Genomic DNA, 144179 nt, shown 5'->3' with positions numbered 1-144179 from the left:
TCCCAATGATTCCAGTCCCACTAAACAACACTCAAATGAATGGCACACTGTTTGGTGAACTAAAGCCAAATGATACTTGGCAGGATAAAGGGTTTACTAACCCAGGGTATATCCGCCTAGTCCTGATGCCAATTGGAAAGTACTGCTGGACATGTAATGGTTCAGGAGCCAGGGTGGGAAAAAGCCCAAACCGAATGGCCCTAGACTACGTCCTAGCTAGTAAGGGTGGGGTTTGTGCCTTAGTGGGAAGAGAATGCTGTGTGTATATCACTGACACCAGCAAGAAAGTAAAGAAAGATGCCTCAGAGATTAAAAGAACTGTGGAAAGCCTAAGACAGGAGGAAAACTGGACCCTCTGGGGTTGGTTGGGAAGCTGGTTTGGACATGTGGGAACTTGGATTTTGCAAGAAGTAGTTTTAGTATTGCCTATATTCTTTTGTGCTTATTGCTGTTTCTTGTTAATCAATTGCTGTATTTCTTGTATTCTGGAAAACACAAGACAGACCCTTACCAAAGGGAATGTGGAACTCATGATGTTAAAATAGGATGAGCAGAGAAAGGAACAAGAAATGTACATAAATACTTTAATAGAAATGGAGGTATAAAATGGTTTCAAGGTTAGCCTTTAAACGGCTAAAAGGAGGGAGTTGTAGAAGCTGCAGAAACCATTTCATATTTAGCTGAAGCCATCTTGTATAACAGAAACCATTTCAGCTTTTCTCTCAAGCATGTAGACCAGAGTGAATTTGCTGTCACCCCGTGAGAAGAGGCCTACAGGATGGGCTATTGGTATGTGTTAATTGGGCTAGTTGGGACAGGAGATGCACTCCCTCATACCTGTCTGCCATCTTGCTGATAAGGCTTTGTTTTTCCAAGTTGAATTGAGGATTTCTGTAATTGGATGCCCTGACGTTAGACTGTTTGGCTAAGGGTATGAAGATACTAGGATTGATTGTACTAGCCAGCCTTACTGGGCCTGGCTTTGCTGGGACCACGTTTGGCTCATGCTGTGCTTTATTAATTAATAAAGCTGTTTGTTAGCTGCCTAAACAGAGAGGAGCGTTTTTGCTTTGACAAGCCGTTCTTGCGCAAGAATCTGCAGAGTGTCCACACTGCCCGCCCGCTCTTGTGCAAGGAAATTTACAGGGGCTCCTCGCGCAAGAGTTATGCTCTTTTTTATCAGGTGTAAGCCCTCTTGCACAGGTGCTCTTGTGCAAGAGGGTAGTGTGGATGCTCGGCAGGGATTTCTTGCGCAAGAAAGCCCCATGGCTAAAATGGCCATCAGAGTTTTCTTGCGCAAGAGAGCATCCACACTGTCATGGGAGCTCTTGCACAAAAGCACAGCATGCACATGGCAGTGTGGACGTTTTCTTGCGCAAGACTTCTTGCACAAGAACTCTTGTGCAAGATGTTCTTGCGCAAGAAACCGCCAGTGTAGACATAGCCTAAGGGTCTATGTGTTCCCATAGTTTATGAGTTATGTATAACAAAGTACAAACAATTATGAGGCTATAACATACTGTTGTTCTTGCAGTGACGATAGCTCTTTAATTTTAGAAAAGCTTATGCCCAGGACCATCTAGATCATTATTTGAAGTGGGTGGGGGAGGCATCCATATGAAATTATAATGTAAAATTTTAAGTCAAGATCTGAACAGAAACACTATGTGGGGCAGAAATAAAAATGGGGCAAAACCCTTTTAACAGAGATCATAAGGAAATGAATCGTTTCTGAGGGATATGTAAGAACTGCACATTGCCACCTAAAAGACAATAAAACAAGCTTAACGACTCCAATCCACTCACTTCTACATTAGACTGGGACAAGTATGCATTTCACTGCCTTCCCAGCAACTTTTAAAACGATTCAATCTTGATTTAGTGCAACAGTACAATTAACAATAGTTTTTGACTCTAGTATCTATGGAAAGAGAGGAATGAAGCAAAGATCAGCATTGATCAGACTACACAGTAGACTCATGTAATTTTGTGAGGTGCTCAGATACCATGGTGATGAGTCAGACAGATACAGCAGACCTTCAAACCAAGCAAACCATTGCAGGTTGTAAAAGGCAGAAGCTGGGACCTGGATCTATAGCAACCAAGAGACATGGTTGCAATGCACACAGTTATTTAATTCATTACACTTGGAAAGCTAGCCTGAGAATCAATTTGAGAATGCCAATCAATGATACCACTGCACACAGCAAGTTCTAAATGTCAAGTAGTGACATCATACATTTGTCTTGTATGGGCTGTAAGATCAGCTAAGGAAGGTCCTAGACTACTATCTTCCTTGAAAATTTGGGAAATGATAGAGACAGAAAGCAAATCAGTGGCCTGGCCAGCTAATGGCTTTAGATCTATAGAAGGTGAAGAAGAGAAGACATGAAGATCAGAGAAGGAGCAAGAGATGTGACGCTGCATCTCCTTCAGGAACATTTTAAGTAGTAGTAGAGAAATTATGCAAAAATCTGTGGGGCCCAGGACTATTTTACGAAGTCTTGAAAATTCCCTCTAGTAAGAGTAATTTATTCCAATATTCCAAAACAGCTCCTGATCACCTGTAACTCTGTGAGCAGTATTATTTGTGACCACAAATTACTATCTGCACCTTATTAGCAGACACAATTTTTGCCCAAATATCAGGAAGCTAGATGTTTACATTCTGTTATCTTCTGGCACAAATTATTGTGTACACAAATTCCAAAGGCTCAAATCTTGAAGCCAGAATGGAGCCCATTTTAAAAACTGACCTTTAAATGGCAATGTATTTCTTATGCACAGGAAGAGATTAACATTTTCCATAGCAAGAGGTTTCAAATAAGAATATTTAATGCATGCAAAGCTACAAAAGGAAAGAAATTCCTGGGGGAATCACGCCATTTTGGATTTATGGTGACCCTGGTTAATTTTAATTAAGAAACAAGTACTCATATTTTGTAGAGAATTTTTCCAAGATATTTGTGGAGTTGCAACTTTCATGACTCTGAGGTGACCCTTCTTCTGTCTGACTCAAACCTGTAACTCCATCCCCTCATATCACCTTCTCTCTCTCTTATTGTCTCTCTCTTATTTCTAACAAACTCCCTTACTAGCCTCTCTCCTCTAGCTCCTGGCTCAGTCTGTCTCTAAGCAAGCTATTGAATCTCCTGTCCTGAAAAATGTTCTCTAAGTTCAGGCTGATTCTCAAGCTACTTCCTCATCTCTCCTCCTCTTCACTTCCAAGATCGTGAGTGTTCTCTTTGCTCCTTCATCTCAACTGCCCATTTATAGGGCTACGTCTAAGCTGCAGGCTTCTTTCAGAAGAAGTTTTTCCGGAAGAGATCTTCCAAAAAAAGTTATTCCGAAAGACAGCATCCACACTGCCAAAGCTCATCAAAAAAGTGATCTGCTTTTTTGAAAGATAGCATCCACACTGAATGGACGCTATCTCACATGTAAGATGTGATTAGTATGGACAGAGTGGACAGCAGGGCACCTGTGCTTTTTCCTCTTTCCTCTTCTTTTCAAAGAACTCCCTCTCCCCTGTCCACACACGCCTTTTTCCAAAAGAGCTTTTTTGCAAAAAGTTTTCTTCCTCATAGAAAGAGGATTACCAATGCCAGAAAACACCCTCTGTTCTTTCGATTTTTTTCAAAAGAACATAATTGCAGTGTGGATGTAAGTGAAGTTTTTTTGGAAAAACAGCCTTTTTAAAAAAACTCTGTAGTGTAGACATAGCCTTGGATCTTCACTCTCTTTGCTTCATCAGAACTGTATTCATCAAGCTAACTGATGAGGGCCATACTGCACCACTTACCTCTGTCCAGACCTTCCTATGTCCCAGAGCTGGGCTAGGAGTGGGACTGTGACTCCAAGGTGGGGATATAGAGAGGGGTAAGAGTACAGAGGCTGGAGCCACAGCTGGTGGAGAGTCTGCGCCTGAGAGCAGGACAGTGGCCTGGGGCCAAAGCTGAGGATGGTTAAAGAGCTACAGCCAGTCTGTGGTGCAGCCCAATAGCTGGGCCTGCAGCCAAGTGTGGCTCTGCTCCTGGTCTCACCCCAAGCATCAGCCCTGAGCTGGGAATGGAGCTGTGACCAGTAACTGATGCTCGGGGTGGCACAGGGCTGGGAGCAGAACCACGCCAAAGCTTGGCTGAGGCTGAGTGTGCGGCTGAGAGCCAAGGATGTAGCTGAGGACAGGACTGGTGCAGAGCTGGGGATGGTGAGGGGCTGGGTGGCACTACCTCCATGCCCCCTGTGGGAGCTGACCCAGGCCCCACTGAACCCCCCAAGATATTCCCTCGTGCTCTGCTCCACAGTTTGGGGGCCTCTCCCCTAACTAAATGCCAAAGACTGGTGGAGTGATAAACAACAGTGACTGCTCACTTATACCAGGAAATCTGGATTGCTTGGTAAAACGAGTGGTGTGTGTTCCTAATCCAGCCAAACAGAAGGTGAGACATCTAGGAACAAAGAATGAACCAGAACAAAAATGCGTGAAGGCAAACTAAAGTGATTCCACCCATTTCTGTCAGTGACCACAGAAATACCTACAGGCTGTGTCTACACTGGGCCACTTATTCCGGAAAATCAGCCACTTTTCCGGAATAAGCTGTGAGCTGTCTACACTGGCCCTTGAATTTCCGGAAAAGCAACGACGCTCTACTATACAAAATCAGCCGCTATTCCGGAAAAACTATTCTGCTCCCGCTCGGGCATAAGTCCTTATTCCGGAACACTGTTCCGGAAAAGGGCCAGTGTAGACAGCCCAGTAGTCTTTTCCGGAAAAAAGCCCCGATTGCGGAAATGGCGATCAGGGCTCTTTTCCGGAAAAGCGCATCCACATTGGCCACAGACGCTTTTCCGGAAAAAGGGCTTTTCTGGAAAAGCAGCCTGCCAATGTAGACGCTCCTTTTCCGGAAAAACTGAAAACAGAATAGTATTCCGTTTTAAGCAGTTCCGGAAATTCATGCCAGTGTAGACACAGCCACACTGTCTCTGGCCAATGGCGGCAAATGCAGCTAATAAAAATCAATACAGGTTGGACCTCGCTGTTCTGGCATCCTTGGGTCCAAACGAGGGGATTTGCCAGACCAGGGAAGGTCCCTCCCCAGTACTGCCACTGGGCTAGGGATCCAGCCTGTCCTTGCTGCTGCCTCAGTGCCCTGGGGCTCTCCCTAGGCCCACTGTTGCCAGGGCCACAGCACCGCGGCCAGAGCTCTGCAGCTGGTGCAGAGCTTCACAGCCACCTGGCTCCGTGGTTGGGGCTGGAGCTCTGCGGCCGGGGCCAGAGCTTCTTGGTTGCTGCTGGGGTGGACTGGAGTTCCCTGGACACCGGAGCCAGAACATGGCCAGTGCTCCACAGTTGGGGGATGAGGCCAGAGCTCCCTAGCTGCTGCTGGAGTCAGAGCTGCCTGGCCAGGGCCAGAGGTCCATGGCTGCGGTCAAGCTAGAGCTCCCTGGCTGCTGGGGCCAGAGAGCTCCACTGGGGCCAGAACTCCCCACTGTGCCATCCGTCCTCCCCCGCAACACACACACACACACGGCTCCCGGCTGAGTCACTGGTGACACTTCAGGAGCTCCTGCCCTTTGTGGTCCAGGAATAGCTGGACCACGGATGTTGCCGGACCAGGGATTCCCGATTAAGGGAGGTACAACCTGTATATGTACATAATAGTTACTGTCCATTGTTAGTGTCACCGAGAGAGGTATGGGTATTCAGGAGTAATGCTGAGAGCAGAAGGAGACTAGGCCCTGAGATCATAGGAGCAGGCAGAGAAGCCTACTGGTCAGAGCTGGAGTCAAGCCTCAAGCAAGGAAGAAGGGCAGGATTAGATTAGAGCACGGTAGGAGTAGGGCTGAGAACAAGTTCTGTAACCACAATGGTGACAGCCAGTCGACACATGCTCTGACATCCAGCCAGGCCCAGATTTATCAGGCACTTGCTTACAAAATCCTTCCTGCCATTGAGGTCAGGACACTAAATATTAACCAGATAAACACCGGAATGTACACATCCCGTCCCATACACATCTCTTCCACCACCGCCTGTCCAGCCCTGCGTCCTTCCATTCCCCAGAATTAATTGCCTTGCTAAGCACATCTTTCCACTGTAACTTTGTGTTCTCCCTGAACATCTCTCTCAGGACCCAGGGGGAATTGCTCCTGTTCCCTCTCAGTTACCAGCATGGATGGAAAATCAGTACAAAATAAATGATCTAGTTTAAGGAGATGGCAGTGCCTCATTGTTCAAATAACCAGTCACCATTATTCACAAATGTGATCTTTCGATCACTCCCACAGCCAATCAGGGAACCCACTAAACCTAAAAATATGCAGAAAACCCCCAGAAAATACTGATACTAAAGTCATCTTCCATCCTGCTGTTCCACCCTTCAACTTCTCCTTCAATCTATTTGACCATGTCAGTTTCAAGCTTCACATAACCTTGTAATACTCTCCCTCTTGCTGCTTACGTTTATCTCTGGCTGTGTCTAAACTACAAAATTCTATCAGAAAGAGATACGCAAATTGCGAACCACAATTTGCATGTCTTTTCCCACTTTTCTTCCAAAAGAGGCTTTTCTGACAATTGGCCCATCTACACTGGGCCACAAGTCAGAAAAAAAACCTCTTTTGGAACATCCCTTCTTCCTCATAGAACAAGGTTTATAGGGATGCCGAAAAAACACATCTGCTTTTCCAAATTTTTTTTCGGAAAAGCAGATACATTCCTTGGACGCAGCAGAGCTTTTCCGGGAAACCTCTGGTATCTGGGAAAAACTCTGCAGTCTAGATGTACCCTCAGTCCTCTCTTCTCATATTTCCTAACATGTTCTTCTCCCACTTGTCTGTGAATCCTCTTTCATGCTGTCACATATGTTTTAATTCTTGTCTGCCAAGTATTCTTTCTCCTCTCCTTTGAATTTCTCCTCGAGGGCCATTCATTCTAGAAATCTCCTTATCTTATTGTTGGTTGTTAGATATTTTTATTATGTTCAGAGATTGAGGAGAATTCCCCCTACTCATCCATCAGGACCTACCACAGTATGCAGAAGTCCTTAGAGATTCTACCAAAAGGTAGATGAATATCAGCATGATGATGTTGCATAGTGTTGTACAGCTTTGTGTGCCTATTGTAATAATTGTGACATGCATGAGATGTAGCTGATTACAATATATTTGCTTAGCACTTTTAGCTAGGGTGATGAAGGAACCTTGTGAGCTGGAATATACCATTCAAAGAAAATGTATATTGTTTTATTTGGAAGAATGCGTGTTTGCTTTTCCATACAGGGACAGTACTACAGTTTTGTTTATATAGGATCCCTTGGAAATAATCTTCTTTCTAGTAGTTCACCACAACTGTTTCCATCCTTTGATTTAATGCAGATTTAATTTCCATGTGCAGTGAGTAATATGTGACTCTGACGTGGGGTGAGGTGCTATGGGGATATGCCATTTGCACTGGGTTGACAAACACTACTAAAATAGCACTGGGATGTTTTTCACATAAATAATCCACATGTAGCTGACTCAGCAGGACCGTCTCAACATATAGAAACTCTAAATAAAGAGATGGGAAGAAAAAAACAGTATGAGGAAAACAAGATCTAATGCCCACTAATAACTAACTCCATGAAAGCGGTAATTCTAGCCCAGAAAAGAAGAGCAGTTTATGAAATTCTGGCAATACTGCTATATGGGCACCCTCTAGTGGTACTATTTTAAAGCAAACAACTCCATTGACTAAAACAGGGGTCTCCAAACTACGGCCCGCGGGCCGGATGCGGCCCGCAAGGCCCTCTCATCCGGCCCGTGGAGACCTTTTTGTCTACGGAAAAAAAATTACGGAAATTTACGTGTATCCTGCCAAGATCAGCCGCCGCTTACGTGGACGTTATGTTTTTACCGAATTAAAATAGAGGCACGCAGTAGTGCGTTATGTTTTCCATCCGATCATTACATTGCAAAACCTTATTCGCTGCTTACTTTTTCTACTTCCGTTCACAGTCAATGAGATGATATAACGCCATCTAGTGGCGGAGTTTTTAAATGGTTTATTGCTGGTTCAAGACTTGATTATTTTGATCACAGTTTGCCAGTTGCGGTTGACTGTTGCGATGAGGAGGTGTTGGTGTCAATTAGCGTCTGATTTCGAAACATGTTGCACTCTATTTTATTTAGTGATAATTTCCTTCGCGTAATTACTTATCAGTGTGTTTAAAGTATTGGGAATGTCGTTAGTTTAGTAAGAATTTTTCGAATATTCTGAAGAGGAAACATTAAAAGCAACAATCTCTCTACCATAAGTGGATATATTTGCACACTATATTCAGGTACGTGTATCAATGTGTTATTAAATAATAACTGAATAAAATAATATTAAATAAATAATTAAAAACAACATCCATGTTTTGATTGTTTTTTATTTGGACCTCAAGTGTGTAGTCGGCCCCCGAACTGCTGTTTGATAGTTAATGCGGCCCTCGGGCTGAAAAGTTTGGAGACCCCTGGACTAAAACATTATGCCACTACAAAACTAAGCAACAGGACTATGTCTACACTGGCATGATTTTCCGGAAATGCTTTTAACGGAAAAGTTTTCCGTTAAAAGCATTTTCGGAAAAGCGCGTCTAGATTGGCAGGATGCTTGTCCGCAAAAGCACTTTTTGCGGAAAAGCATCCGTGGCCAATCTAGACGCGCTTTTCCGCAAAAAAGCCCCGATTGCCATTTTCGCAATCGGGGCTTTTTTGCAGAAAACAGTACTGTGCTGTCTACACTGGCCCTTTTGTGCAAAAGGCTTTTGGAAAAAGACTTTTGCCCGAACTGGAGCAGCATAGTATTTCCGGAAAAGCACTGACAATGTTACATGAATTCTTCAGTGCTTTTCCGGAAATTCAAGCTGCCAGTGTAGACAGCTGGCAAGTTTTTCCGCAAAAACAGATGATTTTGTGGAAAAACTTGCCACTCTAGACACAGCCCAGATGTATTATTGTGGGATAAGTATCTCTAGTTGGTTTTGTTTAGATATTTAATAGCACTGCATGTGAATTATGTATTATAAAAAACATAGTGAAGCAATTAACAATAATACATTTGTTCTAACTTTTGTTTTGGTATTGTGTTTCCAAAATTTTCTTTATTTTAATGTTGGCTTTTTGTCTGGTGGTTCTGAAGTACTCTACCCTGGTATTATAATTTTGTTTTTGCTTTTAATCAAATTAGCATAATAGGCCTCAATCTTCTCATGGAGAGAGAAGATAAATTAAACTGACTTTTAATTAGATTTAAGCTATCTAGTGTTAATAATATGAATTGCAGTTTGCATACTGTGGAGAACTTTTGAAGGCACCAATATAATGCAAGCTCTTTATTACTGTGTATTAGGGTGTGCATGGCACATTTTTGTATTTTGTTTGGCAAATGAATGGAAAATGGTTTAGTTGTGCAATGGCTTCAGGGTTTAATATATTTCAGCTGAATTTACAAATGTGCATCATACATATTTCAAATATACTATATTATGTGCTTTCCCATAGTTTGCCTTACATACACTGTTCAGTTTTGTACAAAGAGGGGGGCTTGTCTTAGAATAAATATTCACTATTTTACATGGCAAACTCACTGCTGCTGAATATGATTTAATTCTTCATCACAGATGTCCTTTGGTGTAAATTTGTCACAAGAGCAGCAGCAGGGCTGGAGGGGAGTAGCAGCCAGTGGTCAGCCCTCAGACTGCCGGAGCAGTGATCATAGGCTGGCAAAGCAACTAGTGGGCAGTCACCCTCAGGGCTACTGGAACAGCAGTCTCCAGCAGTGTTCCTTGTAAACTGTGCACTTGTACAGCTGCTCAGGAGATTCAAATGCCACCCAGCTCATTAGCAGAACACCCACAGCTACGTTTTATGTTTCTATTGGTGGTGCACATTCGCACATGCCTCGGTACACATAAAAATTTATGCTGCACACGGGTAGAAAAAATCTGTGCATGGATGGAAAAGATTAGCGAGAACATTAATCCCTAGGCCTGCAGGAACAGCAGCCAGTAGTCAGACTAGGGCCACCGTAGCAGCTGTCCCTTGTTCCCCAGAGCAGTGGCTGGGGTCGGAGCAGCTGCTGGAGGTCAACCACCAGCAGCACGTATGACTAGACCCCCCCACCTCCCTGGTTATTTTTAGTAAAAGTCAGGGACAGGTCATGGGCTTCCATGAATTTTTGTTTATTGCATGTGATGTATCCCTGACTTTTACTAAAAATAACCATAGGAGAATCATAACCTTAGTCATTGTGTTTGACAACAGGAAACCCACAGACCCAGTTGATACTGTGATGGAGAAACTAGCTAGATTGCTCTCCAAGGACGACAGCTATAAGAGTGGATCCTGGGAGCAATCCTGTATCTCTGAATTGATGGATTCTGACAAAGTAGAATACTGAGCAATTGAACAGAAAGTCCCAACATTATTTTAGGCAATGCTGAGAACCCAGTGTTGAAATATTTATTCTTCCTGTAAGTACTAATCATTGTAATCAAGTCATCTCTTAACATTCTTTGTGTTAAGATCAAAAGGATTGCACTCTTTGAGTGTCCCATAAGGCATGTTTTCAAATCCTTGAATTATTCTTGTGGCTCTTCTCTGAACCCACTCTAATTTAATCCACATGCTTTTGAAATGATGGATACCAGAATGCCCCCAGTGGTCCACAAGTGGTTACACCAGTGCCAGGGGTCTCTGCCACTGCTTGAGATGCCCCTGTTTATATATCTAAGGAATGCATTCACCCTTTTTGGTCACAGCAGCACACGCTCCTGCTGTGCACTGTGAATGTATAATGGAAACTAGACAAGTTTAAATTTAGTGCAAATAATTATTTTCTGAGTAAAATGAACAGTTGAGTTTTTATCAAGGAGTTTTTGAAAAGGTTTATCATTAAACAATCTATTAAATTACAAATATAAATGAAACTTCAGTGAAAACAAAGTATTTTAATTATGAAACATTAAAAATAATAATGTAGCTATAAAAAAACCATTCATTAAACCAGCAGTGCAGAGAACAATGCCAGGGATAGGGCAGCTGAAAGTCACTTGGCTTTGACTCTTCTGGTTTGCAGGGCTTCCGGTGTGGTGGCCTGAAGGTACCAGTCCATGTTATCTCAGAGCTGTATAATAAGGCTGGGAGTTTACTTGAAGGACTGCCTAGACTACTGCCCTAATAGTAACATGTGCAGCAACAGGGCATTTTGGTTGTGTATGGCTTCCAAGGTTGCCTCTGAATTGGTCTTTTTCATATAATCTTTGGGCATGACAAGGCAACTGTTACATTGTCGCCACTGAAAGGATCTTCCTGGAATGCTCCTTGTTGGAATCCCTCCCACACTGCCTCCACATTCTTTTACTTTGAGGCTCTGGTTATGCTCTTTAGACACATTCCATCATGACTTATCCATTTCCATAAGGGACCTGAGCTTGAGAGCTGCGGGGGTATTAAAATAAGGTTAGTGGTTATTGTTCGTATTCTGGGGAATTTGTGATGGCATTTCTTTTACATGCATTTCTGGCTTTTCCTCCTGGAGATTCTTCCTGGTCTTGGGGGAACCTTAGGGACAGTATGTGTGTTGTTCCTCCCTTTCCAAAAACCAGTCGTGTTTATTAATTAACTGGAACAAAGCATGAGGAGTCCTTAGATTAAAATAGAGGAAATAAAGCTTAATATATTTTCCATCTGCCAAGTGAGGTCAACAGGTACAAAGAACCAGTTCAAGCCCCATGACAAAGCAGGAATTTTCTCAATTTTTTTAAGGAACCCTAGGCATGGTTCAGTTACTCTGTGTGTAAAAAAGAGAGAGGGTGAGACACCCCAACAACTGGAAAATGACGTGTCAGGTGACTGGATGAGGGGGGCTTTTTTTTTTTTTTTTTTTTTTTTTGCAGGACTGGAGATCACAGCCTGGACCAGAGAGAGAAAGTGTAGGGATCAGAGAAAGAGGGACAGAGATGGAGTCCACCACAACTTGGCTGGCTCATCATCATGGGCTATGGCTTAACTTCTGCCTCTCTGTGCTATCCTAAGTAGTTTCAGTTTCTGGGTGCCAGGTGATCGATAGATGGTTCTTGTTTTGAAAAACTGCTGTCACTGCAATACTCCTTGAGGGCACAATTCAATTCTCCTGTCGTAGTCTGGCTTGTCTGTGGATTCACTGGAGGCAGTGAGGGGTGTGGCAGGCAGGAACACTGATGGTGAAGGTCCTGTCTTGGAGGCCATGGGCCTGCCTCTATGGAATTGTGAAAGTCCCTGGAGCACGGTGCACTAATAGGTCACTCTTCCAGGAGACAAAGTCTGGCCTATGCCTTCAGCCTGCCACCAGTGACAAGTACCCCCTCCAGTGACAAGTAATCTGGGGAAATTAACCACTTCTGGGCATCTCCAGAAGGCAATACTTCCCCACTCACAAGGACTGAGCATGTACAACAAAAGAAAATGTATCATAAAAAAAAGGGAACTCAAAATCAGTCTGGAAAAACAACACCACCAGGATTCAAAGCAAGTAATGACAAGCAGAACACCCACCTCCACAGTACACTGGGTAATGTCCTTTGTCTCAGTTTCCAAACTTGTGGTGTGAAAGTCTGACAAATGGAGGTCCCTTTAACACGACATTCCCCTTTCCCAGTGCTGCACCCTACTCAGAGTTGTTCTTGGTCACTGAAGATCCAGAGTTCAGAGGCGCATTCATGTGGGTTTACCACCAGCCCCTGAAAGGGGGCGTCAAACAATACTGCTGCCTCTGCCACAGGCTCAGTGCTATCTTTGCTGCTGCTTGCCATTCTCTGCCACTTCTGCAATGCCTCATTCTGAGGCTCTGCCACTTACCCCGGTTCTTGTGATTTCCACACGTTCACATTTTGTTGGGTAAGGATTGCTAGTGCAGTCTCTGCCTTGTTTTTCACTGAAAAACCAGTCTCCATGACAGATGTAAGGCTTAGCCACTAGACCCACTCATGAGGGAATTCAGCTCCAATAGTCACAGCACATAAACAAGGACTCTCAGCTGACTCCATTCAGCTCTGTCTTTACACGATGGAGAGGGAAATGTCAAATGGCATTGAGAACTCATTATGTAGAGTCCACACTGTCACTTTCCCCTTTCACAGGGTTATAGCATGCCTGTAGCCTTAGTAAGTGAGGGCCAGGTTAGGGGGACTCCCTCAATCCAGGCATACTAAATGCAGTTCTGCTGCTCTTGGACCATACAGATAATGTTTTGTTACCTCTGCATTCAACACTAAAGTGGACTGGAACCTAACCCCAATGCTGACCACTTTAGCAATGCAGCTCTGGGTGCTGAATGCCTAAGTGTGTATACAAATATGGACTCAGCCTGAAGCCTTTTCCCCTAGCCAGTCATTAGAGATTGGAGAAAGCTCAGACAGCCCCTGCCCACATATGCCTGGTGAGAACACTAACCAAACTACATTCCTGGCAAGGTTGGTCTCAGACCCATTATGCACAAAAGCCTATTTTGATTATTCATATGCCCTGCTGGAGCGGGCGTGGGGGTGCACCAGAAGATGTGGCAGTGCTATGCTGCCACCTGCCATTGTGAGCTGGTGAATAGGGTTTTGTGGGAGGGATCACATTTGCTGCCCAGGACAGCTGAGTCAAAGGGAAAGAAAAATAGGTATATGGGCATGCACCCTCCATGTCATGGGCCTGTAAGCAGGTGGTACTCAGTGTGTTCACACTTGCTGCATTGGTCCAGCCAGAGCTGCTGCCAGCTGGCAAGAGGTAACTGGGTATGTGGTAGGCTGAACGGACACCCTGAGCTGCGAGGTGGGAACCTCAGACTTGGAAAATCTTCTAGCTGACATCAGCCAACAACAGCTGCATCCATGGGGGCACCTGGAACAGAAGCTAGCATGAAAGTACAGCATGATAATAATACATATTAAAATGAAATCCATAAATTAATGAAGTCATGGGAAAACTGATATGAGCAGTTTGCAGGATCAGTCTCTTCAGTCCTGGTCTGGATTACTGCCTGGAACTTGGGGCTGGTTGCTGCAGGGCAGGAAATGGACTTGCCTTTTACTTGGCCAGGATCCAGGCTGAAAAGATCCAGGCTATCCTGGGAGAGCTCTTCACTAGCTTGCTAGTGCTTATTCTCCAATGAATCTTGCCGGTCATCCTCAAGGCTCAGTAGAAAATGGGCAGCAAGATCTTCAAGCTGCTCAGGATGTGGGAGAGGGGGTTTATAGTTAAGTAAAATCCATTTTCTCAAAAAGTTGATGTGTTCCCTGCCAGATTTTTTCCTGTCATCCCTTGTTTTAATGTAGGTCCTTGAGCAGTTTGCTCATTATCCAGCTCTGTATGGTAGCTGTTAGTGGGCTCTTGCATGCTGACATCTGCCTAACAGTGTCCACAGAAAGGTTTTTATTCTGGGGGCTGGCCACACAAGCTTCCTGCTGCAATGTTGCTCCCCAGATGGTGATGAGATGCAAAGTCTCTGCTCAGCTCCATGTGGCTGCTAACAATATGTTGTAGGGTTTTAGGAATATTATTGCAGCAATTGTGAATGGACAAAATCTGCCTGTTCGCCAGTTTCTAAATGGGGAGGGGATGACTGATCAACTTGATTCCAAGAGCAGGGGAGGACACCCCGGTAAACAAGCATGCCAATAATAGTCTCCCACAAGTGATGTGGGATAGCTGTTGGAAGATCGCCCAAGTAGCTTGCAGCAGCATTGTATGCACACAAACAATAGATCAGACCGACTCGCTCTGCAGCAAAATTTGTTCACTTTGAAAGAGGACACACCAGAATTGGCAACAGATGAGGTGTCAGTGTGCCCTGATGGACTGCACTGTGTGCATGCAAGCATTGTCAAACTGGACTAAAGTTGTAGGTCAGAAGCCCATACCTGTGTAAACAAATCCTTAAAGGTGTCATTTTAAAATAGTATAGCAAAGCTAGTGCAAATGGCTGCGTAGAGACTCTTATTTCAGGTTAACCCAGAAATATTTTGATTTGGGTGAGGTCAGTTAGGAACAGGTTTAAGACAAATCAAAATAAGACACTCAAACCAAAGCAAGGGAGTTCACAGAAGAATATAGACCAGTTTAACTAAACTAGGAAAAATATGTATAGACAAACCTGAGGCAAGAGAAGAATTCAGGAGAGTACCGTCATTTTGATCCAGCTATTAGCTTTAGCCAAAGTAATGAAACCATGAGTTCAGATACCTGGCATATAAATCATCCGAGCAATTTTAATCCATAACACCACCCTAACTTTTGTAAGCCATCTGAACATCAAGAGAGCAATAAAATCGCTTCCAGTCCTCAGCAACAGTAATCTTAGCAGCTAAAATGGGTGGTATAATTCATCCTGAGCAAGGTTAGAGGACTAGTTACTAACACTGAATAAAGCTGAAGTAGGAGATAGTCCACGAGATTAATTTACAAATAAAATCTTGTTGTGGGTTTTTGATCTGTTGTTCTGGCAGTGTCCAGAGATTTTTTGGGTCATGAACCGCTGACCCACAGAAAAATCAGTCAGGAGCTGCACACAAGTGAGAAGCAAAAAAACCCCTCACTGATGTGGCCCCCAACTGAGGAGAAAGACATTCCCCACATTCCCTTTGCCCACCAGAGCCTAGAGGGGCCAAGCCTAGTATATTTTTGTGTGCAGTGGGGCAGCAGGGGGTCTGGAGCAACAGCACAGGCTCTCCAATGCTGGGGGAGTCTGAGCTGAGGGGCCAGATCTAGGCATGCTAGGGGCCATATCTGGCCCCTGGAGCCTGAGGTTCCCTACCCCTGGCCTAAAAGCTCCAGCCAAGATCAGGGCCACATTGTGCTAAGCACCATAAACACCCATAGTAAGGCAGCTGTTTTACACCAGCTAAGGATCTAACCATCTTTGTTCTGAAGTTGTAACCAGATCTTGAAAAAAAAAGTTTTAATTTTTTCCAAGATCTGTTTTAGTTTTTTCTCGCTAGTAAAAAATTCAGCACTTAACTCAGTCCTGTGGGTTAACGCTCTTATTATATCAACCACCATGTGGGACTCAGATTGAAGAGGGATTGCTTGGGATACATTCTCCCTTGATTAATATGAAGATAGTCTATCCATCCACATCTTAAAAATGTAGGAGAAACATTTACCATTCTGGCTCTGTTTCACTAGGGAAAATGTATGCAGCACAGTGGTTGGCAGCACTCAGCAGGAAAATCTGAAACTGAGAGCATCAAGAGATGTGAAATTGGAGAAGGATTGGAAAACATGATCAGGGAGACTAAATTTGAAAAATAATTTTAAAAATTCAATTTCACAGTAAGTTCTATTTAGGTTGTGCAGAATGCACTGAAGTGAGATAGAAAACAGGGAGCCTGAATCATTCAAGAAAAGATGCAAGTGTTACACAGTAAGGAAGTCAGTGAAGTTGTGCTGATTTATTTACTATGAAGTACTACTGAGAACAACATAGAAATCAGTATGAACATTTGTACACTGTAGTAGAGTTAGAGAGATTCCAGATTGAAAGCAAGAGAAATTGAGGTAAATACGTAAATTCTAGCTGACTTTGGTCCAGGGAGAATTGTTGAGAAGTCAGGCGAAGAAGAGTGTCAAGGCTGTTCCCCACTCTGGTGTTCCAAGTGCAAAAGGTGGGGGCCCACAAAAGACCTTAAATACCTTGCCTTTATAAGCTTCTGCTTACAAAAACCTCCCCAAGGTCACAGATTTCCTGCCCTTGAGAGGTAGCTGCCACCATCAAGTGTAAAAACAAAAAAATCCCTTCTTCTGAAACCCAGGAAGAAGCATTTGAATTTCTTCCAGCGGGGTACCCTCCCAAGTTCTTTTACCACAAGACAACTTGAGAAAACAGAAAACAAACTGCAATCTCTGCGGGTACGTCTAAACTACATGGCTCCGTCGACGGAGCCATGTAGATTTGTTTTTTTGGCAAAGGCAAATGAAGCCGCGATTTAAATGATTGCTGCTTCATTTAAATTTACATGGCTGCCGCGCTGAGCCAACAAACAGCTGATCAGCTGTTTGTCCGCTCAGTGCGCTAGTCTGGACACTCCCCTGCCGACATCAAAGCCCTTTGTTGGCAGCCCCGGTAAACCTCATCCCACGAGGAATAACGGGGGCTGCCAACAAAGGGCTTTGATGTCGGCAGGGGAGCGTCCAGACTAGCGCGCTGAGTGGACAAACAGCTGATCAGCTGTTTGTCGGCTCAGCGCGGCAGCCATGTAAATTTAAATGAAGCCACGATCATTTAAATCGCGGCTTCATTTGCCTTTGCCTATCTGTCTAATCTACATGGCTCCATCGATAGAGCCATGTAGTCTAGACACAGCCTGATAGCTGACCTCTTATTCTTAGACACGCACACAGACCCCCTGCTACTTTCCAGGACACAAGAATCAAATCATCACCTTAAAAAGGTGATTTTTTATTAACAAAACAAAAAGATATATTTAATAAAGCATATTTGGTTGCTAGATGTTACAGAGCAACTGAGTAAAAATAAAGTAAAACACAGAGAAACATAATATATCTAACTGCAGCTTAGATATAGTGAATAGGGGGGCACATGGACTTAGCACAGAGAAGTTTAACCAAACAACAAAACAAAGAAAATAACCTGATTGTGACTAAATAGACATTTTCCTATGTACTCGCAATCCCGATTTCAAGATCCGGTCCATTTCCATGTCCGGTATTCTTTCCTTGTAGGCATGGTAGTTCTGCCTGGATTAATTCATCTTGTTTCCCCCAGCTCCTATCTTAAATCCCACACAAAGGAACAGTAGGTGGGTATTTCTATTCAATTTAAATGTCAACAATCTTTGCCATTGGCTTTCCTGGCTTCCTGTCAACACCCCCTAGCTACCTGAGTTTAACCCTTTAGTCACCGAATGCTAGCCAGCACTTCTCCTATCACAAAGAGTAAATAGTTTATTTTCATTGCCAGTGATTCAATAGCAGAATCTTCGCAGTCAGATAGAATCCACTCTACCACCCAAGGGACCTGGCTCTATGTAGGCAGAAATTGGTGGAGTAGGGGATGTGTAATCCCCTCCTCCAAACTGAAGTGGTGGGAAGGGACGTGCACTGGCCCACCTACACCAATTATAGCTTCAGAAGTTAATTGCCCACCAACAAAGACAGATTGCAACAGTAACATTAACTTGCCCAGGACTCCATGTGGAACCACCCCAATGTGTCTTTGAGCACATTCTGGGCTGAATTTGGCCCCTTGGCATTTTACAAAGTACTAAGGATCATGTTTAACAGATAAAAGACAAGCTTGGGAGCCTGAATTCATAACTTTGCTAGATACTAAATCAAAATCTTAAGACTCTGGATTTATGGCTTTTTATAACCCACTGGCCCCCTCTTTTTGTACTGGGATTACCAGGGTTATAGCAGGCCCCTTTACCTTGAATGGTCTCTGTGTTAACACGTGCTAACTACTTATGCTAATGTGTATGTTCAATCTTATACTCAGAGTCAGTGAATTGTGTATGACATAATAGCTCGAGTTCTGTTTCTCCTCTCTTAGGGTACGTCTAAACTACAGGCTTATGTCAACAGAAGTTTTGTCGACAGATACTGTCGACAAAAGCTTCTGTCGACAAAGAGCATCTAGACTACATCCAGTTCTGTCGACAAAGCAAGCCGCTTTGTCGACATGACAGTGTAGACGCAAAGGACAGTGTAGATGCAATAACGCCTTCTGTCGACAAGAACTCTGTCGACAAAAGGCGTTATTCCTCGGAAAATGAGGTTTACAGCCGTCTGTCCAATAATCAAGTGAGTCCATTTGATGGAGATGCTAAAGGAGCACTCAAGAAAGACAAGTCTATTACAAAGACACTAAATGAAGAAAAATGTGAGGGAGAGTGTGTGGCGTAGTGGGGGTGCTGTCTGCTCTGTGACCTGTCACAGAGTGCTACACTTGAACCATTATTTTAGGTGACAAATCTGAGGAGTTATCCCAGACTGAGGTATCATTAGAGGAGTTGTGGAACAAATTGATAGATTAAGCAATAATAAGTCACCAGAAACAGATGGTGTTCATCCTAGAGTTCTGAAGGAACTCAAGAATAAAATTGCAGAATTAGTAACTGCAATACATAATCTATTGCTTCAATTGGCCTTTGTACCAGATGACTGGCAAATAGCTAACATAATGCTGATTTTTTTAAAAAGGTCCCAGAGTCGATCTTGGTAATTACAGGCCAGTAATCATGGATGAGCACGATATATTGGAGAATCATCATCATGACTTCTGTAAAAGGAAACCATACCTCATCAAACTATTAGAATTCTTAGGGGGGAAACCAATAGACATGTGGACAAGATGATCCATTTGATATAGTGTGGTTGAAATTTCAGAAAGTCTTTGACATGGTCCCATCAAATGTTCTTAAGCAAAGTAGGCAGTCCTGGAGTAAGAGGGATGGTCCTCTCATGGTTAAAAGACAGACAAAGGATAGGAATATATGGTCAGCTCTCACAGAGGAGAAGAAAAAATAATGACATCCTCCAAAGATCTGGACGGAGACCAGTTCTGCTCAACGTGTCCAGAAACGATCTGGAAAACAGTGTGAGCACTTAGGGGGCAAAGTCTGCATGTGAAACAAAATTTTTCAAGATAGTTTAGTCCAAAGCTGACTGCAAAGAGGTACCAAGGAGTCTTACAACCAGTGCTTTTTTTGTTAAAAAAAAAAAAAAAAAAGGTGCCGGTACTCCAGGGGAAAAGGTGCTGGTACTCCAGGGGAAAAGTTGTTGAGCTCTGACTGAAGGTGCTGGTACTGCGTCTGGAGGTGCTGGTACTGCGTACGGGGCAGTACCGTCACAAAAAAAGCACTGCTTACAACATTAGGAGATTGGGCAAGATAATGACTGATGACATTCAATATTGATAAATGCAAAGTAATGCTTCCTGAAAAATATAATCCTAACTACACATACAAAATGATGGGGACTAAAGTAGCTATTACCACTTACGAAAGAGATCTTGGAGTCATTGTGGATAGTTCTCTAAAAACTTCTGTTCCATGCACAGCCAGTTTAAAAGAAAAAAGAATGTTAGGAACCATTAGGAATAAACAAACAAACAGAAAATATGATAATGTCACTATGTGAATCCATGGTACCCACACATATTGAATACTGCATACAGCTCGGGTTGCCCTATCTCAAAAAAAGATATTATAGAATTGGAAAAAGTAAATGATTAGGGGTATGAAGCAAGATTAAAAAGACTGGCACTGGCAACTAAGGAGGGGTATGATAGAGGTCTATAAATTCATGCATGGTGTGGAGAAAATGACTATAGAAATGTTATTTATAGCTTTATATAACACAAGACTTGGGGTCACTCAATAAAATTACTAGGTAGACAGTTTAAAATAAACCTAGGAAAGTACTTCACACAGTGCAGTTATGCTATGGAACTCAATGTTGTGAAGATCAATAATATTGTATTCAGAAAAGAATTAGATAAGTGCAGATTGGTCCATCAGTGGCTGTTAGCCAAGATGGTCAGGAGTAAAACTGTATTCTTATGGTATCCCTAAATCTCTGACTATCAGAACCTGGAACTGGATGGTGAGGGCTAGAGCATCTGAAGCATCTTGGAGAACACAGGTCACTGGGCTAGCTAGATCACTGGTCTGACCCAGTATAGCCATTCTTTTGTACTTATGAAGCCAATCAAAATCAAGCCATTTCAAGTGTCAGCTTTTTCCTCTGTAAAGCTCTGGACTATTTTTAACTGTATTTAAAAGAATATAAAACATGGAATCGTTCAAATTAGAAATGCACAATCTGAGACTAGCATTGTTTTGAAAATCAGACACCATACTGACACTTGTAAACATTTCTGTAATTGGACTGTGACCGTGAAAATCATTATGATTATCACAGCTGCCAGCTGACATTCCAAATCTCTGAATCCAAGCAGGTGGCAAACGCTTCATTTAGGTACACAAACATTTCATTCATGGCTTCTAAACATATGAGAATAGAATGTTCTTCCATAGCTAATTACAGTGATCTAGACAATCAAGGTGGTGAGTGAGGGGAGGGGAGAGATGAAGTGATTTTCTTATCTGTGGTCATGTTGTTCTTCTGATAACCGCAACAAATATTTTAATTTCTTCGGTGGTATTAAGAATTAGCAGGCATGTATATTTCAATATCAGCCTGGTTTATGAATTATTTACTATTATTGGTCTCTGAACATTTGGGTGGGAAAAGATCTTCAGCAGGAATAAATCAGCATATATTCATGGAAGCCAATGGAGGTAATTATATCAGTTGAGGATATAATGGCTCCTACTTTTTGAAGCATCCTTTCTGCAAGCTATTTTAACTTCCAGAATTTCAAATGCTATGTTTCTGCCCCATTTTTGTCACATTCCCACATAATCTTTTCTCTCCCAAAGCCAAACAAATAAAAACCAAAAAGGGAGTAATATTACATGACACATCAGTTAAAATCCCAAGAAGAACACATCTTTACAAAGTTAAAAAAAATTAAAAAATAACAATGGTCCTATAGCACCTTAGGGTATGTCTACACAGCAAAGTTATTTCAAAATAACAGCCATTATTTCAAAATAACTTTACTAGCATCTACACAGCCAAACCGCTATTTCAAAAATTAATTCAAAATAGAGGACCTCTTATTTCGAATTTGTTAAACCTCATTCCACGAGGAATAACGCCAAATTCGAAATAGCTATTTTGAAATAAGTGCTGTGTGGACACTTACATCGAAATAGGGGGCCTCCAGCCTTCCCAGGGGGTGCTGGTGGCCACTCCAGCCTCAACCAAGAACACTCCTCTCCCTCCCCTGCTCCCCAGAGCCCTTAAAGGGGTTGACTCTGGCCACAGTGCCTGTGCCAGCCCCAAGCCTGCCAGCCCAGAGCCAGCAGTCACTGCCCCTGATCCCGTGGCCCCAAAACATGAGCCAGCAAGTCACTGGCAGCCAGCCCTCCACCGCTCCCCAGGAGCAGTCTACTAGCTCCCAGGAGCCTGCCAGGGCCTGAAGAAAGCGGGCACCTTCCTGGTCCAGGGTGGAGATCATGGACCTTATTCAGGTTTGGGAGGAGATGTCCCCAACGTCCATGATCGCCGCACAAGATGGAGGAACACAGCCGTCTATGGCAGGATAGCTGCCAGCCTGGCCACCAAAGGCCACATGCGAACCCAGGAGCAGGTTCTCATGAAAATCAAGTTGGTCCGGTGAGCCTCCCAACCCTGAGCTTCCCCTCCCCCTACTTCCCCTTGCTTCCCCCTTCCAGCTCCCTCCTCCCATGTTTCCCCCTCCCCTCTCTCTTCCCCTCTCCCACCTCCTTTCCCCAGTCTCACCAGAGTTTCATCCCCTCCTCCCTCAGTTTTGTTAAATAGAGTTTGTGTTCATGAAAATACGTGTATTTTATTTGACATCAGGAAGCGGGGTTAGGGATGGGTAAGTGGAAGGACATGAGGGAGGAATGAGGCACAAGCCCCCAACTGGGCAGACCAGGGAGGCTCTTAGTGCTCCTCAGGGTGGAAGCTCTCCCCACAGGGCCTCCTGGATACTGACAGCCCCCCGATGAACCTCCCCAATGGCAGCCTGCAGAAAGTGCAGCCAGGCTCGCAGCAACGCATCCACAAGAAGCACCACAGTGCCCCGGGGCAGCTCTGCCTCCATGTTGTAGAGTGCTGTGGTGTTCCGAGTGAGGGCAGGTTGAGCACGCAGAGACAAAATGCTTTGCTGTCCCTCATCGAGGTAGGCAAGTAAGCAGGGAAACCTGAGAACCAGCTGTCCGGCGGGCGGGGGGGTCCCTTTAAGCACAGGCCTCAGATAGCCTCAGGCAGCAGCCACACAAAGTAACTCCTGACCTGATGCCCAGCCAGACCTGGTTCCGGCTGGCCTTAAATACTATTCAGTGTCCACTCCGTGTGGATGCGCTATTTCGAAATGCATTTTGTGTGTAGACGTGTTATTTCTAAATAAGCTAGTTCGAAATAAGATATTTCAAAATAACGCTGTAGTGTAGAGATACACTTAGAGACTAACCAAAAAATATATCAATAGTATCATGAGCTTTCATAGGGCACAATCCACTTCTTCAGATGGCAAATATGGAGCAAGAGGCACAGTAGTTGAATTATAAAGCAGGAAAAGAGGGGAGAGAGGGATGGGGACAAAAAATGTGTTAATTAAACTGTCCATGCTAAATGAGGCTAATAGAGTAGGGTGTAAGTGCACAATACTTAGCTTTTGATGTCATTTGGGTGTGGAACATAGTGGCCCATCCAGTTCATGTCTTTGTTCAAGCCATGAGAGATAGTATCAAATTTGTGTATGAAGGCCAATTCCGTCGACTCTCTCTACTTAATTCCTAAAATTGCTTTGTAAGAGAACAGCTGCCTTTAAATCCATTAATGAGAGCCCGGGCAACAGATTTCTGTGTGTTACCATTTCAAATATCTGATTTGTGTCTATTAATCCTTTCTTGTAGAGACTGTCCAGTTTGGCTGATATACATGGCAGAGGGGCATCGCTGGCACTTGATGGCATAGATGAGAGGTGGCCAACTCTTAGCTCTAAAGCTGCATGCAGCTCTTTGCTTAGAGAAATGCGGCTCTTAAGGTTACAGCTCGATTGCTGTTCAGAGCTGTGCACCCGAACTGGTCGTGGCTGCTCTGCGCACGTGCTCCAGCACCTGGAGGGAGAAATGCTTGGCAGAGGTGGTGGTTCCGGTGAAACCCAGGCTCTTGGGGAAGGGGAGGGCATTGGGTTAGAGCGGAGGGAGGGGAGTAGAGGAGGCTAGGGGTGCTTGGCTCTGCGGCAGTGGCATAGTGACACCAGACTCGGACAAGGGATTAAGGCACAGGAGAGGGTGAAGGCTCCAGCTGGGGTCCAGGATGAAGGCTTTGGTATGTGGGAGGGGGCTCATGGCTGGGGGAGTGGGTTGAGGTGCAGCAAGGTGAGGGCTCTGGTTGGGCATGCAGGCTCTGGGGTTGGGCTGGGGCTGAATGGTCTGGGGCTGAGAGATTTGGAATGTGGGAGGGGGCTGGAGTGTGGAGGGGTGAGGGCTCTGGCTGGGAGTGTGGCTCTGAGGTGGGGCTGGGGTTGAAGAGTTTGGGATGCAGAAGGAGGTTCTATTGTAGGGTCAAGTGGTTTGGAGTATTGCATGGGGTGCGCAAGCTCTAGGAGAGAATTTGGAGGCAGGAGAGGGCTCAGGCCTAGAGCTGGGGTGCAGACTCTGGGAGAGGGACTCAGGACTGGGGCAGAAGGTTGGGGTGCAGGAGGGGCTGAGGGTGTGATCTCTGGGAGGGGGCTCAGGGCTGGGGCAGGAGGCTAAGGTGTGGGTGCCAGCCATGCGATGCCTACTTTAGGTGTCTCAGAAGTGACCACCATGTCTCTGCAGCCCCTAGGCAGAAGTGTGACCAGGTAGCTCTGCACGCTGCCCCAGCCACAGGACCAGCCCCTGCTGCTCTCACTGGCTGCTGTTCCTGGCCAATGCAGCTCCAGAGCAGCACTTAGGGTGGGGACTGTGTACAGAGACTCCTTGATCACCCCTGAGCCAAGGGGCTGCAGGGACATGCCTGCTACTTCCAGGAGCTATGCAGAGCTAGGGCAGGCAGGGAACCTGTCTTATCCCTGCTGCACTGCCAACCAGACTTTTAATGGCCTGTTTAGCTCACTGGAGCCACCAGCACCCCTTTTCAACCAGGTGTTCCTATCAACCTCCACACATACACACAGACCCCACACCCAGAGAGGGGCCAGAGAGGAGTGGAGATAGGGGAACAAGTAAACAGAAGTAAGGGAGCTGCTGAGGCTGGGGTTACAGACTGGACCAGGAACACAGTTGGATGGCCCTCCCTCCCTGCTCCCACCGCATGGGAGCTGACTTGGGCCCCAGCCCTCGTCACCAATGTTCCACCGCTGCTCCACAGGGGACTTCTGCTCCTGAGATTGCTTCTGTGTCTCCTCCTATTGTCTTCAATTTCAGAGAGTTACTGAACCAAGCTCTCAAGCCACAGTCCAGCACCTGCCCCATCAAACCATGCTTTGAGTTGCTTCATGCAGAAGTGTTACCGGCTGCAAAAATAATGAACAAAGATCAAGAATTTTCTCTGTATTTTTTTAAAAAATTAAACAACACTGGTCCTGTAGCACCTTAGAGACTAATAAAAATATATATAGATAGTAGCATGAGCTTTGAAGAAGAAGTGGCTTGTGCCCATGAAAGCTCATGATACTATCTATCTATTTTTGGTTAGTCTCTAAGGTGCTACAGGACCAGTGTTGTTTTTTTAAGTTTTTTTAGTTACAGACTAACCCCTCTGAGACTTCTCTTCATCTGTGCAGCATTCCCAATGATAGACCTGAAACTGCTGCATGAACAACTGCAACCCCAACACGTCTGGGAGGTGCTTAAAAAAAAGCATCACCCCATAGAACATTTTACATTAAAAACCAATCCCTCGTTTACTTTTCTGCCAAGACCTGAGCTTATGATGCTCAGAGCTCCCTGCAAGAGTTGGGGACCTAGCAAACTAAGCACCCAGGTCTTGAAGGAGGAAGCAATTTTTCAGTATAACTGTAGTGGAGATTTTCAGCATTTACCTGCTGTGAATGGGCCATGGTTTGTTTGAAGACTTTACACCAGGTGTGGGCAATAATTTTTAATGGGAGGCCACACCAAGATTTTGGCAAGTGGTCAAGAGCTGCCCTTCTGTGGAGGGGATGTGCAGACTGGTATAGAGGTTGGATGCAGAAGAGAACTTGAGATAGGGGACCGGGGTGTAGAAGGTGGTGAGGGGTCTGAAAGGGAGTTTGGGTGAAGGAGGGGCTGTGATCTGGGGCAGGGGCTTGAGGTGCACAGCCCAGTAGGGCAGATGGGTGCAGAAGAGGATTTTGGCTTGGAGGTGGTGCTCTAAGAGGGGGGTGCAAGTTTTGGGAGGAAATTGTGACCTGGGAGAAGGTGGTGCAGAGGGGTGACCTGAAGCAGGAGAATGGGAGTGCATGATCAGGGTGAGGGACCAGATGGCTGGGAGGCGCTTACCTGCTACAGGCTGCACGTGGCTCCAGTATGGGCATGAGGGGCGGGATAAGGCTTCTCACGCTGCCCCAGAGCACCGCAAAACGTCTCAGGCTCCTATTGGCAGGAAACTGAGAGATTGGCCAATGGGAGCTGAGAACTTTTGCTGGGGGGCGGGACAGCAAGAGAAGTCTCCGCCCGTCAGCCCGGAGCGGGGAGCTGCTGGCGTTTCGAAGCTGTTCTCCGCCTAGGGCTTCTGCAGCCTCGTGCGCTCCCCTGCTTTGCGCTGTTTGCAAACTAAGTACGTGCCTGGGGTGGGGCGAGCCCCTTCAGCCGGGCTTGTGCGCTGGGCACAACTCAGCAACTGAGCGTTACGCCTTGAAGAGAAACACATGACGTGTGGGTTTGCCAAGCGGAAGAACATGTCTCCTTGTGGCACAAGAGCGCAGAGCCCCCCCTCTTGTAAGGTAAACGCTGCGGGTGCGGAGCGGGCGATGGGAGGGTGCAGAGCCACGGGGTGGGCAGGAGAGCGGGCTGTGGGGCTGCCGCTCGCAGGGAGCTCGGCATTGCCGCTGCAGCCGGCTGCGTTGCGGAGAGCGTGGCGTGTGGGGCGCGTTGAGCAGCGCACAGTGCGGTTTGCTGTGCCGAGTGCAAGGGGCTGCAACGCGGCAGTCCCCGGGACCAGGCGGAGAGGGCGGGATCTGCTTCCTGTCGTCCCGCTATTTCAGAATCTTGTGCGCTGCCTGGAGCTGGGACCTGTCGTTTGGTGGGACGATGACTTGCCGGCTGCAGCTGGAGCCTGTTTTATTTGGGAAAGGAGGGAGGAGCAAATGAAATGTGCACAGTGACGCTGCTCAGGACAGGAAAGCAGTTTGGGTTGCAGCTTGTGCCAGAAAGCCTCAACGCCCCCTGCGTTCACATGTTAACATACTGCTTCTGGCTTTGCTTTGGAGTAGAGCTGGTAGCAGAGAGTCGTTTAATCCAAATGACTCCACGCTCCCCTCCCCCTTGTTCCCTCTGCATCAGAAGTTGCGAGGCAGGAGCCAGTGCGCTTTTAAGCCACTCTCCCCCAGCACTGGATCCCACAGAGCCACTTACCCCTGTTCTGCTGCCTCTAATAGGCAGCAGCACGGAGGAGCAGGTGGGAGCTGGTACCCATGGGGAGCCGGCTTTCAAGCCCGTGGCTTGTACAGAACTGCACTCTGTAGCTCAGTGGAGCCGCCTGTCCCCTCCTTGCTGCCTCTCACAGAGGCAACTGGAGAGTGGGGAGGCAGGTGGAAGCTGGTACTCAGGGGGGAGCTGGCTTAAAAGCCTGCTTCCCTGAGCACCTGCATGGCTGAGCCGCCTCCTCCTTCCACAGGGAGGGGGGAGAGGTGTGGAGGTGGTGGGATGCTGGAGCAGCCTCCGTCCATGGCAGGACCAGGCTCTTCCATAGGATGATGGAGTCACGAGTTCTTCCTGCCTCCAGACAGAGTCTGCTACCCTCTGCTGCCTCTGATATTTAGGCAGCAGGTCTGGTAGCAAGGGACTCCTGGGAAATGGGGCTGGGAATGCACTGGCTGCTAAGGGATCATTGAATAATCGTGTAGCTGCTAAGATTGTGTGGTTACACAATTGTTAAATTAAATCTACCATCCCTGCTTTGGAGAACTTAGTCTGATTGTTTACAAATATATTTCTATAGAAATATATTTAAGAGCTGGAATTTTCAAAGCCAGCATCAATTTCCAAGAGAGGTTAAGGGATTTTGCTGCACAGGTCCCTGATGCTAATGGGAATTGTGCAATTAAATTCCCTACTTCCAAGATTTATCCCAGGAAGATAATTGCTGCTGAGGTATGATACCACCATTGCCAACCCCAAGCATTCAGAAGTCATGATTAGCTTAAATTGAATGCCTTTTTGTTTCTGATCTTTAGGGTTGACCTCTTCAAGCTTTTCTTAGCCGCCATGAAGGTGAGGGATGGAAGCTGAGATTCTAATGTAATCTTACCTCTTGTGGGAAGTAGAAGCTCTAAAAATGCCAAATACTGTCAGAATGATAGAATCGTGAGCAGTGGCAAGTCTGTATAAATGCCCAGTGACCACAGCTTTTGACCTTTGAGCTAATAATTATTTGCTGGAAATGTTCTGGTGTTTCAGTTAGAACTCGTTTGGGTCATCGTGTGACCACCTCAACTGTAGAGACTAACACTAATTTCAGCTGTCTTGTTGATATAAAATAAAACTGTGGGGTCTGTTTCCGCTCCAGTGGAAATCGATTGGAGTTTTGCAGTTAACTTCAGTGCACAATTGAACACACAATTTTTGGTGCTTTTTTTAATATTTACCTTGGAACTTCCTTTCTTCATTTTTAGATTTGCATTCCCTTGACTGTTTAAAGAGCATTTTGTGCTTTTTGCTTACCTTACACAATTTATTTTTTTACAATGGCTGAAGAGGCCTAACAAGCTACATAAAAGCAAAGAATGTGCCCTAAGTACTGCATTAAAATGAAAACATACCAAGAGACAGTATATCTGGGCAAAAAGGTATCTTTAGCTAACATTTAATTATTTCTTTATATTAGGGCAGAGCCCAAAGATCTGTCAGGATTGAAGTACTATTGTGTCAGGTGCTGTACAAAGTTGTTAGATAACAGGTCCTAGCTCATTATGCTTTAATTGAAAACAAAATGCAACAAGTGAGTATTCACAAACAATAGGAGAGAAAGTAAAAGACCAGTAGAACTTTTAGTTGCATAGATCACCTTTGTACATGACGTGTTGGTACAAAACCATTTACAGTAAACGTCCGATAATCCGGCACCTTTAGGACCCAGGGGGTGCCGGATTATCAGATATGCCAGACTATCAGAAGGGGGGGCTATGAGGGGTCTGGGGTGGGGTGGGGAGGATACCACCCCAGACCCCTCATAGCCCCCTCTTCTGATAGTCCGGCTCTGCCCCAGGCATCTCTGATTCAGCCGCTGCTGAAACTGACCAGCAGCGGCTGAATCGGGGACGCCTGGGGCAGAGCAGCTGGGGTGCTGCCGGGTTGGTCCCGTAGAGCCGACCATCTGCTGGTCAGTTCAGCAGTGGCTGAATCAGGGAAGCCGGGCGCAGAGCAGCTCCAATTGTCCGGCAGCCGGAGCACTTCCGGGTTCCTGATGGTGTCGGACCATCAGGAGTGCTGGAGCATTGGATGCCAGACCAATGGAGTTTTACTGTATTATGTAAATCAGCATAGCAGTCAGCCTTCTGTCTAGATACTTTGCTGCACCTTCTCTGTTTGAAGAGAGGTCCGGTCTGTCTCAGTATCATTTGCACCAAAAATGTTTCTAACTTGAGGATATATATGTACATTCTTACAATAATCATAGTTCATCCTTTCTTAAACAGATGCTCTAATCTACATCTCATTCTGGTGACATTCTTTCTAATTTTCAGCCATTTGGGTCAGTGGGTAATATGAATCTGATACAGCTGATTGGGGTAGCTGCCATACTACAAAGCCCTGTTTTCAGTGGTTTTTTGTGTCTTGGAAAAACGCTTTGTGTAAGTATAGGACACTGCTCAGCCTTTTCTGTAATAGTAATATGGATCCAAAAATACAGCAAACAGGATCCTATCCTGAGTTTCAGTGAATAATGGCAGTGCTCTTAATTTCCTACACCCTAACTTTGTCTAATAGCTATCTTCTGATATTTCCATATTCTTCAGTGCTTTTTATTATTCTTTCATAGGCTTTAGGAAAAGCATTCTCACAGATATGCTTCCTGTGAAATTTATTGGTACTTGATATTCTTGTGTATCCGTTTTCATGTCTGGTACTGGGAAAAAGCAACTTTTATGGAACTGATGATAAAATCATATTAAACTTGTTAGCATGATAAAGACCATCAGTATTTATGGAGGACTGAGAAGGTAAGGCAGTTATCCTGTACTGGTTCTTACTGGTTATAGCCTCCAAGATTAAAATGGTGCAAAAGCAACCCTGATTCCTCTCCTAACTTGAGGGGAAACAATACTGCCTTTGCATATAAAGGCTTGCATAGCCTGATGACTGTTTTACTTGAACTTAATTTCTTTGGAAAGTATTCTTTATAGGGCTACGTTTAAGGGGGTATATATTCTAGCTGTGGATGCTATTTAGCACTCTGTTTAAGCCACACACTTGTATAGTATCTCAATTCAGAGTTATGACTCAAGTAAGAGAAATTGCTGACTCATTTTACCACACTTTTAAATTAAATAAGAGTGAAAATATTGTACTTACATTTCAGTGCATAGTTCACAAGCAGTGGGGGGCAACCTGTGGCCCATTGGGGTTCTATATATGGCCCATGAGACATTTTGTTTTATTGCCCGTATGCCACTGGTTTCCATCGGTGTCATTTTTTTTCCCTACTGGTATTACTAAAGTGACATGCACTTAAAGCAGGGGTGGGCCAGATGTGGCCTGCCAACCCACTGATCTGGCCTATGGGTGCAGCAGGATCCTCAGCCAAGCTCACTGCCTGCCCCTGCACACTACTCAGAGCAGCTGTTGTGGGGGCCATGTGTATATCTCTGAGTACTGCAAGTCCAGAAGGAGAGGCTTCATGTGCTGCCCCCATCCCCAGCACAATTTCACAGCTCCCATTGGCCAGAAACTGCCCTCTGCAGCTGCTCTGAGAGACGTACAGGGGCATAGAAATCAGGGAGCCTGGCTGAGGAACCTGCTGGGCTGCTGGATGGAAGCCACTCAGAGACAGAGTCTGCCTCTGGCACTCCAGCCCCACATAACCCCCCCCCCCCTTCCCAGACCCTGCACTCCAATCCCCTGCCCAGGTCACAAACCTCTCCTACACCCAAACTCCCTTGCAGATCCCATACCTTCTCCTGCATCCCAATCCCTTACCCCAAGCTCCCATCTGCTCCATGCACCTTCTCTATTAATATTATGGAAGAAAGCAGCCCTTGACACCTTACAAAATTCTTGGAGTGCTCCCTACTTCAAAAACTATTGCCCACACCTGTTTTAAAGCAAGGGTATGTGAAGCGAGGTGCCTGCTAATTGCACACAACATTGACTGAGAGTCATGTGCTCCCTCTGCATCCAATCAAAGTGCTGCTATGGTTCAGTTGGCACACCCTGCAAATTCTAGGTATGGAAGTGCAGTTAGCAAAACTACCCTGCCCTGGGGGACTGTCTTAGTTACAACAAACTTGCAGCACAGGAGCTGGAGGGCAGTGTTCCCTCTAAACTGCGCAGCAGCACAGCTTCACAGGTGATTAATCAGTCCCACCAAGTCAGAAGCTCGGGGCTGATTAATCTCCTGTGAAGCTGTGCTGCTGCTTAGCTTAGAGGCGACGCTGATGGAAGGCCACTCTTGTGGCCCACTCACTAGCTTAGGTTGCCCATCACTGGTATAAAGAGGATCATCAAGCAATTTTAAAAAATCATAATTAATTGAGCTGTTAATAACATTTACATTTTTGTCTTCATTTTCAAATATATTCAGCTAGTAGACTTTACCCAGCATTGCCTGGAACCTTCAGGGTAGGGTACTGGCAGTGTGAGGGGTGTAGGAGTCAGTATGGGGGATTGAGGAGAGGCTCAAGATGGGGGTGGAGTACAGGTATCAGGGCAGGGGGCTGGGAAAATGCAGAGTTCTGGGGAAAAGAGCTTGCCACCTACCCCATCTGCCAGCTTGTCCCTAAGAACTGGAGTGAGGGGCAGCTCTACCCCCCTCTCAAGTCAGTGGGGCTGTCTCCTTCCACCCTCCTCATTCTGATGCTGTGCCCAAGCCGGGAAGGAGTTTTGGGACTGGGGTCCACTTATCCAGTCTGTTGGCAACATGATGAGCCCCATTTACAGATGGCTACTCTTGGTGGTATGGCTGCCCCCCACTGCTCATTCTGTAGTACAGCATCCCTCCAAACAGCTCCCTCCCTTTTCATGTTGTTATGGAAGATTTTCCTGGCATATCCAAAACCTGACCTTTCTTTAAGTTAGGAGAAGTAGGATGCTGCATACCAAATTTAAGGGGGCGGGGGGTGCTAACTTATTGTTTAGGAAGAGCTCTTGAATAAACACTCAGAGATGCACATTTCTAAAATATAGACAGAAGAGTACAATACAAAGTACAGTGCTCACTTGTTTTGATTACAAATACACTGTAAAATAGTATTTTTCATCTGGTGTAAGTACTGTCATGAAAGCTGAACTTAGAAATGTAGACTTATGTACAAAAAAGACACAATAAAACTTTAGAATCTACAAATCCATTACATCCTCTTACTACTTCAGCCAATAGCTCAGAAAAACAAGTTTGATTTTGTTTGCTGGAGATAATGCTGCCTGCTTGTTCAATGAAGACAGTTTGCATGATACTGCTGTAGCCAGCATCCCAAGATATTTATATGCCAGATGTGCTAGAGCAGAGGTCACCAACCAGTAGAGCAGGCTCTACTGGTAGATCTTGGAGCCTTTGACAGGTGATCCTAACTGAAGCCCCATTTCAGCTGCCCCTTCCCACACTGCCCTGCTTGTTGGGCAGGGTGGGAGAGACAGAGGCACTGATGCCACTCTGTTCCCCTCTCCTGTATCCCCATCTTCACAGAGTGAGGAGGGGAGAGCCTTGACGAAGGGATGGGGTGGAAGACAGGGTATTTGGGTTTGAGGTAGATCCTGGACTGACAAATTCAGAAAGTGGTGATGTGCTTGAAAAGGTTAGCATGATTCGGCCTCCATTCCAGAGGATATGCAACCATGCTGATGAGTTCTGCTTGTGTCTAGCATATCTGATACATAAATACATTCCAACATCAGTTACCCAAGTGTCATGCTAATGCCTGTTTTCTTTCAGGTAACATTATAAATAAACACTGGGCAGTATTATCTCCTATAACTGTAAACAAACTTTTTTCTTAGTGATTAACTGAACAAGTAGGACTGAGTGGACTTTTAGGCTCTAAAGTTTTACATTGTTTTGTTTTTGAGTGCAGTTATTTAACGAATCTACACTTGTTAAACTGCACTTTCACAATAGCTTGCTCTACAGTACTTGTAGGAGAGTGAATTGTCATTTTTACAGTGCAAAAGTTTGTAAAAAGTGATCACTGTACACATTGTAATTTAAATCAACTTTAAAATGTAGAAACATTCAAAAGTATTTATTTTCAATTGATACTATATTTAAGTAAAATTACAGTGAGATTAATCAAGACTAACAATCACATTTGAGTTAATCATGTGAATCAATTGCAATTGACGGCCCTATACAGAGCGGTCTAAACAAGCCATTACATTTCAATTTGTAGGGATGTTACTAATGCTTTTTACATAGCCTATTGTAAACCTAGGAAAATATCCAGATGAGTCGTTGTACCCCACTGTGTACATCTATTCCTGATTGAGAGCCACTTGTTTAAGCCACTTTTTTTACAAAGGTTGTTGTTTAACAGAACTTATTTCTGTCTTATTTCTCCTATGCAAATATGAAAGTGCGTTGTTTGAGTAATGCTGTTTTTCCTCCAACAGGTTCTTATGAAAACTCTCTGTGGAATCTGTCAAACCTACATTGACTTATAGATCAACTATCAACTTTTTCAATACTATTCTTTAAAGTGAGGGAGACAAGGTGAGTAAGAATGAGGAGTCCTGGGGCACCTTAAAGACTAACAGATTTATTTGAGCATAAGCTTTTGTGCGCAAAAACCCACATTGTGAGGAGGAGAAGATAGTAAGTATTTTTTATTGTACCAGCTTCTGTTGGTGGAAAGGACAAGCTTTTGAGCTTCACTGTGCTCTTTAAGTCTAGGGCAGGTAACCAGAGTGTCTGAACTAAATACAAGTTGGGACTATTAAGATGAGGGTGAGAATGAAACAACATGGAGTGGGCACTTAAGGGTTAGTAAGCAGTGGGAGGTATTAAATTGCTGTAATGAGCCATAAAAACCAGAATGTGTTTAATCCACGGTTGGCAAGATACGGCCTGGGCCATTTGATCCAGCCTACCCTGCTGTGCCTCCATCCCCAGGTGAATAGAGACCCAGGGCAGGGTGTGGGGGGGAAAGAGTATGCAAAGTCTCCTCCCCCGCCAAGGGCACATGGTACCAGAGGGAACAGCTAGCTGTTCAAAACAGCCGGTGGTTGTTGGGCAGCGGGGTGGGTGAGTGTCCCACCCCACAGGGAAGCATGTGAAGTTTCCTCCCTCCCCTTGCCCCCACAGGTGAGGCCTAGAGGGAAACTGCCTCTTCCACCTGAGGCCCCACCCTTTGTGGGGCTTGCCTAAGACCACTACTAGCATTGGTGAAGTAGCCCCCCCCTACAAAAAAGTATTTCCCATCCCTGGTTTTAATCTGTGATTTTCAATGTCTAGCAGAATTATGATTAAGTTCCTACGTTCCTCTTTTGAAGAGGTTGTGCAGGTTTCCTTTGGAGGACAGACTGCATAAGGAATGTAAGCGACTAGTTGCTCCCCTCTCCCCCCAGCTGCTTCTCTCAGAGAGAGAGACAGCAAGTGGGGGGGGGGGGGGAGCTGGTGCTGGAGGGAACTGGTAAAGCTGGTTCCCCCCCAACTCTGTCTGGGGGGGGCAGGGGAGGCAGAGGCACAGCGTGAAACAGTGCAAATGGGACAGTCCCTGCTCTCACCAGTTCTCACTGCGGGCACTTCTGCTTTTGAAATGTACAAGAGTCCTGCAGGGCTCTTGTACATTTCAAAAGCAGAAGTGATGCAGGGAACATGGGGTGAGCAGGGATTCAAGCTGTCCCCTATGCTCTCTGCACCTCCATCCCCTCACTTTGCTGCCTCTATGAAGCAGCAAGCGGGAAGGGAGGGCGGGCGGGGGAGAGGAGACAGCAGCTGGTATTGGGGGGAGCTGGTTAAGCCAGCAGAGACTCTGGGATGGTGCCTGCTCCCCCCCTTGCTGTTTATCAGAAGCAGCAAAGGGGGGGGGTGGAGGGGAGAAAATGGGGAAGCTGCTACAAAACAGCCTGTCTGCAGGGGTCCCAGTGGGAAGCTGGGACCCCCCACAGACAGGGGCTGTTGCTGGCAAGCAGCCCGTTTGCAGCAGCCAGCCCTGGCCACCGCAAACAGTACCTGCTACGGCACCAAGAAGTCCCAACTTGTGCTGATGCTGTGCCTCTGGATTGTAAATATAGTAAGAACCCAGCGGCCCTTACAACATTTAAAATGTAGAGCCACAGTGTGGGTGGTTCTGGAGCCGACACTGCTCAGTGTGATGCTGTTGCAAAAAAAGCAAATATGATTCTAGGTTGTATCAACAGGTGTGTTGTAAGCAAAACTCGTGAAGTCATTCTGCCTCAGCTGGAGTACTGTGTCCAGTTCTGGGCGCCACATTTCAAGAAAGATGTGGAGAAATTGGAAAGGGTACAGAGAAGAGCGACAAGAATGATTAAAGGTTTAGAGAACATGACCTATGAAGCCAGGCTTCCTGAACTGGGCTTGTTTAGTTTGGAAAAAAGAAGATTAAGGGGGGACATGATAGCGGTTTTCAAATATCTGAAAGGGTGTCACAAGGAGGAAGGAGAAAATTTGTTCCTCTTGGTTACTGAGGACAGGACAAGGAGTAATGGGCTTAAAGTGCAGCAGGGGAGGTTTAGATTGGACATTAGGAAAAAATTAACTGTCAGGGTGGTCAAATATTGGAATAAATTGCCAAGGGAGGTGGTGGAATCTCCCTCTCTGGAGATATTTAAGAACAGGTTGGTTAGACATCTGTCAGGGATGGTGTAGATGGAGCTTGGTCCTGCCTTGAGGGCGGGGGGCTGGACTCGATGACCTCTCGAGGTCCCTTCCAGTCCTATTATTCTATGAAATTTAAGCATGAATGACAATTCGGAAGCTTCTTGTTGAAGTCTGGAGTTAGTCTCTTTGAAGCAATATGCATGTTCTAAGGTCATTAAGGGAATGATCAGTCTGGCTGAAATGGCAGGCAACAGCTTTCTGTGTGCATTGATTCTTTGGCGAAGTGTCTGAGATGTTTGTCCAATGTGTATAGCAGACGGACACTTTAGGCACATGATGGCATAAATTATATTTCTGGATGAACAGGAATGTTTCTACTGCTATGTTTCTACTGTAACTGAATACTTAAATTACACTGTCATTTCACAGTAAAAGTGACTAGTCTTTGCAATGGTAACCAGTTCTTGGTATTAAATGAGATTTGTCAAGAAGGTAGCATTGTATCTTCATTTGTCCTTTCCTCCCACTATAATTCCCTTTCCTTTTACTAAGCTATAAGTAAGGCTGAAAGTTTCAGAGGTCATGGATTGTAGGGATGGGGGGCAGGCTGCTGCTGGGGCAGTCTTAAGCAACTGTACCCCAGTTCCCCAGCAGCGGCAGGATTTTGCATGTGGGAAAGGGGGCTTGCGTAACACTTACTTTGGAGGGCTCCCTGGAAGTAGTGACATGTTCCTCCCTCAGCTCTTAGGCAGCGACACTGCAAGGCGGCTCCACCTGCTGCTTTCGCCTGCCCCTCCAGCTCTAGCAGAGGCCCTGGGCCATCATTTTGGGTCTCTAAGATAGTCAGGGCTATATAGTACAAGTCATGGATGGATTGGTTAGGGGTCATGACTTTTTGTTTATTGCCCTTGACCTGTCAATGACTTTCACTAAAAATACCTGTGACTTAGCATATGTGAAATGTCATAGCTATCATTCTCCTAATCCCCAGGAGGCAGGGATGAGAGAAAGTTCCAGAAAGTTTCCTCAAGAAAATGCTAGAAGGGCTAAGGATAGCAGAAACAGCCAGATAAAAGGCAAAGTGCTGTGTTCATCTCAGCTTTGACAGGATAACTGCAGAATCAGATACTGAAGGAAACATGTTCAGAGGGCCTTTGAAGTGAATGTGTCTCGTTTATACGACTGTGCTTGAATTACTAATCTGAAATATAAAAGTATTTGGTAGTAGCAGTGAAATACAGTACCTGTCGTGGTGGTGTGGGTTCACTAGATTCTTAATGCATATGCATCTGAAAAAAATACATAGTTCTTTGCAAGCAAAGTACTTTCCTTATGTATGTAAGATCAAACTCTAACTTTTTCTTTTACAAACATTTCTTGCATTTCCCCAGTAACATTTTTTAATTTGTTACTTGGAGAACTAAGATTCCCCAGAATCTATAACCAGGGCTTGCCGAGCGGCAGGGAGCCCCACTCGCCAGCCGTGCTATTCTGCACTCTCGCATGCGCAGATCGCTCTGTGCTGACTCTTCCGGGGTGTAATCTACTTGCCACAGGTGAGTAGATTACATTGTTTGTTGGAGCCCTGACTATAACAAATGCTTCAGAATGCTCTGGAATACAAGTCACACTTCTCAAGCTACACCTTCAGAAATGACTTAATTTGTTGCTATGGAATATGGTCTTACAGAAAAATGTTAGCACTAAACTATTGGTAATAGTGATATCTTCAATGTACCTACAGATTTATATAATAGTGTACAAAGACTCATGTTAAACTGTCTAAAGAAATAAAAATATCAGTACAGAATTGAACAGTGTTGGTGCAGCCATTCCAAACATTTCTAGAAATAACTCTTTAAAATACTACCTCTGGCAAGCATTTTTCAGTAGTTGCTTTTTCAGATTATGAAACAAAAGGCTTTAAACAGTGATCAAAGCATCATTAATTCTTTATACACTTTACTCTGATGAAAATAAGAAATGCTAAGATGAATAACTGGCAGCAGTTCTGGCCTCAGCAGTCTCCTTGCTGTTGGACTATTTAGCTCTGGTAAACTAGATGGATATTAAGTCTGCTCAGTGGTTTCCTTTAATGTGACAGCAATATCAGCACATTTTAACCTGAATGAAGAGATGAGGAAAGTGTCCTAATTTGCACTCTTAAGTTAATGTCAAGAATCACACCATTTAAATTGACAATATTTCATTTATTGTGTTTAAGAACATTCAATAAATATCAAGTTTTCAGTTTCAGATTTGCAAACCTTATGAATGGAAAGTCTGATTTCCCCCTTTTAACTCCCCCAGCATAAACTCCATAGCTAACATGGGGGGAGGAGGAGGAGGGAGAGAATCAGAACAGCTAGCCTCAAGAGGCTAATAAATAATACTCCTAGATAGTGGGTTTCTGAACATAGCCCCTCTAAATGGTATGTTACAGATTTACTACACATTCTTCACAGAAGAAAGACTTTACTACAAACTGTCCTCTGAACACTATTCCTTTACCAACAGTGGTCATTTATTTCATGGAGCACAGTATTTAGAATACAAAAAGTAGACAGGGCTTGTTAAAAATATCAATTTAACTTTATATAAAGAGTAAACTGAGATGCATGTGATTCAGTACTGAATTGTATACATTTAGTTGTGGTATGCCTCTTGCTAAGTTTCACATCAATTTTAGACCAAACATTCTTGACAGGAGAAGGCAACATTTTGCATTGTTTTTGGGGAGGGAGGTGGTTGTTTGTTAGAACATTAAAAAAAAAATCTTCATGTTTTGAACAGCTTAAACAAATCAAAATAGTTTTCAGTGGAGTATTGTTAAAAATAAATACTTAAAGAAAATTCCTTCCCTTAATGAGCTTCACATTCAAGTACTTCCATTTGAACATCCCTCTAAACAAAACCGATAATCTGATTTATTCATTGCTTACTCATTTAAAAATGTATTTTTAAAAAGGATGAACACTAGTGTAAACCAAATAAGATTACTCTTGTATACATTTCTGAATTTTGAGGAGATTCTTCACATCTGTACATTACTTCTCACCCAAATTCTAATTTAGCAAAAAATAAAAACTCTTGCCAACTCTTTATACACATGAATTATCCTACTCTGGGATTGAGTATTCTCATTCTGCAGTTCCTTTAACCCAAGGCATAACTTTGGAAGCATCTTTCTTAGTTTTAGCTTCCTGGAAGCTTTCAGCAAACCTCTCTCGTGCTTTATCCCAGTTCTTTTTGTTCTTGCTTTTGATGACTTGAACATCATCAACTGAAGCGGGTCTACTTGTACCCAAGCCTGCATGTGTCTTGTGTATATGAAGTTGGATCTGTCAAACACATTGAAAAAAAAAAAGTGTTAACTATGGATTCCATATTAAAATTGCTTCAACATTCTGTACAACAAGGGCAGGGAATCTTTTTTCAGTCAAGGGCCACTGACCCACAGAAAAATAAGTTGGGAGCCATACAAATGAGAAGCCCCCCAAAGCGCTTTTTAAAATATTTGCATGCCCCTATGAAAGGTGGAACAAAAAGGAAAATTTCAGCCTTCCTCTGTTTTTTGTGAAGCATTAAGATAGCATCTAGATAACTACTGATTAGTTATCTCAATTCCCTAACAATCAATGTATATGTTACGGATGTCAGTGGTTAATGGGTAGAGATTAGAGCAGCCCCTTTCCATGGCTTGCCTCCTTCCTACAGCAGGTAGGGGTTGCTCGGGCCAACTCCCCTGTCTGCCCCCGTTTAACTGGAGTACAGATAGTGACTAGACATAGTGTTTAACCAGTTAACCAATTAAACAGGATTTTACATCCCTATTATACACTGCTAATGTTTTCACAGTAAGCACTAATACATATTTTCAAAATACTTGATTAATAATTTAAAAGTGAATAACTGCCCTGCTGAAATGCCATACATCCAGTACTCTGAAATCCTATAAGATCTTTGATTTACAAGGAAACTAGCATGTTTGATGCAAAAGCATTTTTATTTATTTTTAATCAAAAAGTCATATAAACTTACCGGATTCTTCATTCCACCACCATCCTTGCCTAGCCCTTCTCCTTTCTTCCATCCCATCTTCTCTAGCATTTTATGACCCTTGTTGCAATCACTGATTTCACTTTAAAGCAAATTTTAAAGTTAGCTAATACACGAGGGGGACAAAACTGAATTTTAACTCTATATTCCTAATATTTGGAGTAAAATTTTCAAATGTACACACAACTGCTGCTCCTGAAAACTTGGCAATTGCATTTGTTGTTACCTGGAATGCAAGCATAAGCAGCTGAACACGTTCATATCTGCCTCCAAACACAATGCAAAAGTTAAACTTTGAATTTTTGTTGGCACTGACAAAATGTGTTTTTAAAAAATAGTGACTTTAGTATACACTTAGGAAATAAATTTAGTCACTGTTCGCTGTAAAAATTGCCATTTTAAGTGAAGGATTTATTCCAATCTTGGCTAGCTATATTTTCATGATCAGCAGTAACTCTTGTTCTCCAAATGGATTGCCTCATTGTATAGGCTGAGTTCCTGGCATCTTAATACCTGTATTATCACTACACTCCCTACACAACCCGAACCCCTTGTTTCCTCAACCCAAACCACCAAACTCTGCTTCCATTATGACCACTATTGAAACCCTCATCCACCACTGTAGCCCCAGGGAGGCTTTGCTGCCAGCTCTGAAGTTATAAACATAGCTAAGCTTTATATTGCAGAGTCCACAGCACAGATTTTCATCAGTTACACAATTACCCAATTTTTAACATCCCTGCAACATACAGTCAGTCCCCCACAAATGCATGTATTTCTGTAAAACCCACTCAATCTCGATAAGATTATGACTTGTCAACTTAGTGTGTGAAATCAAATGCAATTTAGATTACATGGATACAGGCAGTCCTCGGGTTACGTACAAGATAGGGACTATAGGTTTGTTCTTAAGTTGAATTTGTATGTAAGTCGGAACTGGCTCCAGATTCAGCCACTGCTGCTGAAACTGACCAGGGGCTGACTACAGGAAGCTGGAGGCAGAACTGCTCTGCCCCCAGCTTCCTGGAATCAGCCACTGATCAGTTTCAACAGCGGCTGAATCTCGAGCCTGGGACAGAACAGCTGGGCTGCCAGGTAGGTCCCTGCAGGACCAATCCGGCAGCACCCCAGCTGCTCTACCCCAGGGTCCACAACAAAAGCCTGGTCTGCTGGGGGGGGGGGCAGGGACACCAGGAGCAAAGCCGCAGCGGCGGCGGAGTCCTGCGCCTCTGAGGCTTTGCCAGAGCAAAGCCTCAGAGGCGCAGGACCCCTTCCCTCCCCGGCTTTGCTCCAGGTGTCCCTGGTCTGCTGGAGACGGTCCCCAGCAGACCAGGGGCACCCGGAACAGCTTTTTCTCGCCCCGGAGGTCGAGGTGGCGGGACTGCTGTGCTCTGGGCAGTCCTGCTGCCTGCGAGCTCCAGGGCAAGAAAGCCCTGTTTGTAAGTGCGGATCTGCGTAACTCAGGGACTGCCTGTATATGCATTGGGAGTGGCTATATGATGGAGGTGAAGAATCTGAGTAAGTGTGGATGTTATAATTGGATACAAGGCCAAAGAACTCAAGTTGCTGTGGATACTAATGTAGTTTAACTGGTTATTTCCTTGACTTTAAATTACTGTGTTGATAAATGCATTTGACCAATGCTAAATTAATGGTCTTTTGTGTGGATTAATGGTGGCTTAATGTGAATTTGGGAATCAATGCAGTAACCTGATTTCTCACACTGTACTTTCAGCCCAAATGATATCAGATTTCCATTATAAATTCACTTTATTATTACCGATAAATGTGCACAAAAGGTTTGCTGTACATTAGTAGAGCACAGAAAAAGATTGTATAGACTTACACATGGACTGAAGCTGGAGCATCATCCCTTTGAAATGTCCCCTCACTTCCAATGGTCTCCCTGCGTTTTCCTGCTCTATCTTTGTAATTTGGATTTTTCACTGCTTTGTCATCTTCATATGCTGTATTCTTTATAAAAACACAAATTCCATTAGGGAAAGAGACTGGCTTTAAATGCTCCTTTTTTGTAAACCTATTTTACAACTAGAATAGCTTCATTTTATTAATTCAAAACCTCATGACCAAATACTATAAAATTCTCCTTCAGTAGTTCCATGCCACTACCACATGATGATGTGTTATTTGCAAGTACCTCAGTTTCATGACAGCCTAATTAAAACTATATAATTTCTCTATAGTACCGTGTTCCTTCCGTGATTTCATGCCAGGAGATCATGTGCATTCAGTTAATTTCTTCATTTTAAGCATAAAACCATGTTGTCAAACCACTGGGAATTTCATGTATTGCAATTTTATATCTCTAATGTCACAGGAATCTTACTACCCCTTATTGTCAATTACTATAGAAAGAACAAGAGATTCTGTACTTGAACAGGTTCTGTATTGGTGATGTGTGATTAACTGCCAAAGTAAAGGGACCTGAAGACATCCTATTCCCTATATGAATGTGCACTACAGAAGGGCTGATTAACTCCACATCAAGGTTGGGTTCTAAAATACCTTTAGAATTGGATACACATTTTATAAATACCTAATACACCCTGTGTACATAAATACATTCACACAAATAGTGTGAGTACACACTATGCACAATGTGTGAACAAGGTATTTTTTTAAATGTGCAGATGTATGGATACATATGCTATGCTATTGAAATAATTTTGTACTATAGCATGGGAAAAAATAAAGCAATGGTTAAACATCTTTTACAATAAACTACTTAAGTCAGACTTAAAGAACCCCCAAATTAGCTTTGAAAAGCTAAGTATTTCCTTATGGGATACATTTTTCTTCCCTTAAATGCTATCCTCCCTCCCATTGTTATTTCTTTTCCATTGCTTTTCCCTTTTCTCCTCCTTACAACTCTAGTTTGTGTTGAAATGCAGTGCTCCTTTCCAAGATTGTAGTAAGGAAGTCACAGGATATCTTATCTTCAAGGCAACAGGATTCTGGCTTTATTCTCAAATCACTACACATTGTTCATCTTCTCCTCCCCACTCCCCATGAGCATTTGAGAGATCTTTCACCTCCCTTATTTAATTATCTTCCTCTTTAGAAGATTTGTAAAACAGCAGCTCATTAAACCAGCATACTTTTAAAAAACTTACATGCTAGAAAACTTTCCCTATTAAAAGTTATTTAAATTAGGAATCAGAGTAGATATAAACTCCTCAAATTTCAAGCACTTCATAAACTTACTGTGAACTTACCTGTAAACCATATTTCACCCGAATTTTTTTTAATTCTTTTCTTCTGACTAATTCTCTCTCTTCTTTGCTCAGTGCTGGACAAGCTAAAGGGAGTCCACAAGACCAAATTTAGTTGGATAATCAAGTAATACTATTCTGAAGTAGTCACATTACTACAGATAATTTTGTCTTGTATAGTAAATACAACTGAGTATAACCACACTGGACGGAATATATTTAAGTTTCCTTTTTATTTCTATGTTCTTAAATCCTATGCAACAATTGCTTGCTATAATAATATGATCAGGATATTGTATGTTACAAATTAATTTCAAGAACACTAACAAGTTGGACACGACCCTCCTCTCCACTGGAGTCTAGCTAACTGGACATACTCCTCTGCTCTTCCCCTTCTTCCCTTTCTTTTTTAGTTATAGTTTTAAGCTTTTTTTAGTTTTTAAGCTTTTGGTAGGTTCTTTAATACAATGCAATTTCTTTTATTCAAGGCCATCATGAGGCCCAGCTTTGCCTAGAAATCATATGGCTTATGAATATGTATATAACCTGTGGAATGTGTGGTTAGGTGTGAATGAGGAATACCCAATCAAAGGCTCAGGATCCGTGACCTTTTAAGGCAGACAAGGACCCTGCAAGCAGATAAATTAACTGAGAAGCAACCAGAAAATCTCTCTCTTGGACAAAATGTAACATCACAGCAGAAATCTGGAACCGGCCCAGAGAAAGTAATCCCTCTTGCAGATCCGAAGGGATCTCCCAAGGAACATCATGTCGAGTCTCTGGGAAGCGGATGCCTGGCCAGCACACCAGCCACCAGCGAAATCAAAAGTAATCTACACTGCATTTGCAGCCTGCCTCCAAACTGCCAGCATGACTGTGATGTATGTATTACTTTACTCTTAAAAATCTGTATCAAACAACCCCAAAAGCAATACTGCTCCAGCCCACCCTTAGTCCAGGTTTGTTCCTCAGCAAGTCTGAGGAAGTGCAACAAACACAATGCTACTAAAAGTAACCCAAATTCTTAGTGTGTATATATATATATTTGCATACAGTGTAGCCTCTCCATGTATGGAGAGGAAAATACATCACATGGTAGAAAATACATCACAATACAGAAGTGTACCTAGTAGGGCTAGCAATCAATTAAAAAAGTACAATTAATAGCACTGTTAAACAATAGTTGAATACTATTTAAATAATTTTTTGATATTTTCTACATTTTCAAATATGGATTTCAATTACAACACAGAATGCAAAGTTACACAGTCATCACTTTATATGTATTACAAATATTTGCACTATAAAAATAGAACTTTTCAGTTCACCTAACAAAATAATGTAGTGTAATCTCTATCAAGAAAGTTGAATTTACAAGTGTAGAATTATGTACAAAGAATAACTTAATTGAAAAATAAAACAATGTAAAACTTTAGTGCCATAAGCATCCTTGTAGTCTTACTTCTCATCCAGCCAATAACAAGAGACTTTTTTTATAGTTATGGGAGATAATGTTGCTCACTTCTTTACAATGTCACCTGAAGTGAGAACAGGCATTTGCATAGCGTTGTTGCAGCCAACATTACAAGATATTTGTATCAGATGTGCTAAAGATTCATATGTCTCTTTCTGCTTCAACCACCAATCCAGAGGACATCTGTCTATGCTGACAAATTCTGCTTAATAATGATCCAAAGAAAGTGCAAGCCGATGCACGTTCATTTTCATCCCGACTAAGATGTTACCAACAGAAGGTTGACTTTCCTTTTTGGTGGTTCAGGTTCTGTAGCTTCTGCACTGGAGTGTTGATCTTTTAAGATTTCTGAAAGGATGCTTCATATCTCATCCATCCCAGAATTTAGAGGACACTTTAGATTCTTAAACCTTGGGTACAGTGCTGTAGCTCTCTTTAGAAATTTCATATAGGTATATTTTGAGTTATTAAATCTGCAGTGTAAGTGTTCTTAAACAAAATATGCTGGGTTGTCATCTAAGACTACCATAACACAAAACATGGCAGAATTCAGGTAAAACTGTGGAGCAGGAGATACACTAAACATTCATATATCTCTTCATGTTTTGATCACCATTCCAAAGGATGTGCTTCCATGCTGATTTGTGACTGAATTCTGTGAAATAATTGTGTGTGGCCCCAAAACTCCTTGTAATGCTGGCTACAAAAGTGCCATGCAAACACCTGTTCTAACTTTGACACTTTAAATAAGCAGGCAGCATTTTTGCCCGTAAATGCATACCAACTTGCTTTTCTTAGTGATTAGCTGAACAAGAAGTAGGATTGAATGGACTTATAGGCACTAAAGTTTTACATTGTTTTGGTTTTGACCTGTTATGTAACAACAACAAAAAATTACATTTGTAAATTGCATTCTACAATAAAGAGACTGCGCTATAGTACTTGTATGGAGGTGAATATTACAGTGCAAATATTTATAGTTGAAAGTAATATAAAGTGACCGCTGTACACTTTGTATTCTGTATTGTAACTGAAATCAATCTATTTGTAAAATGTAGATAAAATCCAAAAATATGTAATACATTTGAATTGATAATCTATTGTTTAACAGTACCATTAAAAATGACTAATTTTTAATCCATTATTTTTTGAGTTAATCACATGAGCTTACTGGGATTAATCAACAGCCCTCGTACCCAGTTGACAATTTTTATGGGTTTGGTTTTTTTTAGCAATTTGAATACAACAACCTGGTTCAAAAGAGAGGGTGATTACAAAATTAATTGAGAATGTACAATAATTTAAGAATTACTGTCCATCACATACCAGAAGATTCCTTTTTCTTATCAAGGCGAAGATGTGCTCTGACCTGTCCTGGTTCACATCCATCACAGGTGTCACTGCCAGGGTGTATATGGAAGGATAACACAGTTTCTCCAATCTTTACTTCATCCCCATGTTCCAGAACATAAGGGTCACATTTTGTTTTAGGCTATAGAAAAAGAATTACACAATTTTGTCAGCTGTATTTATTAGACTATAAAATGCACCATTATATGTATTCCATTAATATTGTTCGTGTGCAAGTCATTAAATTGGTACCTTGGTAATCTAACTACATTTTTAACTAGAACGGATCTCACAATTCCTAATCCAAAATAAATACAAAAAGTTAACAATTTATCTAAAAATTGAGCAAAAGCAAAGGAGTTATCAATGCATGGAAGAAAAAACACTCAGTAAAATAATCAGTGGTGACTTATAAATCAGAATTTTATTTAATGATTTTGCATTATAGAAAAGTACCTAACTTTCCTAATCACAGTAAGTTGCAATGCTCACCTGTAGGATCTGATTTCCATTAACAATTGTGCCATTCTGACTGCCTTGATCCACAAGGACATAGTTTTGCAATTCGTGGTCAAAATATACTTCTGCATGAAACTAAAAAAATAGAATGAAATAAAATGTTTTCACTGTGGAGTGCTCAGTTGATGTATTATCTTAGTGCAAGTTCCAGAGTATATTTTAGTGGTCTGTTAAATTGCACATTTGTAGGCTGACAATCAAAAGGAAGGGTACAAAAGTAATTGAATTAAGAATTACCTTACTGACCCCAACTTCAGGAATCTGAAGGGTATGTTCCATATCTTTCTCTCTATAAAAACAGGTAAATAGTTGATTTCTGGCTTACACAATTATATAATTTTGCATCATGGTACCATAGAGATTTAAGATACTTCACATTAAGAAATTATAACAAAACCAAATTAAAGAAAAAGTGAATGCAATCAGTGATTAGCATCACACGTCATACAAATCATAAAGTTTCCTTTCTGAACTATCAATAAGCTTTACAGACTAAAATCTATGGTGATTCAATATATGATGGTGAGAATTACATTATGTATCTGTAAATACTAACCCATGCTAATTAAGCTGAAACTAAACTTATCAGGGAAAAATGTTGATCTCATACAAACACACAAGACCTGTAGGAAAATGGCTTTGGTTGTGGAGAGGCCACATAGAGGAATCCTGTGTCCTTTGTGCTCTTCAGTGAGTCTCTAGAGCCATGTTTAGAGCATTTTTAGCATCAGGCAAGGGATATGAGTGGCTCTATAAACTACATTGACCCCTTGGCCAAAATTCCTGTATAGTGAATGGTCATCCCAACCTAGTAACTGATAAGTGGATAAAGGACCTTGGGATGCAGGCTGAGAGTGAGGGGGAATTTCCATTTACTCCAGGGGTGGGCAATAATTTTTGATGGGGGAACCACTCCAAGATTTTGGAAAGTGGTCAAGGGCCACACTTTACTGTGGAGATGTGGGGTCCAGCTTGGGTGCAGAAGGCTGCACAGGATAAGAGTTTGGGATGCAGGAGATGGTGTGAGGTCTAAGAGGGAGTTTGGGTGCAGGAAGGGTTTGTGACCTGGGTCAGGGTATTGAGATGTAGGGTCAGGGAGGGAGTGTAGGTGCAGAAGAGAATTCTGGCTTGGGGGAGGGACTCTAGGAGAAGGTGCAAAGTTTGGGAGGGAATTGTGACCTGGAAAAAGGTAGTGAAGACTGCAGAGGGTTTGGGTGGTGAGCTGGTGCAGGAGGTTGGAGTGCAGGGTCTGAGAGGGTGTTTGGGTGCAGGAGAGGATTCTAGCCTGGGGGAGTAATGTAGGAGAAGATACAGGGTCTGGGAGGGAGTTGTGACCTGGGGGTGCAGAGGGTTTGGATGGTGACCTGGGGGAGGGAGTTAGGAAGGGGGAAGGGCAGGCTCTGACTGGGAGGTGCTTACCTAAGCCAGCAGCCCTGCAGCATCCCCAAGGCAGGCTGGTCTCCCTGTCTGCTGCAGCCCCAGATCACTTGAAACTGCAGGCTTGTTAGGACCTGAGAGATTTGCTGGGGTCAATTCCTACTGGCCAGTTGTTTCCAGCCTATAGGAGCTGAAGATTAGGCTGGGGGCTGTGAGATCACATGAAGCCTCCCCTCCCTGCAGAGCAGAGAGCCACACGGACTGCACTTTAAACTGCGGCAACCGTGTGCTTGAGGGTCTTGGCAGGGTGGTCAGTGGGCTGGATCTGGTGACTTGGCAGGCCAAATACGACCCCCAAGCTGTATTTTGCCCAGCCCTGATCTACTCTTATCACCACAAAATTGCAAACTCCAGTGTCCATTTATTGTGCATGTGGAATCAAATCCTATATGCATATCCCACTATCAGGATATGTCTACACTACCCCCCTAGTTTGAACTAGGGGGGTAATGTATGCATACCGAACTTGCTAATGAAGCCCGGGATTTGAATTTCCCGGGCTTCATTAGCATAAAGCCGGCGCCGCCATTTTTAAAAGCCGGCTACTGCGAACCCCGTGCCGCGCGGCTACACGCGGCACGGACTAGATTGTTCGGATTAGGCTTCCTAATCCGAACAATCTAGTCCGTGCCGCGTGTAGCCGCGCGGCACGGGGTTCGCAGTAGCCGGCTTTTAAAAATGGCGGCGCCGGCTTTATGCTAATGAAGCCCGGGAAATTCAAATCCCGGGCTTCATTAGCAAGTTCGGTATGCATACATTACCCCCCTAGTTTGAACTAGGGGGGTAGTGTAGACATACCCTCAGAGTGTCCCCAGCACGCAGCATATTACACATCTGAAAGAGAAGAGAAATATTGGCAAACCACACTGCTCTTATTTAACTAGCCAATTAGCCCGTCAGACAGGATTTTCAGGTCTCTGCTCCACCTCCGTCTTCTCTCCTGAGCCTCCGGTCTCTCGCTCCATCTCTCTCTCTCCTCCTCCTCCTGCTTCCTCCCCCCCCCCCCAGCTCTCCTCTGCCTCCTGCCTCTCTCTCTGTCTCTCTCTTTCACTTCTCCTCCCCCTCCTGCCTCTGACTCGGGGGACCGTGGAACCCAAATGGCCATCTGGGCTACGCACTCCCCATGTTGCATGGGGGGTGCAGAGCCCAAACAGTCGCTTGTGCCGCTTGCTCCCATGTGGCGGCCTGGCTGAGCAGCACAGAAGTCAGCCGAGCACCACGGCGGGAGGCGAAGGGGGGCGGGGTGGTAGTGTTCATGGCCAGGGGGCGGGGCCTGGAACCACTGTCATGCCACACGTCACTGCCCCGCCCCCCTTCACCTCCACCATGGCACTTGGCTGACTTCTGTGCCGCTCAGCCGGGCCGCCCCGGGGAGCAAGTGGTGCAAGCGACTGTTTGGGCCCCACACTTCCCATGCAGCACGGGCTGCCCAGAGGGAACAGCCAGCATTTCAGGCAACAGCGCTGCCCAGAGGGAACAGCCAGCATTTCGGCATTACAGACACACAGACACTGGGCTACACAGACACTGGGCTACACACACACACACACACACACACACACACACACACACACACACACACACACATATATCACATCACATCACATCACTACTCTTGCATAAAATATAGCCAAGAGAACACTGGTATTCACAAGGAGCAAACAGGACTTTTTGAAGATCTCGTCCAAAAAGCACCCATGCAAAATAATCTCAAATTCAATTTATATATTTCAGAGAAGAGGAGTTGAGTCAACAATACTGTAACGTGACTGTGAAAGACCAGAGTGCCATTATAAATATATAATATATAATTCAGAGTGAAGCATATTTTACTTGTGAAAGATGCACTTAGTGGCCTCAAAGTTATCACCACCTTTGATAATAGCTTTCACTGAATTCACCGCAATCTACTGGTTACTACTATACCAAAACTTAAGAATTACTAATGTAAATTGGTAAAAAGATGAACACAAATCTAGTGATACATCACAGAACCATTCAATGTCAGACATGAGCAGATTCTAATTATTTTACCTTCCAATTGTAGCAGCTTTCACAGCTGTGATGATATAAAGTGATCCAGTCTGCAGTACTGGTGATCTAATTACAATTACTCTGATACATGGAGGCCAAATTCTCTCTTCATCTATATTTATAAAAATAAATATTAGTAAAAAGGCAAGCTTACAACTGTGATATCACAGTCCTCAGTCTTTCTAGATGTTTGGAAAAGATTTAGTCACACTTCAACTGTAATTAAAGAGAAAAATTAATCAAAGTGTCACAAAGGTAATAACCACCAAATTACCAAGATGCTATTTTTGCAATTACTTTTCAGATTAATATCTTCAAAGAATGCCTTTATTTACACCAAAAACATCTGATTGTCAGAGATTACCATGTGTGTAATTCTGATGTTTACTGAAACACATGAAACACCTTTGACATCAATATACTATAGCTGCATTTAAGAGCATTATCAAATCAGTTACATGGATTTACTATCAAATACTAATGAGTTTTAGATCACTTAGGGAGCATCTACACAGCACTTATTTCAAAATAGAGTATTTTTCCTTCGACTTTCCTTACTCCTCGTACAATGAAGGTTATAAGAGTCGGAGTAAGAAATCTTCCACCTTGACCGCATTTCAACATTATTTCGAAATAATGTGGCTCTGTAGACATACCCGTAGGGGGGAAACCCACATCATCTACCTAAAGCTAAGTAATCTGGCTCTAGGTGAGTGAAGAAAGGCAGTATTAGAAAGGGGGTACAATTTTCTAACTGTAGCCAGGCCATGAGGTTGTAGTACAGGACCCTTGCAGCTACCAAAGGTTGGACTTTGCTGGTCCAGCACCCTCGGTAACTGACTGGTTCCAAATGAGAGGATTGGCACCCCTCGTAATGTGCTGCCACCAGACATGGGCTCCAGCCTGCCCCCACTGCTGCTTCAGTCCCACAGGCCTCTCCCCAGCCCCACTACTGCTGGAGCCAGAGTGCCACTGCCAGAGCTCTGCAGCCAGGGCAGAGCTCCACAGCTGTCTGGCTCCGTGGCTAGGCCCAAGGCAGAAGGTCAGGGCCAGAGCTCCCTGGCTGTTGCTGGGGCTGTGGCTAGAGTTCCCCGACTGCTGGAGCCAGAACGCAGCTGGAGCTCTGCGGCCGGGAATGGGACCAGAGCTCCATGGCTGCCGCTGGGGCCAGAGTTCCCTGTCTGGGGCCGGTGATCCACAATCACAGCTAGGCTACAACTCCTCAGTCGCGGGAGCCAGGGAGAGCTGCCAGGGCCAGAACTCCCCACCATGCCATCTGTCCTCTCCCCACCACACACACACTCTGGGCTTCAGCTTAGTCGCTGGTGCCCCTTATAGCGCTCCTGCCCATCCGCCAGACCTCCCTCTTCCTGGGCTCTGTGGTCGAGGAACATCCGTGGTCCATGCCAGACCATGGATGTTGCCAGACTAGAGAGACCCGGTTAAGGGAGGTACAATCTATAATCAGTACAGCTGTTCTTATGTTATCAAATCTGTGGCTTGGAACAATAACTGCACCTCCTCCATGCAGTTTTCAGTAACAGTTATAGGCCAGAGGATCTGGCTCAAGGCAGATCTTGTGTCCCCTTCCACAGTACAGTCCCACTGCCAACCTTTATAATACCTTACATCAAAGGCCAACAATGAAGACACTTTGGTAATGGGCAAGGGATGTGATTCTCAGCTTGCGTACATATGCTCATGTCAGCTCTTATTGGAACTAGCGTAACAAAAACAGTAGTGCAGCCATGTTAGCACTGGCTGTGGCAGTCTGGGCTAGCAGCCCAATCACAAACCAACCTGAACCCTGTGGGTACGTGCTCAGAAGTGGTTAGCCCATGCCTCTGCAATTACACTACTATATTTAGTGTACAAGTTCCAAAGAGAGCGAGTGCAAGTATATGTGTGGGACTAACTCATGTAGTTGATTTGGTAGACCTACTCTTTCAAAGGGGTACAAAGGCTTCACTGTATACCCACTCCATGTGCAGCACTCAAATATGTCCAAGGTAGGACTTAAAGTGGTCTGGTAGGAATTTCTCATCTATGCTGCAGAGAGTGAACACTTCATCCTCAATAGATTATGTGGTTTTTAGAATATGGAGGCTTGAAAAAGAATCCCAGAAATTACTATAAGCATAGGACTGTGATCCTATTTACCATATACAGGGTACATTCTCTAGTGTGTATCTATTTCAGCATTGCTTCTCTATCTAAAAGCTCCCGTTACAATTTTCTCTACACAGAAGATATTTAGTCTATCAGAGAAAGAACATCATGCTGACCTCAGAAAATAAAGATATACTGATATGACAGATTTTAAAAAAACAAAATCCATATTTGTTTTTAGGCCTACCAATATTGGAAGGAAATAACAATAAATATTGGCTTAAGCTTTTATATTTCACTGAAGACTTCAGTTTTTAAAACTAAACTACTTCAAATCATCCCTTTTCAATTTTATTTTTATGAGTATCATTTTATTATAGTTTGCTCTTATTTAATGAACTTATGAAAAAACTACAGAAAGTACTGTATACAAATACCATAATAATTCACCTTCATTTTCAGAATCTTCTGAATTTATACTCTCTTCACTTGTTACTTCATCTTCACTGGTATAGTCCTCACATTCAGAGTCAGTAATTTCACCTTCTTCTGGCTCACTCTCTGTCTCTACTATTTTACTGTCACCCATAAATGCAGGCTCTTGTGTTTTTCTGTTAAGGTGTAACTTTATACTATCTGTGATAATTGCTTCTTTGGCTGGTAGTCTGTTTCTTACATCAATGTCCACTTTAGCTTTCTTTCTTGCATTTGGAGACTCCTCCTCTTCAGTAGAGCTTAGCTGCTCATTAGTGGTGAAAAGGCAATTCAGACTTCTGGGTGATTTCTGCTCTTCTGTGTCCAAATCCTGGAGAGGATTTATAAAAATCAAACTTGAAGAACTGAACATTGTCTTTAGGGACTGAAATCTTTTAATCTATAACCAGCACATATTTAAGTCCTTGACTATGGGTTATAACTAGTGTCAGAGATTTAAAAAAAAAAAATCACTGTGTGCACACACGCAAGAGGAGGTCCCAGATGACACTTTTCACCCATTTCAAGTTTCTCCAAGATGTTACGGCTATCTTCAATTCCTGATGATGTAACTATCACTCTTCTTCTAATCCCTTCACTGTCACCCTCTTGCTTCACAATGAGCTTCAGAATCCTTGTCCTCACTTTCAAAGATCTGTGTAAATCCATCCCAAATACATCTCTGCTCTGCTTTCATCTTTCCTAATTCCTCTTTCCCCCTCTCTCAATAATGCCTATGCTCTTTCCAAGTTCTCAATTGTTCTTCATCATCTCGTCCTCTATTTCTGTCTTCTCTTTTTGCATACTGCTCCCTATGTCTGGAGTTCCCTGCTTATGTTCGCTGATTGACCTTCCTTTCTTCCTTCTTTCAAACTTGCATCTTTAACAAAATCTTTCATTACAAGACATTGCAGACAAGGGTAGTTTAATTTTTCGAGTCCCCATTACAATGCCACAGAAGATTCATACTGAAAATCTATTTCCTTACAGAAAGGCTCTTTTCCATTACACATGCATACATGACTTTATTGCATGTTTGTCCATCAGTGTTTGGTTTATGGTGTTCATTTGCTTTTCTTTCACAGGACCATCAACATTTCTTAAGATAAACTATTAAATCAACACAAAAATTACATAAACTTTTCCAGGGTATTTAAGAAAAATTGTTGTCATAATTCTGAATCTACCAAACCTGACATATTGTTTAAAGTGAACAGAAAAGCTTTATCAAGCAAATAAAAAATATTTAAGATCCAAAATTATTTACTTGTCTGGAACCTTGAACTCACAATAAATGTTTTTCAATAAAACCAGTATTCTTGAAACAGAGCAGGTAAACAATATAAAAAGTGCCTTTCATTTTAAAGCTTATTGAGCCCTTATAAACACCACTTTACATTTCAAAATCCAACGTAAACATGAATCAATGTAAAGCCTGTGAAAACAGTTAAGTATTTTCATTTTATAAATGTGGAAACAGACATATAGAGGTAAAATAACTTGTTCAAGGCCACAAGGCTGGTCAGTGGCAAAGCTGTCATGAGAACAGGAATTCTTGCCTTCCAACTTTGGCCTCAACCCACCAAGCAGCAAAGAACATTTAAGTTTACATGCACATTTAGCTATTTGGGAACTCTGAAAATGTTTTAAAGAGTTTTTCCATTCAACACACATTACATTCTCATTAAACAGCAATTCCAGAAGAACCTTTTACTGTTCCAAAGGACCACTACACAGTATCACTTAGGCTATTTTTATGCTACAAGATTAGGTAGTCTTTATTAAGGTCGATTTTTTTAGCACCCGATTTTGTCAAGTCGAAAAAGCATGTAGTCAAGGGAGTGCATCCACAGTAGGGTGGCTACCTTCGAGTTTGTCCGTGCTGTATTGTGGGTAGCCATCCCACAGTTCTTGCCACTCCTTTGCATTCTGGATTAGGATCTCAGTGCCTGAAGGTACAAAAATATTCTAGAGGGTGGTTCTGGGTACATTCCAGCATCCCATAATGCACTTATCTCCTTCCTTCCCCCCCACTTGAAAGTAACAGCAAACAATTTTTTCACACCTTTTTTCCTCTGGTTATCCATGCAGATGTAATAGCAGGGAAAGAGCATGGATCATGCTTAGCTTCAAACTGCTGTGGTAAGCACTGCAAAAACCTCGTGCATTATGTGGAGTTGTATACAGAGCCTATCCAGGAACCACCAAAGGAAGAGTGTGAGGCCACAGACACAAACATGCATGAAACTACTGCGTGGAACAATTGGCATATGCTGGCAGCAGTTGACCCTGTAAAGTTGATTCTGGTCCAGTGAGAATCACAAACTGGTGGTACCGCATAGTTATGCAACTATAGGGATGATGAAAACATTTGCATGCGTAAGGCCACTTTCATTGAACTATGTGAATTGATTTCTACCACTCTGAAGCTCAGCAATACCAGAATGAGATCTGCTCTGACAGCTGAGAAGAGAGTGGCAATAGCCCTGGGAAAGCGTGCAACACAGACTGCTACCAGCCAATTGGGAATCAATTCGGAGTCAATAAATCTACAGTGAGAGCTGCTGTGATCCAACTAGCCACAGCAATCAATACCCTTCTTCTAGGTAGGAAAATAACTCTGGGAAATGTGCACAATATAATAGATGGCTCCCTAACTGTGGTGGGGCCATAAATGGAACCCATATCCCTATCTAGGCACCAGCCCACCTTGCCAAAGAGTACATAAACCACAAGTGGTACTTGATGGTGTTGCAGGGTGCTGGTGGGCAAAAAGGACCATTTCACTGACATCAACGTGGGATGGTCAGGAAAGTTGCATGACACATGCATCTTTAGGAATTCTTTAGAAAGCTGCAAGATGGAATGTTCTTCCCAAACCAGAAAATTACCATTGGAGATATTGAAATGCCAATGGTTATTCTTGAAGACCCAGCCTACCACCCCCCTTGCTCCCATGAAGTCGTATATAGGCATCCTGGACAGTAGTAAGGAGCAGTTTAACTACAGGATGAGCAAGTGCAGAATGGTGGTAGAATCTGCTTTTAGATGTTTAAGGGCAAGGTTTTGTAGTTTATTGATTAGGCTAGACCTAGCAAAAGCAACATTCCTATTGTTGTGGCTGCTTGCTGTATGGTCCATAATATCTGTGAAAGTAAGGCAGAAAAGTTTCACTAATTATGAGTAGCCAGACTCACGATGTTAAATATCGGTTAATTGAATAGTCAATTAACCTCATGAATTCTTATTATTGGTTATTTAGTGTGCTCTGGCCCCACTCCCGAGGAGCCCCCTGCCATTCTGCGGTGCCAAGCAAGAGCTGGTCTGCGAGGGGAGCCAGTTTAAAAAACAGTTCCCCTTGCTGACTGGGTGCCTGTCACCCTGTGCTGCTTCCTCCGATACAGAGCAGCAGCCCCTCTATGGGGGAGATCTGAGCTCCCGGACCTGGCGTGAACCGGGCTGCCTGCCTGCCTGGCTTCTAATCCACTTCTAATCCGACATGCAGTGAGGGTAGATTCTGGACCCAACGCAAGCCAGGACTGAGCTGGGCTGTTGGCCAGCCTGCTAAAAAATTTACTGGCAGGGGTGGTGGTGGTGGGAAATGCATGTAGTCTATAGTGTTTAACCAATAAGCTTTTGCTTAATTGACTACACTATTACATCCCTAAAAGAGATACCAAGGCAATAAGCAGAGCACATCAAGGAGCACTAAGAATCAGAGAGGCTTGGAAAACTGGTTTCAGGAATGACCAGACAGTGATTTGACAGCCATGTGTATGTTGCTCTTAATAAGGTGCCCCACTGTACTGGCCTGTAAACTGCCCTCCCTCACACATGACACAAGCAATAAAGATCCCGTTGTTCAGAAATTGTGCATTTTTATTTAGGAAATACATGGAACAGAGACAGAAAAGGAATTCAGGGAATGAGCTCTGGATAGAGGTGGAGAATGCAGGGTAAGTGACATATTACAATTCCCCTGTCCAGCAATCATAGCTGTGCGACTGCCACCCCTCTGTTCCAAGAGTCATCCCTGAGAGTTGAATGCAAGGCAGCCTTTGTCTCCCCCGCACACATGGAATTAGTTGAGGAGGGCAATTGATTCAACATAAGGTGCTGGCGTACTCTGTGCTACAGATGCTTTTCCTGTACCTCTAGCACATCCTCACCATCTCTGTTTGCTCCCCCACAAGCCTCAAGATCTCATCCTGGGTTTTCCATTCATTTTCCTTGCACCTTCTCCTCTCCTCATGCTCCGTGTAATCTATGGTATCATTCTCCTCTGTGCATTTAATTGTGCCCTGTCAGTGCATGCAAATTGCATTTACTCATTAAACAGGTTATCCTGGGTAAGGATGTTAAGAGGCAGGTAACTGGGTCATTGTGTAGTCAATACAATTTGTATTGACTACACGATTAGTTGATAAGGGAAGGTGCTCAGAAGAAGCTACCCTCACTGCAGCTCTGGAGTTTAAATGTAGTAAGCCCAGCACCTACTACATTTATACTGCAGAGCCGCAGTTGGGGTAGCTCGTGGACCCAGTGTGAGCCAGGGACTGAGCTGGGCTTGCTCAAGTCTCAGTTGAGCTGGGATGCCGTGTAAACAGGGGCTGCCAGCCTGGGCCACCGCGGACAGGGGCTGCTGCCAGAAGCAGCAAGGGTGAGGAAACGCAAGTAATCGGCTACTATTTTACATCCGTAATCCAGAGTAATATTTTTGCTTTCTGATCTGTGATAGCTGAAGGATCCAGGTGAGTGGGCAACAGATTCACTGTTGTACCCTCCATAACCAAAAAAGTGAAGGGCAAACTTTAGAGAAAATATGGTATAATGCAGAAGCTAATCTTTTATTATGAAGGAACTTCTATGTACAAGGCCAAAGCTATGTTTTTAAATGCCTCATAGGCAGTTACAAGACACAGATCTGCATGGTGCAGCTGGACTCAGTTTGATTGCTGGCATGGTAACAGGTTGGGGCTCTTGCTCTTTTGCTTCTGCTTTGAAAGCATGTGAGAGAGAAGCTGCAAACTGCAGCTCTCATGACTAGGCATGGATCAGCGTGTCCAAAGGGGAGAGTCGTGATCGCGAGGGGCTGTGCAAGGGGAGGGAGGCAGAGTCGGGCATGATTGCAGGGGCTCATGCAGTCAGCATGTGTTCATCTACTCCTCCCCACTCCCCCCCATTTGCCGGAAGAGTGTAAAGGGGGAAGGGGAAGCAGGCAGAGTTTCAGGGGCCCACAGAGTCAGCAAATCTGGGATCATGCTTTGTAGAAGGATGAGCAAATAGAGGAGTACTACTTCAGTGGTATAAGTTACAGAGCTTTCCCTGCTTCATCCAGATTGCCATGTGCAATATCAATCTTCTCCACATCTCAGAGCAGGATAGGGAGCGGATACTGACTGAATGTGCTAGAAACCTGGACCTTATATGCTGCAGTGATGCCACATCACTTACTGCTGGCTTTAAGTGAAAAGGTGTCTTACTGTGGAGTACAGAATAAGGCAGGCCTCCCCAGGAACCTTCTGCAAAGGATGAAAGAGTATGCCTATGAGAGCTTTGTAGAGACATACAGGAAGGAGGAGTCCCTCTCCTCCTCCATGTTAACAAACTGTTCAGGGAAGCCCCTGCTGTGTAGGCAGAGAGGCCACCACAGAGAAAACTCAGTTACTGTAATCCACTTGTAGCATGATTAACAAAGGTGAATTCACCAGAAACGCTCTTCCTACCATCAGGGTCCAACAGCAAAATGTCCTGGGACGAGGGGATTAGCTCTAAAGTTAAAAAAGGTCCTGGATGGTGGGGAGATTGGATACTCCACATGCCCAATGATAATTCTCCTTCTCCTCTTCCTCATCCACACGGTCCTCCACGCCACAAGAGTTGCCCAGGAAATATCCACAGATAGCTTTGGGACACTGGTTGAGTCCGCCCCTAGAATCCTATGCCGCTGCTCATACAAGCAGCATGTTTGCAGCTCTGACCTAGACCATTCATTTGCCTCCTTTGTCTTCTGGTATGGCTGCCTGAGCTCCTTTATTTTCACGCAGCACTAGTGGACATCCCTGGTGTATCCTTTTTTCACCAGGCCCTGTGCAATTTTGACATAGATATCAGCGTTTCTTCTGCTGCTTTAAAGTTCTACTTGTACAGAATCCTCTCCCTATACAACAATCAGATGCAAGAACTCCTGCACATTCCATGCTGGAGCTCATTTGCAACGCTGGGCATTCACGGTCAGGCATGCTGCTGAGTTTCGCTGCCTGCTCGCCACGCTAGCCAAACAGGAAATTAAATTCAAATTTTCCCAGGGCTTTTCCTGTGCACCTAGGAGAGCAGCAGAGTCGAAAGTGCTGGCCAGAGCAGTCACATTGGGACACTGCGGGATACCTGCTAGTGTCCAAGAACACTGACTTTCACAGCACTGCATCTGCACCACCCCAAATTAGACCACAACAGGTCAAATTTAGAGTTAATCCTTTTGTGAAGAAAGAGTGCAGAAACTGACTTTAACTGTGTTTAAAGTTGGCAGAACAGGCTTGGTGGTGTAGACCCATTGTTTAGAAAAATCGACCTAATGCAGCTAAGTTCAACCTAAACTTGTAGTGGACCAGGCCTTAGATTGGCACAGGAAGGGTGGGAATTTGTGTTTCAGAGCACAAATCTCCCCTTCTGCATCAAAGGATATGTCTGCACTACAAACAAGTCAACTGCAGTGCATGTCATTTTATTCTAGTGCTGGATTATTCTAGCAGTGGGTGGGTGAGATTCTGTGGCCTGCACTGTGCAGGGGGTCAGACTAGATGATCAAAATGGTCCCTTCTGACCTTAAAGTCTATGAGTCTATGTCCACACTATGCTCCTTGGGTTGTTGGTGAGTGTCCTTGGCCCCCCCCACCCCCACCCCAATCTGTTCCCAAAGGAAAGCTGGGCTCCTTGCCCCCCTGCTGTCCAGGGCTCAAACTGTGCAACGGACAAGGCTGCCCAGCTCCTGGAAAGGAACAGGGTTCAAAGTTACCCAGTTCTCCAGGGGAGCAGAGGCAGCTGGGCTTAGATGCTTGGTTTTCTTAAGAATGTAAAAGGTCCTCCTGTGAAATTGATAAGATAGTTGATGTAAGGGATGCAGTGACTACACAAACATTGCCCTAACTGCACCAACATAAGCCTTACGTTACTCGAGGAGGTAGAGTTACTATGTGAGCCTAGTATGGCAATGACATGAGGTCCACATAAGCTGCCTTATGTTGAGCAGAGTAGTGTAGACCAGCCCCAAGAGGGATTCCTTGATCACCTTGGCAACACCATCTCTGCTTCCTTGGGTGGAGAAGGTGTAGGCCTGTTTGGGGTGAGGGAAGGAATGAATGCAAATCATTGCTGCTCCATCCCCACATAAACAAGGCACAAAAGATGATACAGCTCATCCATCCTCCCAAGGGACACTGGAGCTTCAAGTGGCCACAACTGGCTCCAGGGAGGAAAAGGATCATTAGGGATCAGAGCCAATTAGTGAGATGGCAACCTGGTTGCTGAAAAGGTCACAAGAGCCTGAGAGAGAATTATGTTAGAAGCTTCTTTGGTCAAGTAGATCATCACTTATCAAAGCGAAAGACAAATGTGTATACATAAATTATACACTTAAGTATTTATATAAATATGTGGAGATATTGTTTTAGCATCCCTTCAGGTGTTGCAAATTGGAAAATATAGTTGCCTGACTCAAAACTTGACCAGTAAAGATTAGATACTCTTGGATGAAAACTGCAAAACACATTTTAAATTCTTGTAAGCAGACCAAATGTTAAGAAAAAGCGTGACACACACATCCCGAACAATATTTTTTTAAATTTGAAAGTCAACATAAAATATATACAATATTCTGATCTCGGCAGTAACTGATTACTCTCAATTTTAAGAAGTAAAGCAAATGAATACACCTACATTTAAAACATTTTGATCTAAAGGCAATCTCCCAGTAAAACGCAGTATTACTTGCAAATTAACTGCCCCAAATCAACATATAGATGGCTTTCAGCACATTTTGCCATGTTAAAAAAAAAAGGAAAAAGGAAAGACAGCTTTAGAAATGTATTGAAACATCCCCATTTAGCTGTTTAATTGGGCACTCAGTACTTAATAGTAAGCCAGTTTAACGAAGTATAGATATTTTAAGATAAACTTTAACCAATAAAAAAGTTAATTTAGAGTTACATTTTTAATTTACAATTTATTGACCCAATTTTGCTCTTCCTGAAGTTCATGGGAGCAGGGTCAGGATGGAATGTATTGACAGGTTGTTTCAAATGTACAAAAATAAGGTGCAGTGTTATTCAGGATATACATAGAATATACCCTGTTGGGGTTCTTATAAGAGACCTGATCCTGCATGCTGTTGAGCCTTCTTACTTCTGATTCTGCAAAGATCTACAAGCCTGGATCCCTATGCATGTGTAGGCTACTGCTGCAGCCAAGTATTAAATACAGTACAATGGGACTCTGGACATAAAGGTCCATGCTTGTGTACCTTTGCAGGATCAGAGGCTCAGAAGGAGTTGAGAAAGGCACTTGACTTTATACTTGTTCATAAAGCTCCTGGCATGCTTTAGATACAACAGATAAATTTAGGAATCAAGGATGCATGAAATATTTACAGTTTTGTTGTTTAACCCAACCTTTTTGTAGAAATCTGGGCTTTATTATTTTTAGGTGGCAGGGTCCACTTTTCCATTCTTAAAAGAAACAAATTTTGTTCCTTCTTTCATATCCTAATGTTCTGTAATGTTAAAGCTTTTCAATTCATGCTTAAAACTTAAAAGCATCTTAAATGAAATATAGTATTTGCCGTGACATACAAAAGAGTAATGCAAAAGATGCCTTTTCATTACATCAGTTGTAATATTAATGCACATCATAATAGTACTGTAAATGTGCTTGAACATGTGTAGTAGATTAATAACCAGACTTCATTCAAAACAACTACTGTATAGAGGAAGGGACTAGTACTTCATTTGAAAAAATTGACACAAATGTCAATTCTTCAAGATTCAGAGAAATAAAAACTGCAGACTTCTGATGTTTCTACTGGAGGATTTAAGAGATGCTAATTCACAGGATATGGAGAATCATATAACTAAGCTTCCACTTGTTTGATTCCACCATTCTACTAGTTCCCCAGTTATCATTGTTCTCCAGCAACTAAGAAACTCAAGTTTCCAAAAGGAGGGGGGGGGGGAGAAGAGAAAGAGTCAGGCTATCTTCGTGCATCATAAAAAATGGGCAAAAACCCTACCCCCGTTCTTTTGGCAGGTACCTTTACAGATTATGAAGCACAAATGTGACTATTAGCTTAAGAACATCAAAGGTGATTCTTGGTTAGTCAAGACACCACATATTAATGCAACAAGATGCTTAATATTTCCTTTGGAAAATATAATTTAGACAGAAAGTCTTGTCAAAATTTTCTGCAGATGTCTGGATTTCTACAACATTTCAGTTCAATTAGAAAATCATTTAAAACTGGATTTGATTTATGGCAAATAGGCACTTTAAATTTAATCCTTTATCCTCCTGGTAAAACATGTAAACAGCAACTACCCAGATACTAAGAATTTTAAAAATCTATCAAGGTTAAAGGTAAACATCCACAGACTAATGTGTTTGGTGTCTCAACTCTACCTTCACCAGAAGCTGCCAATTCAAAAGAAGAAATCTTCAGATTAGCCATGGTTTCTGTCAACTGATGTACCTAAAGACAGGATGAATAGCAGCAAATAGTAAACTGCACACTGCAAAAAATATCATCTGTTTCAAGAGTTCTAAGGGAAATATTTGCTATTAAATGCTATCTCCTGGAGAGATAGCTGAGATATGTCTAATTTTGAAATAGCCTATCGAATTCTGTCAGAGAAATGAACTGTATAGTCAGCATGGCATCAAGATAAAGATGTATCACATAGACACAATCAAAACTAGTTTCTAATTGTGGTAAAATAAAAGCTACGAATATGTTTTTCCATGCACAAATTACATATGGACAATGCAGTCAACAGGCCTCAAATATAGTAATTGTGCGTAGTCTCTCAGGCCCCAATCCAGCAAATCCACCACTCCCCGGCTGTCTAGCTCTAAAGACAGCACAGAAAGAGGATGGTAATACCCCAAACCTCCCTAAGATAACCCTTTGACTCCCCCACAGCTCCCTTTTGGGTCAGGACCTCCAATTTGAAAAAAACTGGTCTCCCCCCATGAAACCTATATAGTGTAGGGTAAAAGCACACTGCAGACCAGATTTCACCACGGTCCATGATGTATTTTTCAGGACTGTAAATTTGGTAGGACTCTACTTATGTTTGGTCATTATGACATTATAATTAGGATTCCTGATATCAAATGATAAGACTGATTACAGTATAAAGTTGTGGAAGTTTAAATTGCTTTTCTCTTAAAAGAATGCTTTACAAGACAAAAGAACATGGATCAGCATCCTTTGGCTATGCAAAATACATTCCCTAATCTCTAGAATGACAGGAGAGACAACTGGATCTAAATTTGTACATACTGATACATAAAGTTGGAGTGCAGGATGACAGGATTTTTTCCACGTAGTATTCAGCAAAGATAATGGTTCAAAAGCAAGATTTAGTAGTAAATCTATCTTCATAAAATACAACATTTGAACCATAAAATATTACTAATTACACACAAACCTGTTTAAATGCTAAAATAATTACTATAAATTGACTATCTTGTGCCTCCTAAAGGGGGGATAAAAACCCTAGACAATGAAAAACAATGTTGCCAAGAAACACCACATACCATATGAACATGAACTAATGATTTCTGACAATAGCGGCAACAGCTAAGAAGATAAATGCTAGGGAAGATATTCTTGCTATAAAATTTATGTAACAATTGCTGTCATAATTTCTATACAATACATTTGTTTATTAAATAAGATGATTACTGAAAATGGAAGTACTGAAACTCAAATAGACAAGACTCTTACATTACAATAAAAACATGTATATAATTATATAAAAATGCTCAAAGAAAAACCTTTCAGTGACTATTTCAATATAAATTTTTAATGCAACACATACTATTTTCACACTTCATGTTCTATTTAGATTTTGCCAGTTGTTTCTATACACACAAAACAGAAAAAAGTAATTGCTGTTAACTTTGGAAATTTATTTGGCAATTATTAACTTAATTATTCTGCTCAAAAGGATACAACATCTACACTTATGAAAACCATGTATAGTCTTTTATTTATTCTGGATTTTTTTCATATTAACACATCTTGTTGCTTAATCAGGTTGTAAACTGATTTGCTTGCTGGATCAATTTACATAGTTAAGAAACATCTAACAGTAGATCACAGGATGTATATACCTTTTGCCTTCTGACTGTACCATCCAACTTCCATATAAGCTTTTAATTTGCTAACAAGATTTCACATATAAAATCTTACTAAAATCAATTCAATCCAAGAGGCTGTATGGAAAACAGTTACACAGCAGAAATGGAACAAAACGAGGGTCATGTGGAAGAGCATCAAGATGCATTGATATGATTTTGCTAGCTAGTGTAAAGGATTACATTCAATTTTATGGCATTTTATTCTTATAAATATTGTTAGATATGTGAAATACCCTTTTCACTAAGAACTAATTTTAAGGGGCTTTTTTTTTTGCGCCAATAGACAAGCTGCAAGATGGAAAAGTCAGTGACAAACTCCTATTATGAGCTGAATTAAGCTCTGCATCTGTAATGTACTGTTAGAAAAGTGACATTAGTAGAGTTATGCTTTCCCATTACTATTAATTTGGACACTCTGTACAAAATACAGCTACTTTTAAATGCCTCCTTCCCTAGCTTCTTTCCCACAAGCATAAGTCTATGTCTTCACTAGGCAGAAGATCAATGCTTCCAGATCCATCTTCTGGAGTTGGATTTAGCAGGTCTTTAGTAGACCTGCTAAATCCAACACAGAGGGTGCGCTCCTGTCAGTGCCAATATTTCTGCTTCTCGTGAGAACAAAGGGAAGCAGATGGGAGTATATGCTCCCATCGACCTGCCGCTGTGGAGACACACAAAAACTCGAAAAGGTATGTCGACACCTGCTCTGTAATTAACATAGCTGGAGTTGTGTATCTTAATTCAAACTTCTCCTGTTGTATAGACCTGGCCTAAGAGTTCACTATGTTCTTCAAGAGTGCTAGCTGTTCAATGCATGCTTTCACACTGGGATGGCCTGCAGCCTCTGAAATTCCAGAGTGAGAATCTATTCTGCTCCTGGACTGTTGCTAAGTATGGAACTAGTTGACCCTCATCACAATACTAGTAAAAGTAGAGACCTCTGTATCTAAAATGAAAGAAAACTAGAGATTAGGCATTCTGTGATACCTGTATTCAACAGCTATTCAAGGAGCCTAACAAAAATGGATTCCTTACTGGAGGTGGTCTTCTAGTAAAGATGAACACAAGCACACTCAGTACATTTGTACATTCTTTTAACAAGTCTCTTAAAACAGCAGGTTCCCTAACAAAGGGTAGCCTCACCCTTTTTACAGCTTGTGTCTCAAACGGAAAACTGGAGACAGTATGAGGGAGAACAAGGCAAACAATATTATAGTTGCTTCTTCTAAAAACAATAGAGAATGTAAATAAAAACAGACTGTTTCTACTAGAAATGTATGATAAATTCTGGATCATTATTTAGCATGTAAGTGCAGATGCACTTATTGACAAAGTAAACCCATAAATTTTAAGCAATACAACAACACCATTTTAAGTGCCTGTTCCAAACAAATTAATTCCAAGTTTGCCATGAAAAGTGATCAGCTCCAACATTACATTGAATAAAATGCTACTACTCTGCTCTCCCCAAAGGTAATTTTACCCTGCATTCTGAGACAAAATGTTTCTATTTTATTAACAATTCTCTCAAACAACTAAAATGTTCCATGCAATTGAGCATGACGTGCCATGGATCACAGTGAGTTGCAGAATTTCAGAACAGCGTGGTCTGAACTATGAACTAGTCAAATATAATAAGATGGGTCAATACTATACCATCCAACTTAAGAGGACAACCGATGTGGAACAGCTGCACAACTGTTTGTCAGTTTTGTGCGCTAAGTCACTTCGGAAAAAAATCTTTTATGCCAATTCTTTTCCACACACACTGGGGAAGTTTATATCCTCAATGCTAGATAAGTGATTTTCAACCAGAGGTACAAATACTCCTGGGTGAAACAAAAAACAGGACTATGTAGCACTTTAAAGACTAACAAGGTAGTTTATTAGGTGATAAGCTTTCGTGGGCCAGACCCACTTCCTCAGATCTAGACCAGACTAACACGGCTACATAACTATTACTATAAATACTCCTGGGGATGTGCAGAGGTCTTCCAGCAGAGTACATCAAGTCATCTTGATACTGGCCTAGTTTTACAACAGGCTACATAAAAAGCACTAGCCAAGTCAGTACACACTAAAATTACATAGAGACAATGACTTGCATGGATTACTCAATATACTATAATATACACTGAAACATAAAAATATTTATAGTCCAATTGGTTTATAATTATATGATAAAAATAATAAATTAAGCAATTTTTCAGTAGAAGTGTGATATGACACTTTCATATTTTATGTATGATTTTGTAAGCAAGTAATTTTTAAGTGAGCTGTGGCTTGAGGGTCCACAAGACAATTCAAAGTTTTGCAAGGGGTACAGTAGTCTCAAAAGGCTGAGCGCCACTGTGCTAGACAATATTCATTTGATACCTTGGGATTTGCATTGATGGTGCCTGATCCATGATGGGAAAGCTGAGTGGATTTATCACCTGCATTCAGTAAGTAGCCAAATGGACATACTGCATGACACACAGAGAAGCCTAGAACGCTAAGGAAATGCTTCAGCCTTGCAGTCTGTTATATAGCAAGCCGTGTAGGATAATCCATTTACAAAAGAATGACCACCTAATGCACATTTATTTTCAGTTGTGTGTCAGACCAGATAGGAGCAGACCAGATGCCAACTCATACCAACGGCACAGGGTCTCATTGTACAATGACAATGCATAGGTGGAAATCAGTCTGGCTTACCTGTGAATCAGTATACTGTATTTAAAACAGAATTTAGTGTTATAAGACTTTATCTGGAGTTTAGAATTTATGGAATCTTTGTAGGATGTTTCATGTATTAATCCTATGTATAATATCTGTATCCCACGGTATAAAGTCATATTGAGTATTAGCAGGGCTTGACGAACGGCAGTGAAAGCCGCTCACCAGCCTTGCACTGCGCACGCGCAAGACCCGCATTGTGCATGCGTGCGCCGCACATGAACGGGGCGCCCGGCTGAAACTTACTCGCCACGGCAAGTAGATTCAATACTTTGTTGAGCCCTGAGTATTAGCATTGTAAACCTCTGTAATTGTGTAACTCACCAAACAGGAAAAGCAGCATTAGTTAAGTAAAGTGCTTGTCCTGTACACAATATAGTCCACTGAAGGCAAAGGAGACATTGTGTGGTACTGACATTTATTAACTGCAATGCCTTACTTCCTCCATGAGAAGGAGACTTACACAAACTTATCCCACAAGCTTGGATTCTGGAGTGAAGCTGATAAAAATCCCTGCAACTCTGTGTGTGTGTGTGTGTGAAATATAAATAAACTGGACTCAGGAGAGCAGTGAGATTCCTAATCATAAACGAAAGAGCCCCATACAATTTAGCATGGGTCAGCCGTAAGAACATAAAATGCACTTTCTATGGAAGGTTATATTACTTTTTAAAATCAAAGACTAACTTATTTATTTATGTGTGTGTTTCCTGTTTTAACCTTGTAAATAACTCATGTCATAGTTTATACACTTATAGTTAAGTTTATTATAGAACTGGCCACAGGTGCTGTCTTTGGTTTGAGATCTGAGTACTTGGGATAAAAGACTCATCCTTTGGGACTGGGAGTAACCTGAATAGTGTAATGCTTTTTGGTATGAAGTGATTACCCATATCACAATCCAACTTGTGTAGCTGGCAAGATATATTGGAGTGGCCAAGGAGACTGTCTGTGACTCCACAGTCAGACTATTTTAGGGCTTTAGGAGTTCACCTTGTTATTGGATTGATGAAATCTAATTAAAGAGCACACAAAGTCTGGGGTTTCTGCCCTGCTTTCCGAGTCTATCCTGGGGTTGTCACTCATGATTGTGAGCCGCTCCAGATTGCATGGCAATAATCAGTACCTACTAATCCACACCAAAGTTAGTTATGAAGGGGAAAAGTACTTTTCCTTTCTGAGCTATGTGAAGAGGTAAAATCACCTTACCTAATGCAATGACTGATCTAGTTAACCATCTTTGTGACTGCCTTTGCTTAGCTCTACTTTCTTACTTGGTTAACATTTTCAACCACCTGAATTCACTAACTTCATCTATGTAGGTGAAGAATCTCCTCCTTCTAGGAGACAAATTAACACATTCTATTCAGAAACAGGAAATTTGGACCTCTTGATTTACAAGTGAAAATTACATTTCCCCCCATTTTCAAACATCCTCTACGATTGGCAAAACTTGATTTTTATTCGTTTATAATTAAACAGCTAATGTCACTATTTTAAGCTTTTACTTTGGCTATTTAAATGTTCACACCTGTGGAAAATTATGGAGGATCAAAACAATTATTTAATGACAGATGTTGAGATTCAAACTTTATATCTTAAAATCATGACTTGTCAACATCACATTAAAATATACAAATTAAATATCCTTAAATCTAGTAAGTTCTCAAGATGTAATTTTCTTACTTTGCCTATCTGTAATTTTCAATTATTATTGATGGAAATATTTTCATTGCCATGTAAGTACAGGCAGTCCCCGACTTACGCGGATCCGACTTATGTCGGATCCGCAGTTACGAACGGGGCTGCCCCAGAGTACATGGACTGCGGGACCTCGCGGTCCTGCCGCCCGTGTACTCTGTGGCTTTCTCTGTGTCTCCCTGGTCTGCAGACCAGGAAGACGCAGAGCAAAGCCGCGGAGGGGCTCGGGCAGCGAGGCAGCCCAGGCGCGCCTGGACTGCTCCGTTGCCGGCTTCCCCGCGGCTTTGCAAAGCCGCGGGGGAAGCCAGCAGCGGGACAGCCCAGACGCCCCGCGGCTGTCCCGCTGCCGGCGTCCTCAGAGGCTTTGCTCCCCGTCTCCCTGGTCTGCTGGTTTCCACGGAGGACGCCGGCAGCGGGACCGCGGTGCGTCTCGGACCGCCGCCCGTGTCTTCCTGGTCTGCTGGGGTGGGAGGGGGCGCAGCTAGTACGGCCCCCCCCCCCAGCAGACTAGGCTTTTCTCCGGACGCCTGTGGCAGAGCAGCTGGGGTGCTGCCGGTTGGTCCCGCAGCGCCGCTCTGGGCGCTACTGGTCCAACCCAGCAGCACCACAGCTGCTCTGGTCCTGATTCAGCCGCTGCTGGTCAGTTTCAGCAGTGGCTGAATCAGGACGCCTGGGGCAGAGCAGATGGGGTGCTGCTGGGTTGGTCCAGTAGTGCTGAGGAGCGGCGCTACTGGAGCAACCCAGCAGCACCCCAGCTGCTGTGCCCCAGGCATCCTGATTTAGCCGCTGCTGAAACTGACCAGCGCTGACTACAGGAAGCCCGAGGCAGAGTTGCTCTGCCCCGGGCTTCCTGGAATCAGCTGCTGATCAGTTTCAGCAGCAGCTGACTTGGGGACGCTTGGGGTTCTTAAGTTGATTCTGTATGTAAGTCAGAACTGGCGGTCAGTTTCAGCAGCGGCTGAATCTGGACGCCAGTTCCGACTTACATACAAATTCAACTTAAGAACAAACCTACAGTCCCTATCTTGTACGTAACCTGGGGACTGCCTGTATATTGTAAAACTGATCTTTACAGATAAAAAAAAACCTAAATTCCTCCAAGCCTAATTATGGTAAGCGACAAGCTGCCATGTTGAACATGTGATGGGACTGAAAGAATATTTAACTATTTCCAAGAAAACAGCAGCTCATATGCCTAGACTCTTGATCTGATTATTTCTGTAGGTTAAACCTACCTTTCAGGGGAGGTAGAAGACTAGCAAATTGAGCTGAAATGCAATAGCAGATAGGACTATTTTGGCACTTTTTACTCTTAAGCTCATGGCTTTCAATTACACAGAAATTCCCAGTGCTATCTATTCTTATCCAACCTTTCACTTCAATATACCCATGTATATTGGGTTTTCCAGACTTACAGCATTGAAGACAGAGTACAGAAAAATAGAACCAAGTAGATGACTATCTCCCTTCAAAACACTGAGCCTCACACTGATTTTAGTTCCAATACCAAACAAGCCCAAATCTCTCTGACTATCAATAGCAGCATTAATACAGGGAAAGAGTGTTTCTTGATCTGACTTGCATTTTGAGTAATTTGCCTGGTATCACCTGAACAAATGCATTAGCAATACTAGGTGTAAAGAGGGGTGAATGGGAAGGGCTACAAGTTTAAAAAAAAAATGTAATTAGGGGACTTGATTCAAGAAGACTGAGAACCCCTATAGTAAAAGCATGTTTTTTCAATTCTAGGTTTCTGACAACATGACTGGCTGAGTCTGAGATGCTCATGTAATTTCATGGAAGAAAACAGCTCATACTGTATTCTGTTTTAGAAATGCAAACTAGCAAACACTGAATAAAGGCAATCAATATAATTAAATTAGCAATAAACAATTTACAATTCAATTACGCTCTTTTTCAATCAATCAATCATTTGACATAACAAATGTTGGTATGCATTAGGAAGATGTTTCTTTAATACTGTTATGAGCAATGGCAACAGAACTTGTACTACGTGAAAATGATAGACATTTTGCAAGCCATTGACTTATTCTGTAGTATATAGTAAACTTTAACATGTAGACCAAAATATAATAAAAAATGAACTAAACTTTTCTTAAAATGGCCACTGAAATCAGTGTGTATTTATGTATTAAGATGTATATCACAATAGTTCAGTTGACACAGTAGCTGACAAAAAGATGTCCTGAACAAAATGGTATTTGAATAAAAGGGTAGGATATAATATTAATTAAAATAATTCCATTAAGATCTTATTGGATCCAAATGACTATATTCAAGAAGCTGTCAATGGAATGGGCCTGGAGGAATACATAAATTCACATTGGTTTGTCTTAAAGTTTTCCTATTTTTATACACAAACAAGAATTTAAAAACAAAGACAGTAAGATAACATTAAAATTCTGACATAAAAGCAATCATCTTCAAACTAAACTTGCTACTCTGTTCCTCGGTTCACTTTGTTGTGCTTACCTAATGCATTTATCATTAGTATGAGCTTAAAGTGCTACAATATACTTCGTACTACAATTACAGTTCAAACAGAAAAACCAAAGATGCCCTGACTTGGGGCCCTCCCTCAACCCTTCAATGAGAAAATTACTTTAACACTTTACTGTTAATTCTTAACTTTTGGTGGAGTCGTCATTGGTCATATTTTCAATACATATCAATCCTTCGGTTCACAAAATGCACATACATTTCTTAATCACAAGTTGCATCACAAAAATAATTTTTGCATTTGAAAAATGCAAGAAGTTACCTTATGTTCATTTGCAGCAATCCACTCTGCATCTTTTCTTTTCTTTTTCCCTTTTTTATCCTTATTCTGTTGAGTTGTTGATGCCTGGTAAGACTGCAGATCCACTCGTGAATGAAACTGGTATCTGCCACTTTCAACATCACAATAATAATAAATTCCAGTGGCTGGATCATAATAAAGTTGATTTTCCTTTAAAAAGAATACAAGTATAATGCATCTCAAACTGATTTATATACTGACTAGCAAAACATCAAATTAATAAAGAACTGTAAGTTCACAAAAATAGTATTTATATTTAGCACATTGATATATTACATATCTATACCAACAGTCATTGGACAAGAACACACACACAGTATGTAAAGGATCAGATAAAGGATGCAGAATAAAGCTGGACCTATGATCCCAATCCTGCAAACATCTATACACAGGCTCTATTTTACTTCCGCGTGAAGCCGCATGGGCTTCAAATGTTTGCAAGATTGGGGCCGATCAAATCATCATACACATTAACTCTACTAACAATAATACATTAGGAATAAGCATCCCTAAAAGCAGAGAAGTCTCAAAGGGGTAGCTGTGTTGGTCTGTATCTGTAAAAGCAATGAGTCAGTCCATCCTGTAGCACCTTAATGACTGACAGATTTATCTGGGCATAAGCTTTTGTGGGTCAAAACCACTTCGTCTGATGCATCCATTCATCCAATGAAGCGGTATTGACCTAAGAAAGCTTATGCCCAAATAAATCTGTCAGTCTTTAAGGTGCCACAGGACTTCCTGTTGAAAAAGCAGAGAATAAAACAAATGGTGCAGGATTGAGCTAAAGTAGTGATTCTATTAGAAAGCTCACAATACTTTTTATCCAGAATGGGTAGGAATCATGTCCCTCACCTGTGTATGTGTCAGGTGCTGGAAATGAATGACAGGAGAGGGATCACTTGATGATTACCTTCCTGTTCACTTCCTTTCTGGGGCATCTGGCATTGGCCACTGTTAGAAAACAGGATACTGAGCTAGATGGACCTTTCGTCTGACCCAGTATGGCCATTTTTATGTTCTAAGCTTGTAAATCCAGTCTGTCTTATAGCTGTCCTTCACTTTCTAGAGCTGTCAGTATAACACCTTCCATGAGCATTACATACATTTCCAAAGCATATGACTGAATTTTCCCAAGCAGTGTTTCAAATTTAAGAGTCTAGTCTTCTTCAGTATAGAACTTCCATTAAGATTAAAGTGTATGTTCTTCCATTCACAACAAAATAGACCCCTTACGAAAGAAAAAGCATCCACATTTTAAAATGAAGACTCATCTATATTGTTGAAGCTGAATGACCCTTGCAACATTACTGTCTGCATTACATTATTTACAGCTATGCCACTCCAGAATTTCTGGTGAAGGTGTTCCAAGTTCTCTGTCAGCTTAAATGCACCTGCCTTCACACTTAAGTAGATATAATTTAAATCAGTTGGGGATGTGGACTGTTTACACCCCTGAGCGATGTAAGTTATACCAAAGTAATGTATAGTGTAGCCATAGCCTTAATATTCCTTTATTTTCTCCCAAAATTATTTTCAAATAAGCCCAAGAGCATCCAGCTAAACAGAACAATTTCCTACACCTTCTCTGAATATGCTACTACAATCTGTTTTGATCAAAATTTCATTTGTTTTTAAGCTCAATTTTGTCTAATATTAAAACAGACTCAACAGAAGCTTTGCAATTGTAGAATAATGCGCTATGGAAATCATTTTCTCCTTAATCAACACATCTTTGATAATAAGTATAAAAATGTTAACAGTACAAAATATCTGAAAGGAACTAGACCAATGACAGGTAGCCGGCAGTCCACTGGGGTTTTGTGTGTGGCTCATGAGACATTTTGTTTATCATTGCCTACACACAGGGTTGCCAGATTCTGCTGGTTTTCCTCTGCATAGTTTTTCTCCCATCTGGTATTACAAAAGTGACATGCACTTAAAGCAAGGGCACACGAAGTGTGTATGTGCTGATTGTGAGAACCATGTACTCCCTTTGCATCCAATGAAAGTGCTGCTACAGTTCAATCAGCATACCCCACAAATTATAGGTACTCACGTGCAGTTAGCAAAATCACTTATCCCAGCAGACAATCATGGTTACGACGATCTTACAGCCCACTGAGATGAAGAAGGGCCTCTCACTAACCTAGGTTGCTCCTTATTGAGCAAGGGCTTAAATTTGCTTTCCAAGCTGGCATTTATCATTGCTTACCCCATAACTTCAGCAACTACACTTTAAAAACAGCATATGTGAACTGGAAGATTGCACACAACATTGCAATTGCATTGTGATGGACCTGATAGTTTGAGAGAAGTGTTACATTCATCTTTGAATTATAGTGAACTTCAGTTGGTTCATAAAACTGTAACATTATCAACTTAACAATGCAAAAATTATGGAACATACTATTAAGAATTAATTAAAACACAGTAAACATGAATGATATAAATCAGACACATTATGATTTTTTTTTCCCGATTGATCCACTTAAACAGCTGGATGTCCCATGAAAAACATTCAGCAGTATCTGATCTCTGTTGCATCAGTTTCAGTCTACAGTTTAGCCACTGAAAAAATTAGAATTACTCAAGTTTTGTCACTTCATTTAGAAAAAATGTCCTTGGTTATGAAATTTGCCTTTTCAAATTATTTCCCAGGATATGTGCATGAAAACCGTCTTTACCAAAAGTACACTTCTGAAACTAATGCTTATTTCTACCAGAAATCACTGGCAATTTAATAATCACTTATAAAGTTGACATGGTGATAAGCACTCTCAATCATATTTATTTAAATTATAAAATCAGCTTGGGACTTAGTTCTCTGTTAATACCATTCACCTTTACTACTTCAGCTTTTCTTATACCAGGCAAACTGTACAGATCCATATATGCGAAGCACCTATGACTGAAAAAATACTTACCGAATTGTAGTAGAATCCAGTGCTATGATCATAATACAATCCAGTAGTCTCATCATAAATAAATCCAGTCTGCGATACAGCAGCTTCTGCAGCTGCTCTCAAGCTTTCTGCTAATGTACCTTCTGCTAATGAAGTATCTTCTGCTTCCTAAGATTAGATTAAAAAAATAAGATTCTTGATATAAGAAAGGTCAGCTTTTATTACTCCAAATAAATAAATAATTTTAATAAATTGATAACAATCTTGTGCCTTGGGATCTGGATGGCTCAGGGGATTGTTAATGAAGAAAAGAGGTTGAAAAGCTGTCTGTACTTTTGTCAATACTCCTACTGACATCAACTGGACCAGGAATTCACCCAAAGCATTTAATTTTTCATTAATCAATTCAAAAGTTACTCAGGTCACTGACAGGAGTGAAGATATTCTCAGTAATCCCATCTATTTGGCTTCAGTAACCTTTATGAAATAATTTTTGGTTCTAGTTCAGTTTACTGTTTAAGTACTAGATTGCAAAACCAGCACCACAACTGAGATAGTACATTTGCAGGTACCACCCCCACCATTCCCATTCCCATTGGCCATGGTTCCCAGCCAACGTAAGTGATTAAGGTGGAGCTTGTAAGCAAGTACAAGGACAGAGCTTTCCTGCGCTGCCATGCTGAGCTGCTTCCTCCTCCCTGCCAGGTAGAGCCTGCGAACCAGATGAGGCATGTGGCTTGCCTTGATCTGGCCCGTAAGGCTTGGGGCTCCTATCCCCACAGCAGGGAGCCAGCACTGGCACTCAGACATTTAGCGGGCACTGAGACTTAGGGATTCACCGCATGGCTGGAGCACCAGCACCAGGTTGCCCCACTGCAGAAGGGAGAAGCCTTGCAGGCCAGATCAAGGCAAGCCACAGGACAGATCTGACCCGAGGACAATAGGTTTCCCATCCCTGGCCTAGATCCATCCTCTTTAGAACCCTCTCCCTTCAGGTAGTTTAAGGATTCTATTAAATCCCCCCTCACTTGTCTCTTCCGCCAACTAAATAAGCCCAGTTCCCTCAGCCTCTCCTCACAAGTCATACACCCTAGCCCCCTAAACATTTTCATTGACCTCCACTAGGCTCTCTTCAGTTTGTCCACATCCTTTCTGTAGTGGAGGGCCCAAAACTGACACACACAACAAATTCGTTGCACTCAGAGGCAGGAAAATTAGAAGGAAATACTGATACCTAAACCTACCCTCCAGCATATCTACCTCTTACCCCAAGTACTGTATTGTATTGTATGATAACCATCTATAACACCTCCTGTTGTATGAGCATCTTTTATTAAAACTTTCCTAGATCATTAGCAATTTATAAATGTATCCTTCATAGAAAGTGACCATAAACTCTAAAATATAAACATCAAAGTCACGGGCTTGAGTCCACCCTCTGCTGGCACCCAGGCTCTTAATCCCCTCTTCTATTGATGGATGAAGTTCCTTTTTCCTAAACTTTTACAAATTTTAGCTCTTCAGCTTCCAGCATACACATAATGCTATGGTCTGCCTTCTCAAGCATACGAAAATATAATCATATCACTAACCTTTTCTAAAACTCCTTCACTGTTCCCCATTCATTTCAGGATTCATTTAAAAATGAACTGCTTTAATTGTGTAAACTAGTTGTAGCCTACTTGCAATGCTATGGTAAGAAGAACAGTATGAATTCTTTGGCCATGCATACACTAGTACTTATGTTGGCAAAATGTTTGTTGCCCGGGGATGTGGGGAAAAAAACCCTACCCCATGTGACATAAGTTTTGCTGGCATAAGCCATGTGTCCTACTGATATAGTTATTGCCGTTCATTGAGCTAGTCTTACTATGTTGATGGCAAAGCTCTTTCCCATTGCCATAACATGGCTACACAAATGATCTTATAGCAGCACAGCTGTATTAATACTATACTTTTTCTTTCCCCACACATCTGGAGTTTCTTCTCATACATACCTCCAGTGCAGTATCTGCGAGCTTAAATTCCATGCCCACTACTGCATAACTCTCCAGCTGTACCTCCACCCTACCTGCACATGTATTGCAAATACTTCTGGCTGGGCTACCTTCTATGCTCCTATACCAGGCCAGGGCTATTTTACTTCTCTTACATGCACATATACACACACTTTTAAACTGCTCTTTAAAAAAAAAAATGTGGTTCCAGCTTCATAGAGATGGCCAAATCAGCAGACTGCTATGCCTAGAGGACACATGGTTATGTAATGCCTTTTTAAAAAAAGCAAAACAAATTAGAAATACTGTTGGGTACTTATAGTTCCACATAATGCAGATTAAAATAGCATCTTCTGTGCAAAAACATACTGCAATTACAGCTCCTAATCTAAATTTTATGCATCTTAAATTTTCTTGTTTAAAACATGCATACACCTCTTCAACCTAGCCACTGATCCTGCACCCAGATCCTCATTGGTGGACCCGATCACAGCACTGGCACCCTAGAGTTATTGCACAAAAGAGAAAAGTTTGTGAACAATCTTTGTACTGGATCACTGAAACAGCCATCTCATACAATAATAATGGAACTGAAGCTGGACTTTCAAACTCATTGATATGCTGACAGATTAAGGACGCCCAAAAGTATTTCAAAAACATATAGTTCTACTACCTGTAAATTCTCGATTAAGTTATCCCCTTGTCCACATTCAGCAAGTTCTGTGCTACTCATGTATGAATCAATATCAGCACCTGCCTGAGCCTGCTCTGAAGAAGAATTAGGATCAAGACCTTCATTCTCCTGGTTCTGCTGCACTGATAGTTCAGATGTGTTATCTGGATGGTCAATGTTGTTACAATAATTCTGATAATAGTAATAATCTGTAAAAAAGTAAAGATTTCAAAAATTAGCAATTTAGTAACATTTTACACAAATTAACCTGAGGGACCTAATGCATGTGCTTTACTTTTCATGGGTAGACAGTAGGAATGTAAAAAGTAGTTTAAAATGTAACCGTGTGATTGTTAAACAAATCCTGGCAGTTACACGCACTGTGGGCTCTACAGTATAAAACTTACATATAAAGCTTTATACTGCAGAGCCTACAGTACAGCCTCCCTGGGGTGCCAGCGTGTAACAACCTGCCAAGGGGGAGGAGGGATGTACAGGCTGATCCTGCCACAGACAGGGACTGCTCTGGTTGGAGCAGCCCCCGTGTGCAGTGAGTCCTGAGGGACTAGAGGAATCCTCTGCCTGGGGCAGGTGGGCAGCAACTCCAGCCCCTGCCAGAAACCAGAACGACTAAGCCTCACCCCTATTATTTATTCTATTATGCTAGTTTCTGGGGACTTCCATTAAAGATCAGCATCTCATTGTGCAAAGCACTGCATAGACAAGTCAAACAAAAGAGACACTCACAAAAAACCCAAAAAGTAACGGGTTCCTTATCCTGGAAGCTCACAATCTAGAAATCAGATAGCATATAAGTGGATGGAACCAAAGGGACTGGGATGATAATAAAATGAACTGTGTTTAGTAGAAAAGCTTCAAGTATAAGCTTATTATAATTGGAGTTCCTCAGTCCATCTGCCCAAGTTCTCTATGACTAGAAATATTGACCCTTGCAATATCCCAGATATTTAACACATCTCTTTCCCAAAACTTCACCTCAAGGTGTGAAGTTTACAGTTTAATTCTCTCAGGGGCATGCGGGTAGTTGTATAGGAGTCAGTATGTACTTTGTACAGTCTAACTTCTTTACACTTAGTGCTGTAAAGCACAGAAGAGTACAGTGTATACCAAATAAATAGTAAATGCATATCCCTGCCTCAGTTTCTTCACCACCAGAGAAATCTTTAGGCTATGGTGTGAGTCTCTTGGGCCATCCAGACCCTGGAAAGGAGACAGGGTCCTCCTTCCTCGTAAGACTTCTATTTGCTGGGTGACTTTTCCCTTCTGGACTTGACAAAATGGACCCTTGAGCAGACCAGTTTCTGCCCTTTTAAAGCCTTCAGCTCCATGTACATTGACTCCATTGCCATCTTCCTCACATGAGCATAAGCCTCCACCATGTGACTTACCTAGACCTCCCACCATTAAATCAGTTCTCCTGCAGAGAGACCAGGTTTTTTTAGCAGATCAGCAACTGCTGATTTATTGGTAAACTACGGCTTTTCTTTTGCCACCAGTCTTTTAAATGCCAACCCAGCACAGAGGCAAACAGAACTTGGAGAAAGACAAAAGGCTGCAGTCTGACAGACACATTGGATTCACAATCCCACACAGAGTTCAAAAATTGTAGAAACATATTCCCAGTTTCTCATAAGTAGCTTTCAAAATTTTGAAGAGCTACCTTTTTATGCATGCATAGAGGGCAGCATGGTTGCTTGAGGGTGAAGCAGACAAGTGACAACTGAAACTATATCATCCCCAGCAGTACAAAGCCCATGTCAACAGTTTGATTTCACAGCAGGGCTTAATAGTGAAAGGTCTTAAAGGCAATTACAAGAAGCTGTGTTTGATGCAGGAGAGGAAGGGAAGCTGTGTGTGCATCTAAAATAAGCTTCAAATTAATAAGAAATGGAAAAGAATTTTTTTACATGGCTAGTTAAGTCAATGAACTAATTTAACTAATGAATGAAAGTGCTAACGATCTTTCTTTCCACTCTTTCCAGTGATATTTCTACTGGGTACCTGATTGATGCCAAGAAGCATCATCTTCAGTTTGCACTTCTACACTAGCAGTCTGTGTTTTCTTCCTATCATGGACTTCCTTACTGAGCTCTTCAACCTGCAATAAAAAGTGTTTATTATAAAAAATATTAAATCACAGCCAAAATAATTATCCATCTTAGAAAGCTATATTTCTCTATTTTCTTAGAGATATTGTGAAGAAACAACTCTAAGTCTACCATAATTGATTTTTATTAATAACACAAAAGTTATACAGGCAGTCCCCGGGTTACGTACAAGATAGGGACTGTAGGTTTGTTCTTAAGTTGAATCTGTATGTAAGTGGGAACTGGCGTCAGCCATTGCTGAAACTGATCAGTTTTAACAGCGGCTGAATCTGGACGCCAGTTCTGACTTACATACGGATTCAACTTAAGAAACCCAGGCGTCCCCAAGTCAGCTGCTGCTGAAACTGATCAGCAGCTGATTCCAGGAAGCCTGGGGCACAGCAACTCTGCCTCAGGCTTCCTGTAGTCAGCCGCTGGTCAGTTTCAGCAGCGGCTGACTTGGGGACGCCTGGGGCAGAGCAGTTGGGGTGCTGCTGGGTTGCTCCAGTAGCGCCGCTCCTTGGCGCTACTGGAGCAACCAGCAGCACCCCATCTGCTCTGCCCCAGGCGTCCTGATTCAGCCACTGCTGAAACTGACCAGCAGCGGCTGAATCAGGACGCCTGTGGCAGAGCAGCTGGGGTGCTGCCGGGTTGGTACAGTAGCGCCGAGGAGCGGCGCTGCGGGACCAACCCGGCAGCGCCCCAGCTGCTCTACCCCAGGCGTAGGCAAGAAAAGCCTGGTCTGCTGGGGGGGAAGGGAGGGCACTAGTTGCACCCCCCCCCCCCCAGCAGACCAGGGAGACGTGGGTGGCGGGACCGCCCGCGTCCTCCACGGCTTTGCTCCTTCTCCCTGGTCTGCTGACCGGGGAGACGGGAAGCAAAGCCTTGGAGCACGCCCGCTGCGGGCGTGCTCCGCGGCTTTGCTCCTGGTCTCCCTGCAGACCAGAGAGATGGGGAGCAGCTTTTCTCGCCCCGGAGGACGGGGGTGGCGGGACTGCAGCGCATCTGTACTGATTAAAGAAGGAAATGTGAAAGAAGAGACCTAACCCTTAATGTTTGTAAGATTAAACATTAAAATTAAAACACTTGTTTTTCAGGTACCCCTAACCTAAAGGATAACATTTATCATCTTAGTATACCATAGATTGTGATGTGTATTAAAACGTGTGAACGCAATAAAACCTCTGACCCCTATACTGTCCCAAATCTTCACCAAACTGTCTCATCATTTTCCTTCTCTTTGCCTCCTGATTGTCCTCTCCTCCCTAGGATAATCTTCCCTTTTGATTAAGGAGCCAGGTTTATAATTCTGAATATTACAACAGAACGTACTTGTAACTGGTCGTTTAAAAATACTTTAACTAAGATTCTCAACCTGACCGACAAGCTAAATTAGACCCACTATGCCGGTGGCACTTTCTCGGACCTGATGACTGTTATGCGCTTATGCCTGGGGCTGCTGCTGAGGAAAACCATCAGCGACATGACGGACTTCCCGGGCCCAAAGCCTGTCAAGAGCCAGAGGGAGCAGGGGCCTTGGCATGGAGGAGACCCGGCTCTAAGAGGGACCCCCTGACCACTCAGGGATCTACGTGGTGCCTGGCTGCTAGGGAGGGGGCAGCCCGCGGGTGGGAAGGGGGCGTGTCTGGGTGACGGCGGGGGAGGCGGCAGACCCAGCCGGCAGCGGAGGGGCAGGTCGGGGTCGGTACCTGTGTTTGCAGCGCCTCGTTGCTCTCCTGGGCCTCGCGGTAGAGCCGCTCCGTGTGGCGCAGCAGCCTCTGCACCTGCTCCAGCTGGCTGCGGCAGGACCCCAGCTCCGCCTCCAGCGCCTCCAACTTCCCCTGCAGAGCCCGCAGCTCGGCGCCGGGCTCCGGGAGCGGCGGGGAGGCCATGCCGGGCTCTAGCTCCCTCAGCGGCCGGATCAGAGGCGCAGCCGGAGCCAGGAGACAAAACAACAGCGACCCCCCAGCCCGGCGCCCCCCGCCATGGCCCGGGCCGGCCCCTCCCGCTCAGTCCCGCCTCGCCGCGGAGCCCCTCGCGCTCTGCTAACACTGCTGAGGAAAAGTTTCCGGCGGGAACCAGAGGCGGCGGCGCCGCGCGCTACAGTAGCACGCGGGGCGGGGCGGGGCGGGGGCGAGTGACCCGGAAACGGTTCTGAATAAACAGGAAGCGACCGAGCTCTGGGCGCTGTTGTTCCGGCGCGCGCGGGGGGCACAGTGAGCCGCGTTTAGGCGAGCGCGGGGGAGGCGCGGCCAGTAGCCGGCGGGGTAGGAGCGCCTGATCCGGGCACCCGCGTTGCTCAGCTGGGGCCTTGTGGAGCAGGCGGAGAGCGAGGGCGCGCGGCTTGTAGAAAGCTGCCCCCTATGAGGTTGCTCCACTTTGGGGGCGCTGAGCATGCTCAGTAGCTCTGTTGAAGCCACTGCCCTTCGCCCTGCCCACTCGATACCTTCTTGCTTTTTAGAAGGGGCTAAACACAGGAGGGAGTGAAAATTAACTGGGCGGAGTGTGTGTGTGTGAAGCAGCTTCAGGCAGGGTTAGAATCGGTGCTGGAGCAAACTCAGAGCTGGTAGGTTGTTCGCTCCCACAAACACTGCCCCCCCCCCCCAGCCAGTGCGAGTGTAGAGCTGGTGCTTGCGATGGGGGCAGCACACACAACCCTGTGCCCCAGCTTTTCCCCCCTGCCTAGGAGCCAGACTTGCGGTATAATCCACAGTGCAAGAAAAGCAGAAAGCCTGCTTTAACACCCCTATTGGTCACCATACAGCAAGGCAACCTGTACGCTGAAAACCACTGATCTACACCAATCTTCTCTACATTACTGCAATTGCTCTTGTTCTGGGGACAGGGTTTGCTTCACTCTGCTCCTGTTCCTAGAAACTACTATGAGTCATTAGTAATCTCTCTGAGCTGGAAGATTGCTGATCAGCCTGTGGTCATCACATCTCAGAGCAGGTTCAAACCAAGCAGAAGAGTGAGTGTTTTCAACCTGCTCATATCTTAGAATTAAAATCTGAATATGGTACAGAAACTGGTGTTTCAAAAAATACAACCCAAGTTCTTTGAATAATGGGATAAATTACACAGTAAACAGTTGCATTCCCCCTTCCTGCATCTTGATAAATTCTTGCTGAGGCACAAGTCAGAGTTTTGTCTTCTAGGAATTCTGACAGTATTATTCATTTAACTCGAGAGCTATTGTATTCAAAACCCTGAATCGAAGGTATAATCTTTAATACTTTGTCAGATTCAAAGAGTATCACAGGTTGATTAGTAACTTTACACTTTATACATGCAAGCATTGTAAACAGAATATTGCTTAAACCAGAAGTCACTGTGTAATATACATTGGCTTGTGAATCTTGGTATATAAATTTCAACAGCTTTGCTTCTTTTATCATATCTGTGCAACAAAAGTTTGATCTGTAACATATGCATTATAAAGTAAGAAACAACCATAACACACTTCAGCACTTTATTACATATGTACATTTTTCAACTCACTTCAGAGAAATTCAGTCTATAGTATGGCATAAAACATAATAGCTAAATATCTTCAGAGCCTGAAAAGAAACTGCAGTGTATCAAAAGCCTTGAGTTTTTGTACTGTTTGACCTTTGTAGTAGAGAAAGCCTGAGACATGAGGCCTTGTATGAGGCCAAAAGGTTGCCAATATAAAATGAAGTTAGCAAGAGTCAGGCTGTGATAAAAAATCAGGCCATGTTACAAAACATGTCCGTGTGCAAGGTCATTGAACTTGGCAAAAACAGGGCTGATATTGGAAAACCCCAACACTCCTAAGAAGTGCTAGGTAAGAACACACAAATGCATTCCAGAAGGGCAATACCAGAACATTGATACCAAGTTATAGTATAAATTCTCCACAAACATGATACAGGGACACACCACACTGACCACTTCTAAAGATAAGATCAAGATGGCATTGTGATGGATAGAAATATTTTGATTGAACTAACTTATACAAGGTGAAAAGTGGTGACAAACCACATCAGTGGCAATATGTAACTTATTATATTAGTATATAAATGAGGAGTCCCAGATAGAATGTCTTGGTCCAGTGTAGAGGGAAGAGAGTCCCCAGCTCTCACTGAGCCAAGTCCATTGTAACAGGTAGCATCTCCTGTGTGTTGCAGATACACTGGGATTGTGCTTAGTTGTCAATCAACCTCAGCATCAGCAACAACACTGAACTGAATCTGTGGTCTTGGGTAGGTCAATTGAGGTCTGTTGAGTCAGCTGTCTGCACAGAGCTAGTGCAGCACACACACAATAAACACACAGCCAACAATGGACAATAACATGCAAACAAGTTTTATGGGGTCCTCCTACTTAACAGTATTCAGTCCTTTAGTTAATAGGTGACTTGCTCTTCTCCACTTGTGGTCAGACAGAAAATCTATTACAGGTTTTGAAATATCCATTCCCTAGATTTCCAGGAGGCTATTGCTACACTTTTGCTTTTCCCATAAAATAAGTTGATTCAACTAGAGCTTTACAACTCCTCACTGAACTCTGTTTTAAATATGATGTTTCCCTCTCTTAGGCTATGTCTAGACTGCAGGCTTCTTTCAGAAGAAGCTTTTCTGGAAGAGATCTTCCTAAAAAAACTTCTTCAGAAAGAGAGCGTCCACACTGCCAAAGTGCATCAAAAAGCAATCTACTTTTTCGAAAGATAGCGTCCAGACTGAATGGACGCTATCTCACATGTAAGCTGTGATTACTATGGATGCAATGGCCACCAGGGCACCTGTGCTTTTTCCTCTTTCCTCTTCTTGCGAAAGAACCCCCTCTTCCCCATCCACACATGCCTTTTTCCGAAAGAACTCTTTCGGAAAAAGGCTTCTTCGTAGAAAGAGGTTTACCCATATCGGAAAAACACCTCTGTTCTTTCAATTTTCAAAAAACGCGATTGCAGTGTGGACGTAATTGAAGTTTTTTTGGAAAAACAACTGATTTTCCAAAAAAACCTCTGTAGTGTAGACATACCCTTAAAGAGAACAAAGGCATTTGTCTGTTAAGAATAGCAAATTTCAGGGAGCAACATTAATTAATGCATTTTAGTGGTCAGGAAATGCTTAGTCCAAAATTAATACAGGGGTTGGATTGAAGTATGGTCAATTTCAGTGCTTCTTTCACTGAATGCTACCCTTATGGTTAAACTTTCCCATTATTTTTTCTCTTCTGTTTTGCACTCTCAATTGTTTCCCATTATTTTTTCTCTTCTGTTTTGCACTCTCAATTGTTTCACTTCAAGCAAAGTGGAGTGGAAGAGGAAATTACAGATGGTACCTTCACTTATTTATATTGACTGACAATTTTGAAAATTAAGTAGTCACTGAAGACACAACATGCAAACAATTGCCCTAAATTTTCTTCATTCTAAATGTGATTTAGTGTTCCAGACAGGAACCCCCTGCTACATCCATCTTGCTTGCCCCTCTAAGATGCCTCAGAGCACACAGGGCACAGAGAGCAATAAAATCAGTATAGTCTTTGATACCTTAACAGAAGGCCTGGATATGCTGGCTCATCGTGACCCTGGACAACTGTAAACATAGTTAAAAGGGCCATCAAGCCAGTCATTGACCAAGAGGCTGCAGAAACTGCCCTTGGCTAGCACCAATATTGATACGATCACACAACCATCCTGGGAGAGGAATCTCCCGCTGAGTAAAGAATGTCCAGTACTCCCAATTTAGTTATCTCTCTCTTACAAGTGTAAATTACGTTCACAACTCCCTTGTAAGAACTGGCATCACAAAGACGAACCAGCACAATTTGGCACTTTGGATAAGAAAGAGAATATGTGACCCCACGGGTATAAAGATGGGCCCAGCAGCACACTCACTTTGAGTACCAATCTACCAACTACCTGCTGGTCAGGTTAGGTGATTGACTCCCGAGATCCACATGGGGACGCCCAGCCTCGTATTCGTCTTTCCGAGGAATTGAGTGACCGATCCTGGCCTGACACGCTGGAATCGAGAGATGCAGAAGGGGGTAAAAATTGTACTTGTATGTGTCCCTTTATTTTTTTTTGTCTTTGTGCACATATAGCATTAGAGTTCTATAAGGCTAAGTTGTCATTTTGGTACCGTTATTTTGGTAAGCTTATTCAACCGGTGTGTATTGTTTCCCTCCTTTCCTTTGTAACCATTTAAAACCTGTATTTGCTAGCAGTTAAGAAGTAGAGCAATAGCCAATGTAACCGTATGTTTATAAGTTTCTCTAATAAACCTGTAACTGTTTAAGCTTTAACCTGACTCCTCCTGTTGCTGTAACAGAACCAGACACAATTAAAAGAAGTGTAGCCAGTCAGGGATAAACGCAGTAAGAGCTGAGTGTTGAGTCGTGCCGCCTCCATGGGGCAGACTCTTGGGGCACCCGTCAGCCTCCCTGGCTGCCTGCTGCGAAGTGGCTTTTGTCCTAGCAGTTAAAGACTCGGGTGTAACACGCTCTGTCTCTCTGCAACACTTTGGGGCACCCGTCAGCCTCCCTGGATGCCTGCTGCGAAGGGACCCCGTCCTAGCAGCTAAAGACTCGGGTGTTTGACAGGGCTCACAGACCACTCACTATCCCGGCCTCCGGCTGACATTGAGCCTCCAAAATACTGTTAAGTCCACTTGCTAAATAAATACTGCCATTCAATTTTGGGAAAATATAGTACATTACATGCTTTTATTCTTTCTATAAGTGCTCTTGTATAATTTTGGGGGGTTCTCTTTTTTTACTTTGTCTTTGTCTATGCAAAGTGGTGTTTTCTCAGTATGCAAAGTAGTTGCAAAGGGTCCCCTGTGGGTTTACTAGAACTATTTTAACAGGTGATTTCTGGACATGGTCATCTACCAAAGCAGTGAATTTGTAGAAGTAGACTGATAAATTCTACAGGCACAATATGGGATAATATAGGTTGGACCTCCCTTGTCTGGCACCCGCAGGACCTCACCTGTCCCAAAAGAGGGAGTTTTCCAGTTCATGGGAGGTCCCTGCCACCAGCCTCCTAGGACGCTCCCCCTCCCTGCAGCTGGCTCCACTCCAGCCCCACTGCTAGTGGGCTGCAGCCTGCAGGGTTTGGACTTGGGCTCTGACCCACGGGGGCTCCCTGGGGATGGAGATTCAAAGCTGTAGCAACCCCACTTCTCCTCTGCCCACCCGGGAATCCCTGGGCATGGGGCTTGCCGGCTGCTCCATTTCTGCTGTGCTCTACTAGGAATCCCTGGGGACATGGCTTGCTGGTTACCCCACTTTGCTGGAGATCCCAAGGGACAGGGCTTGCTGCTGGCTGCCTTGCTGCTATCCTACCTGGCTGGGACTTCCCAGGAATGGGTCTTGCCAGTCCCACTGCTATCCCACTTGGCCGGGCTCCCCGGGGTTGGGGCATGCGCTCCTGGGTGCTGGGGCTCTGATCCAGCAACATCTGTGGTCCACCGGACCAGAGAGTCCCAGATTTCGGAGGTTCAACCTGTAGGAGGAGGAGTGCATATACTGGTTACATTACATCAGAACTAGGATGCATTCAAGCTGCCATTTAATCAAACTGCCCCTAAAGTCACTGGAGTAATGAAATACAATGCATGTCTAGAGCTTTATCAGTAGGAGACACTTGTGGACTAATGCCAGATCTCATAGAAATAATAACAACTATACTGTTGCAACTTTTGACTGTAGACCATGTCTTAGTTTCAGGATGATAAAATACTTGTAAGAAACTTGAGTGTCAGACACTTAAGGAAGAAAACCTGGTCTTTGGAGAGTAAAAATGTTTGTCTTGAAACACAGTGTATTATCCACATCCCTAAAGCACAAGTTAATTTACCCAACACCCAAATATCATAAGACTATAAACAAATTAAAGGGTGGTGAACGTGTCCTTTGTAGTCCATGTTTACAACCCTCATACTCAACTGTTGGGTGTGAGGGTTGTAAGTGTGAAAGGGGAAGATTAGGCTGCCATAACTCTGGAAAATCATCCAAACCTAGGTAACTTTAATAACAATAATTCTTTCTGATTACGTACAGCATACGCTAATATATAATATTTAATGCATGGTTCATCTTTTTTTATTTATCCACATCTTAGATCTATTATTTTACCAGACAATGGTGTATATAATCAATAGTGAAAAGTATCTTAAATCAAGTATGGTTACACAAGCTATTCTAGATACATATGATAACATGAGAGTCTGAGGTTAAATAAAATTACAATACAACAAAGCATCATGCAATACTGACAATGGCTAGCTATTAGAATTAACTCTTCTTGGTCCCACGCATACACGTCAGAGGGTGGATCTCTTTGCTTTTCTAGTACTTGGCCCAGTACTGCTATGTTGGGTCCCCAGTCTTTTGCAAATGGACCCCATCTTTGAATCATAGAATCATACAATATTAAGGATTGGAATAGACTTCCCCCTGCTCACAGCAGAACCAATCCCAAGTAAATCATTCAAGCCAGTGCTATGTCAAGCTTGGCCTTAAAAACCTATAAGGATGAAGATTCCCCCACATCTCTAGGTAACCCATCCCAGTTACCTCCCTCCTAGTGAAATAGTTTTTCCTAATATCCAACCTAGACCTCTCCCAATGCAACCTGAAACTAGAGCTCCTCATTCTCTCATCTGTCACCACTGAGAGTAGCCTAGCTCTATCCTCTTTGGAGCTTCTCTTCAGGTAGTTGAAGGCTACTATCCACTCCCCCCTCATTCTTTGATAGACCAAATAAGCCCATTTCCCTCAGCATCTTCTCATAAATCATGGACCCCAGCCCACTAATCATTTTCACTGCTCTCCACTGGACTCCCCAGTTTGCCCATCTACTTTCTGTAATGGGGGCAAGAGGCCAAAACTGGACATAATACTCCAGATGTGGCCTCACCAGAGCTGAATAGAGGGGAATAATCACTTCCTCAATCTGCTGGCAATGGTCCTACTAATGCAGCTCCACATGCTGATAGCTTTCTTGGCAACAAGGCCACATTGTTGATTCATATCCAGCTTCTCATCTATTGTAATCCCTGGGTCCAGAAATACCACTTAGCCAATCAGTCCCTAACTTGTAGCAGTGCATGGGATTCTTCCCTCCTAAGTGCAGAACTCTTCACTTGTCCTTGTTGAACCTCATCAGATTTCTTTTGGCCCAATCCTCCATTTGTCTAGGTCACTGTGGATACTATCCCTTCCTTCCAGCATATCTAACCCGCCCCTCCCAGCTTAGTGTCAACTGCAAACTTGCTCAGGGTGCAGTCCATCCCATCATCCAAACAATTAATGAAGATCTTGAACAAAACCGGCCCCAGGACCAACACCTGGGGCATTCTACTTGATGGCAGCTGCCAACTAGACATCAAGCCACTATCTGTTGAGCCCGATGGTCTAGCCAGCTTTTCTATTCGCCTTATTGTCCATCCATCCAAATAATAATATTACTCCCTAATACTATGGGAGACTGCATCAAAAGTTTTGCTAAAGTTGAGGTATCTCACGTTCACTGCTTTCCCTACATCCACAGAGCCAGTTATGCCATCATAGAAGGCAATTAGGTTGGTCAGGCATGACTTGCCTTTGGTGAATCCATATTGATCATGATCACTTTCCTCTCCTCAAATCTGAGGAATTCTACTGGGAATCTGCAGACCAGCAGGTACCCCATGACCTTGCATAACAAGGTCATGGACAGGGTAGTTGAGCATGCAATCGGTTTTATTTTGGGAGGTACCATCACTCAGGAGAACAGTTAATTTCCTTCCTCATGGGCAAGATTATAAAAGGATCCTGGGGGTTCCTCCATCTTTGCCTTCAACCCTGCTCTTGACATCTTTGTTATGGACAGAGAACCCGGAAGGATCTGTGGACCCATCTTACCAAAGGATGTACACCAGAGACTTTCAAGCTAGCAGTTTATTACATCTCTGCTAAGAACTTGGTGACTGATGTATGCAATGTGCTTTCTTTTACAATTCTACTCTCAATCTTTTCTTTCTTTCTATTAATAAACTTTTAGATTTTAGTTTCTAAAGGATTGGCACATCGTGCTCTTTTGGGTAAGATCTAAGGTATAAATTGGCCAGTCTTTGGGACCGGGAGAACTTGTTCAGAGTTGGTGAGATTGATTTCCATAACCTCTCATTTGTGTTAAGAGTGGTGCTGGTTATTGCACAGATAAAGATCGAGTGTCTAAGGGGATTGCTTATGTAACTTCTTGCTGGCCAGATTGGCAGTTGAAGTACTATTGGACTGGTTTGATGTGTAACCCTCCTGCTGGGTAGGCCTGGCAGTAACCAGAGCTGCGTTCAATATCTTCGGGTCTATCTCAAACAGAACCGGCTCGAGGCCCCACCCAGTAATCTGGGAAATTCACACACCCCTGGGTGCCTCTGAGACACAATGCTTCCCCACTCACAAACACTGAGTCTGAGTGTAAGAAAGAAACATTTAATGAAACAGAGAGAGAAGTCACACGGCATTAACTTGGGGAAAACACCACAAACAGAGTTCATAACCCAAACATGAGCTAAGCCCCCCCCAGCCAAGAATCACCTGAAGTCCAAAGTCAGACACCCCAAAAGTCTCTGTCCCTGGTCCGTGTCACCCGGAGTCCCAAAGTTCACCCACAGGGTTTCACCTCCCAACCTGGGTAGAAATGGAGGTGGGAGGATAGATAGGGGGCACCTTACAACACTCCACCACGCTTCACCAGCTGTCTCGTCCCATGCCACCAGACGCTCTGCTGGTCACCTGCCACTGCTCCTTGCCTGCTGCCGCTGCTGGTCGCCCTCCTCACCTGCTACCGCTCTGTGCCACATTGCTGATTGCCGCTCCTCGCCTGCCGCTGCTCCTTTTGGCCAAATCAGTGATTTCAGCTCTCAGTGATTTCAACTCTTTAGCCATCAGCTGGACTTGCAAAGGAATCCAGCTTCCACTGGACTAGCAAAAGAAAAGACTCCTCAGGGAGTCTGCTTTAAGTCTGTCCTTGAAACAAAGGGGGAAAGGGGCAGGTTGGGCCAGTCTTACAGCTCACACCTGGCAGGTGTGACACAGGCTGATTCTAGCCCTTTAACCCTTCCCCCAAGCTCAGTTCACTCAACTCTGGAAGGGGGGAGGCTTGCTCCTCTGAGATGTCTTACTCTGATGGTGGTGTCTCTCCTGCAAGAACTGGTGGCATGTTTTACAGTTCCCTCATTTAGGGGTAGCATGCTTAGTGACCCCCACAACAGTCCCAAATTATTTACAATTCTCCACATTCCATTCCAATACTGAACCTCCATCAGCCCTGGCTGAATAGGATTTACAAAGCCACACCTCGTATTCTCTACTGAGCTGTATTTACATATCATCAGTTAACAGTTAATTACCTTGCAGAGCTAAACAATTGCAGTGGGCACACCCACCCCTCCTTTTAGTTGGCTGATAGCAAGCAGCAGTTCAGCCCCTGCTTACAGATGCTTTTATAGAGGAGGACCCCTGGTTTTGGGCTGTAAGTAGCCCTGGCTCTAAGCATTTTGCCCTGATTTGGCCCTCACCGCAGAGGTCTCATCCCCCTTTTATATTAAACCATGCTTCAGTAATAAGGTGTCAGCCGACGGTCAGGGCAGTGTGTGTGTGTGTTTCCGAGAAAAGGTTTAACGTCCGTGCCTTTACTGCTAGGACCTGGCTCCCATCACAGAGGGTGGCCAGCAGGCCAACAGACGCCCTGTTATATAGGAAGAGCTTATTACACCTTAGATTTTAGCTGCTAGAACACAGGGGTTCCTTCGCAGAGGGCAGCCTTGGGGAAAGGCTGAAAGGTGCCCCAGTGGATTGTGCCACCTGGGTGTGACACAAATCCAAACGCCCAAGCTCTCCCTATATCTGTCCCTTTATGACCGGCTGAAGTTCTTTTAAATTGTGCTTGCTTCTGTTACAGCAACTGAAGGAGTCAGGTTAAAGCTTAAACAGTTACAGGTTTATTTGAGGAAGCTTATAAATCATATGGTTGCAATGGCTATTGTTCTGTTTCTTTACTAGCAAAATATAGATCTTAAAAATGGTTACAAAGAAGATAAAGATAGAAAAATAGAAATAATGGTACCAAGTAACAGCTTACTCTTTCTATGTGTACACTTAAGACAGAGGACCACATCCAGGTACAATTTTTACCCCCTTCTGTGCCTCTCGACTCCAGCATGTCAGGCCAGGGCCGGTCCCTCAATTCCTAGGAAAGACGAAAATACGAGGTGGGCGTCCCCATAGAACCTCGGGAGGTCAAACACCTAACCCGACCAGCAGGTAGAGGGTAGAATGACACTCAAAGTGAGTGTGTGCTGGGCCCATCTTATATACCCATGGGGTCACGTATTTCTCTTTCTTGTCTGTCATGCCAAATGGGGCTGGTCTGTCTTTTGTGAGACCAGTTCTTACAAGGGAGTTGTGAACTTAATTTACACTTGTAAGAGAGATAACTAAATTGGAATTACTGGGGATTCTTTTCTCAGTGGGAAATTCCTCTTCCAGGGACTGTGTGTGTGTTCGAATCAACATAGGTGCCAGCCGGTGGCAGTCTCGCATATCCTGATCTCTCCTCATATCTATGTTTCAGCTTCTCAGGATCAGATGAGCCAGCATAGACTATGCTGATTTTACTGCTCCTTCTCTGTCCTGTATGCTTCAGGAAGGCAAATAAGATGGATGATATGGGGGCGAGGGGGTGTCTGTCTGGCTACATAAGGTAAACAGAAGCTAAAAAAAAATGGTCATTTGCATGAATGCCTGAACATCTGTGTTGGGGTCAGCATCAAGAGCAACAATAATCTGGTTTGTGATTTTTTGATCTGTAATGCCCCTTCATGTTCTTAATCACACCTTGAGCCGTAGGTTGCATCAAAGATGTATTGTTGGGGGTAAAAATTCAAGCTAAATATTAGCAAAAACCACTCCTTGAGGGTGTGCTGCACATTATCCATTAAGAAGCATCTCCACAAGTAAAAGTGACAATTCCATTTTTTTGCCAGTTGATGAAAATTTCACCTGTCATCCATGCATTTGCTGAGGTGACATAATTGAGGGGAAGTTTCCTGAAACCCTTCAGAAAACATCTGGATCGCACAAGGAGTTCTGCGAGAATACTTTGGGATTGTCATGTTTTGTGCCCCTTTCAGACACAGAGAGGGCTGCACTCTCAGGCTGTCTACACAGCAGCATTATTATGGAATAACTAATGTTATTCCAAAATAATACAATCCGGGTGCGTCTAAACTACATCCCTCTTTCGGTGGAGGGATGTAAATTAGACACATCAAAAGTACAAATGAAGCTGGGATTTAAATATCCCATACTTCATTTGCATAATGGCAGCTGCTGCTTTTTTTTTCGAAACGGGGCTTTTAAAAAAACCCGGCAGTGTAGCTGGGGCATTTTAGACAGAAATGCCCCATTTCGAAAGATCCTGTACTCCCCATTTTTCGAGGAGTACAGATCTTTTGAAATGGGGTGTTTCTGTCGAAAATACTCCATCTAAACTGCTGGTTTTTTTTGAAAAGCCCCATTTCAAAAAAAGCAGTGGCCACCATTATGCAAATGAAGTGTGGGATATTTAAATCCCAGCTTCATTTGCACTTTTGATGTGTCTAATTTACATCCCTCTGCCGAAGGAGGGGTATAGTTTAGACACACCCGGATTGTGTTATTTTGGAATAACATTAGTTATTCCATAATAATGCTGCTGTGTAGACAGCCTGAGAGTGCAGCCCCCTCTGTGTCTGAATAGAGCACAAAACATGACAATTCCAAAGTACTCCTGCAGAGCTCCTTGTGTGTGTGCTTGTGATAGAGGCTTCTTCCTTTCTTCAGGCTCTCTCCAGTAATCAGCCCCTTTCAGTGTTATAGCATCTTCAGGCTTTTAACTTACCAGTCAAACAGTAACCCATTGGTAGCCACCATTAGAATTGCTGTTCAGTCACTGGACATCTAGAGTTACTAGTTCGGTTCACTTTCATGCAGGCCCCTCTTGGTTATTATCCTCTATTTTGTATCCTCACCCCTCAGGGACTGAGTTCTCTTAATCTCTCTTGCTTCAGGGCCTGCTGCACAGAGATTTTATTTCTCTGCAGCCCAGCTTTCTCCTTCTAACCTTACTCTCTTTCTTAAAAAATACCTCTTGATACCCCATGGGATGCACGAGGGACCAATCACCAGCAAAACTTCCCTACTTCTGTGGGGTTAGTTTGGAGTTCCAGGTTTCTGGAGCTCTCTGGTCACATACTGCTGGAAGAAGGTTTGAAACCATCATTGCCGCTGTTTCTTGAATATCCGTTGTTCCTGCACCAGCAGCACCAGCACTAACAGCATCACTGAAAAGTCAGGCTACCTCTTCTATTTTTCCTGGGCAGGCAGTTTCCTCTTCTCTCCCCCCATACCTGAAGGGGGAGTGTATTGTCCCATCTTCTTCCCCTCATGTAGGTTAGTGAGCTGGCTTACCAGTGAGGGTTAAATAATCAGCCAGGACCAAGTCAGTTCATAGCCCTTGCCTCAGGGCTTTGCTTGTTGTCTTGAAAAATAAAAATGTGGCGTGTCAACATAAAGGAATTGTCCTGTTTCCAACAAAGATTGTGAGATTCCAGTATAGGTCAGTGGTCAGGGCTTTTCTTCACTTTCTGGATATGAATCTCCTGCTCTCAGTACTCCTCTGTACTACCTGAACTGTAGTGATAGCAGAGTGTTTTTTGCTATATACCTTTAGCTGAGTCCCAGGGACGTCTTGATCTTAAAGAGTCAACAAAACACTTCAAAGCATACTTTAATATTGAAAAAAGACCGCCATATAAAACCTCTTCCTTCTGTTTTTTTATTCAGGTGCCCTGGCAAAGTGTGAAGGATAGTACTGCTCACATAATTGCTTTTAAGGTTCATGATGTTTTATGACAGTTCTGTCTCCTTTGTCCAGATGCTTGGCAAGTGACGTTTTGCAGCTTTTGGAGACTGAAGCGATCCTTATCCCATTTTTGCTCTGGGATTCTGGGACAGGGTTCTGGGACAGATTGCCATGACATGTAATTGCAGTGGTGTACTCTTCTAAAGCTTCAGAGGGGTAGCCAAGTTAATCTAGTTTTCCATGTCCTTTTGGGTTTTGTAAATATCCTCTTCAGGAGATCTGGTTGAGGGAGAGATGCCCTTAGTGTTTTGTTAGATCAGAGCTACTCTCCAACTTTGGAAGCCCCGGGGGCCACAACAATACTCACAGCACATGCTGAGGGACACAATTTGCATGGTTGCATATACATGCAAATATAAATGCAAATATATGCAAATGGATTATTTCACACTGATGGGCATGAATACAAAGATCAAGCCTTATGCTGTGGTGCCAGACCCAAACATGGCCAGTGTGAGCCAGTCAGCACCTCTCAGGCTCTGCCCACAAGGCTAAGCAGCCAGCACTTGCCCCAGTGCTCCTGGTACCTCTTCCCTGGGGATTAGAAATGCCGACACCCAGTACTTGTCTGTTTCAGCCAGCCCATTCCCTTGCGTCTTTCAATGATCAGCCCACCTGGGAGACACCTGGCCATTGTGGAGCCCATGTTCAAAGGATCCCACTCTCAGGCCACATGTTGAGCCCTGCGTAAATTCAAACTGTACTTCAGGCCGCAAACAAACTGTACCACGGACCGCGTGTTGAGTAGCCCTGTGTTAGAAGTTGGCTGAAAATGTGCTCTAATTTTGAAGCTGGTTCAGTTTTCTTCAGTTGTTTTCATTGGTGTCCAGTAGATGGCAATGGTTTATTGCAAATTTTGTTGTTTCTGTTTTGGCATGGAGAAGAGGGTTGACTTTTTACTTCTGTTCCACTGTCCATTTAGCTGTTGCACTAAGAATACATTTCCCAGACCTGAAAAATAGCTCTATTTAAGCTTAAAAGCTTGCGTTTCCCACCGAGAGACGTTAGTCCAATAAAAGATATTACCTCGCCCATCTTATCTATCATTGAGGCTATGTCTAGATTGCAGGCTTCTTTAAGAAGAAGCTTTTCTAGAAGAGATCTTCCAAAAGAACTTCTTCCAAAACAGAGTGTCCAGACTGCAAAAGTGCATTGGAAAAGTGATCTGCTTTTTTGAAAGATAGCGTCCACCCTGAATGGACACTATCTTGCATTTCAGCTGTGATTACTATGGACAGAGTGGCCACCAGGGCACCTGAGCTTTTTCCTCTTTCCTTGTCTTTTGAAAGAACTTCCTCTTCCCTGTCCACACACGCCTTTTTCCGAAAGAGCTTTTTCAGAAAATGGCTTCTTCCTCATAGAAAGAGGTTTACCAATGTCAGCAAATCCCCTCTGTTCTTTCCATTTTTTTTGAAGGAACGTGATTGGAGTGTGGACATAAGTGACTTTTTTTGGAAAAACTACTGTTTTTCCAAAAAAACTCTGCAGTGTAGACATAGCCTTACTTCTATGGTCATTCAAGCAATGACAATTTAAGAATAATTCATTTCAGGTAGTTTCTATTGTTAGACCATATATTAGGTGTTTCTGTTTCTCTCACAGTATTTAATCTGTTTTCTGTTCAATTCAGGTTACAAAAAACTAACTTTTTAAAAAGTATTATGTCCGTCTTTAGTAAACAAGTGTATTATGTTCTCCCATACCCTGGGGTTTCCTCCAGCAGTACAAGCATTTTCTGCATGACTTAGGTTGTGCCTGATTGAATACTTCCTTAAGCCTTTGTCTACACAGGCAATTGAGCAACAAAGCTTTTGTTAATCACTGGTGTCCCTACTCCCTTGGGTCCCCACTTCTCCATCTCCAAAGACAAAAGCTTTGTCGGGGCAAGTATTGCAAAAAGCTGGTTAGACAAAACCTAAGTTGCTGGAATTTCTTCATCGTCTGGCATACCTAGAGTTTCTTCTCTAGTCGGCTCACCAGATGATTCATCAGGTGATTTACCAGGTGATTCAGATCAGGATGCTCTGTGCACAGACATAAACTTTTAATAATAGTTGCACCTGGACAGTGTACTCAGCCTTGTACAGAAGAAGTTATTTTTAGTCACTGTGTCTAGGCAACTTACGAAGTAACTGGAGCGTATGCATGACTAAATAAATGAGGAGTGCTTTCACTCTCTTGCTGGTTCCTCACACTCTGGCTCTTTCCCTCGTCATCTCATAGTTGTCTTCTTCCCAGACCCAGTGAAACAGAAATGCTCAGACAGCTCTTGCCTCTCTAGCAGTCATAGACTGCATCATGTTCTATAACAGTGTTTCTCAACCAGTGGTACGAGTACCCTTAGGGGTATTCGAGAGAAATCTGGGGCGTATGGCAACACAACTGAAATTTGAAGAAAACTGAATTTTTGTTTTAAGTTTTACAGCGCTTTATTATTTTTGTACTTTTTACACCCAAAAATTTCATCACCTGCCTGGCTACCATTAAGTTGTTTAAAGAAATGTGTTGCAATGGTAGAAAAATAATTTGTGTGTCTGAAAACTGTAGGTACTGGGGGATATGTTTTTTTTAAGGGGTACTCTTTTTTTTTTGAAAAAGGGGTACTTTATAAAAAAAGGTTGAATAACACTGTTCTATAAGGACAGGATCTGTTGTGTTAATCTCCAACCCAACAAGGGATAGTCAATGAAAAATGTATTCACTATCAGAACATTTAAACAGAAAAAACGTAAAAAACAACAAATAGTTTAGTAGCACCTTAAAGACTAATAACACATGTAGATGGTATCATGAGCTTTTGTGGGCAAAACCGACTTAAACACTTAAACTTAAAATGCCACAACCCATTTAAACAGTTATGTATGGTTCAGGGTTTTGTGTCAAGTTATTGCTAGTTTACTCCCATTGTAACCACCAGCACTAAGAATTTTCATCAACCTTTTATTAAAGGCACAGTACAAAGGAAAATAGAGCATTTGAAATGTAAAATATTTAGGCTCTCATTTTATAGTATTTCTTCCTTTCCCTTTAATTGCATGAAAAAATACATTTAGTTGGATTAGAGTTGTTGTTTGGAGTCTGATCCTGTTTCCTTTAAGACAAAACACACAAAGGGGAAGAGAAAAGAATAGCAAGGAGAAAATGCAGCTTCTGTGTCTGATGTTTATTTGCAATCTCATGCAACCTATTTGCTTGCCCAGCATGCAGTCTGATGAGAAAAATTTCCACCACCCTATATCGGAAACCTACCAACCGCTACACTTACCTTCAAGCTTCCAGCTTCCATTCCAGACACGTTTCAGTTGATTGTATACAGCCAAGCCCTACAATAAAACCAGATTTGCTCCGACCCCACAGACAGAGATAGTCACCTACAGGATCTTTACAGAGCATTCCTAAAACTGAAATACCCACCTGGGGAAGTGAAAAAACAAATTGACAGAGCCAAAAAAATACCCAGACATGAACTACTTCAAGACAGACCCAAAAGAGAAAATAACAGAATTCCACTTATTGTTACCTATAGTCCACCACTCAGATCCCTCCAATGCATTATACATAATCTACAACCCATCTTAGAAAATGATCCCTCACTCTCAGAGGCCTTAGGAGAAAAACCTATTCTTGCTTACAGACAACCCCCTAACCTGAAACGTATTCTTTCTGATAACCATGCCACACAACCACATCATAAACCTCCAGGAACCCTGACCTGCAACCAAAAAAGATGCCAACTCTGCCCACATATCTACACTGGCGAATTCATCACTAGAGCAAACAACGTAAGCCACAAAATCAAAGGGTCATTTGACTGTACATCCAGTAATTTGATCTATGCCATCAAATGCCAGCAGTGCCCCACTGCTATATTTATTGGACAAACTGGACAGTCCCTATGGGAAAGAATCAATGGACACAAATCAGATATACGTAACAGGAATATACAGAAGTCTGTTGGTGAGCATTTCAGCTTGCCTAACCACAGTCTGACAGACCTGCAAGTAGCTGTCTTGTCACAAACCTGCTCTACAAGCCAAATACACAGAGAAGCCCTGGAATCCCAGTTCATCCACAAATTCAATTCACATACTAATGGACTCAATCTTGATATGGGCTGTTGGGGACACTACCTACTTAATAACCACTGAAGGTGCTAACAGCTCCCTGAGTGGTATCCTTCCTGTTTTAGGAATCTATCTATTGACTTTGATTTTTATCTGTTTAGGTTTAAGTACCCATTCTCCAGATACTTAATGATGCTCTGTCTCCCACCCCTCTCCCTTTTTATTTCTCTCCCCCCTCCCCTTCCCCTCTCCTATTTATTTCGAGTTTTCATATCCCCAACTCATAACTCTGGTCATCTGAAGAAGCGGGCTGTGCCCATGAAAGCTCATGATACCATCTATATGTTTTGTTAGTCTATAAAGTGCTACCAGACCATTTGTTGTTATTTTCTGCACCATCACAGGTATATTAGACTCCATTAGCCTTTGGCTACAAAGGGTTGTCTCAGTTCTTGGTAGCAACTGCTGAGGGCTATATAGTGCATGAAGGAATTCTTCTTTTGAACATTAAAAAGAAGGTCACAATGAATTCCTTCACAGTATAAATTGAAATTCTTTCTTAGCTGAGAGCTGTCCTGATGGAGTGTTTTATAGCCAGCTATGATATAATAGGGGTAAGAACCTGTGGTCAGCAGGCTGGATCCAGCTCTTGTATATTTCAAAGGAGGAATGTGGAAATGCCTATCAACTAGTCAAGTAGTCGATGGAAATTGCATTGACTACTCAACTAGTAAATTAATCGGTATTTAACATCCTTAGGGTAGACAGACAATGCACACCCAGATTTGGAGCGAAAACATTTGCAGGTTTGCTATGACCCAGAAGTGAGCTCAGGAGCAAAACTGCATAGATTACTTTTGCACTTGTTTATTTGCACTGAGCAATCTGCCGTCTGGGACATCACCATCTAGGAAACCATCACCTCTTCTTGTTCAGAAATTCTCTACTGACTCTTTTAATAATGAAGAAATGTAAAAATTTAATATCACATAATTAATTCTTGGAGATTTTCAAATTACTCATTATTATCACAAATATAAATATTCAAAACTATTTTAATTTATTTATTTCCTGGTGCTCCCAAAATTTTCAATTTCAGATGTACTCTGTAAAATTGATTGAATAGTTCTTCAATGAGTAATCCTGTCCATTGACTCTTGACCTAACAAAAAAAAAGTCTTTCTTAAAAAATAAAACAGCCTCATCCCAAAAAACTCCCACACTAAATCTCGCTTTCCGAAGCACTGTGAAAATTCTGCATAGGGAAACCAATCTTTTAAATAGACAGCTTTCCCCTCAAACCATCCATCTCTTAATTTCTTTCTGTAAATATTAACAATACTAGTTATAATGCTACTTTGCTTGTATATTGTACTTGTCATCCATACATCTGAAGCACAGATGCAGCGACTATAGTTTACATATTAGGGAAACTGAGGCACATACAATTTCAGTGATTCATCCAAGGTTAGCTGTCAACTGGTAGAGCAGGGAACAGAACGCAGTCTCATGACTTCCAGCCCTAGTGAGCTGCATTGTCTAAGTTATTGAAGTACTTACACCTATTCTGATTCTTCAACAGAGTGCTCGTTGAAAGGTGTCCTTTAAATGTCTTTAATCTGTTCCTGAAAAAGAGGCCATCTGGGGGAAGGGGAGAGACCTCTGATATTTTTAATATTATTCTATGAAAACTTTCAGTTCTTTAGCTCACAAAGTGGTAAATTCAAAACCATTCTCTGGGAAATATCCCACAATCTGATCTGTTCAGCTGCACCTCTACTCCTTCTTTCCCTCCTTCCCCACTGAAGTAATTAATTCACACAATGGGAGGCAAAGAGAATCAGTCCAGGATCCATTTTTGCCTCCTACTATCAGATCTCTGCATAAGCACCTCTGCTGTCCCTTGCTCTCCTCCCATCAAAACCTCCCCACCCCTGGCCCGACTCCGTCCCACGGCCCTTTCCTTACTGTACTGAGGCTCTCTGCAGTCTGTGCAGATGGTCAAATACAGAGTGGAAGATGGCATGGGTTCCTTTCATGCTGCTTTCCACCCAGGCCTCTGTCCCCTCCTCCACGGAGCTGCTCTCTCCCCTCCCTGACGTTGGCTTCTTCAACATCCTGGGATTGTTTGTTGTTTCACTCATTTAGTTTTACTATCTACTGACTGGTCTGTCCCTTTCAAATGATCATTCTTGTACTTCAATAAGCAGTGAACAGTCAGTGCAGATTAAATTAAATCCCTATGTGGCATGCGCAGTTTAAAGAGTGATCAGTAATCTAAAGTGGATAGCAATATGACGTTATTTGTTTTTTTTTCTGTGAGAGAAAATGATGAACTTGGCCATTCAGAATATCAGCTTCAGCTGCTTTGGGACTTTGACATACAGTACATCAATATACCTTGTCATCAGTGTACCATCACATCCATCAGCAGCTAATCACAGCAACACTTTGATCACAACCATGTTAGGCTATTGTACCATAACTTCCCCTTACTGTAATCCAGAAACTATTATATACCATGGAGGTCCTCAACATTGCAACTGCCATGGGAGCCTTGAAAGGCACTGCTGTTCATCCAAATGAATATAAATAGCATCACAGTTAAGGCATCAGTCTTTGCTGGAAAGCCCCTCTCATCTCTTGTAATAGGATTCTCTAGCTCCATGATTTATTCTGGTCTTCTTCCTGCCCCATCGCATTATGTGTGTTGCCTGGTAGACAACATACAAGGAAATCTGTTCCTTCTCTCGAATCCTGCCTCCTCACTACATACACACATTCTGCTGCCAGTGGGAATGGGGCTAAGGGCAGAGAGGATGTAGAGTGTCTCAGGCTTGGACTTGTATTAGGATAGCTTTTTACATAGTAGGAGATAGAATAGATTTACAGTTGTGGTAGCATACATTAATAAGAGACACTTTAATTTTTCCTTGCATGTTATATAGAAACTTTGCTTCCTTAATACATAAACAAAGGCATTTAAGCTTTAAATATATAGTACTCTTCAAGGTACATCTAACTGGTGTCCAAGAATTTTCCATTATGGCTGTATCTAGACTGGCATGATTTTGCGCAAATACTTTTAATGGAAAAGTGTTTCCATGAAAAGTATTTGCTCAAGAGAGCATCTATACTGGCATGTGCCTTTGCGCAAAAGATTTGCTTTTGCGCAAAAGCATCCATGCCAGTGTAGATGCTCTCTTGCGCAAGAAAGCTCCTATGGCCATTTTAGCCATCAGGCTTTCTTGCGCAAGTAATTAACGTTGCCTGTCTACACTGGCCATCTTGCGCAAGAACGCAAGAGGGCTTATCCCTGAGTGGGAGCGTCGGAGTACTTGCACAATAACCACTGATTTTGTACATTATAAAGTCAGTGTTCTTGTGCAAATACTCGCGGCCAGTCTAGACAGGCGGCAAGATTTTGCACAAAAGCGACTGTCTAGACACAGCCTAACTGTTTAGCTCTACAAGGTAATTCACTGTTAACTGTTGATATGTAAATACAGCTCAGTAGAGAATACGAGGTGTGGCTTTGTAAATCCTATTCAGCCAGGGCAGATGGAGGGTCAGTATTGGAATGGAATGTGGAGAATTGTAAATAATTTGGGACTGTTGTGGGGAGTCACTATTCATGCTACCCCTAAATGAGGGAACTGTAAAACATGCCACCAGTGCTTGCAGGAGAGACACCACCATCATGGTAAGAGGTCTCTGAGGAACAAGCCTCCCTCCTTCCAGAGTTGAGTGAACTGAGCTGGGGGGAAGGGTTAAAAGGCTTGAGTCAGCCTGCTTCACACCTGCTAAGTGTGAGATGTAAGGCTGGCTCAACCTGCCCCTGTCCCTCTTTGTTTCAAGGACAGACCTAAAGCAGATGTCCTGAGGAGATTTTTCTTTTGCTAGTCCAGTGGAAGCTGACTTCCTTTGCCAGTCCAGCTGATGGCTAAAGAGTTGAAATCACTGACAGCTGAAATCACTGGTTTGGCTGAGAGCCAGATCCATTGCATCCAGTGAAGCGGCGGCCAGCAGAGTGGCTGGTGGGAATCACGGGCTGGTGGCGTAACATGGCCGGTAGGAGTGGTGGCAGGCAAGGAGCGGCGACCAGCGGCGTGGTGTGGCGCGGAGCAGAGCGGTGACCAGCGACATGGCGTGGAGCAGCAGCAGGCGAGGAATGGCAACCAGGTTGGGAGGTGAAACCCTGCGGGTGAACTTTGGGACTCTGGGTGGCATGGACCAGGGACAGAGACTTTTGGGGTGTCAGACTCTTTGGAATTCAGGTGATTCTTGGCTGGGGGGGGGGGAGCTTGGCTCATGTTTGGGTTATGAACTCTGTTTGTGGTGTTTTCCCCAAGTTAATGCCGTATGACTTCTCTCTCTGTTTCATTAAATGTTTCTTTCCTGCACTCAGACTCAGTGCTTGCGAGTGGGGAAGCATTGTGTCTCAGAGGCACCCAAGGGTGTGTGAATATCCCAGATTAATGGGTGGGGGCTCGAGCCGGTTCTGTGTGAGATGGATCCCAAGCTATTGAACCCAGCCCTGGTTACTGCCAGGCCTACCCGACAGAAGGGTTACATATGCCAATAAAATTGTCAATTCCCTCCAGTGCTGGCTGGTAACAGTGACTGCTAATTTCCAGATGCTGCTAAATTTTCTAAAAATGAGTGGAGTTCTTCAATGTATGATTTAATTTATAGTACCCTACAAATCCACAGATATCTGCTTTATATCTCTATATATCTGCATTGGCAGGTGAAGATGTGTTTCTATGGTATACCATCTTTGTGGATTGCAGATCAGATATGGATCCAAATTTTTGTGTCTGCACAGCGCTCTGTTAATTTGCTATTAAACTCTCTAATGGCTTGCCTACTAGCAAGTTGTGCAAGTGGTAAATTCTAGGGCTCATCTAGACTACAGGGAACAGTCAAAAGAAGACATGCAAATTCTTCTTCCAATTACACTTTCAAAAGCTTTGAGGAGAAGCAGCTTTTTGACAAAGGGGGTGGTTTGCCGAAAGCCACGTCTTAATTACTTTCACTTTCAAAAGCTGTGCTTTCGAAAGTGTGATCGGAAGAAGAATTCCTGCGGAATTTGCACATCTTCTTTTGACTGTTCCGCCTAGTCTAGATACGCCCATTGGCTACGTCTACACTGGCACCCTTTTCCGGAAATGCTTAAAACAGAACAGTTTTCCGTTTTAAGTATTTCCGGAAAAAGCGCGTCAACATTGGCAGGATGCTTTTCCGGAAAAGCACTTTTTCCGGAAAAGCGTCCGTGGCCAATGCAGATGCGCTTTTCCGGAAAAAAGCCCTGATCGTCATTTTCGCGATCGGGGCTTTTTTGTGGAAAAGACTACTGTGCTGTCTACACTGGCCCTTTTCCAGAACAGTTTATCCGAATGGGAGCAGCATAGTTTTTCCGGAAAAACACTGACAATTTTACAGTAGATCGTCATTGCTTTTCCGGAAAAGCAAGCGGCCAGTGTAGACAGTTGGCAAGTTATTCTGGAAAAGCGGCTGCTTTTCCGGAATAAGTGGCCCAGTGTAGACACAGCCCTAGTGTCTGCCAGCATGCCAAAACACCAACTGGCTGCATGGATCCTGCTGGCATGCACTAAAATTCCCAGGTCACGTTGACCTAGTTGCATCTCAAACAGTAGTATGACAACATTCACAAGAAACTTTTAGTGTGTCAGCAGGGTCCACACAGCCAGTCAGTGCATGTCAAATGGCCATTTTTCTGAAAAAACTTCAATTATGTCCACACTGCAATTGCATTCTTCCGAAAGAAAATCAAAAGAACACAGAGGTTTTTCCAGCATTGGTAATCCTTATTGTCAGAGCTCGACAAACTGCAGCGAGAGCTACTCGCCAGCCCTGCACCACGCATGCGCTAGACTGGCACTGCGCATGCACTCAGCGCCGGTGAATGGGGTGCACAGAGTGACCAGCTGAAATCTACTCGCCACGGGCGAGTAGGAACAGCAGTTTGTTGAGCCCTGCTCATTGTATGCAGAAGAAGCCTTTTTCCAAAAGAGCTCTTTCTAAAAAAGGCGTGTGTGGACGGGGAAGAGGAAGTTTTTTCAAAAGAAGAGGAAAGAGAAAAAAAACAGGTGCCCTGGTGGCTACTCCATCCATAGTAATCACAGCTGAAATGTGAGCTAGTGTCCATTTAGTGTGGATGCTATCTTTCGAAAAAGCAGATCGCTTTTTCGATGCGCTTTTGCAGTGTGGACACTCTCTTTCGGAATAAGTTTTTTCAGAAGATCTCTTCTGGAAAAGCGTCTTCTGAAAGAAGCCTACAGTCTAGACATAGCTTGAGATACAAACTAGTATACAGGCAGTCCCCGGGTTACGTACAAGATAGGGAATGTAGGTTTGTTCTTAAGTAGAATTTGTATGTAAGTCGGAACTGGTACATATTGTAGGGGAAACTCTAGCCAAACATTTCTCCAGAGCTCAGTTTTATTCTCCCACACCTCACTTCCCTCAGTCCGTTATTCTCAAGCTGAGGTGTCTGCTGAGAAAAGCCGCTCCGCGTCTCCCTAGTCTGCTGGGGGGGGGGGGGGGGGCGCTAGCTTCGTGTCTCCCTGGTCTGCTGGGGGGCGCTAGCTTCGCGTCTCCCTGGTCTGCTGGGGGGAAGCAGCTAGTGTCGGGTTGCCTCACCCCGTTTGTAAGTAGGGATCCTATGTAAGTCGGATCCATGTAACCCGGGGACTGCATGTATACAGTTTAGCTGCTGTTTTCTAGTACATTATGTTCACAAGCCCTGAGACTAATTCTATAATTTTAGACTGTCGGTGTAGGCATTGTGATCATTTTTAATTGCTTGTCATTCAAGCTGCTAGTATTTCTTGCCATAGAAAAACAGCATGATGTTACTTTTGAGTCTTTCATCTGGTGCCCTTAAAAGGAAAAAGTATAAAGCTAAGAAGAGGGACTATCATTTATACAATTGGATAGTGTCTAAGAGTGGAAGGTTTCCTAAGTTACAAATTCAAACAATATGCTGTAAGGATCCATTCCTAAGAAGTGCTGTGCGGGTGCACAAGATTAGGAACAGAAAACACAAAGGAAATCCATGATAGAGTACAACAAAGTTGTACCCCTTCATTTGTCAGCATGTAAGAGACTGGAAATAGGTATGTCTATGCAAAGGGGGCATGATCAGCTGCTGCGACTACATGCCTACTACAGATGCTCATAAACCAATACCAACAAGGAGCTAGCCACATAACCTATTCTGTGCATTGTAAGATCACACTGTAAAGGCATTAACTCTGATATATTATACGGAAATAATATTTCAGATGTGTCTGCCACCCCAGAATTACAAACACCTCAAGAATGGAGACTGTTCATAAGTCTGAAATATTCATAAGTCTGAACAAAACATTGTAGGTCTTCTTACACAAGTTTACAACTGAACATTGTCTTAATACAGCTTTGAAAGCAAGAAAAATGCTACTTTTAACCGTCTTAATTTAAATGAAACAAGCACAAGTTTTCTTACCTTGTCAAATCTTTTTAAACTTTCCTTTTTTAAAGTCGTTTTTGTTTAACATGGTACTATATGCATGTTTGTTTTTCTTTCTGGGTTTGTGGTTTTGTTTTTTGTTTCCAGTGCTGCCTAAATGCATACTTCTGGTTTCAAATGAGGTGTGTGGTTGATTCATCAGTTTGTAACACTGGTGTTTGTAATTCTGATGTTATTATATTACTTTTTCAAAATAAAAATGTCATGAAAAATTGAATTCAAACTCTGTGCCACAAGAAGATGGATGTTTTGGTGACCAATGCTCAACATACAATATGTGCTATCACGGTGTCTATTTCCTCACTATCTGTTCCCTTCAGTCATCTAGACACAATATTGTTCTGTAAGTTGCTGTGTTTACCTTATGTCATCTTAAGGCAGCTTTAATCTGTTTGCAAAAATAGAATTACATTGTGGGAAATATCATAAAAAACAATCTGCTGTCTGTCATTCATAGTAATTTTTCAGTAATGAAATACTTTTGTTCATATAAATGTGAGGCTGGTTTTGAAACCTTATGATAGGCATGTGGGCCACAGTTAATACATGCCTCCATGTGCCAAACATAAAAAGCTAGGTATGTTGCTAATGGGGCTTTCTATAAAATTCTGGCTGTGTCTGAGGCTATGTCTAGACTGCAGGCTTTTGGAAGAATGCAATTGCAGTGTGGATGTAATTGAAGTTTTTTCGGAAAAAACACCGTTTTTCCGAAAAAAAAACCTCTCTAGTATAGACATACCCTGAGGCAGAGGATTCTATTTTGATTTAAATAATAAAAAAACACTTGTGCAAAGTGTTAGACAGCCTGAATTATAAATGTTGCAATATTAATGCAGCAATTATTCAAAACGGAACTTTGCTACAAAACGGCTCGTTTCCATTCATTATTCTCGGAAATGTATCCAAACCTTCTTCAAACCCCTACAAAAATATTTTTGCAAACCTACAATCCCCCCATAATCTTTCTGTTAAATCCTTTGAAACAGAGCAGCATGGCTTGTAGTAAAGATTCTTAGGGCAATCTCCTACTTGCCTATGCCATACAACATGCATCATTCTTGAAAGGGGATCAGAGCAAATAAAATCTAAGAGAAAAGCCACAGCACATTCACATGTGTTTACCTAGAAATGGCCTCATCACTCAGCAATTTAGTGGATTCAGTACTGGTTCTAATAGCCTAGCAGATGCGGCTGGGGCATCATATAAATACTATGTCTAAATATCTAGTGATCAGGTATCAAATAATAATTTGTATTTTATTGGCACTACTAAGGCAATAGTGAATTGAGTGCTTACACAAAGTAACTGGGTCAACATGAATTTGCCTGCCCATTGTTGTTTGGGCACTAATCACAGAACAAAACATTCACCTGATCCACAAGAGTGGGTTGAATGACACAGTCCAATTAAGTATATGCCGTTTGGAAATAATGATGCAAAAGGACACTTTTACACTATAAATGATAAAAAAGCAATTAATAGCTATTGAGTGCTACTCAGGTGCTGCTACTCTTAGCATGTGCTAGAACAGGGGTCTCCAAACTTTTCAGCCCAAGGGCCGCATTAACTATCAAACAGCAGTTCGGGGGCCGACTACACACTTGAGGTCCAAATAAAAAACAATCAAAACATGGATGTTGTTTTTAATTATTTATTTAGTTATTATTTAATAACACATTCATACACTACACATGAACACCTGTATTAGTGTGAATGGTGAAATTGTTTCCTGGATGCCAAAATAGCAGACATTTCTGGCTTTAGATTTGTTGTCCCTAAAATCAAAAGTGACCTGAGATTATCATCGGACAAGTTTGTTCTCAAATTGTTCTTCACGTATTTCATTCTTGAAAATGTTTGTTCACACAGGTATGTTGTTCCAAAGATTGAAAGGTATCTTGATGCAAAAGTTTTGACATTAGGAAAGTCTTCCTTGGGCAAAAACTGGTAAAAACCCACCAGTCCTATTTTGAACTTGTCCCTAAGGAGGTCATTTGCTTGCAACTCAATGACTTCCAGCTGCAGTTCATCTGGGCAACTGGCCACATCTGCTTCAAATGGGTTTTGAAACAATCTCACTTCTTCTGCCTTTGAATCCAAGTCAGAAAACCGCTGCTGAAACTGCAGCTGGAGGATACACGTAAATTTCCGTAATTTTTTTTCCGTAGACAAAAAGGTCTCCACGGGCCGGATGAGAGGGCCTCGCGGGCCGCATCCGGCCCGCGGGCCGTAGTTTGGAGACCCCTGTGCTAGAAGATCTAGAGGAGAGAAAGGGCCTAGGGAGAACACAAATTGCATATGAGATGGTGCTGCTTCCCATCTGTCCTAACGCCTTTTGTAGCCACTGCCATTAATGCAAGTTTGTGAATATAGTGGGAATTACAGGTGGCCATTGTGCTGTAGGTGCAATTTACATCCACTTCACATTTATTTGCTCAGGTGACTAAGGTTACAAAAGGTTCCATGCAGCAGAAAATGTCCTAGAGGCATATTGGATGAGAGGGCGTTGCTGGAGATATACAGGAACAATTACTCAACATGAATTTCTGTTGAAATACAAAAGGCTGCATGATAATTTTGTTCTACATTTGTACCCACATCACCATCATTATTCTGTAAAGCTGGAGGTAATCTTTTCAGACTAAAGGTTTCCTGGGCCTATAAATCCTAGTCTGACCTCCTTGTCACTGGGCTTGTCTGTGCAATAAAATTGTACCAGTATAGTTTATACTGTTTTAATTATCTTGACTGTGGGACTAAAATCACTGTGGAGATGTTCAGACTCCAGCTTAAGCTCTTATTCTACCCAGTGATTTTTCCACCCCACAGCCTGAGTTCCATGAGCTTTTGTGAGCTGAGCCAAGCCAGCCACAGACTTTATTTTAATCACGGTGTAGAAATACACTGTGTTTTGCAGTCTGTTGTGTGGCTTTCTTGTTGGTTGTGTGGGTTATTTTTTGTTTTTTGTCTCTGCCCCTCTGTTCTGTGTGTTCTCACTTTCTGTGTCTTCCCTTATAGACATACCCACCCATCTGGTCATAATGCCCATTGGAACTCCACACCCACATTGTGGTATTTTCTGGGCAGATGTTTTAGGTTTGATCCCTGAAGTGTTTCTTTCAATGTCCTCAGTAAAAAGTGTATTCACACATTAGTTTGAAAGAGGGTTTTATATAACCCCATAACAAGGTTTCACTCAGCTCATAATGCCAATGTAACTAATCTGATTGGGTGAGTGCATCTTGCTTTGCATGCACTGATTTGCTTGTGGAGCAGTGTGTCCACACTGCACAGCACTCTATCAGAGTAAACACCTTGCAATTGGGGAGGAATTCCAGGATTCAAAGCTCTGATACTAGGCTCTATACATTCTGGCTGCGTCTAGACTGGCAAGTTTTTCCGCAAAAGCAAGTGCTTTTGCGGAAAAATTTGCCAACTGTCTACACTGACCGCTTGAATTTGCGCAAGAACACTGACGATCTAATGTAAGATTGTCAGTGTTCTTGCACAAATACTATGCTGCTCCCACTCGGGAAAAAGCCCTCTTGCGCAAATGCTTTTGCGCAAGAGGGCCAGTGTAGACAGCTAAAAACTGTTTTGTGCAAAAAAGCCCCAATGGCGAAAATGGCGATCGGGGCTTTCTTGCGCAAAACTGTGTCTAGATTGGCACGGATGCTTTTCCGCAAAAAGTGCTTTTGTGCAAAAGTGTCTGTGCCAATCTAGACGCTCTTTTCCGCAAATGCTTTTAATGGAAAAACTTTTCCGTTAAAAGCATTTGCGGAAAATCATGCCAGTCTAGACGTAGTCTCTCAGTGCTTTCCACAGTGGATTGTGGGATTCCTGACAGTACTGAGTGGAAAATTAAGATTCTAAGTCAAACTTCCATTATTCTTCCTACTGCATGCTATAATTCATTGGGTTCTTGCTGGCTCATTCATTTTTAAAGAACGGTCAGGTAGTATGGAGAAAGCTCTGGTAAGCATCATAGGACTGTCCAGCATCCTCTTGTTTGTAGATGTTGGCATCTGGTGAGCAGCCAGGCAGTGTTAAGTGAGACTGATTCTGCATAGCAACTTTGAGAAGAAAAGGAGAGATACCAGCTGCTGCTCCTGCATGACATACTAATTGGTCATTTGGTGGAGTGCTGTTTCCGGACCTGTCCAGTCAACAAAGGCAGCATAGTTATGTAAACCTAATTATGTGACCTAATTCACAGCCACCAGATTTTGTCACCTCATCATACCCACCAGGGACAGAGGCTTCTCAGAATAGATGTTGCAAGTCATACAGTCATTTTAATCCTTCTAATTACACCACCGCAAGTTCTGGCACTGAATCATTCTTACCAAGATGCAAGGTGATTGCAGCAGTCAGGCTGAAGTGTGAACATAGAGGGGATGCTATAGGTGTTCCCAGTGCATAGCCTGGATACCTACTTAATGAAGCAGTGCATCATAGGTGATAGATTGACCTGTATATTTGGTGGGGAGGGGGCAGCTCCAGTCAGGACAATAAGACTGTGCATGTGGGCGGGAGGTGGGGGGGAAATTCTGCACCTGCCTGAGATTTGCAGTTGGCTCCCAATGTCCCTCCAAACTATGCCCTTGTGCGGCAGGTCTACTGATCATAACTCAGGCATTCACACCCAGAAAATGCCAAATACATATGGGGAGATGGCTCTGGGATGATGCATTCTGGGGGTCGGAGGAGAAACACATGCCTAATGTTGTAAACAGTATTATGAAAATTTTACATCATCTTATGCTTGAGCCAGTGTGCCATTCAAGCCAATGTAATATTCAGAACAGTCTGAAACTCACCACCCAACAGCTTGGACACATGTTTATTTTGGATTTTCACTTGTTTACCCCAATTGCATGAGAAGCTCCTGCTTTTAGATCCATCTCCCAGGTCCCATCCCTGCAGATGTTGTTACAAGCAGCTACAGATGTTGTTATAATTAGTGCTCTATACAAGGATTTGAGCTGCTCTAGACATGCTTTCCCACATATAAGGTTGGGGGAGTGTACCCCATATCTGCAGTGTGTGGATTTTTTTTCCTCCTCAGTTGGTTGGACTGCAAAAAGAGGTCTGCTACTGCATAAAGTTATTGGACTGATCTGTTAGCTCCAGCAGTAGTGGCCCATATCTTCAGATTACAGGTTCAGGGCTCATTGCCTGCTGGCAACATAACCAGTATTATCATCACACTTGGATAATCTAAGTAAAGGGCTAAACTAAGCTATCTGTGATGAGGCAGCTCCCCTTCACTGGCAGAAAAGGAGTTGAAAGCAGCCCTTGAGAGGTTGTGCAGGAGGTAGCCAATCAAACAGCGGCTGCAAGAAGCAACCAATCAGGGCCGGGCTAGCCTATATAAGAAAGAATGCAGAGCAGTGCAGGGGCTCTTACTTTCTGGAGCTCAAGGAGAGAAGTTTGACTATGTTGTAGGGTAGCTAGAAGGAAGCCAGTGTCCAGGGCAGAGCATTCTGGGCAAAAACAAGGGTGAGAGAGAGCTCCTGACTGGCTGCTTAGGCCAGCATTCTGAGGAAAAGAGGGTGCTGGAGCTGCATGGAAAGTGGCCCTGGGATAATGGACTGTAGTTGCCACTAAGAGAGTGGCTTGACAAATTGCAGGTCCCCCAAAATAGGGAGCATAGCTTGTGGCACAGCTCGAGGGTACTGTCACTGAAGAGGACAGCGCAGTCCTTGGAGAGACATGGGTCCAGGAGGAGAAGTAATAGTCACAAAGCATTATAAAGCACCCAAGGTCACAGGGCAGGTGGTGACAAAACCCCTTATTGGTCTGGGTTGCTCTCCAGAGCATGACAAGCAGAGTGTAAATTAGGATATGCCAAGGATAAATACTTTGGAGGACTTTATTAGCATTCAAAATGACCTTGACAAATTAGAGAATGAGTCTGAAATTAAAAAGATAAAATTCAGTAAAGCAAAGTGGTACACGTAAGAAGAAACAATCAAATGCACAGCTACAAGATGGGGAATAATTGGCTAGGGATTATTAAGTAGTAAAGGGTTTGGGGATTTTAACAGATCACAAATTGCATATGAGTCAACACTATGATGCAGCTGCGAAAAAGGCTAATATCCTCCTAGTGTATTAACAGAAATCTACTACATATTTGAGAGAGTTTGTCTGTTTGTTCAAGAACTCCTAAATGGTAAGAGCTAAGACCAACAAATTCAGTATTTATTTATATGCTTTAAGTTTCCTCTTATCATAACTTAAAGCAAGGCAAGGGTTGGTTGTGCTAGGAAAATGGGATGTGCCTGGAAGGGGATTGCTTCTCATACAGAAAAAAGACAGAATCATCAGGCAAGTGAAAGAGGCTGGCTGGGGGTGCCCTCTCCTTTCATTTGGGACTACCCTAGCCCCAAGCCTCCCACCCCACCAGGCGCCTTTAGGAAAAGCAAGTGGGACGGAAGTTCCCCTCTGATTCATATGGGAACATTGCTGGCTATTTCCCTTCATCAGGGAGCAAGAGGAAAGTGCACAGTTTGCTGAATTCCTCACTGTGGCTGGGGAGCACAGGGGGCTATGCACTTTGCTCTTGTTCCCTGACTGGGACAGGAAGGGGAAGAGCAAGCAGCCCTGGTATGAATTTTCCTTTTATTTTCCAAAAACAAAAATTGAGTTAAGGACTTGAGCACTGCCAGGTAAATGTGCTAGTGTCATATATAACTACACTGACCATTTAAATACTCTGTTCCGGTGCCCCATCAAGTAGTGAGATGTTCCAGAAAGCTCTGCTGGATATTTCATTACTTGGTGGGGACACCGGCTTGCAGGGAAGAAGCAACTGAGAAATGGCTCCGTGCATTGCCATTGGTCCTCATGTGGTGCAGCAGCCTCCTCCCCACCCTCACCCTTCCACCCAGCAGAGTGCGTAGGTGGCACTATGGAGCTTTGCCGGCAGGCAGCCAGATCAGCTTCCGGTGGTGCACATTTTCCGGCCACTCTCCGACCTACCGTCCCTACACTGCACACCGTACAGCCCCCTCCCTCCTTCCCGGGACTGCCTCTGGATTGTGGGGTCCCTGGTCTGGTGGCACCACCTCCTCTTCCTCCTACAGGCTGCTTGTTAGTACAGTGGCCACTGCCACCGCTGCTGGGGGCTGGGCGGGTCCAAGGCAAAACCTGGTGGGGCCACTCCTGGACCTCTGTGTCTTGGAGCTGGTGCCTCAGCCCCGGTAGGGGCCTCATGGAGCCTGGCTGGGACCCTGGGGGGCAGCTCAGCAGTTGCGTTCCATGCGCTGCCACTCTCTCTCCCCTCGCCCCTCCCCACCCCACTGGCAATGAGCCTGATCTGGCAGGGAAGGTTGGGGTTTGTTCACCCCCCTGCCTTCCAAGCAGGGAGCTGGTGCACCCTGCTGTATGGCGGGGAGAGGCTGAGCTTCTTCCCCCTTCCTACCTCACTGGGGGAGCAGCATCACATTGTCCAGTGGCTTTCCCCTCTGCAAGGGGGCATGGAGCCAGGTAAGCATCCCCCTAATGCCCAGACCCCCACACCCCAATCTCCTTCACTTACTCCTCTTCCCCCGCCAAGATCCTGCACTCCCAACTTGCTCCAACACCCTCCCTTGTTACTGCATCCTTCCTCCTGGCCAGACACCCTGCCCCATGCCCCTTGCTGCACCATCCCTCCTGGCTAGGCACCATACACCCACCCTGCTTCTGTACCCTGCTTCCCACCCAGACCTCGCAACCTCTCCCATTTCTGCACTCCAACTCCCACCCAGATCCTGCACACTGTCCCTATCCCACACACTGGCAGCCCTGTCCCATACACTGAACCCCACATTTTTTTATCCATACCAGACCCTGAGGGGGGTCCATAAAAACTACTAACTCTGGAACCCAAGAAAAGTAAATCTGGCCTATGGGAAGCCCTGAACCTCACTCCTCCCTGTCTCTTCTCCGCACCCTGTGGGGCTGGAGCGCCAGAGGAGTGAGGTATCTCATTTGCAGGCGTTGGAGGTTTGGGGACTTCTTTGGTTCTCACTTGTGTGCTCCCCCTCAACACCCTTGCCATAAATAAAGAAAACATTGAAACCTTTTGTGTTGGACATAAATTAATATTTTACTTTATTTAAATGAAGTTTGATAAACTACCATGAGAAAGTTAAAATGCTTAATCTGTTTAATAATTTAAATTAAACCATTCTCGCTAGCTGCAGCACTAGCAAAATGGATCAGGCATACTTATGTACTTAACGGTGAGTTTCCACTAGCAACTGGTGGTCTGTGGAAAGGTTTACATTAAGCCAGGTGGTTCATAGGCCAAAAAGTTTGAGAACCACTGAAGTAGAGGCACCCTCGGCCTCTCCTGACAGGTTAATGTAATGCAAGTTGGGTGAATGCAGTTGCAGGATAGTTGCATGAGGGGGGGCCTATGAGGCCCAAACCCATCTCTGTTGGTAGAGGATGGTGGGCAGAGTTCTTAAAGGGGTCACACAACACCCTTTACTTCCAGTCATGTGTCCATCTTGACCCTGGGAGTACTACCTCCAGCGGTGGGACTTCTTGTGGAAGGCAGGCAGACATGACTAATGGAGGTCAGGGGGCAGGGCTAACATATCTCCAGTTTTGGTTCAGAAAATATGGTCACCAAATATATCACACAGAAGATAATTGACCTGCTCCTCTCAGCACTGGTGAGGCCTCACATGCAGTTCTGTGTCCCACACCTTAGGAAAAATGTAGACATAGAATCATAGAATACTAAAATCTAGTCATCAAGTCCAGTCCCCTGCCCTCATGAAAGGACCAAGCACTATCTCACCCCTGATAGATGTCTATATTAACCTGCTCTTAAATATTTCCAGTGACGGAGATTCTACAACCTCCCTAGATAATTTATTCCAGAGTTTAACGACTCTGACAGATAGGAAGTTTTTCCTGATGTCCAGCCTAAACCTCTCTTGCTGCAATTTAAGCCCATGTTGGGTACAGTCCAATGGAGAGCAATAAAAAATTATTAAAGTTTTAGAAAAAATGGAAAGGTAAAAAGATTGGACACATTTATTCTTATGAAAAGAAGACAGAGGGAATATTTGATAAATATTCAGATTTGTTAAGGCTGTTATAAAGAAAATGGAAAACAATTGTGATCCATGTCCACTGAAGGTATCACAAAAATAATTGGTTTTAGTCTGCAGCAAGCAAGATTTAAATCAGATATTAGGAAAAACTGTCTAAGGGTATGTAAGGGTAACTAAGTTCTGGAATAGGTTTCTAAGGGATTTCCAAGAGAAGTTTCAGAATCATAGAATCATAGAATACTAGAACTGGAAGGGACCTCAAGAGATCATTAAGTCCAGTCCCCTGCCCTCATGGTAGGACCAAGCACCACCTAGATCATCCCTGATAGATGTTTGTCCAACCTGCTCTTAAATATCTCCAGTGATAGAGATTCCACAACCTCCCTAGGCAATTTATTCCAGTGTTTACCTACCCTGATAGTTAGGAAGTTTTTCCTAATGTCCAACCGAAACCTCCTTTGCTGCAGTTTAAGCCCGTTGCTTCTTGTTCTATCCTCAGAGGCCAAGGATAACAATTTTCCCCCTTCTCCCTGTGACACCCTTTTAGATACCTGAAAACCACTATCATGTCCCCTCTCAGTCTTCTCTTTTCCAAGCTAAACAAGCCCAATTCCTTCAGCCTTGCTTCATAGCTCATGTTTTTTGGACCATTAATCATTTTTGTTGCTTTTCTCTTGTCCTTCTCCAATTTCTCCACATCTTTCTTGAAATTTGATGTCCAGAACTGGACACAACACTCCAATTGAGGCCTAATCAGTGCAGAGTAGAGTGGAAGAATGGCTTCTAGTGTCTTGCTTACACCACTCCTGTTAATGCATCCCAGAATCACGTTTGCTTTTTTTTGCAACAGGGACACTGTTGGCTCATATTTAGCTTGTGGTCCACTATGACCCCTAGATCCCTTTCAGCAATACTCCTTACTAGACAGTCGCTTCCCATTCTGTATGTGTGAAACTGATTGTTCCTTCCTAAGTGGAATATTTTGCATTTGTCCGTATTAAATTTCAATCAGTTTACCTCAGACCATTTCTCTAGTTTGACCAGATCATTTTGAATTTTGACCCTATCCTCCAAAGCACTCACAACCCCTCCCAGCTTGGTATCATCTGCAAACTTAATGGCTGTGTCTACACTGGCATGAATTTCCGGAAATGCTTAAAACAGAATAGTTTTCGTTATAAGTATTTCCGGAAAAAGAGCGTCTACACTGGCAGGCTGCTTTTCCGGAAAAGCCCTTTTTCCGGAAAAGCGTCCGTGGCCAATGTAGACGCGCTTTTCCGGAAAAGAGCCCCGATCATCATTTCCGTGATTGGGGCTTTTTTCCGGAAAAGACTACTGGGCTGTCTACACTGGCCCTTTTCCGGAACAGTGTTCCAGAATAAGGACTTATGCCCGAGCGGGAGCAGAATAGTTTTTCCGGAATAGCGGCTGATTTTGTACAGTTCAACGTCGTTGCTTTTCTGGAAATTTAAGGGCCAGTGTAGACAGCTCGCAGCTTATTCCGGAAAAGCGGCTGATTTTCCAGAATAAGTGGCCCAGTGTAGACACAGCCAATAAGTGTACTCTCTATGCTACCATCTAAATTTTTTATGAAGATATTGAACAGAACCAGTCCCAAAATAGACCCCTGCGGAACCGCACTTGTTATGCCCTTCCAGCATATAACTACTGTCTAATAACTACTGTCTGAGAATGATTATCCGGCCAGTTATTCTAAGAACAAGTTGAATGAAGCCTGTCAGAAATGTTCTAGGTTTATTTGGTCCTGTTCAACACAGGGGGCTGGACTTGATGATCCCTCAAGGTCCTTTCCAGACCTACATTTCTTTGATTCTATGCCTACTGAAGATAGCTATACAAATGTTAGTAACCCCTCACCCCATCCCAGCACCTGGCCACTTCATTCTTTGATTAATAGAAGATGAAAAATATCACATAAAGCTTGGTAGACCAACTTGCTGAAGCTGAACAGGCAGTGTCATACTGGTTGGGGACCCGAACTGAGGGTGAGAATCATACAGCAGCTGGGCAAATCTCTTTGGGGTGGCTACAAGTGAGTTGGTCCTGCTGTGAGATTAAGACTTCAGTTCTGGCCCATGCCAGAATCAGGTGTCCAAGAGCCATGTGATAACTGCCTAGCAATAGTGGTGACTACAGTAAGAAGGGTTGCCCTTCCTCCAGTAGGAGAGATGAAAGGGGTGGTGTCCTCTCCACAGAAGCCTGCAGAAAGATAGGTGTCTGGGCCTCCCGGAGGGGCATGAGCAGACAACTTTTCACCAGAGGGAGAGAGTTTGTCTGCAGAGCGTACTGTGGAGCAGAAAGGATTAGCCATCCATTCTACTCTTCTGGGCTAATGGTCAAACCCTGCTGTCCAGGAGTGGAACTTTTCTCATGTGGGAGGGCTAAAGGGCCATAATTTGTTTCATGTCTAAATCAGCCACACACCAAAAGAGGAAAGTTTATTCTAAACCCGTGAATGCAAATGTATTAATTTGAGACCTAGAGGGTGGATTCTGAGCCAGCGAATGTGTGACAGGTAGGCCACTGCCATGAGATACCTACAAATTACTAATTAAATCTCTAATTGCATATGTTAATTACAGTTAACCTAAGATATTATACAAAGAGTCATAAGTGTGAGAAGTAGAGATGCCGCCAGGTTTTGCACCCAGCTTCCCTGTGCCTCGGTGCCAGCCCACTTCCAACCTACTTGCTGGCTTCACCAATCCTGGGTCCTGGTGTCTGGATAGCCCTCATGGGGTCCTGGCAGGCCTCCAGGGTCCTGCTGGTCCCTCTGGTTTCAGCTCTGCTGGCCCTTAGGTTCCCGCTGCCTGTCCCTTCCTACATCCCACTAACTCTAGAGTCCAGGCTACTCTCCCTGGAGGCTTCACTGCTGCCCAGGATCACACCGCCAACATAGAGCTCAGCCCCTGGCCTTGGCCTGGGTCTTGACCATGGCAATGATGTCCAGCCTTTACGGTCCGGGAGAGCTGACATCTATTGAAGAGGTATGAAACAGCTGTAAGGGGAGGAGGGTCGTAACTCAGATCCCTACCCCAAAAATCGTTCCAGTGCTCCTGTAAAGAGTGTTCCAAATGTAGCTGCCCTATTTCCCTAAATTCATCTTTAAAAATTAATTCCCTAAAATCCAATGATCAGGTTAAAATCTCTCCTCCTATGGAGCCCTGACACGCATTGTTGCGATACTCTGTACTTGAATCCAAATATGATACCTGCATCAAGTTTGAAAAGCTTCTCCCTGTTGATACAACATCCCAGGAGTTGTCACTGTTACTTGGAGGCTTATTGACACTTTAAAATAAATATTACAATTAAATGCAGGGGTACTTAGTGTGTCCAATGGCTCTGGTAAATGTGATGGTCTTTGCATTTCAGCAATAATATCCACATAATCTGCATCTGAGTGACTTTCATGTGCGTCACTCAGTGCTACTGCTGGGTTTATGCAGCATTTACTCAGTTTAATATCTCAAGCATTTTTTAACCCAATACAGGATCCAAGATGCATCTTTATGTCCACTGAAATACAGAATCATCAATGTATATGCCAACAAAACACTGAAAAATTCAACCCTAAATGTCTTGGCTGTGTCCATTTCTAGTTCTTCTTTTAATTAATAATTTATTAGACATTTAAGTTATTGGATACAAGCTAACAGCAGTTCTGGAGTAACTGACAGACAGCTCTTCCACAAGGCTCTCCCTAGGATTTCGATTGCCTGGCATTCTGGACAGATCTGGCTGCAGAAAATGTTGCAGATAAGGGCTGTGCAAGAATTTGCTCAGTCTAGCTTCATCAGATCATGCTACATTACTAATTTTACTTAAAAAACAATGAGGAGTCCTGTGGCACCTTAGAGACAACAGATTTATTAGGGCATATGCTTTTATTGGTACCAGGAACACTTTTACTTACTTATGAAGCTCTTTTACAGCCAATTCTATACCGTAGGCACTTCATAGGCATAAATCCATTATTAGTATCACTTGTCATCCAGTGTACAGCTGGGAAAATAAAATCTCCCATAATTACATACTTTTCTAGTGGTAGGGCCCAGATACTTCTGGATGCGATAGCTGACAGATTTCTTTCACCAAATAGTCACCGAACAAACAAGAAGTGATGCCATTGTAGATTTAATATTAAGTTGTGAGGACATCACATAAGGCTGGTTGTACAGGACATCCTCGGTTCAAGTGAACATGAGCTAATTCAGCTTAAAGTAAGTGGAAGAGTTACAAAATAGGACTGTAACTAGGGTCCTTGATTTCAAAAGGGAAACTTTAAAAATGGAGGAAAGTAGTTAGGCAAGTGGACTGCACTGGCACTCAAGGATCTTAATGTTGAGGAGACTTGGAATTAGTTTCTGAAACTTTGATTTAAAGTATCTGAAGCCTGCATCCAAGCAAGGGGGAAAAATTGTAGACAAGAGTAGCAGACTACTTTTGGCAGAAAGCCAAAAGGGAATAGATGAAAGGATGAATCAGCAAGGAAAGGTACCACCTGTAGGTTAGAAAGTATAGGAAAGAACTCAAAAGTCAAGCAGAGTTGAATTTTGCAAAGGAAATTTAATCCAACAGTAAAGGGTTCTTTAGCTATTGTATTGCCAAGAGGCAATGGTTCTTCCCTTAAGGGATTCGGAGGCAATAAGCACACAAATTGGGTGAAGGCTTTTAAAGATTTTACTAAGCAAATATTAAGGTAAAATACAATGCTTAATATTAGAGTAAAATACAGTGAAGCAAATCTTAGAATAAAATACAATACTTATTAAGCCTAAGCAAATCTTAGGATCAAATACAATGCTTATTAAGAAAGTACAATGCTTATTAAGCCTAAGGAAACCTCAGAATAAAATGCAATGCCTACGTCCCTTCTGCTGCCAGGAACCCCCCTGAAGAAGGACAGTGGATGGACCCCAGTGGCCAATTCGTAGCACCTTCTGTAGCTTTGGTCTACGCCGAGGTTCTAATTTAGGAATATTCCCGGTACTTATATACTGTTGGATCTACAGTAATCACCCCTGTTGTTTTGAGAACCTAACAAGATAATTGATACATTGCATATTTTCCCACATCCAATAATTAGCTTGTTGATACTTTGCCTATTTTCCCAGGCCAAATAAGTAGCATTATCAGGTGGGAAACATTCAGCAAAGATAGCGATGTGATCTTCCCAAGCACTCCTGCATTCCCATACCAGGTGCATGGCCTTGGGACTTGTCCCAGAACTTATTGAAAGTCAACAGTGCATTCTTACACTGTACCATCTTGAGCAAACAGCTAACTCTTTGAGAATAACAAAAGAATAAGAAGGAAAAAGCACAAATGGCTGCCTAGAGCATCCAGGCCTGTAAGAAAATGCAGGCACAAAAGGAACGATTGTGGTACACCACCTAATTTCCTCGATCTCACAATCGTCTTCTGCATTTCCACTACAGCTATGAACATAAAAAAAACCAAGAAAAATGAGGATGGATATTAAAGATAACCTTGGCATCACTAAACACCTAAATGAATACTTTGCCTCAGTTTTTCATAATGAAGAGCGTAGTGGTGGTGACAGGGACACTAATGGGACACTAATGGGAATGGGGATATGGAGGTATAAATGATCACATCCAAGTTGGAAGTCAATTTCATACAGCTTTATGGAACCAACCCGGCTGTGCCTTGTCATCTCCATACAAGAATATAAAAGATTATGGGTTTATTACAGGTGTGGGTTCTATGGCCTTCAATGTGCAGGAGGTCAGACTAGATGATCACAATGGTCCCTGCTGTCCTTAACGTCCATGAGTCTATAACTCCTCTAGTAACTTCCCTCCAGCTGGACAGTTCACATTTCAATATGACCCATTGAAGACTCCCCCTTAACTCACTCTTTATCCACTTTTTAGTTCTTGTATTAATCCACATTGTCATGAATCGTGGGCAGAGTAAATGGTTGGCATGAGTAAATTAACAGTAAGTGAGCTGAAGAGAGGCCATACTAAGGTTAGAGTCAGTGCCCTGGAGAATTATGGACTTGTTTACAACTTTTAAAAAAAAGGACTGTGTGAAATAAAAGAATTGTGTATGTGTGCGGAGGAGACAAAATGGTACAGAAGGAGGCAACGTTCCCAGATAAGGAGTAACAAGGAAAAGACCGAGTCAAGGACATTATATTGTTTATAACTTGTGGTGTAAGCAGGATGCTCCAAGATTGGTTGTGAAAACATCCGCAGAAGGAGGGGGGGGGGGCTGCAACCAATGGACGCCACCCCACCTGGACCCGGACTGTGTATAAATAATGGATATAATTCCACATGGACTGGTTTCCTCTCCCCCGAGGGGTTATGTACTACACCATTTTGCCCCACAAGTTGGAGTCAATCAATTCAGCATATTGGAGTGATGTGCACGTCGGACTTCCGCCTCAACCAAATTAACTAAAATTACCTGGGGTCTAGCCAGCCCCAGTGTGTGTGTGTGTGTGTGTGTGTGTGTGTGAAATTGAATTAAGAATTAGGCTGCTAAATTGGGTTAAGGATTAGATTTAGATTGTTAATTATTCCATTTAAATATTGCTTTTAATGCTTGTGATGCCTTTTAATGCCATTTTAATTGCTTAGTACTAAATATATATACATATAGTGCTTTTAAAACTGCTCCTGAATTTCTTGCAATAAAACTTTTTAAAGGTATATTTGGGCTACTGTGGAGATCTTTTGTTCTGCGAATGCTGAACTGAATGCATATTGTGATACGGCCTGATCAACCGGATCACAGTGCCCTCTTGTGACAACATCTTTTCCAATGTAACTAATTATTTCACATGTGGAATATTATCAAGTGCATTACTGAAATCCAGGAAAATTAGCTCTACTTCATTTCTTTTGCCAAGAAAATTAGTTATTTTCTCAAAGAAAAAGATCAGCTTAGTTTGGTATGATCTACCTTTGGTGAAACCATGTTGTATTTTATCCCAACTACCATTTTACAAAAGTGTTAAACTGCAAATACTGGAACCTTAACACAAGCCCATAAGTCCTCTAGGATAAGTATAAATGTAAAAATTAAAGTTTGGTTAAGAAAATACCATATTAGATTTGTAGTTGTTGGCTAGTAGGGAGAAGGCCCCAACTAGCAAACAAAAGAAGGCTGTGAGAATAATGAGTCAGATTGCCTGTCACTTGGAAAGAGCAGTCAGTGGGAGCCATGGGAAGGAGCATGGGCTGAGAGACGTGTTGGCTGCAGGCATGGAGCCTCTCAGCTCCCATTGGCTAGAAACCGTAAACTGTTGCCAATGAGAGCTGAAAGACTTCATGCCTTACAGCCAGAATGTCCCTCAGCCCATTGCTGACCCTGACGAGCTGGGACTGGAAGTTTGTACACCCTTGATATAGAGTCAGCTTATAAACAGGTCATTGACATTTTAACTTTTTTTACTGAACGTTAGGGGGGCGATTTATGAACGAATAGGCTAATGTTTGAGTATATATGGTAATCTCTTAAAGGGTTCATAGCTAATACTTGCCTGACTACATTGGAACCTTATAGTTTTTTTGGGTTTTGTCGATTTTCAGGTAGCTTGATGAAATGCTTAAATGTTTTTTTACGGTTGAATATAATAAATTCCTTCTTAGTTAGGCTTTTTAGGCATGTTTAGAACAATTTTATAAATGTCATTTGGCCTTAGGATTTAATAAAGGAATTTATGTCTAAATTAGTGTGTAGTGGTTTCCCATATTAATATAAGAACATAAAACAGCAAAACTGGGTCAGACCAAAAGTCCATCTAGCCCAGTATCCTGTACTCCAACAGTGGCCAATACCAAATGCCCCAGAGGGAGGGAGAACAATAAGTAATCTTCATGTGATCCCTCCCCTGTCTTCCACTTACAGAGAAACAGAGGCTAGGGACCATTCCTACCCATAGTGGCTAATAGCCATTGATGGACCTAACCTCCATGACTCTATCTAGCTCTTTTTTGAACCCTGTTAAAGTTCTAGCCTTCACCACATCCTCTGGCAAGAAGTTCCACAGGTTGTCTGTGTACTGAATGAAGAAAAACTTACTTTTGTTTGTTTTAAACCTGCTGCCTATTTATTTCATTTGGTGACCCGTAGTTCTTATATTGTGGAAATAAGTAAATAACTTTTCCTTATTCACTTTTTCCATACCAGTCATGATTTTATAGACCTCTATCATATCCCCCCTTAGTGTCTCCTCTTTTCTAAGATGAAAAGTCCAAGTCTTTTTAAACTTTCTTCATATGGGACCTGTTCCAAACCCCTAATCATTTTTGTTGACCTTTTCTGAACCTTTTCCAATGCCAATATTTCCAATATTGATTATTTTAAGTTTGATTAATTATAGCAATGAGTTCTAATCAACATTCCATTCTCACCAGTGATCCTGTCAGTCAGTCTATCAATCCATCTCCCCCCCAGATGCCCAAAAAGGACAAAGGACTTTGTTGCATATCTGGAATCAGGCAGACCGAAGTCGGGAAATAAGCTTCAAAGTCATGGATCCTCCACACAGAAAGCCATATGACCTGCGAGCAGCATCCTCCTTTCATTAAATCCAAAGTGCTCCAGGTTGAGCACCACAAACCATTGTAACTATGCTAGTATTGGAAAATAGAAAGTTACATCTCCAGAAAGTTCTTCATCTTCTGCATACAGATCACTTTCACAACATGTTTTCCCCTAGGGCCAGACTGCAGATCAGACATACCTGTGCAGGTATCTCCAGATCTTCATGCCAGCACACGTCAGGTATGTCTAGACTACAAACCTCTTTTGAAAGAGGTTTTTTTGAAATAATCTTTTGAAAAAGCCTCTTTCGAAAGAGAGCGTCTAGACTACAGCCAGTACTACTATGTCCAGCCAGTCTGGATGCTCTGGTTAAAAAAGCACAGTTCATGTTCAATAACACCTTTTTTCGAAAGAGCACTTTCAACAAAAGGCGTTATTCCTCGTAAAATGAGGTTTTCCATGATCGAAAAAACTGCTGCGTTCTTTCGATTTACTTTCGAAAGAGAAGTATAGACTCAGGGGAAGTTTTTTGGAAAAAAGGCCACTTTTTTTGAAAAAACCCTGTAGTCTAGACACACCCTCAGTGAGGTTTTAAAGTTGTGTAGGGGAGCCTGGATGGCCCTCCTTTGACCAGAACAACAATGTCTTCATTGTCAGGCTTTGTCCTGGCCTTGTCCAAAGTATGGATCTCTAACAAAGCAAACCTGTGGCGGAATCCCCACTCAGGCCCTTTGGTCTGGGACACCTTCTGGTCCACGAATCACCAGAGATGCTTCTGGTGCAGTCACCTGTGCCTTTTTTGTTAGCTCCCACCACCTTCTATGTGCAAAGCTCACAGTCAATTCAGCTAGCATCGCCGTCTGCCTGGGAGCACACTCAGCCACACCCTGTTTCCTTGCTCCTCCTTGCCCTCTCCTGGCTTCCTTCCTCTGCCTTATATAGCCCTTTCCCAGTGAGGCCCAGAGCTGCTTGTAATAGCCCTTTAGGCCTGGGCTTGCTCAGCTGTTTCCCCTCAGCCTCTTTAGCCAGGCTACAATGGCAGAGGTCTGGCTTAGCCAGCAGTCTGTCACAAAACCTTAGGGCTATGTTTACACTGGCAGGTTGTTGCGCCAGAAATATGCAAATGAGGCTAAGCATAGAATATCGCCAAGCCTCATTTGCATATCTAATGAGCCGCCATTTTGGGGAAGAGGCTCTTGCGCCAGAAAGAGCATCTACACTGCCCCTTCTTGTGCAAGAAAAACCCTCTTGTGCAGTGCCCTTATTCCTGAAAATAATCAGCATAGTGGCATTGCACAAGAGGGTTTTTCTTGCGCAAGAAGGGGCGATATTCCATACTTAGCCTCATTTGCATACTTCTGGCGCAAGATCGCGCCAATGTAGACACAGCCTAGGCCTGTTTCAAGTCTGGTGCACGTAATCACGCAGATAAGGCGGGGGAAGCTGTGAGAGGCAGGGATGCTTTGCACAATTATGCCGGGACTGCCTGGTACTGCAAAACCATGTCAAGAAGACCAGAAACAACCTGGTACTGGTACATCCCATTTTTTATAAGCAAATAATTCCAGATACTGCCATAAAACTGTTAATTAAGCACTTAGTTTTGCAACATCCTGAGTAGCAGAATGTACCCTAAATATTGCATCTGCTGGGATTGTCCTCTCATTACAACCTGCCTTTTGCTGTGAGTGAATGAAATAGAATAATAGGTATCTTACAATATGTAGTTGATTGGTAGATATTATTCGAATGACCAAGTTGAGTTTAAATATAGGAGTAGAAAACCTAATCAGTGGGAGGGATTGGGTAAGGTGTCCCCACTACCTTACTCACTGTAACTAGAAGGTGAACCTATTCCTACTGCCTGATGCATTGTGGACGCCTCTGCTCATTGGAACTACGTGTGATTTATAGAAATAAATACATGTATATTCATATTCTTAAAATCAAGTATCTTGTTTATTGTCCTAGGTGTAGGTGTTATTATATTGACTACCTATCCTGTTTATTAGAATAGATCTATGTAACTGTGCATTGCTTTGTTTTGCTATTCTGTGCACAATATAGTTAAAAAGAGTTTCTCTGAGGTGTTTACTGGCCCCTCTAAAACAAATTGAACCACATGACAAGTTGTTCAAATGTAAGACTCCAAAGCTTCCCATCTGCTCATGGATGATGAAAATACAATCTGAATAAGACATAAATAGACACTGAATGATTTAACTCAAGATGATAATTTAGCAAGATTTCATCTGCATCTGCTGGGATTGTCCTCTCATTACAACCTGCCTTTTGCTGTGAGTGAATGAAATAGAATAATTTTTATGCTCTTGCATGATATCAGTAAGCTTTTCCCCACTTCAGGCTATATCAACACTAGTTAATGTACACACATACATGTGTATTGTTATACCATAACTCCCATATTTTCCACATCTGAACTGCTGAAGCACATTTATGAAGGAGAGTGCATAGCAAGACAGCTAGCATTCGTAAATGTTGGGGTATGTACACATTTCTGCTGTAGCACAGTCCCATATCTATGTTATCATGTAAGGTGGATAGAGAGCAGCATCATTCAAATTTCAATAGTTCTCAAGGCCCTTGCCCACAATGCATTGGAACTTTTTCTTCCTGTCTCTCTTTCAACGTCTCTGGCCTTCCTTTGCAGTGGTAGCAGTGAGCTGTGCTGAATACTTTAAAACAGTTTTCCTCTACAATCTGGTCAGTGGAGATTAGCAAGGATCATGTTCACAGAGCAACCATCTGGTCCACCAGGCACAAATGCTGATATAGGCGTGCTCAGAATACACCATCCTCCACAAATTCACTTGGAGCAGCAGGAAGGATCCTGAGCTGCAGTAGGAATTAGAATCCAAAGCTGATAATTCTTACAATGGGCCCTTCTTCTGCCCCTCAACTATCCCATCTTGCATTGGTGCTACATGCCTGAAGTGCAGCCTCAGTCCGCTCTGCCCCTAAATGGTCCCTAAGCAAGACATGGCTATAAATGAATGATTTTCTGGAAATCCCGTGTCATGCATTTAGCAGAAGCTATAACACGGATTATTAATGAACTATGTCCTTACCTACCTTCCTCTGAGATCAGTCTTGAGACCAATCTTATTTAACATTTTCATTATTGACCTTGGCACAAAACATGGGAATGGGCTAATAACATTTGAGGATGACACAAAGATGGGATGTAGTCCAAATATGGAGAAGGACTGGAATATCATGCAAGAAGATATGGATGAACTTGAAAACTGGAGTAATGGAAATTGGATGAAATTTAATAGTGCAAAATGCAAGGTCATGACTTAGGAACTAATAGTAGGAATTTTTGCTAGAAGCTGGGGACATATCAGTTGGAATGACAGAAAAAGAAAAAGACCTGAATGTAGCAGCTGATCACTGAATGACTATGAGCCACTGAGCTGAAAAAAGGCTAATGAAATCCTAGGATGCATCTGGAGATGTATTTCTAGTAGAGACAGAGAAATGTCAGTGCCATTAGACAAGGCACTGGTGACATCTCATATAGAACACTGAGTGCAATCCTGGTCTCTCATGATTAAGAAAGATGCATTCAAGTGGGACAAGATACAGAGAAGGACTACTAGAATCATCTGAGGAATGGAGAATCTACTTTATGAGAGGAGACTTCAGGATCCTGGTTTGTTTAACCAGTAGAAGGCTGAGGGAAGCTATGACTACACTCTATAAATACATACAGAAGAATAAACGCAGGGGAGAGAGAGAACATATTTGTTAAATTTTGTTCCTGAATGGTGTTGGACAATGTGATAGGTAGAGTTAAGGAAGTAGTTAGTTTTACTTATATAATGTTAGTGAAAAACAGGGCTTTTTGGGAATCAAATCTGGACTGCAATGCAAGAACAAGTTGCGAGGAGGTTTAACAGGTAGTTCAATTTAGGGACTTTAATTTGAAATACCGGGTCCCTGCCACGTGTAGACACGGGCAGTTAGTCCAGACTTGTAAATTTCAAAAAATGGCGACCGGCCGGGAAGATGCAAATCAAGTGCGGGATATTTAAATCCCGGGCTTGATTTGCAACTTCGAATGCCTACATTAGCCTCCCTAGTTCAAACTAGGGGGCTAGTGTAGACATACCCATACTCCCTGCACAACCACGGGGCACTAGAACCCCAGACGAGTATATCCCGGCTGGACATTGGGTGATATTTGTCTGTATATTGGGAGCAGTGAACATAACAGCCTTGCTTGGCATGTTTTCTGTATGTGTTGCTAATAAACAGATGTTTAGAGCGCATCTCCGTAAGACTGTTTCACTGGGAAAAGGTCCTATGGACCCATAGGGCCATGAGCCCCAAGGGAAGGAAGTAATGTAGGAGAAAGGAGGACTCCAGAGATATCCACCTGAGCTCTTATCTGGTTCTCACCCTTTTCACCCATCTATCAGGGCATCAAAGGAGGAGTCCACACACAAAATTATAAAGAAAACTAAACTTTATTGTCTATATAGGATAGGGAAGGTAAAAAGGACTAGGGAAGGACAGAATAACTGGGTCTGGAAACTGTGGGAATCACACACAACAACAGCAGACACACAGAGGAAGGTAGCCGATGTTAGGCCTCCTGTCTTACCCAGCCCCAGGGAAAGCTGACTTCAAGTCTCCTCTCCGGATGACAGGGATTGGGAACGACTCAGTGACAGTAGAAGCTTAGGCTGGACCCCAACTCAGAACCCATCCTAGCCCCTTTGCACCATCTTGGGTGTGTCTTAGCCCTGCCTAATCTGACGATCTGTACTTGCAAGTGTGCTCCCCAGTAATCAAATACACCATCTGATCTTACCCCTCCTTACGCACAACTGACACTCCAAGCCAGTGATCAGTTGTCTGAGCAGCACCCGCTGCACCCTGTCAGTGAGCAGGCTGGAGGAAGAGAGCCCCAAGCACTCTGAGCACCCTCTAGTCACTCATTCCTGTTGCCTAGCAACACTTTCCCGCTCTTTCCTTGTTTTCCCACCTTTCCCTTGAACAAGGAAGAAGACTAATCAAAATGGAGGCTCACCTGAACAAAACAAAATGGTGAACCCACAAATAAATAACTTAAACCATTTCAATTGAACTGATTACTGAAAAGGTCTAACATTAATAAAGAAGTGCACATTAACATTAAGGGCATAAGAATGGCCATACTGGCCATACTGAGTCAGACCAATGGTTTGTCTAGCCTAGTATTCTATCTTCCAATGGTGACCAATGCCAGGTGCTTCTGAGGGAATGAACAGAACAGATGATCATCAAGTGATCCATTCCCTTTGCCAATTTGAAGTATCTGGAAAAATACTTAAATTGACCAGATTTTGCCAAGTCCTTGATGGGTTGGGTAGGTGTCTATGCACTGAATCTATGGAAGTGAAAAAATGGGGGTGCTTAAATTAAATGGACTGTGCCTTGAGCCATCAGTAAGGTAAAGGCAGGAAGCCCTATACTGTGCTGGTAACACTTTAGTCCAAGAAGGAAAAGGGAATCCTTAGGTTGTCCAAGAAATATCAGAACTCTCTCTGAGTGTAAGGATCTGGCCTCTTACTGTGTCGATCCATGCTGCAGAAGCTGGGAGAGCCAGGAGTGTGTGAAGAATCAGGTTTAGTGACTACACAAACACCATGTTGCGTCCTGGGCTTGCAGTGCTCATCGTAAAGTTCCAGGAACAAAATAGTGGCATGATTTTCTGTCCTTGTCTCTTTCACATCTACATGCTGGACACAGAGGCTGGATTTTCTGGTAATGCAGTGGGGCCAGTGAGGTGACTGTGCATTTTTAGTGATTAGGTTTTCCTCTTCCATGAGAAATCCATCTGCTGTCTTAGATTACAGTCAATTTTCTCTTGAATTACCTTCCATTGCTGTAAGCTGGTTCTTCATATTCAACACCAGGATGAATGTGGTTGGTTCATCTTCATAGGTGTCCAATCTCCTCCATTCAGCAATATGCAGAAACATCTCCTTCGTGCAAATTACAATGACACTTGCGACTGGCACATAATTCTACTCTGCTCTATTCAGTATTTCTTTGCCAGAAATTATAATATGTTTAATTTCCCATAGTATATTCTAAACGTTTTTCCATCATGAATCAAATTTTGCCTCAAGTTCCTTTTTAATCAAGGACATTCCCCATTCTGATTGTGATGAAGCTAGCCAGATCTTCCACTATTATTTTTTTCCAGAATTTTTATAAAATAAACCAAGACATAGCCCAAAACCTTCCTCCCCTTTGTCAGTGTTATTTGAGCTCAAGAAATGCAGTAACAAAGTTTTATAAACCATTATTGTTAAAACTATTATTCTTTAGCCTGTACATTTAGTTACAAAGCATCTGGGGACTGAGAGTTTTCTTGGATCTGTCTTAAGAAAAATGTGGACTACTTTTGTATGTTAATCAGAAATCAAAATAATGCTTTGGGAGGATCAGAGAAGGTTGTTATTATTAATGACAAAATTCTGATATGAAGTACATCTAGTAGTTCTTTAATAATTATCCAGAGTAAAAACAATTCACATCATCATATACAAGATGTAAAAACCAAAAATAAATCACACAGGATTTAAGGTGCAGTGTTAATCTGGTGACCAAGATAAATTGTTTCTAAAAGAAGTCAGCTTATAAAACTTAAGATAGCAGAATTCCAGCTTATCATTTTTAAAACACTTCACATTTCAGAAGATTCATATGACCATCTCTTATCTAGTTCACCAATGACATCACAAAGTTATCACTGTCTATAGCAGTGAAGTCAGCACTGCTGCAAAAATGTGAAATGAATTTGGAAGCCGATATTATGATAAATTGTAATTGTGCGGTATCAAAAAGAAAAGATTTGTTTTGAGACCTCAATATTACAGTCATAGCTACATGCCAAGAAATACAGTTTATTTCAAAAAGCTTTGCTTTGTAGAAATTGAATGATGAAGCCAGATCTTATCTAGCACTGAAGAAAACAGGCCTGGTTTCCAGACTGGATGACAAGTACATATGACCGTTTTCAGTTTTGCTCTGGAAATAGTTATGATTTTGCATAAAAAAGAAATAAGAGTAGTAATTCAATAATGCTTGAAGAAGACTTTCTAAATGCCAAAAATGTGTGCTGGAGTGTGAAGTCAGAGAATAGGTTTGACAACCTTGATTTGGATCTTGAGCATTCTGCTAACTTCAATGGAAAGTTGAAATGCTGGCCAATGGATTTGAACTTTTAAAGACACAACCAGTTGTTAAAATCAAAGCAATACAATGAATAAGTAAATTACATCTAATGAAATAAAATGTACATTATACATTCAGTTATGGAAAGACAAAGGCCAACACATACAAAATAAATGTTCCTTTTATCTTTTAAACGGCCAGTATTTTCATGGCAGCTACTGTATCTTAAAACAAGCATCACCTTTTTATATTTTTTCTGCCTGAATAAGATAGCAGAAAGACTTCATGACATGCTCAAAAGGAGAAGCAATGAGTGTTTTGCATTTTCATTTCCCTGCTGAATGTTATTTCCAAGAGAAGTTAATACATTCAGTCTTCCCTCAAGAGAAATCAGAGAAGTGTTTGGCGAGTTATTTTCTGTCTGTACACGTCTATTTATTTGCTTTGCTCTTTAGGGAACAAAATTCAACAGACCAATATGAAAGGTACCTTGATAATTGAGAATGACACAATGTTCATAATTTAATAGACTGAATTAGGTTTTTATCTTAACTCCTGAACAATGCCTAATATATAAAACCAATATGAAAAATTCATAAGTCTATCATTTGTATAAGTTTGTATAAGAAAAGAGAACCTCTCCTTTCTTCAGATACACACACAATTCCTGTTAACTTCAGAGAGAGCTGCACATAGCTCGTATTGCATATGCAGGACACCATTGCATTTAACTTCTCATGGTCAGGCCTTATGCTTTAGGGAAAATGATTATCAGTTGAGATTAAGATTCCCTCTCCTAGTAGAACAGAAATACATAATTGACTAAGTGGAATTTTAGAATGGCAATTCTGCATGGTGTGCGACTACATTGCACCGTAGGTCAAAATAAGATACGTGATTTGAGCTACGCAAATTCCATATCTTATTTTGATATTTGGAGCTGTCTACGCATAACTTATTTCAAAATAAATCACTATTCCAAAACATCCCTTACTCCTTGTGGAATGAGGTTTACAGGAACATCGGAATAGAGAGCCCGCTATATTTCAAAATGGCAGGTGTGCTCAAAAGATGCGGAGTAGCTTTTACCCAAATAACTCTGCAGTGTAGACATAACCCATCTGGCTTCTGATACACTTTCTCTGAGTGAAATGTTAGACTGGGCTGGAACAAAAGACTATTGATCAACAAGACTATGTTTGCTAGAATGGCAGATCTTGTTTTCTTGTCTGCTATTTTTACTCGGTTTTAATAGTTTAAATTTTTTTTAAGTAAGTGAAAGCTGGTGCTGTCAGGAACTGTGATAGATGAACCAAGTAACTCACCACCTGCAGTCTTCCTTATGCAACCAATGAAATTGTTGCGTGTAAAATAGCTCAAGAATAAGGGTGATGATTGGTTAAGTTATCTCTGATATCCCAATGGATTAGAACTCTTGGTACCACATGCCTTGCGGTAGCTGGAAGCCTGTGCCACTGAACTGGTGTATGAAAAAGTGTTTCAGCTATTAAAGAACTGTTCAGATGTCTATTTGAACTCAAAACATACAACATCCATCCCCTCCACTAGGAGCAGTTGAGTGTACACAGAAACTCATAGGAGAGAGTTTCTGGCCCACGATGGAAATAACTAGTATTTTTGTCTTAAATCTATATGGGTAAGTCAAGACTAGAGGCTTCTTTCGGGAAAAGCTTTTCCAGAAGAGATCTTCCGAAAAAAACTTCTGAAAGAGTACATCCGCACTGCCAAAGCGCATTGAAAAAATGATCTGCTTTTTCAAAAGATAGTGTACACTCTAAATAGATGCTATCTCACAGTTAAGCTGTGATTACTATGGATGGAGTGGCCACCAGGGTCCATGTGCTTTTTCCTGGAGGCCTTTTCTTTTGAAAAAACTCTTCCTTCCCTGTCCACACGCGCCCTTTTCTGAAAGAGCTCTTTCGGAAAAGGCATTCTTCCTCATAGAATGAGGTTTACCTAAGTCAGAAAAAACCCTGTGTTCTTTCAGTTTTCTTTTGAAAGAACATAATAACAGTGTGGATGTAAGTGAAGTTTTTTTGGAAAAAGACCGTTTTTCAAAACAAACAAAAAAACACCCTGCAGTTTAGACTCATCCTCAGGGTAAAAACAATTTGAAGGACTTGAATTTCTAACTGAAGCATTGCATTTAAAGCATGCTGAGTAATTAAATATATTCATGAGCTATATCAGGATAAGGATATCAGAGGGCAGTCCTGTGCAACATCAACTTTCAAGAATTTATTTTAAAAGACCAGATAACCCATGGAACAGCACATTGGAAATAACTGTTAGCTAGAATGATGCATTTTTTCCAATGTCAGATTAAGGTTGTGTCATTTGATACCTTTTCTATGCCATGACAACAGACTTAAAACAGGTCTTCCCAGTGGAGTCCCTATCATTAAGGCATCTCCAGTGGCAAGTTACAGCTTGTTTCTCAGCTATGTTGAGAAGCCAGTGTAAACAGAGAAGAAAAATTATGTAGGTTTTGGAAACTTTTCAAGAAATGAATACTTAAGCAGCAGAGTAGATCTGCCCTAAGTCAATCTAACTTGTGTTACTCAGGGATGTGATAAAGACATCCCCTGAGCATAGGTGCTGGCACTAAAGGTACTGGGCAGGCTGCCACAGTCCTGGCTTGAAGTGGTTTCTATCAGTGTTTGGTTCAAAGGTTCTCAGCAGCATTTGTTTCCTGACTGATACAAGTTGCAGCAGCCTATTTGCTCTTCACACAGGCCCTATGTCAACGGGAAATGCTCTGCTGTTCACATAGCTTCTTCCTCCTGCAGAAGAGGAATAATTATGCTGATGGGAGAGTGCCTTCACCAGATGCACTACAGCAGCCCAGCTACATTGGTGCAGTGCTTCCAGTGTGGACCTGCCCATTGAGAAAACAACATGAATGGTGAAAGCCCAGATCATACTTTTAATTAGGTCTGCCAAGGCTAGCTCTCAACTTCAGTGCTCATTCATGTGAAGAGTGCCATACAAGTCAGAAGCCACAAATCACCAGAACACAGAAGTGCTGACAGAGTTTTAACCAACTGTTGCAGTCCCACTGTCTTCCAATAAATGTAAAGTGATTGTAAGTGGAAGGCATTCCCTGCTTGCTCTGAACAGAGGATCCACATACTGGCTATCATCCTGTCTTACTTTCTTGCTGTGTTTGTCACCTGTTGGTAACTTAAATAGCTTGATGTTTATTTTGTTCTAAAGTTCAGACTCCCTAAGCTTGGCTGTTCCTATATTTTTTCCTTGAATGATCCACTCTGTCCCAAAAGCTAATTCTCACTACCTCAGAGACCCACCAGTCCCTTATATCTTATTGGGAATTAACACAATCCAGCTGCCAACATGAGCTACTATACATTTTTATGTTGGATTCTACCTATTAAACGTATTAGGATGGCAGGTCTAGGCCGATCCAAAATTACCACCCCCTAAGTTGCATTTTTATACAACTTAGAATTTAGAGTGACTCAACAGAAAAGCTCTGTATTCTTTAGGAGAGTCCTGTGGCATGCCACTTCCTTACATGGCTATTGTCATGGGAAGCAGCAGAAGCAACTGATAAATAAAATAAACTACACTACAAATCCCAGTCATGCATTCCTTCTAAATAGATAATTGGCAAATCACGCTTTATCAGTTTCAAGAGTATCCATGCACATCATTGACCACAGGAAGAGGCATTGTTTGGCATCACATTTGGGAGTGCTTTCCAATTAAAAGCAAATAGCTGAAAGAGACTTTCAAATTGGTTTCACTGAAGAAGAAGAAATGAAGGAGCTACTTGAGATCTGACAATAGCTGAAATGATTTGAAATCACGAAGGGCGAGAGATAACATTTAATTAACATTGGTAAAAATAGAACTTTTCTTTGAATTTACGCAAGTTCTCTTGCTGTTCTATCTATGTGCAATGTCCTTTCCTTAAGACTTTCTTTCTAAAGAAAAATGTAGCAGCCTGCCTCTTCTACTAATAATTCTACAGCCAAAGCTCCGGTAGCATTTCCATTATAAAATTTCATTTTTTAAAGAGATTTAGAGCTCAGCTGTAAAATTTGTTCCCAGCTGGATTTTACAACCCAAGAGGCTTTTGGGGGCATGAAGCAAAATCTGAAACTGAGGCCCCTCTCTCTTCCAAAAAGAATTACCACTGAGGGGTGGACAGGGAGAAGGGGTGTTAGAGAAGGAACCCAGAGTGGACTCACCCCTCAGGCCCTTGACAACTTGTAACTGTAAACAGTGGCGGGGGTCACAAAGGTTGGGGGTCATGTGACTGACCCAGAAGTAGCCTTTGCTGCCCACTCTTTGGTCTTTTACATGCTCCCTCCCCACTTCGACTCTTCATCTCCACCAGACCACTACTCCTCTATAACACTCCCACCCCCGGTAGGATATGTCCCACTCCCAGGATTGTACAGAGACTCAGTCCCTGGTAGGAGCACTCAACATACCCACAGCCTGTCCTGCAGGCTCCTTCCTCCCCTGCTGCCCTGGCTGGGGGCAGGGGACAGGTGCTGTGCAGAAAGAGCTGAAGCCTACATTTGTCAAAGCCTCCCAGAGCCCTAAGCAGCACCAGGTGGAAACTGCACCAGCACAGGTGAGCCTCTGCACCCCTCAAATAAGCACTGGCGGAGAGTGGGGATGCAATTTACAGCCCAACTTGAAGGCCCTCAGGCAGAGGCTTAGTGTCCTCTTCAACGCCCTCACCCACCTCACTGTTCCAGGTCCTAAACCCAGAGAACATGGGGCTGCCCCATCCCCATAGAACCTTCCTCTGCTGAACCACCTCTGGCTGGGCTCCTAGCTGCTAATGCCCCTGCAGTTGGGTTCCCTGGGGCCCTGGTGTACAGTGCCTCCTTTGGGCTTTACCCCTGCTTGCCTGCACTGCAGCCCAGAGACAGGAGACAGCTGGGTCATGGCGGTGGCCAGCAGCAGCCTGCCTTTCCACATTGGAAAGTTTGCAAACTACTTCCAGCTACAGGGGGAAGAAAGAGGGAAGGGATTAGCTTTGCAAAGACACAGGCCATGTCATCCCTTCCCTACTTCTCCCCTTGCACCTGGAAGTATCTCCGATCTACTCTGGTTTGGCATGGCTGCCCCTTTGTCTCAATAGAGGGACCACTAGGCATCAGCCTCATACTCTGTTGTCCCCTGTTTACACATCAAAGGATCACAGCCTTTCGGACACCATGTTGTACAAGGAGCTCCTGATCAGTTGATTATTCACTACCACCCTTCATTTATGTGGCAGAATGTATTTGCGGATGTTACAGAGGAAGACCTTTAGAAACTGCAAATGCTGATGTTTGCTGGTGCAAGTTTTTGGGGCCACAATACTCATGAGTAAGCAGTGCTCCTTTGCAGCCCCCCTCTGCTTTTGGGTGGGGTGGTGAAAGCTCTTACTCCCCTAGCTACCTCCTCCATTGTCCTCAGTTTAAGGAGCTTTACAATGTCAGAGCTTATCTCATTTTAAGGTAAAGAGGAAAACAGCTTCCTTGTAAAAATTAAACTGGTCTGTATGGTGAAAGCTGCTCATTGAATCTTCAGTCTTCTCTCAAAGGGCCCCTTAGGGTCTGCTGCCAACCTATGGCCAGAGGCTCTTAGTTTTCAGAAGATCACTATGGCTGTTAGCAGCTGCATAGACTGCTGCTGGTGGTGGTGCTGAATCTGCTGCAAGTTCCCAAAGGGCTGGCTGTTCTGCTAGGCAGCCTGTACGACTTCTTGCCTCAAGGAAGGACCACTCAGAGCCAGACTCAGAGCAAGGAAGTGCGACCCTCTAACCAAGTGGACCACAAGCGAATCCCCGCTCTGGAATTTGACTAAGTGGTCAGAGGGGGTCCTCACCTAAGCTTTGGGGGTTAATGATGCTTAGCTATCTGACAGAGGGGATTGGTTAATGTACATATAGTGCTGTATGCATGCTTTCCGGTAGACAGGAAACCTCCAGTGGATGGGGACTGGGTTGGTTACTTTGACAGTTGTTCTTAGCATAACAACATATGCTTTAACACCCACAAGTCAGGAGGCTCTGTAAAGGGGTAACTGGATGAGCTACAGAAGGGGTCAGACTAGATGATCTAATGGTTCCTTCTGGCCTATCCTCTGTGAAATGTTGGCAACTAAGCACTGACAAATAAAACAGCTTATCTCCAATACATCATTAGCCATTTGAGATGTGTATATGCTGATCAGAGTGAATCTGAAGATCTCCCCTCCACACACACATTCCTGAATTTTAACTGAACTGTCGACAGATTTCTTTTTTTGGCTACTAGAGGCTACTACAAAGTAGCCAAAGCTGCTGCTTCTAGTACCATGCTGCCCCGTCTTTTCTGAGGAGGAGAGTCAGTAGCAGGCACAACATAGGGGATTTGTCCTCTCCCCTAATTTGTGTTACTGCAAATAGAAGCCACGGATAGCCTACAAGTTGGAGGAAGGGGGCAGCTTCTGGATCCTACCAGGGTCTTAGGCAGGGACAGGTAAAATATGGCCCATAGGTTGAGTCCAACCTGCCAAACCTTTGGATCCAGCCTACCACCATCCAGCCTGCAGCCTAGCGGGACCCTTGAGCATGTTCCTTGCCTGCCATGTCCCCTATATGCTGCTCAAGGCAGATGGCTGCAGGGACCATGTAAGTCTCTGTGTGCCCCGTGCTCCAGGGTGGGGGCTTTGTGTGCTGCCCCTCTTCCAGCACAATCTCACAGATCCCATTGGCTGGAAATAAGCCAATGGGAACTGCCTCGGCCATGCTTGTGTAACCCATACACCTGGCGTGATTCACTGTCCCACGTAGTGGCACTTAGCCCACTTACAGTGAGAGATAAGAACAAAGGATCACTACAGCCTAAGCTGAGAGCCAGTTGGCTTTATAGCTCAAGCTGTAGAGGTGCCTACACTAAACTTCAGTGGTTTAGGGTTCAAATCAGTTTGCTGATGGCTACATTTGCAGCACAGGCAGTAAGCTTCCTGCAAAGGGCACACAGGGCAGAATTGCATATGAGTCAACAGCTGGCCTCTTTGAGCAGTATGTGGGTGTGCAGCAGGCAGGGCACCTGCTTGAAGGTCCAGCTTGGGTGGCTGGCAGGGAGACCTAGGGTATTTGCCTCCCAAGCAGACCCTGAACCTGGCACTCCCCCAACTCCCTTCACTAGGTCACAACCCAAATTCCTACCCCAGTCACAACCCCTTCCTTCACCCAGACCTCCCTTTTGCAATCCAGTCTCCCTTCTGCACCTAACCCTCCATCCCAGATCCCACACTTCTTCCATTAATATAACAGAAGAGTGTAGTCCTTGACAATTCTTGGCATGCCCCCCCATCAAAAAATGACTGTCCACCCCTGGGATTATGGGATAGGAGGTTGCAAGAAGAAGTGGAGAAGGCTGTGGAAAGGGGAGAGAGTTGGGGCACAAGGAGTTGCTGAAAAGTATTAAGTCTGGATCCTCTTAAGGATGAGAGTTGTGTCACCATTAAAGGGTAAAAGAAAATTTTGTTAGAAGCCTCCTTGCATTACAATTGAGAGGAAACTTTCTGAAATTAGTCAATTCTGCAAATGATGGTTTGATGGGAATTTGAGGAAGCGTGATACCATGAATATCAATTTTGTTTGAAACAGTGGATGATAATGAAAACTTTTCATTTGGTAGTGACTCACGTGTAATATACTGTTTTTCTTCTGATAGGAAATGATGTGTGAATGAAATCCATAGTTGCTATGATTAGTTGTTGCTGATCTTTAAAGACACAGTGAAAAAAGTGGAACGTGCGTCAATTTATCAACAAGCAAATCGCTCAGCTACCAGAAGTAATGTGAATCTAAATAAAAATGATTATAATGAATCACTTCCTAAAGTATAATTTAGCTTGTATTTAATACTGAATAGGTAAAGTTTTGGGGTTGTAAGTTTTACTTGAGTTCATGAAGAAAACCAAAAATTCTTTAAGGAAAAAATATGAGTTTTTTACATAAAGCAATGATATGTCTGTGGTATCTCCAGTAGAGGTTGCCTCTATATACAGGTAACTACAGATCCCCTTTAAGTACAATAAAATCTGCCTTTTATACTAAGCCAGAACATTTTGACTGCACTGAAGTTACACTGTAAATCTTCTAAGAATAGAGATAATCTATAGCAAGCTGTTTATATCATCCAGCACTTGGTGCAATCTACAAATCTACATTCTTCATTGTTCAGCTTTTTTGGAGACTGTTTCTTAATTACAGATAAAACCTTCCATGCAATCATCCTTCAATCAAATGAATTGAATGGCCCAATTTTGTCACATTAGTGTTAGCAGTATATTTTGTTATAAATATAAAGCATTCTGAAAGCCATTTAAATATTTCGATTCCCATTCAGAAGAATGACACTTGTCCTATTCCGAGCATGGTTATTTCCACTGCCAATCATCACAGACCAGTTCATCCTGATTCAATTCAATACCTATTTTTTAAAAACTGTCAAATAAATACTGCTGTGGCTCCCTGCCCTTTGACAAGGTCAGCCAATCTGTGATTAGCTGCCTTTTGAATGTTAAGGGCAGACGACCTCATTGGTGGAAAAAACAAGTAAATCAAAAGCAGTATGATGGAGGAATTGGACAGGTGCATCTCAGTACCAGAGATTTGAGTGTGGGATCATTCATGCACCTATTCCTTCCCCTCTTTGCTTCCGGTCTAGATTGCTAGGAACCAAAGATAGCAAACATACCTTCCAATTGTGGTTTTAAAGCATTTCTACCATGCTCTCTGCATTCAGTAAACACAAAGGCCTCAATAAATGTAGGAGGATAGGTTTAAATAAGTATTGATTTTTCACATGCGGAAAAGCTGCATCTGCAGCACAAAGAATGGCTTGTGTTTTTGTGCAAAATACATGCTGGTGTGGGGTTAATAGACAAGTGTTATCAGTGTTATTTTGGAAGGCAACATTAATCACGAGTGGTGAAGCGACAACTGAATCATGCAGTTCATTCCAGCAAATCCCCATGCGCTCTGTGTATAACTCTCAACAGAATTATTAGAGAAATTTGTAAAAATACTCCTTGTTATAGCCGTTCACTGATAAAGTTGCTATTTCTTAGCATCGAGGTCTCAAATGTACGTATCTTGGAAGAAGATAATTCTAATTAAATTTTATTCTCTGAACATTGCTAAAATACCTTTTGCATGCATAATATTGTGATTTTAAGGTCAAATATATTTGGTGGTATTAGGACTAGAAAATAGTCCCCTTAAACTCTGTACCAGTGTTAAAGCAAGAGGCATTGAATTGGGGAGTGCCAATCCCCTTCCTCTGCAAAAAGTAGCAGGGACTCCCTCTTCTCTCTTTGTCTCAGGGAAACAGCTCTTCTCAATGGCTTCCCAGAATGCTTTGGCTCTTAAGTTTCCATCTGCTTAAACCACTCCCGGGGTGTATAACAGCCATTTTCATCTGTGAGGTGGTCCTGAGCTATTAGACCCTAATTCTATCACTGGACCAGGTCTCGCTGCTCATTTTGCAGCTCAGACCACAGTAGTTTCAGGGGGAAATTCCACCTTAGGGGAAGAAAGAAGTAAACATTCCTCAGGCCGTTTTTTTTTTTAAACAGAATAACCTGTTGGTGTGTGCCTTCCAGGTTTGAATTTCTGTTGGCGGTCCCAGTGAGCTCACTTGTTCTGTGCAGTGATCCAGCTTCTCTGGGACTGCATCATGCAAGGCTGTGATATCCAGGGGTGAGGCAGACTCCTCGAATAGTAAAATCTCCACACGAATACTTGGAGGAAGATTCCTCTATGCCAGTGGTTTTCAAACCTTTTTCATTTGTAGATGCAAAAAATTTTCAAATGGAGATGCAAATCCCTTGGGAAATCTACATAGTCTGTGAGCTCTGGGTGTTTGTGAAGCAGAGACTGAAAACCATTGGCATGCTCATTTACCTTTCCCAAAATGAGCTACAGGACTAGCCCCAAAACTGTCACATCCATAGGCACACACTTTGTATTAGCACTGGCTCTAGAGCCCTGAGGTAAAATCCACTGGTTGGATATCGTCCCAGTGTCTATCTCCTACTGACCACAGCAGTCACTGAAAGAGAATCGGTGGGAGAGCTTGAGACTGGGTAACCTCTTCAATTGATCTTCATGGGGCTGGTGGAGGAAGCACATCATTTCCCCATTTCATACCCCCAAGTAATAAAGGACTGCCCCCTTTCCCTCCACAGATTTCAAGCCTGTGCGGGAATGGTGCTGCAGAATTGCCAGTGGAGCAGGTGAGATGTGGGGGGTAAGAGGGAGTTACAAGTGTGGTGAGCATACCTGGCTCCATGTTACAAAGTGCACAAGTTTGTGATAAATGTATTAGTATCAAAACTCTAAAATGTCTCACGTTAAGATTAATACCCTATAAGAAAGCCTGTAAAATGAGAGAAGCTGTGAAATATTTGACTCTCAATACATCTTCCAACCATATAATAGCACTGTAGTAACATAGATGTAGGACACTAGACAAATACTTTCATTTGGTTTAGATGTACACAACCATTATTTAGCAATAATACCCTAGTGAATGGAGAAAAGTAATGTGCACTCTTAACCAATGTTCCGTCTAATTTTTTCCATACATGTGCAGAATACATTGTGTTATGTGCACCAGGGCATATGCAGATGTGCACCACCAATAGAAACACATATTTCCAGCTATAGGCACCTGTGGACACTCTACTAATCAGCTGGGAGGCACCTGAAACTCTCCTGGACTGCCGTCCAAGTGCTCAGCTTACAGGGAACACTGCTCTAATCATGTGACACTCTATACCTTGGTGGAGCGTTTTGTAACTTTGATATTCATCATTTTTATGTAGTTGTGATACTGCATATAAAGCATGCCAAGTAACGTATCATGGGAAAGGTTATGATCAGCGAAAGCCACTGTTCTAGTTAAATATCTGTATCATTCATACAGAGGAAGTTATGAGATTGTGTTGTATGGTTGTTACTAAAATATATTGTAAGCAAAAGAATTGCCTGGAGACAACAACGGAGGTAACCAGTACCAGGATGGGTATCAAACAACCATCCATGGCCATTGTCCAGCAAGAGAGTTATAATTTAATGACTCTCTCACCCAAGAGCCACACAGGGGAATGGCTCAACCGTCCCTGGTGACTCAGCAACACCCACCAGACATGCCTGGCCTTGTGTTCTGCAAGCACATGGAATGAAGATATAAAATAGAGGACAGAGGCCACATGGTTTGTCCTAGTTCTTCCCCCATCTCTGCTGAAGGCAACAAGAATTCTGGAGCTGAGGAGCCTGGTCCGCAGGCTAACTGGGAGAACACATGTATGAAAGTCTGTAACCAACTTGCTGCATCCACAGGGATGAGAAAAACTGCTTAGCTCAGATATTGCCTTGTCTATTGAGATTGAGGATTTAGACAGCATGCTTGTCTTTTATTTTCCTTTAGTAACTGCTATAATTTTTGCCTATCACAATAATTTAAAATCTATTTTTGTAATCAATCAACTTCTTCTAATGTTTATCCTTACCCACCAAATTTGACTGAAGTACTTGGTAAATCTCTTCTGGTTAAAAAGGCTGGTGTGTATCCAATTTCCATTGAAGTGGTGAACCAATTAATAAACTTGCATTGCTCAAGAAAGGCCTTGAACAGAGCGAGGTAGTATATTCCAGAGGTACAAGGCTAGAAGCGGGGGAGGCTTGGCGCCTTGTTCTGTGTGATTTGTAAGTGGCTCTGGGAGCATTCATGTAATGTAGCTGGGTGCAGGCCCAGCCAAAAAGTTTGCGGGGCCCAATGCAGTATGTTGTGGTTGACTGCACTGTGGCCGGGTGCCTCCCAGCCAGGGCAGCGAGTGAGCAGCTGGACGGGCAGTCAACGGGCATCATGGGACCCTGAAAGTGCAGGGCCCAAGGCAACCACCTTGCTCATTTGCCCTAAGGTCGGGCCCAGCTGGGTATGGGGATCCACATGTGGATATACTGAGTGGTAACAGCATCTGCAAGGGGATAGCACTTGTCACCAGTAAGGCATTTTGAGAGACAACTGTGATTAGCAAGTTAACGGGACACATTGGTCCCAAAATCCTGGGCTGTACCCTCGGGATCCTGTCACAGAGGTGCATAACCATTATGCAATACCAGTGCCACAAGGACTAGAGAAAAGTAAAGTGCTCTCTTATCATTGGCTCATCAATAAAACAACACGAGACTACATTCCCTGCTGCACTGTAAGCAACAATCCCAGGATTTTAATTTGGACTTCATACCAAAATGGTACAAATACTGAAACAGTGAGCAACAGAGTTTTTATTCATAAGGTGGCAGGGTGATCTGATGACTGCAGCAGATGACAGTATCAGGTCTAGCTATTATAACTAGTTCTGCACATTGACTGAACCACCTGCTGTATAGTTGCCATGGTTAGTAAGCACATGAATAGCCATATGTCTCCTTTGCCTGTACCCAGTTCAACACATGGGTGTCTCCATGTTATGTAGATAGAAATCTCTACTGTGCTTTGTAACTGGGCTGACTAATACGCCTAGCCTATACATATATCATGGCATGCTAAAGTATATCATCCTGTATGCTACTAGTGTCACTGTTTATACAGCCTCTAGGTTCTCTGGATACACCCATTAGGTACTTCATTGCCTGGCACCTACTATAGCCATTTACACATATGCAAAGGAGAGTGTAAAATACCATCAGATGAGACACTTTCCATTCATGCTGATGATAGAACACTGCATGCACTTGGCATGGATCTAAACTACTAGATAATATAAGAAGCAGCAAACAGTAGGCTCTCTATCCCCTTCTGCTGCTAGAGTATAGTATTCAAGGTTTTCCTTGAAGGTTTTTTAGTACCCCTAAAAAAAATTCCCCCAGTACCTACAGTTTTCAGACACAATTTTTTTTTCTATCATTGCAACACATTAGTTTAAACAACTTAATTGTAGCCGGGTGGGAGATGAAATTTTTGGTTGTAAAAAGTACAAAAATAATAAAGTGCTGTAAATCTTAAAAGAAAAATTCAGCTTTCTCCAAATTTCAGTTGTGTTGATGTACCCCCCCAGACTTCTCTCGAGTACCTCGAAGGGTACTCATACCACTGGTTGAGAAACACTGTCCTAGGATACACTCATACAAAGCATGATATGATAGTTGTCACACACACACATAATGTAATTGCACTGTGAGAAAGAAAGGCTATGTCACTGTGGATATTTCTCAAGCATAGTTTTTGTAACAGATTCTGAGGGTGTCATGATCTGGTTCGAAAAAGATAATTGAACTGTTATTACTTTTTGACATACACAGATAATCAAAGTGCAGTGCAAGTTGTTTCCATTAAGAGAAATAAGAAATTGACGATAGAGTTTGGGATTTTCTCTGTTGCAATCTTGTTTATTTACAAAGACAATACACAAAATTATGTCTCCCTGAACATTATCAGAAGAAATAGCAGGAGAATGTTTCTTTACTTGCTATTCCAAGCCAGCCTTTCCAGACAGTACTGTGTGCCCCAAAAGTTCTCTGTCTCTTAGGGCTGCATTATCAGCACTTATGTTACTGTCAGCTTGACTCTCTGTCTGCTTCTGTCTTTTCTCATAAAACTAGGTGACAGGGCAACAAAATGGCAGATGAATTTTAATCTTAATAAATGCACAGTAACACATATTGGAAACATAATCCCAACTATACATACAAAATAATGGGGACTAGAATGGAACACAGGATTTGGCCCAAGAAGTAAATATAACTGGACCACTTGGAAAATAGTGATCATAATGTAATAAAATTTAACATTCCTGTGGTGGGAAAAACACCTCAGCAGCCCAACACAATGGCATTTAATTTCAGAAAGGGGAAATACACAAAAATGAGATGGTTAGTTAAACAGAAATTAAAAGGTACAATGCCAAAAGTAAAATTCCTGCAAGCTGCACGGAGACTTTTCAAAGACACCATTATAGAGGCCCAACTTAAATGTATATCCCAAATTAAAAAACACAGTAAGAGAAACAAAGAAGTGCCACCATGGATTAACAGCCAAGTAAAA

At 42.9% G+C, this 144179-nt stretch overlaps 1 protein-coding gene, 1 long non-coding RNA gene and 1 other non-coding gene across 5 annotated transcripts; 2 read left to right on the top strand and 1 right to left on the bottom strand.

Moving 5' to 3' along the window:
* The first annotated feature begins 26185 nt into the window (after nucleotides 1–26185).
* Nucleotides 26186–70851, top strand: LOC106731702 (uncharacterized). Its single transcript, XR_001367954.4, has 3 exons — nucleotides 26186–26521; nucleotides 33561–33660; nucleotides 70003–70851. It is a non-coding gene; the product is annotated as an uncharacterized LOC106731702 (long non-coding RNA).
* On the top strand, nucleotides 29945–30081 carry LOC112545132 (small nucleolar RNA SNORA47). Its single transcript, XR_003088561.1, has one exon. It is a non-coding gene; the product is annotated as a small nucleolar RNA SNORA47 (small nucleolar RNA).
* Nucleotides 37920–80870, bottom strand: AGGF1 (angiogenic factor with G-patch and FHA domains 1). 3 transcript variants are annotated; one of them, XM_075932313.2, is made up of 14 exons: nucleotides 80465–80870; nucleotides 78670–78766; nucleotides 76648–76856; nucleotides 73999–74145; nucleotides 71036–71224; nucleotides 62089–62158; nucleotides 49837–49948; nucleotides 46603–46654; nucleotides 46339–46440; nucleotides 45823–45988; nucleotides 43026–43108; nucleotides 41636–41763; nucleotides 39772–39871; nucleotides 37920–39071 (listed from the first exon to the last, which is right to left on the bottom strand). In XM_075932313.2, exons 1-14 carry the CDS (start codon nucleotides 80645–80647, stop codon nucleotides 38871–38873), a joined length of 1839 nt encoding a protein of 612 aa, XP_075788428.2. In that variant the 5' UTR covers nucleotides 80648–80870; the 3' UTR covers nucleotides 37920–38870. The 3 variants fall into 3 exon arrangements, with proteins under 3 accessions (XP_075788428.2, XP_075788426.2, XP_075788427.2); XM_075932311.2 differs by lacking the exon at nucleotides 62089–62158 and adding an exon at nucleotides 52396–52750; XM_075932312.2 differs by lacking the exon at nucleotides 62089–62158 and adding an exon at nucleotides 52396–52750 and having other exon boundaries at nucleotides 73999–74141; nucleotides 76728–76856.
* Nucleotides 80871–144179: the final 63309 nt, after the last annotated feature.

This window comes from Pelodiscus sinensis, chromosome 6, assembly GCF_052426305.1.
Source record: "Pelodiscus sinensis isolate ZL-2025 chromosome 6, ASM5242630v1, whole genome shotgun sequence".
Lineage (NCBI taxonomy): Eukaryota > Metazoa > Chordata > Testudines > Trionychidae > Pelodiscus > Pelodiscus sinensis.
The sequence above is the reverse complement of the archived record's forward strand: the minus strand, read 5'-3'. Positions and strand labels throughout refer to the sequence as shown.

Excerpts from the sequence above, each read along its gene's own strand:
- AGGF1 (XM_075932311.2), bottom strand. The coding sequence starts at position 80,647 with ATGGCCTCCCCGCCGCTCCCGGAGCCCGGCGCCGAGCTGCGGGCTCTG. Across the intron at positions 76,857-78,669 it reads TGCTTCTTGGCATCAATCAG|ATTATTACTATTATCAGAAT; the intron begins GTACCCAGTAGA and ends ACTTTTTTACAG. Across the intron at positions 45,989-46,338 it reads ATGGAAATCAGATCCTACAG|CCTAAAACAAAATGTGACCC; the intron begins GTGAGCATTGCA and ends CTTTTTCTATAG.